Below are 144179 nucleotides of genomic sequence, written 5' to 3'. Positions count from 1 at the left end.
AACTGGTACCAATCTGGAGGTTTCATCCCTGTTGGCTAGCTTTCATAGTGCTGAAAGTGCTATGTGTGCACTTTACCAGGGAAAAAAGTCATTGGTGGTCTTACCCTGTGAGTTACAATAACTGGTTTGGCAAGATGTGCCCAGTGGTATGATCTTGATGCAAATGTTATGGGAGTGACCAACCAATTTATGATCGGATTTAAGGCCTACTGCACAAGAGAGAACCCATGCTTGGTTCTATGAACTGGGCCAAAAATCTACAGCTGCATAAATCATGGAGGAGAACCTAGCACCATCATTCTACTATGCAGACAGAGCAATACCTTATCCCATGAGTTATTATCCTTATGTCTATAGATTAGTGCACCCTGCAACCTTCATCAGAAAAACTCCTTTTTGTAGTGGGTAGAGATTAATACAGGAATGCACAATGGGTCAACCTGCAGAGATAAGGGACTGTGCAGTACTCAGTTCCACACAGGACATTCATGTAATACCTCCTTTCCAAAAGACCCAAAGATCATTGGAAAAGAGGAGAATGTAAAGATTCTAAAAGCAGAAGTAGTAGACATTTGCATTCAAATAATATTTGTCAGACCTGACAGCACTATTGCACACGTGAACTTAAAGCAAGACTACACAAACCCTACACAAGCCAGCCAAAACACCACCATGGATGGAGGAGGGGCTCATGCAGTCCCACCCTTATCAAAAGAGCTGTTGACAATTGGTAGCATCTGCGGAAGAGTAAGGGATCAGTTTTCTCCAGGGATACAGTCTTAGAGACGCTACCCCAGACTCCTGCACATAGAGGCACCAATAAATGGACTCAGTGGGTACAAAAACAAAACAGAAACAAAAACAACCAAAAAAAAACAAGAAAAGAGAAAGAGAACACATGGTGAATTTGGGGAAAGAAAAGAAAAGCTTGGTGGGAGATAGGGGAGGAATGAGAGGTGAGGGAATTGGGAAAAGATTTGATCTAAACACATTATATGCCTGCATGAATTTTAAATATTTTAATGTAAAAAATGAAATAAAAGTCTTTTTAAAACAAATAAAAAATTGCTATTGATCCTAAGAAAAATACTGAGTAATATTACAGTAGGCCATGCCAGGCATATATTTCAGATGGGAATACTGCTGTGTATTTTCCTGGACCTACTTCATATGGAACAAATGTAGCTCATAATTTATGTGTGACTTGCCATCACTCCATGTTAAAAATGGAGTGAGGGAGTTAGCATCAACCTAGACTTTACATCTGGTCCATTGACCTCTTTCCTACCCGCCACCTGGGGTAGCTTAGAGGTACAATGTTACCATTTAAACATGAAACACCCACAGCCTCTGTTTATTTTTCTCCCTCTCAATTCATGAAACACCCACAGGTTAAAGCAGACACCCACAGGAAGAAGTGGGGTTTATGACTTGTGTCTTGCAGATTTGTTAACAAGCTTGTTCTCCTTTCTTTTTCTTAAATTGATACTTGATGTTCTCACAATATGTAATCCTAAAGTGATACTGTTCCCGGTTCAAGCACAGGTAAGGGGCTACAGCAGAGAGATAGCACAAGTTAGTTATTCTTAAGAGTAATGACCTGCTCCACGGGGTCATTGTAGATTCTAATTTTAAAAGGTGAGTCTGGGGCTGGAGAGATGGCTCAGTGGTTAAGAGTACTGACTGCTCTCCCAGAGGTCCTGAGTTCAATTCCCAGCAACCACATGGTGGCTCACAACCATCTGTAGTGGGGTCCAATGCACTTTTCTGGTATGTGTCTGAAGATAGCTACTATGTACTCATATAAATAAAAATAAACAAATCTTTAAGAAAAAAGAAGTGAGTCTGAAATAGTTCACATCTCTGTAGCATAAGACTATATCCAATGTTTAATAAAATTTTCCCATTCCCCAGATGAAAATGTTTAAAGAAACAAAATTCAAACATTCACATAACAGAGGGGCAACTATGAATCTCCATATTGCCTAAGATGTTTCCACTTTTCTTCCAATAAAACAATGATCCTGTTTACCAAGCATGGTGGGCAGCCTGGTAGACAGCCACTGAGTCACAGATCACAAGTTGATACAGTTTAATGCCTCTGTGGGAACTGCTCTGTGCAAATGGAATATTCTGCTGAGAAGTGCAAGCCACTGTGTTAAGTGGCCCTAATAACACTCTGGGTCCTGAATCTTGACAAAGAGCTGAGTTTCCCAGGGTGGAACGATTGGGAGGTGGCAGTGGAACCTTTAAGAGGTCTTTAGGTCACTGAGGTATGTCTTTGAAAGGGACTGCAGGACCCCAACATCTTGTATCAGCAAAGATACAGTTACCCTATCAGATCCTACTAATACATTATCAGTGACCTAAAACAGGAAATTACAATACTAATTAGAATATGCTCTGAAGTTAAAACATTTAGGGTAAATGTGAAAATAATAAGTGAGATAAAAGGATAGGGAAGTAGAAAATAATAAGACTGAATAAATGGGGAGGAGAGGCACAGAGAAGTCCACAAACAAGAAAAAAAACAAAAACAAAAACAAATGAGCTGGGCAGTGGTGGCGCACGCCTTTAATCCCAGCACTTGGGAGGCAGAGGCAGGCAGATTTTTGAGTTCAAAACCAGCCTGGTCTACAGAGTGAGTTCCAGGACAGCCAGGGCTATACAGAGAAAGCCTGTCTCAAAAAAACAAGAGAGAGAGAGAGAGAGAGAGAGAGAGAGAGAGAGAGAGAGAGAGAGAGAGAGAGAGAGAGCAAATGATAAATGATTGGAACAAATAATTAAAAAAGAATAAGTTTCCCAATAGTAACCAATACTACATAAATGTCCCACAGAGAATAAATATATATAACAATCCATAAGCTGTATTTTAAATTAATCAGCAAGGTGAATCAAAATGTTACTGAAAGTATAGTATGGTAAAGGATAAACACAGAAACCAAAACAGACTAAAAAGGGTTAAAAAAAGAGAAAATATTGCTCAATGATAAAAAATCTATAATTAGATTAAAAAATGAATAAAAAGGTCACAGCATGAAAGCTTTTAAAAAATATAGTGGGCTGAAGGCCTAGTGTGGTGATGCACACCTTTAATCCCAGCACTCCAGAGACAGAGGAGGTGGATCTCTGAGTTAAGGCCAGCCTGGTCTACCATAGTGAGTTTCAGGACAGCCAGGGATACACAGAGAAACCCTTACTCTAGAAACAAAACAACAACAATAACAACAACAACGCGTGTGTGTGTGTGTGTGTGTGTGTGTGTGTGTGTGTGTGTGTGTGTGTGTGTAATATACATATATTATATATAATATATATATTAAAATAGTACTAAAAGTAGAGTAAAAAGAAAAATGGGAATCACCAGGGGCAAAGGTAAAAGGAAGATAAGGTGTTGGGCCAACTGCTTTTGTGATCCCTGAAGCCTGGAACTGGTCTGGCATATGTAGAGGCAGAAGGTTAGTCCAGCTCTTGGGCTTTCGTCTTTCCTTTAGTTCATATTGGTGCTGGGCTAGCACTGGAGTAGGATTCCAGGACCTGTGTTGTTAGTAGCTTCTCATCTTTGCTTAGTGAGAGTCCACTGCTTGGCACTCTTAGCTTTGTGGTCTGGAGAATGTGAGTTTTTCCACCCTCCTTAGATTTCACAGTGTGCCTTGGGGTGACTGCTGAGAGGTGTCCCCTAAGTGCACTGGGACCAGAAGAATCAACCACAAGACCGGAAGTCTGAACAAGTGTACCTGTCTTCATACTTTCAAAAGACAAAGCATCAGTCACCTTGCTGGAATGGTGTGTTACTATCCAGTGGTGAACCTTACCCACTGACCTCAGGTTCAAAGCTGTGAAACCAAAGTTTCTCTGTTTATGGACTCTGTTCCTAGGCACTAATGATGAGGCTAACTTACCCTGTTCTCTTCACTGCCTAAACTGAGCCTCCTGCTGCCTGCCCTTTCTAGCTTGTCAGTATCTATCCTTTCCACTCCCAACAATTGCCTCCCAGGGCTGACTCTCACCATGGGAGTATGGCTTGTTGAATTTAGGCTCTTTGTCCTATGGCTGTTCCCTGTTCTCAGGTCCTTAGGCTAGCTCAATCTTAAATAATATTTCCTTCCAAATCCCCTCTTTCTCTCCTATCTCAGGCCTCATCTGGTATTTGTCATTCATTTTTGATTGAACAGTAACTTTAGCTAGATCAACGTGCCTTGAAACATTTTCATGCACAGCTTAGAACAGACATGGAAGATACAGTATGTTTCTTTTCTTGTCTAATATTTTGTTTTCCTAGAAGTCCATACTTTATTTGTGCTGGAATCCATTTTGTCTTTTTCTAGAGTCCATATTTTTTACTCTGTAGTTTGAGGAACATGTGTGTGTGTGTGAGAGAGAGAGAGACAAGGTCTCTCTCTATAGCACTGACTGTCCTGGGATTCACTAGACCAGGATGGCTTCAATCTCAGAGGAAAAAATAGTCCTGCTTTTTGTCAGTCTCTCCCTTGTCCCTGACTGTGCTCCTTCCTGACTACCAAGTTATCACTGGTACCTTCCTAACACCACGAATGAGCTTGGATTTCCTAGAGCTTTGTGCACATTCCGCTGTATATAGCACATACTTATAACTACCTTAGTCTTCATTTACTTTATGTTTATTAATGGTTCATATCCTTATTATGCTCAGTGGAATTCCATGCTGTTGCAAGATATTTCCTATCTATTCACATTGAGGCAGTGAGAGACCAGGGATTGAAGGGGAGAGTGGAGGAGGAGCTAAGGGAAGTGAGGGGTGGAGAGAGAGGAGAGGCTCAGGGGACCAGACTAGCAGAGTAAAGAGGAAGAAGCAGATATCCAGGTGGCTTTAGATATATTTATGGTGTTTTTGAGAGGTTAGAAATATTTGGATAAGACTTTATCATTGTAAATTGGCATTATGAAATTGGGAGTTTCTTATACTCCCAATTTTAACTATTCAAGTTTAAGAGTCATGCTTTACTGGATGCTTGGAAGGAGTGGTACAGAAGCCTGGCAGGGTAATACTCTTTATTAAGTATTACCCACTACACCATGCTATGTCTATACCACTATCTCTCTATCTCTCTTTCTTTCTTCTCCCTCCTCCTATTCCTCCTCCTTCGTGTGTGTGTGTGTGTGTGTGTGTGTGTGTGTGTGTGTGTGTGTGTTGGGTTAGGCTTTCCAGACAGGGTTTCTTTGTGTAAGTAGCTCTGGCTGTCCTGGAATTGGCTCTACAGACCAAGCTGTCCTTGAACTTGAGATTCTCCTGCCACCTCCTTCCCAAGTGCTGGGATTAAAGGTGTGTGCCACCACAGCCCTCTGTATACCACCATTTATTATTAACTTATTGATTGGCAGTTGTGTTAAATTTATGTGTCAATTTGACTGAGTTAGTGGGCAGTCACTTAGCTGATAAAATAGTACTTCTGATGTGTTTGTAGGCTAAATCCAGAAGATATTAGTATTTGAATCAAAAGACAGTATAGAAAATTGCTTTTACTGAGGTGAGCCCCAAATGACAGTGTGGTGGTTTTAATGAAAATGACCTTCATATACTCAAATAGTTGAACACTTGGCTTCCTGTTGATAGCAGTGTTTGAGGACATTCAGGTGGCGCTAATTTGCTGGAGGAGGTTTGTCACTGCAGAGGGCTTTAAGTTTAAGAGACTGGTGCCATTTTTCCAGTTTTTTCTGCTTTGTACTTGAGATTCAAGGTGTGAGCCCTCGGTTTCCAGTTCCTGTCACCATGCCTGTGATTTTTTTGCCATGTGGGTGCCGTGTGGCCCTTGGGTGGGGCTCAGTGGGCAGTGATGAGGCTTCCACAGTACTCTAAACTATTAGAGTTTAGTCTATGTCTCATATCTGCTGGCATACCATGTGACACAAAATAGAGGATCCTAGCAAATGAGTGGAACCTCAGAATGGGCCTGGAACAGACTTCTTCCCCTGTCTTTAAGGAAGTCTGCTTAAGTGCTAGCAGCTTGGCAGCTTGCCATAGTACCAGAGGGATGGATGATTGGCCACTCCAGAGCATATGTCAATTCCCCATTGGTCCAGAGGCTAGTTCACAATACAGTAGATCTGTACCTCCATGTTGGACTCTGGAGTTTGTTTCCTGAGTTCTTGACACCACTTCCCTCACCCCCTCCAAGGTACCACACTGCCATATCTCCCTGCCTTGATGGATTCTTATACCTCAAGGCCAGTAGTTCTCAGTCTTCTTAATGTTATTACATTTCAACACTGTTCCTCATGTTGTGGTGACACCCAACCATGAAATTATTTTCATTGCTACCTCATAACTGTAATTTTGCTGCTGTTATGGCTTGTAATATAGAATCTGTGTTTTCTGATGGTTTTAGGCAAACCCTGTGAAAGGGTCATTCAATCCCAGAAGAGATCATGTCCCACAAGGTGAGAACTGCTGCTGTAGATCATAAGCCTAAATTAACATGCCTTAGGCATGATGTTTTATCTCAGTAACAAAAGTAACTAATATAGACAGAAAGTAGACTATGGGTAAAACTGTCTCTTTAGCTGGCAATGCCCATTTTTTTCCCTTGGACAGTAATACCTGAATCTTCCCCTCTCTTCTCCATCTCTCACCCTACAAATCTCTGGCTCTGTGCGACCTCCAGGCCTTCAGGAAGCATGAGCTATTAAATAATCAATTATATATGTACTTAATAGTAAGATTCTCCAGAGAAGGAAAACAAATCCCTACCAATTTACCTACACAAGTATATTTGCTTCTGTTTCCCTGAACAGAAACCAGGTTTTGTAACGTTCAAGGCTACTAAACGTTTGTATAGGACTCATTTTCTATAGATATGTTTTCTTTCATTTAGGTGAATCATATGGGCTTTCAGTACATGGTTTCTAGAAGCTTCAGCTGAGCCTTGGGTATGTGCTGAATCCAATAAGATACTTGCAAACTGTCCCAGGAAGGCTGAATGGTTTTTACATCCCATCAGAGTTTAAGTTGTTCCATATCCTTTAACTTCACTTGATATTTTTCTGTGAGAAAACACCTGAAAAAGTAACATTTACTTTAAGTTTTACTTTTTAAGTTTAAAAAGTAAAAGAGGAAAGATTTATTATGACCCCGAACAAGCTGCTGCCTCATAGTAGCCAGGAAAACTGAGAAAGTGGAAAGAGGATAAAATATATCCTTTAAAAGCTCAAACCTGGTGATCTACTTCCTACCACCCTTCCGAATTCCCACCCACTTTCCAACAACTCTTCATCAATGTCATTAGATTATGGGTCCATCGATGGATCCATCCATTGATAAATTCAGAGCTCTCATGATATAATAATTTACCAATAGTCTGGTAGGCTGGCAACCTAGCCTTTTACACATGAGCCTTCTAGGTTCAAATCCAAGAGCCATTCTTTCTAATTGGAAGGTACAGGTTTCTTATTTGCTTTAAATTTGCATTTTCCTGATAACTAATGATACTAAGTATCTTTCTATGTCCTATTTGGTACCTGTCAGTAGTGAGAGTTTTGGTTTCTTTGAAAAAAAAAAAACACAGAAATAGCAATTGTCTTTCATTTTAACCCCAGGTGTGTGATATAGGGCTGTCCACAGCAGCTGACTGTGATTAGCCTTGCACTCTAGCAGGAACGTGATTTTGCAAGCTACAGAGTTTCTGCAATGGTGTGATGCTTGGAGTCCTGGGGACTTTTCAGAGGGTATATAAATATAAATACTAGGGCCTCAAGAGGTGGGTTGGGTCGGTGGCTGGTGGCTGGTGGTCAAGGTTTGTTAAGTAGCTGTCTGTAAAGAAGAAACAAAAAGTGAGATATCCTGACAAAGAAGATCAAACTTACCCCCAAGGAACTCTATGTTCCTACTTATGCTGCAAGTAGTCTAATGATAATGTCACCCCCTTTACCCTCTATCCTTTTCTCTTCTATCTAGTGTCAGGGAGTTGAAAGGATGGAAGAAAAGGGGGAAGAAGACTGGAAGAAAGAAGAATCCACAAAGTAACTGGAAGACCTGCTGCATGTATCTGTCTTAGTGTTCTGATTCTGTGAAGAAACATCATGACCACAGCAACTCCTATAAAGCAAAGCAACTAACTGGGGCTTGCATACAGTTCCAGTTCATTGTCATTGTGGTGGGGAGAACATGGCAGCATGCAGGCAGACATGGTGCTGGAGAAGGAATTGAGACTTCTACATCTTGATCCACAGGCAGCAGGAAAGGAGAGCTCCTGGGACTGGCTTGAGCCCTTGAAAATCCATCCCCACTGACACACTTCCTCTAACAAGGCCACACCTACCCCAATAAGCCCACATCTCCAAATCCCTAAGCCTATGGGGGACAATTCCTAGTTAAACCACCACAATACCCAAATATTATCACTAGTCTGTTCAGATCTTTTGATGCTTGTAAAATATGGGTTTTTTTTCCCCTCATTGTTGGATTTTGAGAATGTTCTTTTCATATTCTGGGTAGATTATGGGTTTTCTACTCTAAAAATGATTTGAGTAATTGTCAGTTCCAAATAAATTCTTCTGTGTGTTCTCCTAGAAGAGTCTTCAGATAAGTATTTTGGTCAGTGTTCTATGTTGACTTCAGTTTTACATACTGTACAAAAAAAGAGCTAAATTATGTGTTTGACATATTTCTTAGTCAGGGTTTCTATTCCTGCACAAAACATCATGACCAAGAAGAAAGTTGAGGAGGAAAGGGTTTAATTCAGCTTACACTTCCACATTGCTGTTCCTCACCAAAGGAAGTCAGGACAGGAACTCACACAGGGCAGGAACTTGTAGGCAGGAACTGATTCAGAAGCCATGGAGGGATGTTTCTTACTGGCTTGCTTAGCTTGATTTGTTATAAAACCCAGGACTACCAGCCCAGGGATGGCACCACCCACAATAGGCTCTCTCACCCTTGATCACCAACTGAGAAAATGCATTACAGCTGGATCTCATGGAGGCATTTCCTCAAGGAAGAGTCCTTTCTCTGTGATAATTCCAGCTTGTGTCAAGTTGACTCACAAAACTAGCCAGTACATTCACTAAAAGCAATATTTGATAAGTTTCCATTGAATGCCAGTGACATACAAGGTGTTAGAATGCCTGTTGCCTAGACCACATTTAACTCCAAATGCCTCCTTACTTCACACAAACTCCCACTTAAAATTCATGTCACTTCATACCTAATTAATTGGCTAAAGGCAAAGGGTGGCTTACAAGTAATTGTGATTTGAGCTGAATCTCCTGGCACTTTAGTAATATTTTATGTGAATGTTTATTTATTCATTTGTTGTTCTATCAATATTTTGGAAGTCTGATAGATGCTGACACTGAGTTAGGATCTTGGAAAAACATGGTGTGAGGTAAGTGCTAACAGATATCTGTTCCTACTTTGAGGGATGGAGACTATAGTGGAAAAAGTTAGGTGTTGGAACACTTCCTTTGGTGCCCATGTTCTGCATGAGCGGTGAGCTGCCCAGACGCACAGGTCATCTCTATTGTTAGCCCAAGTACCCAGGATAGCCACTGGTCCACTGAAGATGCATAACAAAACAGTTTTGTATGTTTGAAATTCACCACATACCATATGACAAGTTTGAAACTAACCTACATCAAACATCCATGAGAGGAGGCATCTTTCTGTAATCTTATATTTTTATTTTGGTCTTTCAAGTTGATTTAGAACAAAGACTCCTCGACAACTCTATTACATTTGAATCCCTCTAGTTTGGTTGGGGTGGCAATGTGCCAAAACCAAGCTCAGTTTTACAGGAATGCTTGGAAGGTGGAAAAGGGCGGTTCAGGGATACAGGGTGCTCCAAGATGGGTGGGAAGGAAAATAAAGCAGGAAGGCATGATAGCATCTGAGTACAAGGGAGGTCTTCTCCTTTATAATATTCCTAGGGCCATCCAACTCTGACAGAAGCTCAGAGGTTTAGCTTTCATGTGAGGACCACACACAAATGAAAAGATCGTGAAGGAACTACGTCACAAAGCTAAGTATATGTGACAACATTGGAGGGTCTAGCCTCAGCGTTGTCAGAAGCTGGGCATAGCTCTCCTGCTCCTGTCAACTTCAGACATTTGTTGTTGATAGAAAAGACGACCAAAGCTGATGGGAAAGAGCTGCAGATTTCATGCATAGCAGAGCCAAAAAAGGGGTCTTGAGAGTTGGCTTTGGGGGTCATTACGTTCTATGGCTTAAAGCCCATCTTCCATGACCCCGATGGTCAGTAAGGCTCTTTTGTAGGCAGCTCAATTCATTCTGGAAAGTGGAGATGATAAGATAACAGCCACCACGGGGCTGCCTCACTGAGAGGCTTGCATTCCAGTGTGGATAGTGCACTCATTTACTTATCTTAATCCCATCTTTGGGCTGACCTCTATTTCAAAATGATGAGTGTGCTCTGGAATCTCAGACCTCCCCTTGGAAAAGTTCAGACAAGACAGACTGACAAGATTCTGTTAAGATTGCTGCCCTCTGCCAAGAACAAACAAAACCCTGTTACAGTAAACACACTGTCATAGGTATCTCTAAATCACTGAGCCCCGCTGCAAGTCTGACCCATTATGCTTCTGCAGTTGTATAAGAAAAAGTTATTTGACCAGCAAAATAATTGTACTGATATTCAGAAGTTTCTCCCTTCCCAAGTTTCTGAATCCTTTGTTGACAAGCTTATTTTACTAAAATAGTTTGCCATGATTTCATTTAAATAAAATTGATGGTTTCACTTTGTCTAATTCTGGACAATTATTTGGGGAGCTGACATTCACTTATAAAAAAGACCATTTAAAAAGTTAAATATTCTGAACTTCCCCATTCCTACCCCTGGACATTTTTTATTTCTAAACTGAGCCCTTTTAACCTGTCCACAAAGCCGAATGTCTTTGCCACGTGAGCGCTCATCGAGTCTGAAAGGTCCCCACAGGTCACTTCTATCTCTTGTTCCCCCACCACATGGTGCTATTATGGGTGGCTGTGTTGCTTTTAGGAAGTGGGTCCCAGCCAAGGAAAGTACTACACTAGAGGCATATCTATGAAGGTTAGAATAGCCTTGGTTCCTGGCATGACCTCTGCTTCCTGATGGGTACGATCTCACCTACATGCTCCCCCCACCAGGAATGAGCTGCTCAACCATTCCTTCCCTGACATGAACGATACCCGAGAAAACTGTTATCCAAACTAAATCTCTGCTCTAAGTTGATCCAGTGAAGTGTTCCATCACAGGGGTCCAAAAGTAACAAACGCAGCCCCCCTTCTTCAGTGGAGGATGCTTTGTCTGAGCCTGCTGAGGCTCTGAGCTCCATATCACTTCTGCCTCCTTGCACAAACGGCAAAGGTTTGACTTAATGGGAGCTACTTGAGAGTGACAGGTGGAGAATCTTTAACGGGGCCAAGGGGCATTTCAGAATGTCTAATACTCAATAGGGGAGGTAGAGAATGAGTAAGGGAGATAGCCTGTCTGTAGTAGTATCCAATTAAAAACTTAAATCCCAGAGGTAGAACATTCCTCGCTGCCCACTCCAGTATTCTGAGTTCCCGAATGAAAGACACACACAGCCTTTATATTTTGATATGCTTTAATCAGCTCAATGGCTGACCTAACCTCCATGTGGCTAATCCACCTCCCTCCAATATTCCTGAGTCATTATTTACTAAATCCTATATTCTATCTTGGCTGCCCTGGCTCCAGATGTGCAGTCCTCTGGGGCTGCTCTCCCATGGTTCTTACATGGCGGCTCTGTTCTCTGTGCTTCTCAGGCATGGCATTTCTCTCCTCCTCCTCCTCCTCCTCCTCCTCCTCCTCCTCCTCCTCCTCCTCCTCCTCCTTCTCTTCCTCCTCTTCCTCCTCTTCCCTTCTCCTCCTCCTCCTCCTCTCCTTCTCTCCTCCTCCTCCTCCTCCTTCTCTTCCTCCTCTTCCTCCTCTTCCCTTCTCCTCCTCCTCCTCCTCCTCCTCCACCTCTTCCTCCTCCTCCTCCTCCTCCTCCTCCTCCTCCTTCTCTTCCTCCTCTTCCTTCTCTTCCCTTCTCCTCCTCCTCCTCCTCCTCCTCTCCTTCTCTCTTCCTCCTCCTCCTCCTCCTCCTTCTCTTCCTCCTCCTCCTCCTGCCCATCTCCTCCTCCTCCTCCTCCTCTCCTCCTCCTCCTGCCCATCTCCTCCTCCTCCTCTTCCTCCTCCCTTCTCCTCATCCTCATCTCCTTCTCTCCTCCTCCCTTTCTCCTCCTCCTCCTCTCCTTCTCTCTTCCTCCTCCCCTTTTCCTCTTCCTCCTCTTCCTCCTCCCTTCTCCTCCTCTTCCTCTCCTTCTCTCCTCCTCCCCTTCTCCTCCTCCTCTCTTCTCTCCTCCTCCTCTCCTTCTTTCCTCCTCCTCCCCTTCTCCTCCTTCTCCTTCTCCTCCTTCTCCTCTCCTCCTCCTCCTGCCCTTCTCCTCCTCCTCCTCCTGCCCTTCTCCTCCTCCTCCTTTCCTTCTTTCCTCCTCCTCCTCCCCTTCTCCTCTTTCTCCTCCTCCTCCTCCTCCTCCTCTTCCTCCTCCCCTTTTCCTCCTCCTCCCCTTCTCCTCCTCCTTTCCTCCTTCTCCTCCTCCTCCTCCTCCCCTTCTCCTCCTCTTCCTCTCCTCCTTCTCCTTCTCCTCTCCTCCTCCTTCTCTCCTTCTCTCCTCCTCCTCTCTTCTCTCCTCCTCCTCCTCTCCTTCTTTCCTCCTCCTCCTCCCCTTCTCCTCCTTCTCCTCCTTCTCCTCTCCTCCTCCTCCTGCCCTTCTCCTCCTCCTCTTCCTCCTCCCCTTCTCCTCCTCCTTTCCTCCTTCTCCTTCTCCTCCTCCTTTCCTCCTTCTCCTTCTCCTCCTCCTCCTCTCCTCCTCTCCTCCTCCCCTTCTCCTCCTCTTCCTCTCCTCCTTCTTCTTCTCCTCTCCTCCTCCTTCTCTCCTTCTCTTCTCCTCCTCTCCTCCTCCTCCTCCTCCTCCTCCCAGCCTGGCAGATCTTCTTCTCCCTAGGTCTCTCCTCAGGGAAATCCTAAAAGCCCCGCCTCTGTCTGCCCTGCCCAGCCATTGGCTGCCAGCAACTTTATTTGCCAATCATAACCAACTGGGGGCAGGGTCCCTCAGTGTCATATGTGGATTCTTGTGCAAACAGTTTTGGGGACCCAAATTAACATAAGAATATAAACAGTATTAGGCCAAACCCACTACACCTGTCCTTAGAAACAGTATCAACAGACTCCTGGAGCAGCTTCATGGAGAGATTATGGCCATGACATTCCCACATAGATCCCTAGCAGGGCTCTCTAGGCATCCTGACTCCCTCCATAAGCCAACTACTATCTCTTCAGTAATTTCTCTCCTCACTTAAAGTAGACAGAGTTCAGTTGCTGATCATAAAAATACTAGTTATTTTGTGTTCTTGGTTTCATCTCTTCCTCTTTATGACTTTATTGTTATCAGTTACTTATGTTGTTAATATGACAAAACACCCTGGTAAGAAAAAACAATTAAAGGAGGGGTTCTTTCTGGCTTACAGTTCCAGGCTACAACCTACAGTCACAGGGAAGTCATGACAGCAGGAGCCTGAGACACTGGTCATGTGGCGTCCACAGACAAAGGACTGCTGACCTAGGTTTGCCCTTTCCTTGTTATTTAGTTAAGGACTCTGGGCCACACAATGACGCTACTCACATGTAGGGTGGGTTTTCCCACCACATTTGACTTTATATGATGCGCAGAAATTTGTTTCCATGGGGATTCTAAATCTCATCAAGTTGAAACTATAGATAACTAACTATAAGAACCCTACCCCTTGTCACCTTGACACCCAAAATGCATCATCCTAAACCATAACCTTCTTCCCCTGTACCTTAAAGTTTCCCTTTCATTTTACTATGCAAAATGTATTTACCTCATCTTAGAAATCTTACAAAATGTCCAGTCTTTGACACTTCCCATTGCCAAACAAAAGAACAAATTCTCTCCTAAGACTTAAGACAATCTCTTATCTTTGTGCAAGCATAGCATCAAAAACCAAGGTCTATATTCCTGCCACACAATAACACATAGCAAACCTCAGCAAGAAAGACTAGATGTATACAAACCAAAACCCAGCCTAGAAAACACCAAATCCCTGCAGCTCTATGCCTGGCATCTGGGGCTGGGGGTACACTCATCTGGGCTCTGCGCCTCTAACTCTGCTGCGTGGAGTACATATAGCCTCTTTCTTACCCAGCTCAATACCTAGCCTGTCTGCTTTTTCTACAGAAGTGCTGTTTTCTGGACTCTCCAACTTCCTGGAATCTATAATTCTATTTAGTCTTTTCTTTCATAGATTCACACAGTGGGATCTCAGGACTTCTAGCAGGAAATCAAACCCTGCCATACACTGTCTGGTCTCAGGAAGTCTCAGGCACTGGGTTGCAAGACTCCATGGAACCCTCAATCTTACATCTTTCCTTGCCTGTAAGACAAATACCATGTGGACAACACTATCTAGTTCTACCATTAACCTCTGGGTGAGTGGAATCTGGCCTGCTTGGCCCTTGCATGCTTACCCTGAAGAAAGAAAATACTTTCCTGGGTAGTTGTTGATAAGCAGAGAATCACATCTATAGAGAACCACATCTATGGCAATCTGAGTTCAGGTTCTCTCAGATGAAGTTGCATTTTCAGAAACTGAAGCTTATAATGGATGGGGTCTTGTCTTCAGAACATCTTTTTTATTGCCCAAGAATAGAGTCCAGTTTCTCTTCTGTGGTTCTGATCCCTTTAAAAACAACAGATGCTTTGCTATCTGAAGTGTGATTGTCTGAAACTTTAAAATTGTTCATTTTCTTAGGGTTTTACTGCTGCAAAGAGACACCATGACCAAGGCAGCTCTTATAAAGACAACATTCAATTGGGGCTGACTTACAGCTTTAGAGATTCAGTCCATTATCATCAAGGCAGGAACATGGCACCAGGCAGGCATGGTATAGGAGGAACTGAGAGTTCTACATCACACCACTTGGAGAAGACTGGCTTCCAGGCAGCTAGGACAAGGGTTTTAAAGCCCATACCCACAGTGACGCCATACCTCCAACTAGGGCCACTCCCTGAGCCAAGCATATTCAAACCACCACACTCATATACCTTTCCGTCTCAAACACTTTTCTCATTTTCTTTTTTTGTTTTTGTTTTTGTTTTTGTTTTTGCTTTTGTTTTTTTGTTTTTTGTTTTTTGTTTTTCGAGACAGGGCTTCATTTTTAGTTTTTAGTTTTTAGTTTTTTGTTTTTTGTTTTTTGAGAGAGGGTTTCTCTGTGTGGCCCTGGCTGTCCTGGAACTCCCTTGATAGACCAGGCTGGCCTCGAACTCAGAAATCTGCCTGCCTCTGCCTCCCAAGTACTAGGATTAAAGGCATGCGCCACCACTGACCAGTGTCATTTTCTGATTCTAGTTTTACTCTTCCTCACTATAGACCTAGAGAAGAACAGTAAACGGTCACTATCCATAGCCTGGATGCTACACTGACTCAAAATACTTGGCAAAAACAAAACAAAACAAATAGCCCTTTGTTTTTCTTTAAAGTGAGGTTTTCTTTAAAACATCACTCAGGTTTTTAGGATGTGGACAGAATACAGCTAGAATTTTTGACCAGAGCATTACACAAGTGGTCTCTAGTCCAATTTCTGATATTTTTCAGCATCCCCATCTTCCAGGCTTTCGGCCCATCAAGCTCTCCTCAAAGTATTCAAGAGCTTTTTAAGCCTCAGGTTCCAAAATCTTCTACAACCTCCCCCAACACACACACACACACACACACACACACACACACACACATCCAAAGGCCTAAGAACTACACAGTCTAGTTTATTGCTGATGGGTCTTTATCAATCTTTACCTAGGACATTGGTCAGAAAGAGCAGCATATAAGTGACAGAGAACATGAGGTATCAAATTGGAAGCATTGGCACAACTCCAAGACCTTCAATGAGTGACCTACATAAAAGTTCACCACTTCAAGCAAGCATTGGAAGAAAGTCTTGTGCTTGTGGATCAGATGTTAGTACTCAGCTATTTCTCCAGCAACAAGCCCCTCTGTCTGCTGCTATGCCATGCTTTCTGCCATAATAGTAATGGACTCACCTCCTGAGACTATAAGTAAGTCTCCAATTTAATGCTTTCTTTTATAAGTTGTCTTGGTCATGCTGCCTTTTCACAGAAACAGAATAGTAACTATGATACCTTCTTTTGCCTCAACTATAAGGTGACCAAGTCTGTGAGAATTCATAACCATAGGGTAGGCCATATATAAAGGAGCATGGTCCAAATTCACACAACCTGTGTGGTTTGTTTAATAGTCAGCCAAGAACTTAGTTGCAACCCAAAAGAGTTGAAACATTCGAAATAACTACTAGATACAGACTAAAATTCTTTCTTACCTTAAATTTAAGCCTTGAAGAATTCTCTTAGATAACATTAAAAAAGAACGTGAAAATAATAATAATAATAATAATAATGACACCAAAGAACACAGGAGAGCATAAGGCACTGTGAGTGAGTCAGCAAAACACCAAGTGATGACCCAGACCCACAAAGACATCACAAAAGAAAAATCACACACTGAAAATAAAGTGGCTACCTTGTATATATTTGAAGAAATAAAAGGCTACAAAAGTATCCCTAAAGAAACAAAAGACTCAAAGAAGTCAAGGCAGATGAGCTTGCACGGCAGCCAGTAGCATTATCATGGTGTCTTAACACCCAGTGTGAGCATGATGGAACCATCCAACCTTCAGTGAGACATGTGTTAAGTAACGTTTAAGGGACTAATCTGGTAGCCATATGTAGAGGGACTAGAAAAAAAGAGGGTGGCATAAAGATCAATGGAAATTCCACAGCAAGACTGGCAGTGTGGAATCCTGATTGAAGAGAGTGGAAAACATTCGTGAGAACAGGGCCCAGCAGGCACCATGATGAAGAGAAAGACAAGTTTTGGTGCCTGCATGTCAGCAGGGCGGAAACAGTTCTCAGAGTCTTAAGTCTATATCTAATATTTTGTATTCGTTCCTCCTCTAACCCTTGATTCCCTCTCAGTTACCACTAACTAATCCCATGTGCAGCCTGTGAGTTTGCCTGGGACTGCTGAGGGACCATGACTCTTCAAGATACATCAGGACCCAACAGGTCCCTATTAACCAAAAAAATCATAGACTATGTCCCACTCAGCTGAGACTGGGGTAATAATAGTAGGACATTAAACACCTTGCATGTGCCAATCTGCCACTTGTTCCTGAAGTAGGCAAATAAGTCTTCCTTCTCCGTCTCTTCTATGCTCCTACAGAGCTAAGCTCTTCCAAATTTCTCCAAGGCCTTGCAGAGGCAGATTTCAAAGATACAACCTCATGGTTTCCATTCCATTACATTGTATTGGGATCCTCCCATGGATTCAGGGCATGAAAGGGTGGAAAATGGCTAGAAACATTAGTTCTAGTTGGTTTGCAGCTATAAAGAGGAAGTCGTATAGTGTGGTGAGTTTTACAATTTCTACAATTCTTTTGATCATGAAGTCTGATGTAGGGGAGGGGCGGTGACATAAGGGAGGGTGAAGAAAGAGGGATGGAGTTGTTTAGAAGGATTACAATTACATTTTTTTGATGCCCTGTGGTGTTAATTAGACATTTCTTTCCAATCTGAGTTTTCAAAATAATTATATATATATATATATATATATATATATATATATATATATATATATATACATATACACATACACACACACACACACACACACACACACACACACACACATACATATAAGCACACTGTAGCTATCTTCAGATACACCAGAAGAGGGCATCAAATCCCATTACAGATGGTTGTGAGCCACCATGTGGTTGCTGGAAATTGAACTCAGGACCTCTGGAAGAATCTCTCCAGCCCTAGACAGCACATTTGATGAAGAAATAGAACACATCAGAGCATGGTTATATGCACTTCCCTTGCGATTTATGAGCTGAACTTCCCTTGGCAACCTGCATCTGATTCTCTCAGCTAATGTCAGTAAAACAATGTATAGACACTTTGTTTTCAATAGACTTGCTGTTATTAATGGCTTCTGCATTTTCTGCTAAATTCTTAGGTTCATTCAATTTCATTGAATTGCTTTCCTAAAAAAAAAAAAAAAAAAAAAATTGTGCAAGGTCCGTCACAATGGGACAGTATGGAATGTGCTAGCTTGTGATGGAAGAAGGTCTATCTTAAGTGTTAGAAGATGAAATGATTGCTTGTTTCTTTTTTTGTTTTTTTGTTTCTTTTTTTTGTTTTTTTTTTTGGATTTGGTTTTGTTGAGACAGGGTTTCTCTGTGTAGCCCTGGCTGTCCTGTCTCTGTAAACCAGGCTGGCCTCAAACTCAGAAATCCGCCTGCCTCTGCCTCCCAGAGTGCTGGGATTACAGGCGTGTGCCACCACCGCTTGGCTTGCTTGTTTCTTAAGATAGTTTCTCTTCATGTAGCCCAACCTGACGTCAAACATGTACGGTTCTCCTGCTTTAAACTCCAAAGTCCTACATTTTCAGGTGTACAATAATATACGGCAATCTTTAAAAGTGTTTTTCCCCTCCCATGATCTTCAAATGGGATGTTTCTTGGTTAAGTGAGAATAAATCCTACAGGAGTCCTAAACCATCTATGACCCATCAGAAGTTGGAGTTATGTGTGAAACATCCTGACCATCTAGAAATGTTGATGCTTGGGCCAATGTTTCTGGAGTGTTTTGTTTTGTAATATTAACACCTGTTTCTGTTTATAGCAGGCCTTTAAAAATAAACACATCTTTAGTGTTTTTGCCTCCACCCATGAGTGAATAAATATCCATCACTACCAGAGAGAAATGGAGAATTCTGCCTTTTTGTAGATGAACTAGGTGACTAGGAAAGATAGCTGCAGGAGAGAAGGAGTCCTCTATAGACAGGAGTGGCTTAGAGCTGAACCAATAAACCAAGGAATAAGTGACACCAGTAGAAACTACAGAGGCAGCACTGGGTAGATCCTTATAAACTTCTTCAGGGAAATGGAAACATTGAAAGCAGCCCAAGAATTACCCGGAATACACAGTCCTCTTAAACGAGAGAGCTTTATGCATTGAGAATTAATACGAGGAGAGGAAAGACCCAAATATCAGCTGCCTAACCACAGTCCTAAACTTTTGTGACCCAGGGAAAAGACACCCTGTGCCTTATTGAGGACCCTGATCAGATTCCCAGATGTTCATCCACCTGGCTTTCACCATCTTTAGTTCAGTATTCAAGTTCCTTAGGTATGAAAGGTACTACATATATAAAAGGTGTGCGTACATGTATGCATATACTTCACATGCTACAAAGCACATGTGGAAGTCAGAGGACAATTTTCAGAAGTCATTTCAACCACATGAGTTCCAGATAGAATTCAGGTCATTGAACAAGGTAACATGCAACTTTGCCCTGTTATATGCCATTTTGCTCATTGCAAAGGTGATCAGTTTCAGGTCTGAGTACACAGTGAGATTACGGATACCTCTGTGTCTGAACATACGTGTCCACAGTGCTGTTTAGTTTTTTTACTTGTAAATGGGTAATGCACTCTGAATGTTTTAGTTTTGCTCCTGGTACTGGCCTTGTCCTGAATACTTGATTCTATAGCAGACAGCTGCTGTAACATCCCCAGCCTGAGAAATGGTATATATAATTGAACTGATTCATAGAATCATCTTTCTCACATAGGCACCTAACTCCCCTCAAACATAAACCTCACTTAAATGAACAGCTATTCTCTCTTTCATACCTAGATCTCACTTCAAAGTTCAGACTCAACTGCACAGCTTCAAGCACCAAGAGCATTTCCAGCAGAAATGAAGTCTTCATATGGGATTTGCTCTCCACACAGGGAATTGGAAGCTGGCTAGAGTTGGGGCTGAGCCAGAAAGGTGAGCAGAAGTTACTGAGTACCTAAAGTTGATTCAGAAAAGAATTAAGGGAGAACAAAAGGCCCTGGAGCAGAGAAGGCCAGAGAGATCTCCAAGGATAGTGGTCAAGGGAGAAGAAAGAGCTACTTATCAGCTGCCTTCTTCCCTTGTTCTGTGACTACTGCTCGGTCTAGATGGATTGTAAGGAGCCTGTCCTTACTCCCAGTGAGTGTTGAGCAATTGGGGCTTAGGGAGATGACCAGGTTATTCCAGGTTCTAGGCTCTAGCCTGGAATGAGTAAGATCCTTAGCCCTTAGCCCAAATGATGATCACACTAGTTTCTGTCTTCTTGTATACATCTTTTCAATGGGTCTGTCATGCAGGCCATGTTTAATACAGCCTCCACCATGACCATTTTGATGTTCAAACATCTTAACATCTGCTTTGAAATTCTGTGTTGTGAGCACTCTCCTGTTCTTTCCCAAAGGGCACCCTCATGTGCTTATACCTTTTATTTCTGAACTGTCTTACAGAGGAAAGGCACATTTTTTCTGAGGAGGAAACTGATAGACTTTGATTAACTAGTTCCCTTACTTGATATTTCCATGCCCCAGGCAACTGGCACAGGGATGCAACGATCTTATCACCAAGTTGATTCTAAGCTTCTGATTGGCCAAATCTGTTATCAAGGATCTTCACTCCTAAACTACCCAAAATCATCTGCCAGGTGATAAGATGCCCTTTGGACTATGAGGTCAAACACTGCTGGATAGGAGGTTGGGGGTCAGCCAACTGGACATCAAGAAAAAGCCTTGGGGCAGATAAGCAGAAACTATCTTATAAAAATGGGAATACTGGCTGACTAGGCTTATCTAAATTGCTTGAAACTGGAGAGTCAGATTCTAGAATATTCACAGATAAGATCGCCAAGCCCCTTGGGGACGTGCTGAGAAATAGTATACATACTCAAACTGTGTTAGTTCAAGATTAGAACATATATGTCTAAGCATGAAACTCAGTCATGTTTCATACAAACCTTATGTGCTTACAGGGACTGCCACACACTATTTTAAATTTTGTGCCCGAAACCAGGCTTCACAGTATGGCATTTTCCACCAAGGCATTCTGTTGCTGCTCTCCAGGCTTCACATGTGGGGATCAGGAAGCACAGTAATTTAAGTTCAGGTCTCATGCTAGAAGTGCTCTTAGGACAGCGTCATTATGACTACGTCTGTCAACAACATGTGTATTTAACTGGCCGGGCATTGTGTGTGAGGTACGTGTGAACTGCTCACATGTCAAGGCAGACAAATTATATCAGTGTTTATTCCTATCACCATCTTGCCCAAGGCCACAACTCACTATCAGCTAAGGTGCTGGAGCTATGACCCAGCTCTGCTTCAGTCAGAATACTGTTTTGTTTGGGTGCTGGAGCAGCTCCTGCCCCATCCTCCCAGATTTTGACTATAACACCACAGCTGGCTCAAACCCATTCTGTTGAATCTACTGATGAATATTTTGCATGACTTCCAGACCTTTGTTGTTCCTTGTCCCTGATTTTTAAAACATTGTTTCCTGTAATAAAACAAAAACTAAACGTTCTAAATGGGCTACTTGATAGAACAGAGGGAGTGGTGATGCCTCCTCTGCTGGAAATGCTGTTTTTGCCTCACCAACACCTCATCCAAAGTCAAAGTCCTCTAGATTCCTTCCAGCCCATAACTCATACAAGTAAAGGTCCCTGTCTGTTCCGACTGAGGCCCCTCCTCATGTGTGGACACTCTTAAGGTGTCTGCAAGACACTCTTCCTCCACCAGGTGTTCTCAGCAAGAGTCCCCAGCATTAATTATTCCCGTTACCAGACAACTCATCTGAGCAGGGCTGCTTTTGGGGTTGCTTTGCCTCTTACGGAAGCTGCTTTGCATAGACCACCCGGTGCACAAACATTTTCATTCAAAACTCTGCACTCTGTGAAGTTGGGGATTAGTTGTCCTCAGCTTAAAGCCAGGGATGAGGGTGGGGATATTCAACTGAGGGGTGGCAGGGAGAACCTTCTCTGGCTATCTCCTCATAAAAGAGAAAATTTAACAGGAGAAAGTATAGGGCAACCCAACCATTCAGACACAGGAGTGACATCTGAACGGAGCTGAGGGTGGGGGAAGGGGTGAGGGTGGGAGGTGGGGAGGGGGTGGGGCAGATGGGACATGAATTGGAAATAAAATATTTTAAGTGTCACTTTTAACAAGTCAGGGCAAAAATGGACCAGATTTGCCACGGCCCAGGAGGAGAGGTGGCCATCCGGGGATGTGTGCAGAACACCAGTCCGATGCTCGCGGGAATTCTACTCATCTGCTTAATTTGCAGGCAAAGGATAATATAAACGTCATTGTTTGAGGGAGGCGAAACCTCCTCCGAGGGAAACAAAACAAAAACAAAGCCGATCTTCTCTGCTCTGTGTTCATTTTCCTCCGCTGCTCTGATGAAAGTGTTCGCACTAATTTTCCAGGGAGACCAGAAAATATGTACGGTGTGTTTTGTCTCCGGTGGCATCCTGGGTCACTGAGCACCGTCATTCAATACGATTTGTTGATGGATAGATGGAAGAATCGAACCTTTCAGCTTAGGGGGTTGGGGCGAAAAAAAAAGGTAGCCTGAACTTAATGTTCATAGAAACCCACAGGGGGAAAAAGCACTTGTAATGTTAAAAAGCTTAAAGTTTTGGAACACGCTAGCCCCAGAAAGAAGCCTAGCAGCTGTCCTGGGAGACAGCAGGCCAGTTGATTTTTGCTTCTGCTGGAAAAGATGCATCTAGAAGCCGTGAGAGAACTGACAAAAACAGTCTTCCATGTGGTGTCTGAATGGCCCAGACTTGGGCCCTCCAGTCAATTGTGTGCAGAAAGAAAGAACCAAACTGCTACCCAGGGCTGCCCCAGAACTGGTGGGCTGTGAGAGCGAAGGGGGGCGGGGTGGGGGAGGGGAGGAAACGCTGTCTGTGTGGAGGGGTGAATTCTCCACCGGCTTCTTCCCAGCTGAGAGCAGAAGGAACACATCCCAGTTGCTCTCAAGTTCCCAAGGGAACCAGAGGCAGCTTCAGCTCTCTCCTGATTGGCTCCCGATTAGTTCAGGGACTGAATTCACTGCTTCCCTGAGGCTGGTGAGACCCTAGGCCCTCTCCCCACAGGGGGCCTGCTGCACCCTGCATCTTAGAAAGAACGCTGTGGAGCCAGAGCCTCTCCTTTCCCCAGAGCAGGTCACACTCCTGGGACCCTTGGCTCCTGGGAACCTTGATGGGTACTTCATTTCCCTCCAGAGGACTCAGTCCTGGTATGTGGGCAGCAATGCTAAAGAAGGAAAGACTCCCTACCAAGCATAAGCCAGGCCTGCTCTAAAATGCTTTGAAATGATTTTCTGCCTCAAACAGACCCATCTGACAGATGAGAACAGGGAGTCTTGAGCCAGTGAGCAAAATGTGGAGATCAAATATTACGTCAGTGTAAGCAAAATACATCTGAAGAGCTTGTCCGAGAAAAGCAAGGGTCTGGGGCCTTAGCCAGGAAAATCTCCAGGAGTCCTATTTTCGTTGCTGTGTGGACTCTGATTGACTCTGAATTGTGACTCTGAGTGTGACTACATGACATGGAGAGTTGAAACCGTTGCTTCTGGGGAGAACTGCCTCTGAGAGTTTGGAAACATCATCTCCAGAGGGGATCAGGAATCATGACCCCTCAAATATGTTTGCTTTTTTTCCTCCCAAGTTATGTACATTAATTCCATCCTAAAATGTTTGAACTTATTCCAGCACCTGAGGTACCAACTGCTGCTTAAATCAGATATGAGTGACTTCTCAGCCTTCTGGCTCGGTGTAAACCAGACATGGGCGATGTTTGAGGTGTGATTCAGGCAAAGGCAGAACTCCTTTGTACCTGTGATGCCAAACATCCTGTGAATTTGCAAAAGACTATGGGAGGAGGGCAGGGTAGATGCTCCAAATCCAACGGAGAGAGAGAAAATAAGGAAGGGTTGACAAATCCCAAGCACACTCCACTATAATACAAACCACATCACATCTCAGTGCTCAGAACTGATCTTATATGGCTCACTGCCCTATCTTCCAAAGTCACTGAACTCGAGGTATGGCCCCCCAAGTTCTGTTGGCTCAGGGCTAATAACCCTTAACCATCCATTGTCCCCTGACATCTGCGTACACACACATGCACCAAAGAGAAATACAGTGTGAGACAAATTACACATGTGGTTTAAAATTTATTTTCCTAATAGTTGCATCTAAGGAAGTAAGCAATAGGTATCCATCACACTTGTCCTAAATCTGGATTAGCCACATCTTCAAGGTTCAGGGAACAGCACAACATCGAATCAACCAAAGAGACTACCCTATCAGATACTGTGATCTGCTGTTTTTTTAAGCAGCAGTGATTAAGACAGGGTAGGTTTGGGTAGAGCTACATGTGAACTCATCCCAGCCTACAACAAGGGAGACTTCACACAGCACCAAGTACGGCAGAAAAATGGAGCAATGCTGTATGTGCCTGGGAGGGAGTTAGATGTCTAGTTTATTGTTTAAACAAGCAAACTATTCATCATTGCAGAATCAGCACTGGTATACTGGCGGGAGCTACAAACGCTGGGTCAGAAAAGGGAAGAAGCTAAACAAGAGGCTGAATGCCTTGCTCAGGGGAAGACCACATGCTTAGCTAGACTTGACGTTTCAGTTGAGGGGTGGAAAAGAGTCTCTCCATGTCAATAAAGCTAGGAAATAGAACTGGCTCATCCTCACCAGGGAAACTAAGGAAACTGAAAACACTGGCATTTGTAACTATAGGGTATGTTGGCCAATGTATTATGAGCAGAGAAAAACTACAAGCCAAGCCAAGTATCATGTATTAGTCCAAAGCAGGCTGCTCACTGAACAGATCCTGTACTGTATTATAGAAAAAAATCTATGCAAGAAAATTACATTGTTAATAAGCCCAAAACACATTTTCATCTGTGCATACATTTATATCACCCTCTTTCAGTTCCAGAATTTCCATGTGGAATGTCACCATGCCAAACAAACTACCTTAAGCCCAATTACCTTAAGGACTAATTTTTCTCATTACCATAAGGTAGCTGTGGACAAAAATCTATATATAATATCACAGCCTTTCTACAAACAAATCCTTTAATAAGATGGAATTCAAAGTTCTGCCTTTTTTTACATATCCTACTGAAAACATTCTCTTGTAAGTTAGTTAGAAAATTAATATTATTTTTCAGGTCTATGAGGCAATGGCTGTTATTAAGACAGATCAAAACAGATAACTAAAAAGCTGAACATGGACTGGTTATCAGAACAGCAGCAAATATGTAAAATAGTCAATTATTTAGTGTCTGAGGGAAGTACCCAAAGAAACAATAGATGGAGGTCTAAACCACAAATTGGATTTGCAGCTTGTCATACACTTGCTTTGGTTTGCAACAGACATAATGAGGGTACAGGCTGAAATCAACCCTGAATGCAGAAAAGCAGCAACGAACTGGGGGTCCATCTACCTCACAGCAAGGTCTATGTCAGATTTTTCCTCACTTCTTCCTCTGCTCCCTCTCTTCCCCTCCCTCTCCTTCCTTCCTTATCTTTCCCTGGGGCTTTCTATTCATCAGGCAAGCATCCAACCACTGAACTAGACCCCAAATCCATAATCCTTAGAAGGCTTCCCAAAGTTTATGCTCAAAATGTTTGCTTAGAGGCTGAACGAATAGATAGATGAATAGGTGAGCTCACAGAGTATAGCCTTTGCAACGGTTGCACATTGTAGACTGCATGTGCTTTGCTGAAATTAGTGATTTTATGGCTATGTTGCTACTTCAAGGGGTTTCACAATATAAAATAAATTTGCTATCAGACTAGCATCAATACATAAAATAGTAAATTACTTCGTGTCCAAGGGAAATATCTAAAGATATAAAAGACAGAGGTATATATAAGCTACAATAGATTGATAAAATCATTCATGAATCTATGCTAGACATCTAGGTAAACACAAATGTGGGCACAAATCTTCACATTGGGGTAAAATTAGCTAGTTATTGAATATTAAATGCATGTGTGAATACCTTTTTGTTTTTAGGCAGGAAAGGTTTATCATGTCTCAAGTTCTGTGGCTATAGTCCATCTCAGCAGGCAGGGATAGAACTAGACCCAGATCAGTGCTGGGTTCCGAAGGCTGCTCACTCACATCTCTGTGTGTCATTCAGAAGCAGGAAAGGCAACATGCTGGCACTTAGGTGCCTTTCTAGCCTCTCTTTTTCTCTTCATTCCAGAACTCTGCCCAGTAGTGACACCACACACATTCAGGGCAAGTCTTGTCCACTTAGTTAATCTAACTAAAAGCCCTCACAGACTGGGCAGTAGTGGCACATGCCTTTAATCCCAGCACTTTGGAGGCAGAGGCAGGCAGATTTCTGAGTTCGAGGCTAGGTTGGTCTACAGAGTGAGTTCCAGGACAGCCAAAAACTGTCCAAAACAACCAAAAAAAAAAAAAAAACCAAAACCCCAAAAAACCATAAAACAAAAAGAAAGAAAGAAAGAAAGAAAGAAAGAAAGAAAGAAAGAAAGAAAGAAAGAAAGAAAGAAAGAAAAGAAAAGAAATGCCCTCACAAACACAACCAAAGGTATTCCTCATTAATGTCCTGGGAATTTTTATTGGAATTAACCATTACAAGTTCACCATTCAAAAACTCAGGAGACATCAGGTGTTGGCGAGGATGTGGAGAAAGAGGAACACTCCTCCACTGCTGGTGGGATTGCAAGCTGGTACAACCACTCTGGAAATCAGTCTGGAAGTTCCTCAGAAAACTGGGCACGGCATTTCCCGGTGACCCTGCTATACCACTCCTGGGCATATACCCAGAGGATTCCCCAGCATGTAACAAGGATACATGCTCCACTATGTTCATAGCAGCCCTATTTATAATAGCCAGAAGCTGGAAAGAACTCAGATGTCCCTCAATGGAGGAATGGATACAAAAAAATGTGGTATATATACACAACGGAGTACTATTCAGCCATTAGAAACAATGAATTCATGAAATTCTTAGGCAAATGGATGGAGCTGGAGAACATCATCCTAAGTAAGGTAACCCAGTCTCAAAAGAACAATCATGGTATGCACTCACTGATAAGCGGATATTAGCCTAGAAGCTTGGAATACCCAAGACACAATCCACATATCAAATGATGTCCAAGAAGAAGCAAGGAGTGGCTCCTGGTTCTGGAAAGGTTCAGTGTAGCAGTGTAGGGGAATACCAGAACAGGGAAGTGGGAAGGGGTGGATGGGGGAACAGAGGGAGGTAAGAGGGCTTATGGGACCTGCAGGGAGTGGGGGAATCCAGGAAAGGAGAAATCATTTCAAATGTAAATAAAGAATATATCGAATAAAAAAATCAATCAAACAAACAAAAACAAGTTTACCATTCGCCAACCTGAAACTCAAACATATAACTTTAGTCCACAATATTCCATGCTTAGCTCCGAGGCCTTATGTTTAGCTCATAATGGTAAAATACATTTATCCAGCTTCCAAAGACTCTACAGACATAACAGGTCTAACAGTGTTCAAAAGTACAAAGCCTCTTCTGAGACTCAAAGCAGTCTCCTAGCTGCGAGCTTCTGTTCTGCTCTGGTTTTCAGATCAAGTTGTATATACCTCCAGGATAAAACAGGGCAGAGTAAACACCCTTATTTGGAAAGAGGTACTAACAGGAGGGTAAAAAGGAAAGATCAGATAAAAGCAAGACTGAAGCCCAGCAGGGTAAACACTAACCCCTCCGCTCCCTGTCTGGCATGCAGGCATTTAAGAAAATGCCTTACAGGTTTACCTGCAACCCCTTTTTTGTTTGTTTTGTTTTGTTTTGTTTTGTTTGTTCAAGACAGGATTTCTTTGTGTATACTATGCTAGTTTGGGACTTGCTTTGTAGACCATGGTAGGTTCAAACTCACAGAGATCTACCTGCTTCTGCATCCCGAGTACTACTATTAAAGGTGTATGCCACCAGGCCTGGGGCTGACACCCTAGCTTATGGAGACATCTTTCTCAGTTTCGGCTCCCTACTCTTTAATAACTCTAGCTTGTGTCAAGCTCACATAAAACTAACAAGCACACATTGGATTCTTAATCATTCTGAAACCCTAAAAACACAGACTTAACTGTGGATGTGAAGCTAACTTGAGCTCGTGGTAACACAGGGTGGAAGGTGATAGGATAAACGTGTTAGGTTTGAGTTTTGAGTTGAAAAAGGTTGTCTCATGATGGTTAATCTTGATTGACAATTTGATGAAACTTAGAATCACAATGGAAACAAACTTATTAGCATGTCTGTGAGGGATTTTCTAGATTTATATGGGGGGAGGGACTCTTGCTAGATGTGAGTTGCTGGGGAACTATATAATAAGTAATCATTAAAACAAAAATAAAGGCTGCAATCCTGAACTGAGTGAAAAAAAAAGAGAAAGTGAGTCAGGCCCCGGGCTTGCTTTCTGCTTCCTGACTAAGGGATACAATGTAACCAGCTGCTTCAAACTCTGCACCATAATGGCCTGTACCTTGAAAACTGAGCTAAAAGAAGCCCTTCATTCCTTAAGTTGCTTCTTGTTGGATATATTGTTACAGTAACAAGAAACATAATTAATAAAGTAAATTGTTATTGAATCACGGAGCTGAGCTGTGACAATCTAATCATGTGATTTTCAAGCATTCAGAAGTGTTTGTAGGAGGTATGTTAAAGAGCTTGGGATTTTGGTCTTGAAAAGCCTTGGAGTGCTAGAAGCAGAACATTATGGAACACTCTTGGAGTTTACAAGATGAGAACACTGAGAAAAACATGGACAACAGAGTCTTGATGATTTGGCTCTAGGGGGAACAAGGACTCTCTCCCAGTTCTGTGACTTGGCCATTCTGACAAGGAATCTTATCTGCTGCATTCTGTTCCTGTCCTGAGGACCTGAGTGATGCTGACCACAGAAGCAACAGATTCACTTGTTGTTGAAGGAAATTTCAAGTCAGGACAAAACTCAGTGAGCTACTACTTACTGCTCTCATACAGGGACAGAAAGAGACAAAAAGAGGGAAAAACATGCAGTTTGCTGAGGAAAATAATGCTAGCAAATTTCACTAACACTGCATTTCTGATGCTGTCCCAACTTTTAGCACTTCTACCACACAGCCTGAAGATTGTTCTTAAAGTATCTGAGGTCTTCTCTAGCCCTCAAGTCTAAACTCTTCAACATCTTCCCACGACCAGTTCAGAAGCCCATAGAACAACATGGTCTGGTTTGTCCCTGAGACTACCTCATGCCTGATATTGCTATCTTGTTTGGATGCCTAGTGTGGGCTTTTGAAACCTCAAAGCCCATCCTTAGGAGCACACTTCTGGCGGGGCAGTGGTGGTGCATGCCTGTAATCCTAGCACTCTGAGAGGCAGAGGCAGGTGGATTTCTGAGTTCGAGGCCAGCCTGGTCTACAGAGTGAGTTCCAGGACAGCCAGAGATATACAGAGAAACCCTGTCTTGAAAAAACCAAATCCAATAAAAAAATCAAAAAAAAGGGGGGGGGAGGAGCACACTTCTTCTAATAAGGTCATACCTGTTCCAATAAGGCCACACCTCCTAATCCTTCACAAACAGTGCCACTCCCTGGTGACTAAACATACAAATATATGAGTTTATGGGGGGATCATCCTTATTCAAAACACCACAAGGCGATTTTGAATGTTTGTATCACAAAGAGAATGCTCCTGTCACATGTTTAAGGTGATAGACAACCAATGAATTACAAATGCACTATAAGTGTACACAGCATCATGTTGTACCCCATAAACATATACAATTATTATTACTTAATAAAAAAGGAAATTCAAGTGAGATAACAAAATTAAATGGGCAGTCGTAAAGGACCCAGAAAAGAAGCCATATGGAGAAGGTCCAACATTAGGATAATTCTACCATATAAAGCAGCAAACAGGACATGGAGACAGAGTTACTATTCTATTTTATAGTCTAATGACTTTCTGAAAATTAAGGAAAATGTCAATATTTATACAGAGTGGGATTATAACACAACTGGGGGAGAAAGCAAACCGTGCACTCCAAGAGATAGCCTAGTGGGCTGGAGAGATGGCTCAGTGTTTAAAAGCACTGATTGCTCTTCCAAAGGTCCCAAGTTCAAATCCCAACAACCACATAGTGGCTTACAACTATATGTAATGACATCTGACAGTTACAGTGTACTTACATATAATAATAAATAAATTTTAAACCAAAAAAAATAAAAATAAATAAGATAAAAAAGAGAGATAGCCTAGTAAAACCTTCCAGACTTTAAAGACAAAGGAAAGAAACCCTCAGAACTTCCAAGCAAAAAGATCCAGTTACTTATCCTCAAGAAGGTCAGACATGATACTGGGGGATGAAGTTCAGTGGGAGGGCAGTTGACCAGTGTGCATGAGACCCTAGATTCAACCCATAGGGGGATGGGGGAAGTCAAGTATAATATCAGGCTTCCAAGAGCCACAAGAAATCGAGAGTGAAGCAAGTGCCTCATGGAAGTCAAAGACAAGCATATCACATATCCATCTAGCCCAGCTGGACCTTGAAATACTAATGACCTGCAGGACTTAGCACAGAATGAACCTCACCCAGTGAAATGATGACGGGGAGACTTCAGCAAAACAACCATAGTGACTGTCCGGGCAGCCCAGAAGCTGAGTTGAGGATGTATAAGCACTTCCCAAGAGAAGAGAAAGAACACAACCGGAGATAGGAGACAGAAGGGAGAGAAAAAGCAGAGCCAACATGCTGCAGATAGAAGACTCTCTGGATGGTTAGACAGCAAAGGGTTAAGGGGAAATGGAAAAGGAGTTGGTGAACTGTGAGATATAAAAGTAATAACTAAAATGAAATGTAGGCTGGAGAGATGGCATGCTAGGTTAAGAACACTGGCTGTAGACCACCGCTCCCCAGAGCTCGCGGGGACTGGACCACCAACCAAAGAGTACACATGGACCCATGGCTCTGGCGGCATATGTGGCAGAGGATGGCCTTGTTTGATGTCAATGGGAGGAGCAGCCCTTGTGCGTGAGGGTGTTCGATGCCCCAGTGTAGAGGAAGGGCAGGAAGATGGGAGTGGGTGGGCAGGGGAGCATCCTCATAGAGGCAGGGGGAGGAGGGATGGGATGGGGGTTTTTAGAGGGGAAACGAGGAAAGTGGATAACATTTGAAATGTAAATTTAAAAAATCCAATTAAAAAAAAAAAAAGAACGCTGGCTATTCTTCCAGAGGCCCTGGGTTCCAACCAGGCAGCTCACTACTGCTTGTAACTCCAGTTCTAAGGGATCCACAGCCTTGACATAGTCTAGGGGTCTTGATCAGGTTCATTTTCTCCGCCAGTTAAAAAATTAAAAGGCAGGAAAAATCTGAAGCACAACAGGGTAGCACCACCCAAAGAATCAGCAGTTGAAGAAAGGTGTTTATATTGGAGTTGCGGAAACACCAGTGGAACAGACACAGGGAGGAAACGACATTCTGCAAAGTAGAGGGGCTCGAGGTTTTAAACTTCAGGACAGTTTTCCTCCCCTAGTATTTGAGTTGGTGAGTTTGAAGACATAAAGGGTGGTTGTTTAGTCCAAACCTGCTGTGTGACATGTTCTGATCCGGCCTTGAACTTGCTGAACCAGTCCATGAGCACGGGGTCTCCAGGTCTGCTAGCCTTTTGTCTCAAGTCAGGAGGTTGAGGAAGAAGCTGGCATCTTGAAATTTGCCACCTCTCTTAGCTAGCCACGGCCCCTCTCCCCGTGTGCCTACCAGGCAGTTTCTCTAATTTCTAGTTTCACCCTCTTCTGGCCTTCTCCAGCATGAGGTATACACGCATTGCACACATACCTACAGGCAAAACAATCAAACACATAAAAACAACAAAATTTAAAAATAAACTTAAGTATTAACGCAGACTTGATAGTGCAGAGGCAGTGAATCTCTGAGTTCAAGGCCAGCCTGAACTATAGAGAGTTCCAGGACACCCATGGATACACAGAGATCACGTCTCAACTCAAAAACATTTAAAAAAAATTCTCAGTAAAATGTAAGAGGCCAAAAAAATCCAGTCTGTGGTTTGAGAGCAGAAGAGTCCATAAACACTAGGTGGCTGGTGTGACTGTCCACTTGTCCGTATTTTCTTTGTCTTTTTTTTTTTTTTTTAATCCTGAGTCTTTTGACAGTTTAAACATGGTCAAAGAGTTCCCAGGAACGCAGACCTATATTTCACCCTAGTTTCTAAGAGTCGGAAAGGACACATTTTTGAAGTATCAGAACTGTCCCTGAAATTCTAGCTCCGTTTTCCTTTTCCTCTCAACTCTGTAGTTATCTCAAAGCTGTTCACACTTTGTATTTAAGAGTGTTCTCATGCGCATGCGCAGGCGCATGCACTTGCACCTGTGTTGCCTGGAAGAGTCAAAGCTGGCTCCCACCGCCGTGGAGGTCTGCTTCTGGTTTAGTGTTTTAGAGTAAGAAAGGGGCCATTAAAATTCTCTCTGATGGTGGAGTCAGCCCTGGTGGGGGAGGGGACAGACGTAGACAAGGGAAGAAATTTCCTGGTAAGCAGAGCCCACTTAAAAATTTTCCCTTTCTTTGTTTCTCACTTTTTCCCCCTTGAAGCAGCTCTCCCCAGAGTCAAAGCGTTTTTACAAAACAAACCACTCCAAAGCTTTCAAGTCGAGGGAAAGCCCAAGCAAAGTTAATTAACATGAAGGTTCTCACAAAAGTTAATTAACATGAAGGACTCACAAAAGCTGTCTGTTGGCATCTGCTGGCCTGCCATGTGCAGCGGTCCCTTTGTAGCAACAGCCTTGAGCCCAGTACGACCTCATGCGGCATCTGGGGCTCTGAGGCCTCCATCTCCCACGCAGTACGCAGGAACCTTCCACTGAGCTGTCCACAGGGCAACATACTCTGCTGCTTGAAACGGAGGGAGAAAAGCTGCTTAGGCTAGCCAGTTTGAAAAGGAAGAAGAAAGAAAGGACCAAACTTGGAGGGGGCAGGGAACAGGAAAGCAAAAAGAGGAAGGAAGTCATCAAATCTCTTAGAAATCTGCAGTGTTTGAGAAGAGATTGTTTGGAGTAGAATTATTTAAAAATACCACATACATGCAAAACACACAGCACTGAAACAATAACACGAGGAAATGACAAATGAAGAACGCAGAACACACTGCACATAGGGCAATTTTATAAACACAAGCACAGAATAGCAGTTCTCTTTGTATGAGTGATGTAATTATAATCAAAATCCTCATACCCTCTCTGACCTTTGTCTCTGTTCCTGGTCATTCTTTTTCCCTCAGACACTGGACTGACTATAATACTCTAATACCCTATCTACCTTTTTTTTTAAATCCCCCCTCTTTTTTTGCATTTTCTTCTTCCTTCCTAGAAATTCTGAGGTGTCCATTGAATAGAATAAAACCCCCTCTTTTTTCTACCTTACCCATTGAGCTATCTCACCAGCCAGATGATGTGCTTTTTGATTGAAGCACAGAAGACCTACCTTTTGATGTCAGTAAATGTTACACCGTCCCTGAAGATACACAAATTCTCGTAATCTTCCAGGTGATCAAACTGCCACAAATCACATATGCGGTGTTCCCATGCCTCTCTTAGATATATACTGTGTCTAATGTATACAGTACTTATTTAGCCACACACAAAGCAAGGTGACCTTTCTTTTGTAGTGCTGGGGAATGAGATCCTGGCCTTATGCCTCCTAAGCTGTGGCCTTGGCTCTTACTTCTCTTGAACAAGGGTTTGGTGTGGCGATTTCCCCTAGAGTGAAGCTAGGCAGCATGTCTGCCATAAATTTGGAGATGTATGTAATGTTTTGTGGTCATTTTATCCTAGAATGACCTGGGCAGCGTGTCTATACTATAAATTTGGGGTTGTATGTCATGTATTTGGAATTTTGATATTGAAGACATTTGCTAGAAGTCTGAGTGGTCTCCTGGGGAAGTGATGGCTCATATGTCACCCTTTCTGTCCACTGAGTAGACTGTGGTCATCCCTTCACAGGCTCCTGGTCCCTGCATCACCGTATCTACCAAGAAGATGCCCAAAACAGTCAGTCATCTTCTGTCAGGTCCTGAGCCACCTGGAAGTATAGGAAAGATGTAAAAGATGGTGTGGTCAGACTGGGTCATCAGCCTGTTATTATTGCCAAGGTATGTATTTTTTTCTTTCTGTTTTTAGTATAGAATAGAGTTTATTTGGGGCGTGGGGAGAGGGTAGTAGAGGCAGAGAAAGGCAGAGAGAGGGAGAGAGTAGAGCAGCAGCAGGTATATGCATTTTCAACACACCTTGCATTTCCAAACATTCCTAAGTGTGCCAACTGTACTATCACTGCTCTGCGACTCCCATAGATACCAAATCAGATGTTCAAGTCCTTCACAAAGCATAACTGAATACTCCCTACTCATCTATCTATATATGACGCATATGCATTCCTCTGTACATGCTCCTGTTCATACTCCCTGTATAGTGTTTGAAATTGTTTCTTGTAATGCCCATGTTATGGTGAGGATTTTGAATAGCCTCCATGGCTTAGCTAGGTTTCTAGGCCTGTGATAAACAACAATGAACAAAAGCAGCTTGAGGGAAGAAACGGTTTATTTCATGTACAGTTACAGTCTGTCACTGGGAGGAGCTAAGGCAGGACCTGCAGCAGAGACTATGGTGGGATGCTGCCTACTAGTTTGCTCTCCATGCCTTTGCTCAGCCTGCTTTCTTATTCAGCGCAGAATACTTACCCAGGAGTAATACCCTCTGTAGCAGGCTGGGGTCTCCTACATCAATCATTAATTAAAAAAAAAAAAACTCACAGACTTACACATAGGCCAATGTTTTTTGAGACAGGGTATTTCTGTGTAACTCTGGTTGTCCTTGAACTTGCTTTGTAGACCAGGCTGGCCTGGAAGTCACAGAGATCTGCCTGCTTCTGCCTTCAGAGTGCTGGGATTAAAGGTGTGTGCCACTACTGCCCAGCACCTCTAGGGCAATGCTATGAAGACATTTTCTCAATTGAGAATCCCTATTCCCAGGTGACCACACCTTATAACAAGTTAATTGAAAAAGCTAAGCAGCACATACCAAAAGCCTGGTGCTGATAAAAAATGGTAGAAAGTCTAAGAGGTGAGGCCTGTGGTGCCTTACAGAAGGGTTTTATAAACTTGACTGGTGAATCCTTGAGAGATCGTGAAGCTAGGTGTGGTGGTGCACAGCATTAATCCCAGTATATGGAGGTAAACACTGGTGAATTTCTGAGTTCAAGGCCATCCTGATCTACATAGAGAGTCATAGGACAGCCCAGACTGCACAAAGGTAGATCTCAAAAAACCAAAACAAGGGGCTAGAGAGATGACACGCTTAAGAGCACTGACTGCTCTTCCAGAGGTACTTAATTCAATTCCCAGCAACCACATGGTGGCCCACAACCATCTTCTGGTGTCTGTAGACAGCTACAGTGTACTCATATACATAAAATAAATCAACAAATCTTTAAAAATCAGAATGAAACAAAACAAACAAATAAAAAAATCTAGTTCCAGAGAATCCTGACGCCTTCTTCTGGTGCACATACTTGCAGGCAAAACAATTCAAACACACAAAAAAGAAAAATAAATCTTTAAAAAATAATATTGAAGGAAAAAGGAAGCAGTGACTATTTTTCTAGCATGCATGTACTTTTCTTCCAGGTAATCAATAAAATACAGACGTAGCTGCTATTGTAAAGGAATTTCGCAAATGTGAATATAATTCCCAACCAATATCCTTTAAGTTTATTTTTAAAATAGTAAAATATCACTTATGCTCCTACCCTCACTGGTATTTTTATTATTATTTCTCATTTATTTCCTTTCTACAAGATGAATTTATTCTTATTTTATGTATGTGTTTTGCCTGTGTATATATATATGCATATGTACCATGTGCATGCTTAGTACCCATGGAGGTCAGAAAAGGGTGTCGGACTTTCTGGGACTGGAGTTATAGACTAAATGAGCCACCACGTATGTGCTAAGAACAGCCATAATGGTGCTGGAAATTGATGCTGAGTCCATCTCTTCAGCCCCTCTCACTCGGGATTTTACTTTACTTATGTCCACCCTGCTGGGGAATGATCTCAGGTGCTACCCGATCCCTCCAGTGGACTCTGTCACGACCTCGACTCTGAAAACCCTCCTGAAGTTGAACCTTCATCTGCCTCCTAGGATTATTGAATTATCAGCTGTCTGTCTTATGCACCACTTTCCCCTCCAAGTTTCTATTTAGGTTGTTAGGAAAATGCTGGTGTATGTTGGTTAACATAATCTAACTCCCAGTTTATCAGAAGCTGCATGATAAACTTGCAAGCAAAGTATGTGTTATTATTATGCAAGGATCCAACTCTAGCCTCTCTTTTCTTACCTGTTATTGTAGTTGGTTTTCTGTTGCTGTGGTAAACTCAAGACTAGAAGAATCCTGGAGAGAAAACAGTTTACATGTTGGTTCCATCACTGAGGGAAGTCAGCATAAGAACTGAAGCAGAGGCCATGAAGCAACACTGCTTACTGGCTTGCTCCTCATGGCTTGCTCAGTCTGCTTTCTTATACAACCCAAGCCTGCATGCCCAGAGGTGGCACTTCTCACAGTAAGCTGGATCCCACACCAATTAGCAACCAAGAAAATTCCTGAATAGATGTATCCAACAAGCCCATGAGATGAAGCTAATTCCTCAATAGGGGTTTCTTCTTCCCAGGTTTGTCGAGTTGACAATAAAACTAACCAAAACACTTGTCTTCCAAGAACAGGTAGTGATACGAAGGGCAGAGACACAGACAAGGCAGAGCCATGGCCACTTTGAAGAGCATATGACACATCTATTAAATTAAAATTGAATCTCTTTTGTTGTCTTGGAGACAGGGCCTCTCTAAGACCCTGGCAGTCCTGGGACTATGTAGACTAGTCTGGCCTCAAACTCATAAAGATCTACCTGCCTCTGCCTCTCAAGTGCTGGGATTAAAGATGAGCACCACCACACCTGGCTCCTTAAACAGAAATCTTAAGAGGCAGAAAAGAGCACAGTACACTTGGATTTGTCACACTCTTCTGGTCTCCAAGGTCACCACACTCAGGGCATACACTCACATACACACACACACACACACACACACACACACACACACACAATGAACAAAAATAAAAGTAAATCTTGAAACATGAAGATAAGCCCTGCCTTTCACTCATCTGTCTTTTTGTTTTTGTCTTAGAATACCATCTCATGAGAAGACTTGGCTGTGTGGCAGAGAATTTCAGCAAGGCCTCACACCTGCAGATGCCTCCTCACTAGGCCTGGTTCACCTCTATGCTTGGTTCTCAGATGCCCTTTTCCTCCTCTATCATCCACACCTGTCACTCATCTTTGCTATTTCCTCTCACAGCTCCTTCTGCTGTTGGTTTATGGGGAATCTCTGCAGATGAGCCCTGTTTATTGGGCTCCTTAGGTATATAACCAGGGGCCTGTCACAGATCAAGCAAGAAACAGTTTTTCTTTCACTGCTACACAGGGATTTGCTTAAGCATCTTCATCTTTTTATTTATGTGCACATGTGCATGCAGAGGCCAGAGGACAATCTTGGGTGTAACTTCTCAGGAACTCCACCTTGGTTTAAGAGACAAAATTAACCACTTGCTGATTAGGTTAAACTGGCTGGGCAGTGAGCCAGAGGGATCCTCCTGCCTCTGCCTTCCCTGTGCTGGAATTATAAGCATGTACCACCCTACCCAGATTTTTACATGGGTCTGATAATCCAATGCAGGTCCTTATGCTTGCATAGCAAGCACTTTAAGAACTGAGCTATCCCCTGGCCTAGTTTGTGTCTTTCAGATGGATTTCAGTAGGTTTTGGTGCTGAGAGTATCTAGCTTGACTAATGAAAACAGAAGTCTTCTCAAGGAGAAGGGATGAGAGAACAGTCCAGCTGTGAGTTTCACATCCATGAGTTAACTTGATTTTGAACTAATTTTGAGTCAAAAGCATTTGAAAAAAGTTGTATGTGTATGAAACATTTGACCTTTTTGTTATATCCTAATTGATACAGAATAACACTTTTCACAGTATTTACATTGTATTATAAGTCATATAAAGATTATTTAAAATAGTAAGTAATATAAAGATCATTTAAAGTCTGCAGTAGGCTGTCTTCAGGCTGTACGCCAATGCTATACCATATGTTACAAGGAACTTGAACATATGAGGATTTAGGTGTCTGTGGAGATGCTGAGAGATGACAGCAGAGAGTGAGAAATCCAGAAGGGGCCAAATGTCACAAATGCACTCCTTTGAGAGTGTTTGAGCAAGCATGTGCACACATGACACATTTTGCAGTAGACCTTGGCTCTGTATTCAGCAATGGAAGAATAATTAATAAATTCAGACAGTCTTCCATTCCAACACTTTGAAAATTCCCCTGTAATTGTGTGTAGCTTATGATTACAGGCCATTAGAGACCATTAGTAAATGAAGTTGGAGATTTCAATCATGAAATGCAAACCTAACTTCATGTATTAATTGCTTCTAATTACGGAAGGACATTTTAGCCAATTAGCTTTTGGAATTTAGGTGTAATCAGAAGGAGAATTCAGAGATTTGCTAATTGCTTCCCTCAGTACTGCTGTTTGCTTTAGCACAAACATTTGCTGGGTGTGCAGGGTAGCATGTATGCTCCTGGATGTGCAAGATTTTAACATCAGTGTGGATGGGAGTCCTCTATGTCTTTGAAATTAACACATGAAACAAATGGGGGGAGATGAGGGCAATGAGGTAACAAACACCTTGATTGCTGTGGGCATTAGCAAGCCATATTGATGCTCCAGATTACAAGGCATCAAGGGTCCCTGGCAGCTCTAACCTTCCGTGAATCAGACATCTTGGTTTCTAGTAGCCTTCCATGATGCCATGCAAGATGGGAACTGTAAGGAAGGACAAAAATGTCCGTCGTGAGATGGACAAACATACCTCAGAGTTCAAGCATGAAGGACTGCCTTCTCTCCCATCTTGTAGACCATGGACCCCCTGAAGGAGGCCATTGGCCATTTTTTTTATATTTTTGTTTTCTTTTGTTTTGTAAGAGTCCTGGCTACTATGTTCATAGCAGCCCTATTTATAATTGCCAGATGCTGGAAAGAACCCAGGTATCCCTCAACAGAAGAGTGGATGCAAAAAATGTGGTATATCTACACAATGGAGTACTATTCAGCCATTAGAAACAATGAATTCATGAAATTCTTAAGCAAATGGATGGAGCTAGAGAACATCATACTAAGTGAGGTAACCCAGACTCAAAAGGTGAATCATGGTTTGCACTCACTAATAAGTGGATATTAACCTAGAAAACTGGAATACCCAAAACGTAAGCCACACATCAAATGAGGTACAAGAAGAAAGGAGGAGTGGCCCCTTGTTCTGGAAAGACTCAGTGAAGCAGTATTCGGCAAAACCAGAACGGGGAAGTGGGAAGGGGTGGGTGGGAGGACAGGGGGAGAGAAGGGGGCTTACGGGACTTTCAGGGAGTGGGGAGCTAGAAAAGGGGAAATCATTTGAAATGTAAATAAAAAATTATATCGAATAAAAAAAAAAGAGTCCTGGCTATCCTATAACTTTCTCTATAGACCAGGCTGGTCTTGAACTCACAGAGATCCACCTGCCTCTTCTTCCCAAGTGCTAAGATTAAAGGTGTGCACCACCACTGGCTGGCCATTGGCCAGTTCTTGACATGCTTCCAATCATTGCTAGTATCACCTCCTTTGAAGGGTGCATTCTTCTCTTTTTAAGATGCTGGCTTTGCTTTCTACTCATCGTCCTCTCTGATGGTGCTTCTTTGTTCCTGGTCTGCAGCAGAGGGCCTCCTGTTGTTCTCCATTCCTGCCTCATCTTGCTTTTCCTCTGGCTGCAGAAGCCTTTAACACCAGTCCACCTGATCCCACCATGGATTCACGGTTATAATTACAAAGGGGAGTCTTTGGCATCTCAACTCTGGCTTACTCCTACTGTCCTCCTTATTATATAATAACTCACCAGTCAGAACTTGCTCATCGAGATCTCCCCCATCGACATAATTTCTTCCTTTATACAAATAAACCAGGTTATTATCCACCCCACTCTGCTTCCCGAAAGAACACAAGCTGTTGTCCGTTGCGTGTAAAGATGGTGTCATTGATAAGAGGTATTTCCTGCAGCATTTCTCTCAGGAACAACTTGCTTGGCTTCATTGCCCTTGCTGTGCACTCTAACATCAAGTTGCTGGTAACTTCAGATGAATTAAGATAACACTCTCCAGGAAAACAGAGTGTCATGGAGCCTCCCTGTCTTCTCCCAACAGGCATTGCTTCTTGCTGAGGTCTCTCTATCTTAAAGAAAGGACTGTCCCCGTGTCTCAGCAGTGGTGATTCTCTTTGGTGATGTGCTCAAAGTTTTGACATTGCAACATGACATTGTCATCTTTAAAGTTTATACTGGAGAACCACACACTTGAGTTTCTCACTCCCTCTCAAATAGCCTCATGAAAAAGCTCTCATGTTTTAAGTTTATGGATTCTGTTTTTGTACCCTACTAATAGCTTTCCTTGGCCACAAGAGGCTGCATCCACAGACTGCATAGACACCTGCAGATTGTAAGCTCTGTTTCTTTTGCTTCAAGAGGGAATTCCTACAGAGAAGCCTTGACTTCATGTCAAAGAAATCATGTCATGTGGGAACATCCCAGCTGTGCCATGTCCACTGCCATCTGGGTCACTTACATTGGGTACAATTCTTTTTGTAACAGAGCCTCAAGCCCTCTGTTTGCTGGAGTTCCATGATCTGAACAAACCAGAGTATCCCTTGAAGAGATTCATGATAGTTCTAATTTTCTGGCAGTAAACCTATGCAGAAAATGGTGGTCAACACATCCTCTATTACTACTATGTGAACAATTAAACAGACTCATGCTTACAGTATATGTTCTCATTATGTTTCATTAAGAGCAATTAAAGGCTGGGCGAAAGGTCTTTTCAGATGACAAGGAGACCTCCATTTCTTCTTTTGGGAGGTCAGTTATCCAAACAAAGCAACAGTCTTTGTATCAGCCTGGCTGCTGCCTGGAGTTCAGAGGCCTGGAGCTTTCTAGTAGCTGTGGCAAATAACTTATGTGGAGAGAATGGGAGGGAGGGGGGAGAGAAACAGAGAGAGAGAGTGAGAGAGTGAGAGAGTGAGAGAGAGAGAGAGAGAGAGAGAGAGAGAGAGAGAGAGAGAAGAGGAGAGGAGAGGGAGGGAGGGAGAGAGGTAGAGAGGGAAGGAGGGAGAGGAGGAAAAAGAATGTGAGGGGTTATATGGGGTTATATTTACCTAGGTCCTGAATAAAGATGGCAGATTTTTTTTTCCCTCCCTCCCTCCCTCCTTCCAAGATGGCAGATCTTGATACACAGTTTAATTAAAATCTTGTCCCAGACTGTGATTAAAAATGAAGTTACTTATTAGCTATGCATTAATTATAAGGCACATAAACTGGCTGGCAAGATGTCTCAGCAAGTAAAGGTACCTGCTGCCTAGCCTGACAACCTGAGTTTTGTCCTTGGGTCCACATGGTAGAAGGAGAGAGCTGAATTCCATAAGTTGTCCTCTGACCTACACACATACAGTAAATGTAAAAAAAAAAACAAAAACAAAAACCAAAACAAAACAAAAAAAAAATAACCATAAAACTAGCAGTTGATCTTTGAGTTCGAGGCCAGCCTGGTCTACAGAGTAAGTTCCAAGATAGTTAGGGCTACACAGAGAAACCCTGTCTCCAAAACAAAAACAGAGAAAAGACAAATAACAAACAAACTAGCAAACAAACCTTAAAACTGGATGGCAATCAACCATCATCTTGTGGGACATAACATGTCTCAACAAAAGCTTCTCTCAGTTCTGGTTCTAATAAATGCTAGTAATATTTCCCATGCTGATTCAGGAAGTCCACATTCTCCTTGAGTTGAATTTGGAACTAAGTTAACATCTTTTATGACTTTCACCCTACAGAAGGGCTTAAGAACAGATCTATCAGAAGAAAAGATAACCCTTAACTTTTTTTTTTCTTAGTCTCTATTATGAAGGACACTGTATTAACAATATTTGATTCTCTCTCTCCCTCTCCCTCCTGCTGTATATACTTCTGCAAAGCTTCAGGGCTATTTCTCAGGAACATTTTTTCACTGTGTGTTTTATAACAAGTGGCCTGGGGCAGTGATTGGCTAGGCAAGTTCTCAACACTGAGACTGCACGTACAGCTTGTACCTGGCTTTACCTGGATCCTGGGGACTGAACTCAGGTCCTCATATTTGCACACCAAGTCCTTTCTTGACTAAGCCATCCCTCTAGCCCTGCTGGAGCTCACTGTAGGGCTTGAGTATGCCTCTTGGGTTTCTATACGATGGTCCCAGGCATCCCTGTAGAGCACATGGGATGTGGTTGATCCTGTCCTCACTCACCCAGTGACTCCACCGCCATTCTGACCTTCAGACACTACGTTCAGTCCTATTTCATTTATAGATGACATGGGATTCCAAGGTTTCAAGGGACTTGTCCTCAGCTGGCCAACTGGATGCTGGAGAAGCCTTTAGGCAGGAAGGGAAGACAGAGGGTCCCTCCTCCCCTGCCTGTTCTATCAGGGGCACATAGCCTCTGCTGAGGTCTGGCTCCCAGCTGTGTGGAGCACAACACTGGGAAGGGAGTTCCTGGGCCTGCATTCCCAGACATAAATACAAGGTTCACAGGTCTCAACTTTTTCCCACAGAGGAACATGTGTTTTTGTGGAAAGACCACACAGAAGAGTTGGGGCCGCTCTGTTTCCAGAATCTGGTCATTCAGCCTGAGTCACAGAGTGCCAAGGCCACATTAGCCTGGAGGAATTTACAGATTGTTCCTACTCTTAGAGCACACTCCTGGGTTTCCCTCCCACAGAACCCTGACTTCATGGGTCTCAGCAGCACTGGTTTCTGGGCTTTCTAGCATGCTTCTAAAGGCATGCTGACTCAAGGACATTTGAGTAGCACTGGCCAAATACCTGTCTTAAGAGGAACTGGCAGGCTTCTTCCTGAAGACCAGATTGTAAATATTTCAAGGATCTGCAGGCCAGTCAATCACTATTGCACACCACACAATTCTACCATTATAGTGTGAAAACAGCCATGAACAGTGCGTATCGATACGGCTGTCTCCTGACAAATCCATATAAAACCAGGAAGCACTCTTGGCTGCAACTGGATGATCCCTCCCTCTAGGACTCACCATGTACTTAGAATGGTTTGAGCCTCCAGGCCTATGGGGGAGCACTTATTTACAGTCACAAGAACAGAAGTGATCAGAAGAAACAGGTGTTATTTCTATTCATGTTTTCTTCATGTATGATGAGTTCATGATGAAATCACATCAGTGAATGCTTAAAAAAAAAAATCACCTTGTACCAGGCCAGTTAGTACTTCACCAACAGCTATACTGGGTCAGTTAGTGCTATGTCACCAGCTACAGTGATACTATTGTTTTGTATTTAAAATACTTCAAAATTTTAAATCAGTGTCTCTTTGTGTGTCTGTGTGGGTGAGCAAGTGTACAGGTGCCAGTGGAGGCCAGAAGAGGGCATCAGATCCCCCGGAGCTCGAGATAACCGTTCTGAGGGGCTGGCTCTCTGTAAGAGTAATTGTCACTGCTAACTAACCACTGATCCACCTATCCAGGGGTCATTTTTGTATTTACATTGAATTTGGCCATTCTCATTTCCCGTGTGCCTGTATGGAAAGGTAAGAAAAGGGAACACTCAGAAGAGTCATCAAGCGACTCCTTCGGTGTCCACAAAATAAACATAAAACAGTTTTCATAAGGCCAGTAAGAAGAAACAAACGGACGGCCTGGAACTTCCTGTGTGCATGTAACTTAAGAAACGTTCTAGAAACAAGCGCATAAACCAACAAGTTATATTATCTTTATTCATGTTAGAATTTCTATCAGTGTTTGAACATTAATATTTAGAGAGTTTTGTACATTTTCATCTGAGAACCGCACTAGGTCACCATGCTCACACCAACACTTTCCAGTCACATGGATCGCTGCTCACGAGTACTCTCTTAACACTGTTAAAACATACTCTCTCCCTTGCTGTCAGTTATAACGAAATGTGTCCTCACACCCATGTCTCAGCAAAGTTCCAGACATTATGGATTTCATCACATATAAATTCTTTAAAAATATACTTCTGTCAAAAGACTTGATGACTACTATGTACACTACAAAAATAAATTTTCATATAAATAAATTATATGGCATACTTTCATCTTTGTAATTGAAATGACACAAACTCATTTCCACCCAAATTGGCAGACGAGACCCAGTTTGAATATTTATTTCCTTTAAACTCCTTACACTAAAACCTACCATGAGTCTTTAATGTAAATGTTATATACTCTGAACTATTTAACATTAGTAAGCACTCTATACAAATAAAACTTCTGTTCAAAAGTAAAACATAACTGCAATAAGTGTTTCCAATAGAAATAAAATCCCTGCAAAATTTTTTTTTGTTATAAACTGGCATGACAAATTCTGGAGGACATTCTTATGATACAAAATTATAAATATCAGCAAAGATCTTCTCTTTTAAAAATTAAAACATCCAAATGAACAAACAATACAGACAAAATAAAACTATGAGACAGACAGAGACACACACTCTGACTTTAGTCTCCTGTCAGCTCTGTGTCCTTCCTGCCTTGGCTGATGGTATTCATGATGCACAGAAGCTGAGAGGATGTACGAACTTCTTCTGCCACATGTGCAAGGCTCAGGCACAAGGGACACAATTAAGAACCACAGCAAATGTGGCTTCAGCATCTTACATCCCCTTCCTCAACTCAGGGTGCAAGACATCTGAGCAGAGCTGGTGTTGGGTAGGCAGACAGTGGCTTGACAGGCATTAAGACAGTAGCAGTGGATGGCCAGGGCCTCTGGCACACACACAGAAAAAACATGCGTGTGTACACACACACACACACACACACACACACACACACACACACACTTACTTGGTAGTCACAGGTGGCTTCCAATTAGTACCTTACAGCTTGGGGGATAAGTTTTAGAGTCTGAGGGCACTAGATTACTGGTACTACTAGGGACCCATCCCCTTAAATTTTTCCATGAAGGATAGGAGGGATTCAGGGAAGCTCCATTTAGAGTACACTCCTCACAACAGCTTCCACGGGTGCTAGACTTCCTTCCTTTGAGACAAGTCCTCCATGTTTACTTGCAAGGGATAAGGGCATTTGCTCCCCTACCTACTAATTGCTGGCCAGAGACAAAGAAACCCAAACCTCAGGGAAAGGGAACACCTGGTTCAAAGAGCTTACTCTATATACTTTTATGGGGTGGCATCTTCCTGCTCTTTCACAGACATCACACTGGGTGGATGCTAACAGTGGGTAAGAGAAGGAAGTATGCACAGGAAAAGAACATGTGGAAAAAGAGTCCTTAGAAACTCACCACACATAGCTGACTGCACCACAAGTAGCCTACCCCAACCAGGCAGTCATAGCAAGGGAGAGACTCTCATTTGTAAAGGCTTGAATACAGACCTTCAATGAAACAGGTCTTTTGGGCCTGAATCTGGGGTATGGGGTGGGAGGCTGTGTATAATCACCTGAAAGGGGACAACCACACATCCCTCTATCACCCCAGCTGAGACTCACCATCAGGCAATGTCCTTTTTTTTTTTTTTAAACCACCAGTGATGACTGCTGACTATAGACGCCCTAATAGGCAAAACTATGTCTGTGAAAACATCTTCTCTTTGAAACACAAGGAGAGATGCTTGGAGGGCTACCCATGGCCTCAAAAGTTGCCACAGGCATGAAGCAAATTTGGCTTCTCTTGAATAGTCCCAGTAAAAGACCTGGACCTTCCCAGCTCACCTAGGCCAGAGCTAAGATCATACAAAGCAACAAAAAACACAAAAATGAACAACAATAAATCACAACACAGTACATTGGAAAGTCACATGCACACACCCACCCACCCATGCGAACTGTATACAACTACCCCTAGAGAAGCCACTGGGATTAACTTGTTTTCTTCATGTCTGCTCGTTAAACAATTACCACGCATAGCGTGTTCGAAAGTTAACAGTAACAATTCATCCTACCACAGGGTTGTGATATGCAAATTTAAAATATTTTAAACAGAAACCTTTACAAATAATCCTATTACATAAGCAATATTTGCATAGAATTATACAAGTAAATTATACAATATTTAAGCAGCAGCGACATATGCTGGGAGATTTTTAAAAACTAAGTTAAGCTTGGTTGCGGCACAGAGACCAATGTACACAGGGGAAACGACCCCTGTGGTCTCTCCACTCTGGGGCAGGAGTGGAGAGGCCCCAGGCAATAGACTGTACAGCATTTCCATGTATATTACATGTGTACACCTTTTAAATATTTATAGAAATATTTCACAAAATAATACAATCAGTTACAGTAACAATGAACTGCTTTCCCATAATTCCAAGCAGTTCTCTTCAAGCAGTCAGTTCTGGAAAGAGGTGGGGGCGGGGCTTTCCAATCTTTGGCCTCTTTGCTTCAGATTTTAATTACCCTTTAAAAGAGAACAAAAAAGGAGGTCACATAATGGTCACGACCACACTGAACTGTGAGCCTTACACAGTGCAGCTCTTTACTCTGGAAGGGCAACTGAGAGCCCTGAAACTCTGCAATGGGGCTGACCGGGGTGCTAAACACATTTCATCAATTTTTCACCCTGTAAAGTCATCTGCATGCTTGTTAGAACTCTGCTGTAAGTGCCCAGCAAACAGGTACAAGGTAAAGCTGTTAAACTGGCATTCAGGAGATTAATAGCGAAAGGAAAGAGATCCAGTTTGGAACGGTATTGTTATTCTAAGGATGAGAGTTTGGTCAACTTTGCCTTGGGAATTAAAGGTCCCCCAGGGTCCAGTTTGGGCCACTCCTCAGATGGCCCTGGGAAGCACCACTCGGACACCTCTGGCACACACCTCAGTTGGAGTTGCTCCCCCACGGCCTCTCCTCACACTCCACGTCCTGCAGCTCTATGACCTCCACCTTCGAGTCCCTCCTCTCACACCTGACATGAAAAGGCACATGGGGATCCTCGAACACCCCGTGATCAGTTTCAGGGTAGCTCTCATAGCCTGGACAGGGTCCCCCTCGAGGGTTGCGCCCAGGTCCAGGTGGGGGGTGCACAGCAACAGTCACAGAAGCGGAAGCTGTCACAGTGGTGACGGGCTGGCAGTAGCTGGGCACAGAGCTGCCCATGGCGGTGGACGTTGGGTTCCGAGGGTTGTGAGAACGGGCCCCACGGGGCCCTGAGCGGTCCCTATTGCTAGGGCCAGAATGCCCTTCAGTAGAAATTTCAAAAGCGTCTCTGCGCGGTCTGTAGGGGGGTGGCCGCAAGCCTTCTCTGGGAGGATCCCTTCGAGGCTGCTGGCCTTGCCGTCCAGGGGACAAGGAGCCAGAGTCCAGGTGGGGCTGTTGCCGAGGGTTCAGGGGAGGCTGATGTCTAGAGTCAGGATGGACCACCTGCAGAGGAGACATAAGTTAACACAGGAAGGATGGTGACCTTCCACCCACCAAAAAAAACCCATTCCTTTAGAAACCTCTAGGATGGGAATCCTGCCTGCTCCAGCACAACTGGCTAGAGGCATAGAGGCACTCCCCATAGCTACAGGAGCATCCCAATTCACAGCCAACTGCCCCACTCCGCTCAGTCCAGCCAGAGCCTAGGTTCTTCTCCTCAAAACTGGCAAGTCCTGGATGGCCAAGAGCCTGGGTGTCTTGGAAATATGCAGCCATATACAGAAGCTTTTAGAAGTCTAAGGCTTCCATTTTTGGGTCATATTAGCTTTGTTTCACCTATCCCCGTCCCCAAGCCAGATGTGGCCAGAAGCTAGTATACTATAAGAGCAGAGCAAAAACTTCCACACAGATAGTTCTGTTAGGCCATACATCTCTGCCTGACTATTAGGAATCTGGTTTCTGGGTCTCTGTACAAAGCTAGGAGCAACACAGTGGCCACATCAATCAAAAGGACCGTGACCAACTTCAAAGTTGGTGAGCTTGTACCTATTTTTAGGCTCCTGCTGAACAGAACCAGATTCACACTGCAGCTCAGCAGGGTATCGTCACGGGCATATGTGTGTGTGTGTGTGTGTGTGTGTGTATTGGAGGGGTGGACAGAGGATGAGGACACAATTCACTGGCCAGCCCCTCTCTCCTTCATGGAAGGCTGCTCTAGCCTGGGACACATTTCCTGTAAACATGGTGGGGGCCTCAGGCAAGCAATAGGAGCTTTGGAGCCTTCCTTAACTCTTCAAGGCTAAGCATCATGACTTGGGGGGTGGGCTGGTGTGGGTAAGGAAGAAGCCTGTGGATTCCTCACTACCTTCTGGAATCAAGTACTCGGGATGCTTCTGAGTACTTTCAATAGATCTCCAGCCATCTAAACAATAAGAGCTTGAAGCCACAAAGCTATAGGGAAAGCCTTAGATAGTAATTAAAATAACATTGTGCCGGGCCATTTAAAGGTACTAGAGGTGAGAGGAAAAAATAAATGCTCCTCGGCTGTTTGTTACGTCTCCTCATGTGGCGTTCTGAAATGACAGATAGTATGAAGGGACAAGAGAGGAGATAAAGGCCCTAAAGCAGAGTCCACTCTGAATGGGGCTGGGGATGAGCCCCAGGGCTTTGGGAATTCCAGGCAAGCATTTCACCGCTAAACTAAGCCTCCTGTAACAATGCTGGCACTGCCCTGTTTCAGTCCACAAGATTAAACTAGGAAGCACATCCTCATTTACAAAGAATGGCATGCTGGCAGTTCTCTGCGATTTGACCTGACGTGCACGCTTTTTTCTTGCACCCCATCTGTCTATGAGATCTGCTCCTCGGAGGAGGCAAGGGCCTCCCCTGAACCTCCTGGCACACTGCCACAGGACAAATGAATCTTCCCCAGTCCTTCCCTCAGGTGACTCACAGTGGACCGGGCAAAGACGGGGTTTTCTGTGGCTTCCACAATCACTTGGTGGGCAGGACCTCTGGCACCCTGCTGTGCTTCGTAATGCCTGAGCTCCTCACTGATGCCAGACACTGTGGTCTGAGAGCTGTACTCCGAGTCAGAGGAATCAGACCCGTTGTTCGTGTGACCAGGAGGCACGGCAAACCGAACGACACTTGCAGGAGGCTCAGGCGAAGGAGTGGGCAGTCGGTTTAGGCTATTGGCTGGAGACACCTGTTTAAGGAGATTTCTAATTAAAAGTGTTACATTTGTCTACCTGCTGGTCACCGGCCTCTGTGACCTCATAGGGAAACCCCACACTTTATATTCTATCTATTTCCCTTCTCCCGGCTATCTGGAAGATGATCAAGATTCTTTCTGGCACAAAAACATTGCCCCAACTCCCAACACCAGAAAAGTCAGACGGTATCTTTTACCTATCTTGTCTGTTCTGTTCAGCCCAGTTATCTAACGTAGAAAACCTTCCTTTACATATCCCCAAGATGGAAGCTGCCCACCCACTGGTGTACAACAAAGGGAAAAGTGAAACAGCCATTGTTAATGGATGCTAACTGGAAAGCTAATATGGCAGCACCTGAGTATCTCCATTAGGGGTGGTGTTGAGGGGAGCTCTGGGCAATCACTGACCTCAGGACACGGTCCAAAGAATGATAAGAGAACAGGCAGCAGAACCAATCCGTTGAGAACCCCCAAGATGGTGAGAATGGCCAGGACTGCAAAGAAGTATCTGGAAGACAAAGGGATATGGGACCTGTCAGTGTGGAAGGAGAGCATTCCACCCCCAGGCAACTCAAGGTACTTCTCACTAGGTCAGCTCAACAAACCAGCTCAGCAGAGATGTCAGCTACAAAACCGTAGCCCAAACTTAACTTAGCGTGGATTAGTTTAGGACTTTGCTTTTTTTTTTTTTTTAAATAATCCTTATGGCTCTGATGACCAGATTCCACACCCAGCAGAGTCAGTTCATGTACGGAAGGGGAAAAAATTGTTAATTTGCTGAAATCTCCTGCCTGTGATGCTATTTATGAATGTGTTACACCAACACAGAAATACGGGATGGAGCTAAACGGCCGAGCAACCTGAAAGCACAGACACAGTGCGGAGCGAGGGGCCCCTCTCGAGAACCCAGCAGAAGCAAACAAATGAAGTACAGGGCGTAGAATTTAAACAATTTGGCCCAGGAGGAAAAGCAGCCTGCTTCTGCAGGCAGCTAATCCACTGTGAAATGCCCCTGCCTCTTAACAGCAGAATCTCTAATTAAGTCTCTAGTGCATCAGGTAAGGCTTTCCCTGGGCTTTCATTAAGCACAACTTTCTGCCTAGAATTTCTCTGGGTTCCAGTTTTACCAAACAGCTCCAATTGCAACCTTTTTAGAACACAGGAACCAGCTTTCTGCAAAGAAAACGCTGCCCATTCTGTGAGAGCCGGGGCATTGTGCGGGGCGAGGGCGCTCCACAATGGCAGAGCTGCTCTGAAGGCCGATCTTTTGTTGAACAATTTAGCATCTTTGAATACTCTTGTTTTGCGTCAGCCAATTCAAACATAAAGGCTGAAGCACCATGGTAGAAGAGGGAGAGTGAACAGCGAGTTCTGCGTTCCCACCATTGAGGGCTAAAGGTCTGGGAGCCTTCAAGAATACCAAGGTAAACCTGTCAGCTAGGGCCCGCCTCTGGTCAGCACTCTGCACAGCTGGAGGGCGCACACTCCACGCAAGGATGCTTTTCTGGAACTAATGATTTCTAGGGCTTTGACAGAAAGGTTGGGGCTGGGGGCTGGGGGCTGGGGGCTGGGGTTAGGATGTCCTGGAAAGAAAGAGAGAAGGCTACATATCTGTTAATGGTCCCCTGGATCGTAAAACTGAACAGCTAACCTACAATGCCATGTCTACGTATGTTTTGACATCAGATGAAAGGAGAGGGAATTCCTATAAAAATACAAATACCTTACAGCTATTGTAAACACTAAAACCTGCTGAGTTGCATTAGTAAAAACCCAAGCCGCCAATGTCTTGCTCTAACATAAACTGTGGAACTTTTGGTGGAGGCATATATCAACGGCAGGCATTAAGACATTTGCATCCCATCCATCTAGCTGCAACATAAACAGACCAATTAGATTTCTGACAGCTTCATGTATACAGTGTCTGCTCATTTATTTGATTCCAGCGAGGACTTTATCCATCCTATTTTAGAAAATGGGAAGGCCTTCTGAGTGCTTGAAACAGAAACCCTGGTATCTCTGGGAGGGAATGAGCAGGCCCAGCTAGGACAAGACGAGGGGATAAGTTATGTTCCTTAGCATCCTCTGCAAAGCTGTGCACCAGCTCCTCAAGTGACTTGACCTGCAAGGTCTCCACACACCCAACTTTTCTTGGCTTTGAACTCCTTGGGGAGAGTTGTATTTTCCAGTTCCTGCCAACCATAAGCCACACAGCAGAGATGGGTTGCCTGCTAATTGCCAGTAATCACAAAAGAAGGCATCTGTGAAGCCAGCATTACCTTTGTGTTGGCAGAGCCAAGAGACCATACTAAATCAGTCTCATTTCGCATTGGGTATTTTATACCAGTAAGACAAAGCTAGTATCTGTGTAAGAGTATGCAGAAGAAACAAATAACAAATCAACACTTTAAAGAAAACAATCCCAAACCAGGATCTAAGAGCAACTGTCTCAATGGTATTTGGCAAATGAGAATCTAATGAGAGGTTCACTAACTTACTAATAGGCTGTGTGAATACTAGCCTGCTCAGGCTCACCTGGGAGCTGTCTGGAGAGACCTGTCAATCTGTACTTTGATGAAGGAACATATTATTATATAGGAGTTCTAGTCTACCTTGAAATGGAGGCAATCTCAGCCTACTCTATCCACAATGAGCCAAACATACCCTCAGTCAGAAAGACTAACATGCCAGAAACTTGGCTGCACAAGATGCTAGCTATGCCTCAAGACTGGCCAATGAACTCATGACCTTTCTTTTTCCTCCTCTGGTAGTGGGGACTGAATTCACTTGTCCCATACATTCAGCTAAAACTTCTAGCTAAAAATCCCTTTTTTATTTAAAAAACGTGAACTTCCCCTACTTGGCCAGCCTATGTGTATACATGTGTAAAGCTTGATTAGAGTCAGATGTGGAAGCACATGTCTATAATTTTAGCACTTAGGAGGCTGAGGCAGGACTATCAGTAATTCAAAGCCATTCTTTGCTATGGGAGTTTGAGGCAAGCATGGGCTACATGAGACCTGTTTCGTAAACAAACAAAACCCAAGATACCCAACCACTTAAAAAGCATTTTCTTATCTCCTTCACACTTTCCTGCTTTTAGTACACACTAGTGTTTTCCCTAAAGAGTAGCAGAGGGTACAGGAGTGCTAACCCAACCAGGGTAGCACAGAGTGATCCTGTTTCAAAGAGTACCAATAAAAGAAATCCTAAACAACGCTACCAAGAACAGCTGGATTAGGCCATCTCTTCAGACATGGAGCACCCTATACAGCCTCTTGCTTCTGCTTATTCTAAAGACATGCTAGTATCTTTAAACATTGTTTTTTCCTCCCCAGTGGATCATGGTTTTAATCTAGTAGTCACTCAGTAAAGCCAACATTGCTTTAGAGGTGTTTTTTTCTTGGGTGGTTTCCAAAATAAAAACTCACTGTCCTTTACTTTGCAAAGTCAGCATGTTCCCCAAAGGAACAAAATCTGGCCTTGTAAAGATGCAAAGAGGAGTGCACAGGCCAAGCTTAGAGTCTCTACATTTGACCCTACAGTCAGGTGTTCAGCATTTATGAAGCCTCAGAAGGGATCCAAAAGCAAAGTCTGGGTACACTGCATTCATTTCCAGTGTATACGGAGAGCTAGGTGACCATAATGGAGGTAGACTATGTTTTCTTTCTACAGTTTGCTTTAAGGCAAGGTCTCATGTATCCCTGACTATCCTCAAACTCAACATATAGCCAAGGACTGGGATTACAGATAAGACACCTGTACCCGTTTTACATGATATGAGAGATAGAACCCAAGGCTTCACGAATGCCTAGCACCCCATGAGGTACATCCCCATCCCTTCCACAGTTCTGAAGGAGAGGGAACCTCATTAATTACCGGAAGCCACAGTCATCTCTCTGTAGATGTTTGCAACTGGAATCTCAACACGTGCGCTACCACATGCTCTTTTCATGCTGTGGAGTTGCCTCTACTCTAAGCCAAGATACTGCTAGACTGGGATGCCTGTAAGAGACAGGCTGAGACTCACCCCCTACTGGACAGAGACTGAATAAGCAGCAAAGACAGTAATGATTTTTTTGTATCAAGTCTCCTCTTCCATTTCTGCTTACCTGACAATGAAATCAAATTCGGATCCTGCAAGCATCAATACACCCAGCAGAGTGGACACAGCACCGTCCAGAACAGGAGCGAACATGTGTTCCAGAGCAAGCATAGCTCTGTGGTTCTTGTCCCCGATGGCTGTCAGAAAGGCCTGAACAAAGGAAAAATTGAGATGGTCACATTCTAGGTGTGGTAAAGTGCTCAGCTGTGCCTATACTTGGGTTTTGTTGATTTTTCTCAGGTACCTTGGACTGCCCTCAAACTCACTACTGTACAAGAATGACCTTGAGCTGAACCCTCCTTGTTCCATTTCTGTAGTGCCAAGGTTTACAGGTGTGCACCACTATGTCTGTTTTTTTGTTGTGCTGAGGATAGGGCCACCTTACCTGTAGCCCCTACCCTACAAGTTAAGTAATGCTTAAGTTTCTGTAGACGGAGTCATCTCAAACAGACTGCTCTATTGTTAAGAAAGAAAAAATTATCCAAAATGTAGCAACATAGCCAAAAGGATGACTGACTTTTTAATATCATGATAAAGCATTATTAGGTCTTCTGAAAAAAGAGTGTGTATAGGAGCTTTGCTCATAAGTCTCTGCTTACGTCTGTCCACCATATGCTTGCCTGAGACCCACGGGAGAAAAGGGCCTTAGATCCACTGGAGCTGAGTAGCAGGTGGTTTTGAACTTATGCTAGCTAGCCAAGCCCTCTACCAAATGAGCTGACATTCCAGCCTTAGCTCTGGAGGAGATACTAGACCCTGCCTCTCCGCTTTTTCTCCAAAACCCATGCTCAAGAGTTTACTGCTTAGCTCCTACAATGTTTACTTGTTCTCACCGAATCTGGATTCATTACAATGCCCTGTTCATAGTACTAAGCTATGGCTCCATTAATGATAATGCAGATTCTGAACAAAACCCAAAGCATGGTAGTCCAGGCTTATAATCCTGACAGGCAGATCCCTGGACTTTGCCTATCAGCCACCCTAACCTACTCCAGACCAGCGAGAGAATCTATCCAAAAAAACAAGGCAAATGGTTTCTCAGTAACAGTATCAGTTACCTGCCAGTCTCCACAGATGCTCGCAGACACATGCACGCAATTCACACTCATGGACAATTCTGAGATACTGTTCCTAAACTATCATCTTACTAACAGCTTCAAACCATGTTCCTTCTGAACATACACACCCACAGCCCATGAGAGCGGTGACAGCTCTGAGAGGCTACAGAAGGCACATGCCATGTGCTACACCCAAAGCACAGTGCTGGAAAAGCAGTGGTAACATCTAACTTGGGTATTCCAAACACTAGCAGTTATTCAGCCAATACTATTTATCAAATGCCTGTCAACAGGCCCAGGTACTTAACACTATGAGCCTATCTGTAGGCAGATTAAACTGCAGAATGCTACAAGGCTTTTAAGTAGTTTTCTCATCTGTGTGCAAACCACCAGCTCATCTTCTGGATTCTAGACTCTCTTTCTGGTTAATTTCTTCCAATAACAAGGCAGTGTATAAAGAAAGAGGGGCCAACATCCTGGTGAAACTATCCCTGGTTTTCCTGTTTTCTGCTGCCATGGATGCATGCAGAAGCTGGGAGGTCTACAGAGCTGGGTGGGCTGAGGTGGAAGAGCAGGCTCTTCAGGACTGTGCACTCAAGCTTTAATTCGCAAGCCTGAGGGTATGTCTGTGGCTGCCAGCTACCTCACCCTAAATTATGCTATCCCCACCAAGCCTCTGAGGGAGGTCTTGCTTTACCCTAGCTTTATGACTATATTTAAAACAGTGTGGATGTTTGCCCTGGAACAGTGGTGACAACTTTGAAACTGAGTGCTACTAGTCACAAACCAACACCTTTGTGCAAAGGCCTTGCAGGCTTCTCTAAATACACTGCAGTGTGTGGCATGCGGTCCTATTCCCTCCCCGCCCCCCATCCCGTCAGAACATTTCAGACCTCCTTGGGAAAACTGTGCCTGAAGCTGTCCCTGTGATTTATGGAAACTCGAGACCCAGACTCCTTTGCCCTGTCAGTGTGAGCCAGTTTCCCCGAAGAACCACTCATACCAAAGCCACGTGGACGGTGAACTCCACTCCGATGCCAACAGATGCAATCAGGATGACCACAGGCACAGCACTCAGCTTGATTCCAATGAGGCCCATCATGCCAAAGAGCTCAACGGTCATCAAAGCCAGGACCATGACCTTGAGGGAGGAGCACACGCTTAGTAAGTCAGCTCAAGGCATGCTAGAGTAGCAAACAGTACAAATTCAAGGTCTCAATATGGCCTCATTTGGGGGTGGGGGTTGGGCAACAATATACCTGTTACCTACTTACTATATAAAGTACTTACTTTCTTTACCCCTGAATAACTTGCCTAACACTTCAATTTTCTGTGTGAATGGAGATGTTTGGACAACTTATTGTCATGCTAAAAAAGCTCAAAAAAGGTATTTGTGAGGGCAAAGTTTAGCATTTATGTGTGTGTGTATGTGCATGTCTGCCTGTGTGTACAGATGTGTGTATGTGTGCATGCATTTGTATGTACAGGTGTGTGGGCATGCATGTGTGAGTGTATCTATATGGGTATATGTATGTGTATGGGTGTGTGTCTGTGTGTATGAGTGTGTATGGATGTGTATGTGTACTGGGTGTGTGTGCATACATGCATGCACACATTCTAGAAATCAAGCCTAGAGGTTGTTCTCAAAAGCCTCCTTGTTGTTGAGAAAGGTGAGACCTGAAGCTCACTGGTTAGGTTGGCTGGCCAGGCATCCTCCTGTTTCTGACTCCCAAGTCTCACTGTACCACACCTAATACCACACAGCCTTGTGCAGCAAGTATTTTAAAGCTATTTACCAGTTTAATAAGTAATCTTTGCAAGTTATTTTTCTAATATTCCTATCCTAGAAAAGGAAAAATAAAGGGACCACACACTGAAGGCATCTATGAGGAATTGTACTATCACAGGGTACAGCGTTTCCCCTGCTATTATTCCATCAGCCACACAGCATTTACACTGTAGTAATTATTATAAGTTACTAGAGATAATTCAGAGTATAAAGCAGGATGTGCAAGGTTACATGCAGTATTATATTGCTTTAATACATCCGTCTTGGGTCTCAAGGGGACTTTGGTACACAGGGGTCCTGGAGCTAACACCTAGGACAACTGTGGTTCATAACAAAGCTTTTTAACCTTGAGCACCAGAAAGTAACCTTTATCTCCTTGTGTTCATACGCAATGTATTTTATTGTTAAAGGTTGCAGCCTAAAGAAAGCTGATGGACCAAAGGAAGAGACCTGAGAGTGGGCTAGGCCACTGGAGGTCAGGTGTCAGGTTATGGGGCCTCTGCTTAGGAGATGGGGAGCAACAAGGACCCACAAAGCAGACCCTCAGGTTTAAGCAAAGGCTTCCAAGAGCCTTTCATCTTTAAAAAATGTGTGGAGGAATGGTAAGAAAATCTACAAGGTAGACTTTGGAGTTTCTTGTGCCAAGGAGGAGAAAACTTATTCATAACCCAGGAGGCTTTTGTTGCGAATCTCTGTCACTCTCACCACATGGAGGAATGAAAGAAAATGATCTCTTCTGCACGGGGATAGGACAGTAGATGGTGGCAGAGGTCAGGAGAAATAGTGAAAGATGGACACCATCCACAGCCTAAGTGCTGTGAAGACTTTTACAGACTAAACATTTACCTTTAATGTACCTGCTGCCCAGACTCGGCACAGAAACAAAACCTGTTTTTATAATTCTGGCATTTTAAAGGCAATAGGAGAGTTCATGGAGCTTAAGCAATGCCAGAATTTCAGACTCTACACGGACTCACTTTGAATCTGAGGGTGATTTGGAAAAAAATGTTGCCCCAAACTGGCTGTGAGCAGCAGTTCACCATTTCCCCGGGGAGATCCAGGGTACCCGGCACAAAAAGCCCGCCCAAGAGTCATCGTCCCCCACCCCGCACTAACTTCTGTAACTTCTCTATGCATGCTTCCACGTCGCACACAGAAGGACTTTCTGGGATGAGGACGCACAATGAGACTTTAGAATTAGAAAATCATTTATACTTTTGGTTATTTCTAACTTAATAAATTTTCAGCACTTTAACACAGTGTGCTCACAAAGGCCCCGTGCAGTTTTTAATGCCGTGTGAAAGGGACACGGACTCTAGCGTTAAGGGATCTACCTTCCCCATGAACCTCACCACCTCAAGTAGAATAAATATCTTACAGATGATGCAATCCATACCCTCCTCCTCCTCCTCCAAAAGCCCAGACATAAACAAAACTTCCCGGCTGCAGCGAGAGCTGTGCTGAAAGGAATCCGACTTCCATAAAGACCCTTGTAATAAACTTACAATGATCCCGGCCGTCCAGGGGTTCAGGAGGAAGACTGCACACACTAGAAACGTGCAGGCCAGCACCACGCTGATGGCTAGCAGCAGCCAGTGGCGCAGGCTGATGTACTGCTCCCAGAACAGGAAGGGGTAGCCATTGGGGTAGCTGGAGAGTCCCAGGCTTGTGTAGTTGTTACAGATGACTCTCACTTTTTCTATGGCTTCCACAAAGTCTGAGGTGTCTCGGAGGCCGTTGAGGTAGAAAGGGAACTGGGCATACTCGATGGGCTCTGCTGCTGGGACTGGAGAGAGGAGAAGTGAGGTAAGGGAGGGACCTTGGTGAAGATCCTCCTCATCCCAACTCCACAGACACTGGGCATGAAGTAAAGAGAAGAGAACTTCCCCAAAGTCCACTTGTTAGCTTTCTACCAATGAAAAGAACAAACAATGAATAATTCTGGGTCTTTACAATATTCCCTGTTTAAAATTTCTCAATGTGTGTGTGTTGTGTGTGTGTGTGTGAGAGAGAGAGAGAGAGAGAGAGAGAGAGAGAGAGAGAGAGAGAGAGAGAGAGAGAGAGCATACACATGTACAGGCACAATGTGGAGGCCAGAGGACAATTTCAGATTTCAAAATCTTTTCCTAACTTCCTTGCAAAAAGTCTCTTGCTGTTTGCTGCTGCATATTCGAGGTTAACTGGCTCTGGATTCCCAGAAATATTCCTCCCCCCTTTCTCCTCTTGCCATGTGTACTGGGATTACCAATATGCTACCACACCCAGCTTCATGTGGGTTCTGGAAATTCAAATCCAGTCCTCATGCTTGTGTGGTAAGCTCATTACCCATTGAGCCATCTCTCCAGCCTATGATCAACACTTTGAATTTTATTCGATAGTGGCAGGGGTGTAGGAATTGGGTGGGCAGAGGAAGGCCACTATGATCTGCTTGTTTTTTTTTTTTTAAAGGTTTTGATTTTATTATTCCAGAAGCAAACTTAGAAGTTGAAAATACTGTTTTTATTCCTACATCAATCTGTTCCCCTTGACTATTTATAAGACCAAAACAATTCCAGAGTCATGCCTTGCAGAAAAAAATACTATACTTTCTGGTCCCTTAGTGACCTAGCAACCTAAACCTTCTCTGCCTCTCTAATGCAATGCTAAATCTTCAGCAACAGGGGAAGAAATCCTCACACAACAAGCACTTAGTTACTGCCCTTGTGTGTTCCACACCCTTTGGGGTCATTCAGTTGACTTGCTAAACATGATTTGCCCTATTATAATCTCAACTATAAATTTTCATTAAGACAACCCTTGGCTGCTTGCCACCAGGCTCTGGGGTTTAGGTACAGGGGAGTTCAGACTGCTGCCTGCCCTGCTTGCAAAAAGGACCCGTCTTCTTTCTCATGTCTTCTCTTGGCCCAATATCCAAAGCATATGCTGCTACTAACATCTCCAACGTAAATGCAAATCAAATCCACACAGAGCCACCTTCCAAACCTCAGGCTTAGAGGTGAAGGGAAGAGGAGAGCACTGATGTATACAGACTTTTCCTCTCCACTTTAAACAGCTCTGACAGAGCACAGGTGCTTGGTGGCTTATAGAAAATGACCCAACATGCCAAAAATCCCTTCAACACCACAGTTGACAAAGTTAAGATAAACATACAATCCCTAGCGATAAAACTCGGCAATAGTAAAATAACACTCGACATGGAGGCGTCCTCAGCTTTCACACGGAACAGCTGGCATCAGGAGAAACGCCTGGAGTTAAAGCTACAAAAGGAGGTTAGAAACGCTCACTTCTCAACGTGAGAGAGCAGGGCTGTGTTCCATTACACATCCTCATCTGTCTCCCAGAGTTTTAAACTAAAAGAAATATATTGTTCTATTTACACTTTTGAACTCTGGGTAGTGTCAACGGATGAGGCTGTTGCTGAGCTCCAGGCAGTGACTGAAGGGGCCTCTGAGAGCTCCCAGCCTCTCAGAACAGGAGCGCTACTTACTTCTCAGCCTGGTCTCTGGCATGTAGTCAGCTTTGTCGTGGACCCACTCTGGTCGGTGAGGCCGGATGTTGGCCTGGGAGGCAGCGTAAGCCACAGGGTCATTGCTGACCCAAGCAGTCAGGTAGATGTAGAAAGCGCTCGGATTAATGATGCCATCTGCGTCCACCAGACGCTGTTTAGTCAACTACAAAATGGGAAGAACAGAGTTCATTCAGAATAGGCTGTGGGGTAAACACACTCCTGCTGGGAGAGCAAGGCTTTGTACCCACATTTCCAACAAACAGTAGAATACCCATGCCTCCACAGTGCCCCAGTCCCGCAAGAATACCTTTGATGTCTTTCAAAATACACTTATTGGGGGATACAATCACCAGCGTGTTTACAGCAAACACACAGTTCCGCAGATGGCCCAGGAATTGGCTGAACCAATTAAATCTGAATGCTAAAAAAGACTGTCTGCAGCCAAGGCGGGGAATGAACAATCTGGAAAAACATATTTATAGGAGGGGCAGGGGGGAAACCTGGCAAGCATCCCTATCCACGTCTGTGTGCAGTTAACCTCTGTTGTTAACACTGAAGGAAATACCACCCAGTAAATGGAGGGAGCTATAAAATAAAACAGCATCTGTATAAATTTTGCTAACACAGCCTCCGATGACCTGTGTATTCAAAAAAAAAAAAAAAAGCCCATTACCAGACCAGGGAAGACAAAGATGCAAAGCCAGGGCCCTTCTACACCTTGGTCAGATTCAGTGGCCACATCTGCTCCCTCTACAGTAGGTCTTGTGGGCTTTGCTTAGGTCAAAGACACTATGAGACACAGTGTGGATTATATATATGGTAGATACATCAAAAAAATTTCCTGTTTACTTTAGACCCAGGCCCCCTTCCAATGTTTGGTCTTTCTTAACAAACACCAGTGACAGAAGTTCACAGAGAAAAGAGTAGGGGAATAAAAAGCATGGAAGAGACGGGGGTGGGGGGTAGGGGTGGGAGTGAGAGGGGGAGTAGATGGCAGGGATCTGGATTCAATTAATCCACGGGATCTCTAACAACTGTAGGTCCTCAGACTGTCTCTGGAATTACATAGCACAGCTCCTGGCCTCTACGCATGCAGCACGCTCTTCTTTCTCCCAGGAGAGGAAATGATATCTCGGTGCCTGGCCCCCACCACAGGCATCCCACAGACTCCCTGATCCCTAACTCCAATTCAGTCCATCCCCGCCATCCTCTCAGGCAGGCTGGTCTGCTGTACCCTTGTCAGGCCCAACAGCTCATTCTACACCACTATAGAGCACCAAACTTCATGCTCCACAATGACTCCAAACAATGTACTTTGTAAATCTGTCACCTGTAGTGCCAGCAGAAGGGAGAGAGGACAATATGCAGGGCTGACAAGGAGATCATTAAGAAGATGTTTTCTGCCTAAAGATATGGAAGGTAAACTACCAAGAGCAAAGAGGCCCGGGCCTCACCTCAAACCCCGGGTGCAAACACATCGCTAAACATGCCTGAGGAAACCATATGGGATATGCTAGAGTCCAAGTACTTCAAATACAGAACACTATCATGAAGAGCAGCTTTTAACATACTGTGGCGTGGCTGCATGCTTCTACACATGCTTCTGTTAGCTCTACTCAGGAGCAGCAAGCATCTACTACTGAGGCCAAGCTGACCCCAGAAGGCATTAAATAACAAATACATCCTCAACCTCTAGTGACTTCTCTCATGTCCTAAACCACCCACCTACCCAACCTCTGTTCAAATGACTGCTCCCCAACAAATCCACCATCCCATGTCTGAATATAACTGAGACCACAGATATATTTTCATATAACACACATTTCAGTATTAAACTCTGAATGCCCTGTATGGGTTGGTGCTTCCCATCACTGGGAAAAGTCCAGTGTCTACACTGTGTTTTGTTCATTACTATTGTGTTAGAGGCAACACCTGTCTGTCCTCTCACTTGACAGGCAGGGAAAGGGAAGTTTTCTGGCTAGCTTGAGGTCACACAGCTAGATGGTGGGACGAGATGGTTCAGAGCCAGTTCAGGCTTCTTCCTACCATCATCTATCACTCCAGGTCTTCATGGAACACAAGGTGGGATTTATACACTGCCAGCCCTACTCCACGGGCCAGCTGCCTAGATATAGCGTGAATACCTGACTAATGTCGATGGGCTTGTCTCGACTGCCAGTCTGCACCAGGAGTTTGTAAGCGAGGACCCCATCATCCGATCCATTTTTATAATTGTTTGGCATGATCCTCCCAGTTTCCCAGTCACTGTCAAATGCATCCTGAAGTCCTACAAACAGAAACATGTGCAACACATTAAAACCTGGCCTGAGAGCCTTGGTCCAGAGGGATTAGGCTGAGGACAGGAGGCAGGGCAGGCGACTTGTCTGCAGTTTTCTCTCACTTAAGGAAGGGCTCCTGATCTGCTAGTGAATGAACTGTGGTGCTAATCAATCAATGCTCAGAGGGAAGAATAAAACACACACACGGTTTACTTAAACTAAGGAATGAAAGTCCAGGAACAAGACAAACTGAGAACTGGCTGTTCTTCCACAGGATCCAAGTTACCACTCTGGAGGGCACACAACTACCTGTAAATCCAACTCTAGAGGTAACTGTCTCTTCTTGCCTCCATGGGCACCTCTCTCTCTCATACACACACTCTCTCTCTCTCTCTCTCTCTCTCTCTCTCTCTCACACACACACACACACACACACACACAATCTTTTGAAGAAAACACACAAAAGATGGAAAGGAGAGGAGGGTGTGGCAGTTCATGCCTTTAATTGCAGCACCTGGGATGCAGAGGCAGCAGATCTCTGAGTTCAGGGCCAGCCTGTTCCAGGATAGCCAAGGCTATATAGAGAAACCTTGTCTCCTCCAAAAGAAAGAAAGGAAGAATGAATGAGAGAAAGAGAGAGAGAGAGAGAGAGAGAGAGAGAGAGACTGATTCATTATGTATCTCTGCTTCACTTACACCTTGACTTCACTATGTAGGTCAGGCTAGCTTGGAACTAACAGAAATCCACCTGCCTCCCAAGTGCCAGGCTGGCTCAGCTATCCCTCCCTCCCTCCCTCCCTTCCTTCCTTTTTCTTCTAACAAGAGAAAAGAGAAAGCAAGGGGGAGAAGACACATACCATATCCATTAACCATTTCATGTCACACAGGGAGCTATGTCAGGAGTTCTTCACCAAGACCAGAAAATCTACCCAGAGCAGTAAAAAAAAATCACATTCAAGCTCTCAACTTGGCTGCCCCTGGAGCCAGGGTGAGGGGAACACAGCTCTGTCAATCCGATCCATCTGTTTGACTTGTGCAGCTAATACAAGCTGTAGGATCTGCTGCCAGGTGGTGTAAAGATCACAGCCAGCCCCTATTCACTCTCCTCCTGTTCTCTTCCTCCCCGCCACCCTTCCTTCTAAGTAGAGGGATGTGTGGAGGAGAGGGAGCACAAGGAAATACCTCACAGGGGAAATTTGGATCTGTTTGAGAACAGGAAGCCACAGGCCTACACAGGGAAGCTCTGTGGGGCTCGGTGAGAACAGATGACAAACCGCAAGCCCTGGGCGGGAAAGAGCGAGCCTTCTGGGCTGGGGGATGGGTGAGCCCACCAGCTCACCACACACAGCTGGGCTTGGCCGCTGTAATCAAAACCATCATTATGGACCTGACAGTTTGGCTACAGCTGTAAAGAGGTAAGCATGCTGGAAGACAAGACAGGGTCCTGGTGGTCCAGACTTGGAGCTGAGCACTGCCTGGGGGGTACTCTCTCCAACACCCCCACCAGCCTTGCTGCTCACCAGTCACCTCCCAAGCAGACCCCCCCCAGTCTCAGCTGCTCAGGAGACCCCTGTGGTAGACACATCTACCCAGAGACATGCATTTTACTCCATTTCAGGACATGCCTGGGGGCACTTCAGAAACTAAAACAACTAAACAACAAAAAAATATATGGGTCTGTGAATGCTTAGCTCAGTGAGGTTTTGGGGAATAGGGAGAGGGAAGAGGTGGAGCAGCCCTTGTAACAAAAGCCTCCCTCCAGCATTGTTCTGCTGTGGGCATTGTTTTTATAAAGTAGGCTGGGTCACCCATGGGCCCTGGGTAGAGGGGCCACCCGGGTGGCAATCTCGTCTCAGACAGCTATTCACAGTAAGGTTTGCACAGAGAGGCAGCACTACACTACGCAGATGTTATTTTATGACCCAAAGCTCTTCCCCACCCCCACTCTGGAAAAAAAATAAACAGAGAAGTACACCACTCCCCCAACCCCCTACACGAATCCTGGTCTGTTTTCCAAGCAGGGAGAGAGGAGAGCTTTTATAACTTCAGACTGATGAGGTCTTCTTGGCTCAGTGCTACTCCAGGTAGTCCACCTTCAGCTGCTTACCTCCTCAGAGAACAATAAACATTATCATTCCCACTTTACAGATGAAAGGACTGAGCCTGACCGTCAGAGCTAAGCTTTGAGCCCAGGAAGCCTAAAGCCAGTCAGACTCCACACTTACCTACTCACTGGGGAAACCTGCTCTGGGTACAGTGTGTTGTTAGAAGTAATTGCAAAATACATGGGAGATACCAGAAACCTAGCCCAGGTACCAGCAGCATTGGTGTCAAAGCTGGTAACCGAGAGTATATTTGTAAAGGTATATTCAGAGACTTCTGCAATACCTAGGGATCTGTGTGTGTGTCCTACCACCAACTTAGAACACATTTGCTACAAAGCTGGTCCCAATGTATTGTACAGCTAACAGCAACGTTCTTTCACAAGCACTTTAGTATTTTCTGACTGACCGCTGAAAATCTCAACTTCCACAGACTGAACACCAAACACTTGCCCCTTGGCTGATAATTACATTCTGAGAGTTTACAGCAAAACCTTACATTTCAGCTGCAGTTCTCTTACTAGAAACACTTTACACAGAAAATTATTGAGTCTAGGCTAAAGGAAATTACCCAAATAGATAAGCCCCTAGAAATGAAATGATAATGTATTTCGTTCATGCAATTCAGTATGAATAAAAGATGAACACACCCAGTACATAAATCAATTAGATTTCATGTCCAACTTTATCATAGATGTTCTATGAGAACTCAGAATATTATTTCTCAAAGGGAGAGTGCTTTCCTGGGTTCTAACCCAGGGCTGACTTTCGAAATGGCCTGTATTAGCTATTAGATATGTTTTAGGACTGAAAAAAAAAAACCAAAACAAAAAACAAAGTAACTATTGGAGTGTTGACAAAGACCAATGAGATGGCATAGTTTAATGGACTGGACTTTAAAACCACACACAAGTATTTGGAAGAAATGTTCAAAGACCCAAGTAACCACTCAGTAGGTCTAAATAATGCCTCTGCAGACTAGAGCCCTGGTGTCTGTGACCAGTGCTCTGTAGGATCCTGAAGGCATTACAGCTCCAGGCTGCATGGTATTCTGCCATCTTAGCATGCATGGGCACAACAGTCTGGCTGGGTACTGTTTGCTTAGCAACCAAAACGTGGTTCAAATATATGAATAGCTACCCATCTGAAAGTTTTGGGTTTTACAAGAGGTGAAATTACAGATTAATACTCTCTTTAAAATGGTGTCCCTCAAACTGACTCTGCTTATCCCTCCCAACCTTGGCCTACCTCAAAGGGAAGATGCTAGAGAGCACATTCTACAATACTCTCCTCCACTCAGCACTGCAGACTGATTTGTAGCAAGTTATTTGCATGTCTTTGGTCAATGTTGTGGTGGTGGTGGGGGTGCGCTGTCGGAAAGCAGAGACTCTCTCAACTGTTTGGCTCTTTGTTAATTCCCTACTTAAAAAACAATGCTTTGTGGACCAAAGAGCAGGAAAATAAAAAGTGAATTCAAGTTAATCTCCGGGTTTCCAGGACCAGACAGTCAAGCCGTGCTTTCTCCACCATCCCCCAAATTGGACCTGGCACACATGTATGAGTAAATTCTAGTCACTGCTCAACACCAATTCCTGTCAAATCGAGTTGTTTATCACCTAATGCAAACTCAAAGGGAAAGTGGCTGTCTTAAGACAAAAAGAGGGCACTTAAATATGTGTTTAAACAAGCCTAATTAAGTGGGAAATTAAGACAGTCTGGGATAATCTAAGCTAACAAATACTGGAGTCTGGAATTATTTGGGTACTCTAATAAAAGCAATTTTTCTTGAATTGTGTGGATAATGGTCCTGATTGTCAACCATGATTTGCGCATGTCAACATGAATAGATGTTTTGGGAACTACTGAACGTCATTCATATTCAGTCAGTGTGTAGTTACAAGCAAATTCAGACCATCTTACATTGTTCCCCTGCTGACTAATATTTCCTAGAGATGTGTCTAGGATGGGGTAAAAGGAGATGAGTTTGATCTCCAGGACCCACGCAGTAGAAAGAGGAAAGTTGTCTTTGGGTCTCAATATGCATACTAAGGTTCACACACAAATCAGTAGATAAAACAAAAACGGGGGGAGAGAGTAGGACTTGCCCCTTCTTGAAACAGGATGTAGCTAAGCATTTTTAAGTTCATCACCAATGGAAGGATGGTCCATATGAAGCTCTTTGGAAGTCAATGGTGTCTACGGTCAATTGGAAGGGAAAAGAAAGCACATTTCTATACCTTCCACTCAAATTTGCTATGAGCCCTAAGTATATGGGTGAAATTTTAAAAGATGATCCAAATACACAACAGCCGACCCCAAATCCACTGCTACAGTAGGCTGTACTGTGTAGCAGTCTCTGAGACAGCTCAGAGATCCCACCAAATACTCTAATTTCACTTGGCCACCAAACCAGGTGTCACCCAGAACAGAAGCATCCAGGCTCCCTATTTTCCTTCTTTCTTTTTTTTTTTAAAGACTTATTTATTTCATGTATGCGGATACACTGCGGCTGTCTTCAGACACACCAGAAGAGGGCATCAGATCCCCCATTACAGATGGTTGTGAGCCAACAAGTGTTTGCTGGGAATTGAACTCAGGACCTCTGGAAGAGCAGTCAATGCTCTTAACCTCTGATCCATCTCTCTAGCTCGCAGGCTCCCTATTTTCAAATGTCTTTCCTCACTGAATGTTCATAAATGAATTAATAGGCTCTTGCTCAGTTAATTACAAAAAGCCAGGTTAGGAGGTTGCCAGAGAAGTGGGCTTCATATAAAACAAGACTAGAGAGGCACTCAGCACTAACTGTTCTTGCTGAGAACCTGGGTTTGGTTCTTAACACCCATGTGTTGCTTCACAACCATCCACAACTCCACTTCCAAGGAATTCAATGCTTTCTTCTGAACTCAGGCAGCAGGCATACTAGTGAATAACACACAAAGTACATCTTAAAAACCTGGCTGGGTGTGGTGGCACTCACCTTTCATCCCAGCACTCAAGGGGCAGAGGCAGGAGGATCTCTGAGAGTTCGAAGCCAGCCTGGTCTACAGAGGGAGCTGCAGGACAGCCAGGGCTATACAGAGAAACCCCTGTCTCAAAGAGAGAGACAGAGACAAACAGACAGACAGACAGACAGACAGACACACACACACACACACACACACACAGAGAGAGAGAGAGAGAGAGCGCAATAAAAAACCCATGCTGTTCCATAGTGATACAACACCTTCGTACGGTGGTCAGAAAGGAATCATAAGACCCAAGAACGACAGAAATGTGCAAAGCAATGGCCACCTGCCGCAGCCCTACCTTGAAGCCAGTCTCTAAAGTAGTGCAGCCACATTTGGGGAAGTTGCTTGTTCTCCTCCAGCATGACATACTTCACATTGCTGAAACTCTTATGAAGGTCGTAAAGTAGGTGTTGGATATTTGGGTAGTCTGCTTTCTGGGTGACTATATACATGTTGTAGAAAGAGAAGTACTTGAACTGGGCAGCTATGAAGTCATATTCTCTGGTTTCCCGGGGTACAATGTCTGTGAGGTCCAGTCCATCTCTCACTCGGGTGGTCCCATAAAGGCTGACCCCCAGCAAGCCCAGGAAAAGAAGGATTACCACAACCTGTAACAGATAAAGAAGCACTGGATGAGACCCAGAAGAACATCCTCAATTCCTCCTAGACTACTACCAACTGATTTCTTTACTCCCTTCTGCATAACAGCCCAGGCTGAGTATGGCAAATTAGGGAGTCAGTCTCCCAGAGGGAAAATCAGAATGCCACACTAAATCTTCTTTTGAGGTAATCTCATGAAGAAGAGAAATGTTTACAAAGTGAGGAGCTTCTTTACATTCAGATTAATATCTGCTACGTGAACCCTTGTAGGATTCTGCTCATTAAAGTGGTCCTGAGCTTTGCAGTCTGGCTCTGATGGACATGTCCCAGAACACAGACACATATGGTGATGGATCCAAAAGGTGTCAACCATTCACGTATCTCTCTAGGCAGGAAGCCAGACATGGTGGAGGGTTACCTTGGCTTTGGGTTTCAAGAGGAAAGGAGCATAGTGCTTTTCTGCAAACGAAGAGAGTGTCCACTTGGTGCATGGGGGCTCGAGGCAGTGGAGGCTGGAGTCTGAGAACTGGGAGAGCAGGTCCCTGGTGGAGCTGGTGTTCTCAGGGCTCTGACAGCTGAGGGTGTCCTGGGTGACGGTGACAGGCTGTACAGAGATCTCGGAGCGCGGCTCGGCGGTGGTGTAGTACACGTGTGTGTGAGGATCGTACTCTGTGCGGAGCTGAACGGTGGACTGCATAGTGATGTGGGTTTCGTGGGCAAAGCTGTGGCTGCTGTACGGGGGTGGGGGACTGTACCGGGTGTTACTGTGAGGCTCTGTGTAGGCCTGTGGTTCAACTTGAATTACCCTGCTGACACAGGGACTGAAAGACAAAAGATAAACACATTATACTATATGTGTAGTATATATCTCTCTGGAGTATAGATAATGGAAAGAGGGCTTGCATTTCTGCTGGAGGTTGATGCTACCCACTGACATCACTGACTGCAAGCATCACCTAACTGCTCTGGACAAAGACCTGATCAAGACCAAGTCAAGGCATGACTAGCTGATCCTGAAATGACGATAAACAACTTCAAAGTGTAACACCAAAGAACGAAAAAAACTAAAGACAAAAATCCGTCACCCTAAATGTGTTCTAAACAGGTAGTTCTCAGCATTGCTCTGCTCCAAACACCCACCAAACAGTTCACTGATGAACTGACACAGGCTTATGACGGAGAAAAATGACCACATGCAGCAGAATCTCTTGGGGAGGATTTTGGGCATATTCAGGTGTGGAGCAGGCAAAGTATGGGAGCTCACATGTACTCAGAGCCCTCTGACTAATACCCACGCCTACCCCATCATACTAACCCAAGCCCTATTAGCTAGATTCCCCTTTGAGGAAGCCCACAGACTGGAAGGGTTCTCTAAACAGTATTTCTATATACCCAAAGAATAAAGGCCCCAAGCACCTGAAAATGTACCTTGTGAAACAGCAGAAAATATCCAATCTTCTGTCCTCACGTCTGTATAAATCCATGCTGAGAATCGCAGGAAAAATGAGCAATACCATGGCAAAATTGAATACCACCACCACAGCAGCCTGGAACAGAAAAATAACGGACATCACCAACACGCTTCACGGTTAGCTTGTTGCTTTGTAAGCAAAGATCACTTTTAAAAGAATTATTCATGTGTTTGAAGGTTTGCCTGCAAGTATGTGCATCATGTGCACGCCGTGCCTTCTGAGTCCAAAAGAGGGAGTCAGATCCCTGAGATCACAAGCAGCTGTGAACTGGTATGTGGGTATTGGGAACAGAACCTGGGTCCTCTGGAAGAGCAGGCTGTGCTCTTAACCACTGGGCCATCTCTCCAGCACCCCATATAAAGATATTCTTGTTGCAAGATATTTCCTATCCATTCACATTGAGGCAGTGAGAGGCCAGTGATTGGAGGGGAGAGAGGAGGAGGAGCTAAGAGAAGGAGGGGCAGGGAGAGGCTGGGTGAACGGGACAGCAGGGCAGAGGAGGAGACACGCAGATCCAGACGGCTTCAGACGTATTTCTGGTGTTTTGGAGAGGTTAGAAATATTGGGATAACACTTTATCATTGTAAATTGGTATTATGAAATTGGGATTTTCTTATACATAAATATATCTGGTTAACTATTCAAGTTTAAAAGTCATGCTTTACCAAGTATTTGGGTGCTGAGCGAGACCCACCGTGACTTGTTGGCGGGGTGGTACTTTTTTAATTAATTCCCACTACATATTCTGAACAGTATTCTCTTACCACCCTACTGCTACTTAGTGAAGCAGAGCTAGCAGACAGAAGAGGGTTGGCAGCAGACGGTAGAGTCTCCCACCACTAAGAGTCCATGTGTAACTAAAATGGAAGAACCCCAGAAGTTACACAGGTTGGAGTGAAACCAGTAAGGACTTACTAACCTGACCGAGCAACCTCTCTACAAAGCCAGGCACAGAAAGGACTTGGAATGTTTTACTCAAAAAAAAAAAAAAAAAAAAAAAAAACCACACAAAAAGAAACATTTTTCCTTCTAGAATGTTTCTAAGAGATCCCCCAACCCTGATTAATAATCTGCATGTAAAGTAGATTCAGTCTATCAAAGTGTCACCTTTAAAAAAAAATGAAATAAAATTTCACACATGTCCCCTGAGGTTTTTAATAGGAACATTCCAAATAGCCCCAGGAGCAACTTGCGGGGTGTGTTAGTGAGTAACGGGCCAAGGTCAAGGAGAGTTAAGCAGAAAGAAATTCCAGTGTGTGATTATAGCCTGTAGAATAAATAAGTACGAATTCAAAAGCCGCTCCATAACCTAGAATAAACACAGGGCTAGGTTCTGCAGCACTTGGGTAAATCTCCTGCTGACCTAGTAAAAATTGCAAAATTGGGCTGTTATTAGGCAGAGCAGACAGGACATCCAAGGGCAGTCCTGTTCTGAGAAGAAAAATTGAAGGAGAATCTTAAACAGCCAAGATAATCAGAAATTCATTTAAAAAGTAAAACCTTCTAGTGGAGTTTTCAAAAGGACAGCTTCTGAGAACTTTGTAAAATAGGAAGATGGATTGGAGTGAGGAAAGGAATCCTAGCCATCACTGGTACCAAAAGTTAAAAACCAAGAGACACTTCACAAAGGACATTTTGAAGGAAGGTTTATGTTCCAGGTAAAACAGCAAGCCAGGAGAGATGCCCTTCAATAAAGAGTCCTCTGTTAAGTCTACAAAGCCATAGAACGGTCAAGTCTTCTACATACCCTTTCCTTAGGTGATTATAAAAGGACCTCATCAATTCCACAGAACAGGTTAACTATGGCTCAAATGCATGTGCAAGACTCTGAAGACTTCCTTATGAAGTAGCACATAAGTGTGAGAAGTTCCTGTCCAACTGAAACTGGAACACTATTTAGGACACACATCCCCTTCTTTTTACAGACCAGCACTGTGCTGGATTCTGGAGAAGCAGGGACAACATGCCTTTCCAGCCTCAAACAACTCGCACCTCAGGCTGAAATGTTCCCAGTGGCTTAGAGGGAGAGTGCTCATGGGTTGGGGTATACAGTATGTCTGGTCCAAAAAGGCTTCCTGAAAAAGGTTTAGAAGATGAAAACAGGTCCAGGAGGGACAAGGAAGAGACAGGATGCATGGTTTGAAGACACAGGACAGGAGAGTCAACCCTGACTCAAGCTACTCAGTCTTGGGACAGGTATTGGGAGACCAGACTGTCAGTGTGCAGCCATCGTGTTCCAACAGTAACCAAGATGTGGACTGATTGCCTCAGAACCAAGTACCTAAAAAGTCTGAGGCTTCCCAGTCAATCAGATTCAAATGGAGGCTTGTTGCAAAGTCTTTATCTTAACTGGGTTGGAAGCTCTTGTCAGGGGCTGGTGAGTCCCTGAAATGGCATACTCTCACTAGTGGTGAACTGTTGACCAACTAGATTCAGGGAATGCTAGAAAGAACAAGAGTAAGACTGGAAGTCAGGTGGTAGTGATGCACATGTGGAGGCCATGCATGCCTGGAGGCAGGGGCAGGTAGATCTGAGTTCAAGGCCAGCCTGGTCTACAAAGTAAGTTCCAGGAAAAGCAAAGGCTACACAGAAAAAAAAAAAAAAAAGCCTGTCTTGAAAAATAACAACAACAACAAAAACAAAAACAAAATAAAGCAAAAAAGACTCAGGAGATTTTCCATAAAGACAGTCACACTGTGGGCTGAATCCTATTAGCCTTTTAATTCCAGTGATGTTTACAGCTCAGGTGCAGAAATCAGAGATAAACCCTAGGTATCTCTGGAGGGCAGTGACTCCTAAGCTGCTAAACTTTACAGGGGATGAGAGAAACATGCAGCAGTGTCCTATATTCTGACAATATGTTACATTTTTAGGGGGTACCATTTTCTGCAAAGAAAATGAATGTCGATATTCCCTATATCAATGTCAAAACCTTAAAAGCAGCCAGCAAGGATTTCTCAAATAAGGCAGAATGGTCTCTGCAAAGGAAAATAGTTAAGTCAGAGAGTCTGGTAAAAATGACCTTGGCTGTGGATTGATTCCAATTACTCTTCTTAGAAAAGCTGTCCACATCATCTACAGTGGCCCAGCTGAGACACCTATGGCAGGACCCTAGCCTAAACCCTTTTACTGGGAAGGGTGTAGTGTGGTGGTAGAATACTTCTTTCTGGGGTTTTGGGTTTGAATGCCCCTGCCACAAACAGAATGGAGTAGAATAGGGAGATGACTCAGTAGGTTAGAGTAGTCACTCTGAAAACCTGAGGACCTGAGTTCAAATTTTGTTATGTAACAGTTTCTTCCAAGACTGAAACTTGTATCCTGCAGGAAACTCTCTAAAGAGAAAGCCAAACAACCTAAGATAGCCTCAACAAGTCCCTGCAACTGACCAGCACAGCCAGGCTCCAAAGAAGACTTTCAGACAAGTCTAAGACCAGACCAGCTGCCTATGCCAGAAACCAGAGACACTCTTCAACTTGTTGAGCTGCCTGCAGGCTGTGCAATGACCTCTAGGTTCCCACCTTTGTGAGCTCTAATGCACACTGGGGTAAGCTTTAGTAATGCAGCTGTCTTCGAGTCATTGCCGCTCCTATAAATAGCCCCTCACCCATACTCCCATAAGTAACCCCAATAAAAATCATTGTTCCACCATGTTGGGCTTTGGTGGTATCCATACTTTGCTCTGTCATAGGTTCCCTGTGTGCTGTGTGTAGATGTGTGTGCTGCATCTTCCCAGGAAAAGTTTTGAATACAATCAATTCTTAGCATCCACATACAAAGCTGAATAGTGCTCTGTCCCATGTCTATAATCCCAGCATTAGGATGGAGACAGGAAGCTACCAGGAGCTTACTGGAGAGCTGACGCAGTGTTTGAAAAGATTCTGGTTCAGTGAAAGACCCTTTCTCAAGTCAGAAAGCAATGGAGGGTCATACCTGATGTCTTGCTCTGGCATCTGCACATGAGCATATAACACTCACACATTCTCTCTCTCTCTCTCTCTCTCTCTCTCTCTCTCTCTCTCTCTCTCTCTCTCTCCCATCCCCCACCCCCACCCCAAACACACACATACATACACATAGAGAGACAAAGAGAAAGACAGTGTGAGAGAGAGACAGAGACATTTAAAAAGCAGCCCTTGATCATTAGAATAGGTAAGGGTCTTGGTTTGGGGGTTTTCACTGAGGAACTAACACCACAGTGAAGGCCCATCAGAAGACTAAAGATATTTGAGAATGGAAACCCTGTGATTTAAGTCAGGGTAAAAAAAAAAAATCTCTAAAGTTTCATAAGGAAAAATCCAAATGTTACACTTTTCATTACGGCACAGAATCTCTCTGGATGCTCTGACACACCCCCAAAATGCAAAGAACTCATTTTTTGTCTCTGTAAGTTGCTTACCTTGGGAGAACTTAGCGTACTGGATTTTCTAAAAGGCTATCCTCAGGGAAAACTCAACGTAGCTTTCAGAGACCACACCGTGGGATACCAATAAGGGAGGAGAGTTTGCCTTGATGAACCATCAGTACTGAGTGGAGAGGAGAGAGAGAATGAGGGAGAGAAGAAGTGTGTGTGAGCTGACAGAACAGAGCAGGGAGCGCACAGCGAGGGAACAGGCAGTGGAAAGGACAGCATGAACACAGAGGGTCCCATTATTGAAGGACTCCAGGACCATTGCCATTTCAGAGTCAGCTGCACACAAACAAGGGCACACACAGGAAGAGCATGCAGCAGACGCACGCCTGTGTAGAACAGCCTCCCCAAACGCCAGCGGTGCCACCAAGACCACGAACATATTTCCCTTATTTTTCCTCTTAGAAAACACTTGGTTATTTTCATTTCCTTGGGTCTCTGTCCAGAAGCAGATTTGACCCATTAACCCACTGTTATCTCTGTTTTCATAAATGTTTATAATAAGCCTCTTTCTGATATGTTTTTCCTCCCCAGGAGTTGGTGCTTGTGACTAACAGACAGACTCTTCTCAGCCTCAGAGCCTACTCTAAATGTCAGGGAGGGCTTGGACCTCGCACACAGCAGGCAGGGAGGTGAAGTTCAGACACCTAAAGGATTGTTTCTACCTAAGTGACAAATGTGCATTTAAGAATATAAATAGGAACGCAAGATCATTTGCCACCTTCTCTTCCTGGTCATAGTTCTTATTAGCACCTGAGCAGATAGCATGGAGGAGTATAAACTTAACAACAGTTTCACACAAACACACCCAAGTGATTTCTTCAAGCAGCCCGCTACCTAGTGAGTTGTAGATCCTACTTTAAGAACAATGGAGACAAATGCTCCCTCCAGCTGTCGCTTTAAAAACTTGACATGAATTCAATTACCTTCCACCGTGTCATCAACTACACGAGAGCCTGCTTCCTCTGCTATGGTGACCACTTCTGGCTTGCTACGGACTACCACAACTACTAGGTATGGACCACAGCTGCTCCTCTCACACTGGGGAACACTTTTCAAGCTGATTGCCTGGCTATCATAAGGCCTGTTTGGGAGGAAGCAGGCAGAGGAGAGAGAGCAGCAACACAGCCCTTGCACACAGTGAAGGGCAGGTGCTCTAAGCTTGAGTAAGCAGCCTAAGGAGTAAGTAAGGAACCACAGGTATACAGGAGAGAATGCAAAGGCCCACAAAGGGAAAGGCAGTGGCAGACACAGACTCCCAAGAGATGCCCCTGCAGGATATAGCCAAGTGGCCAACACACCATCACACGGTGTGAGTGACAGTAACTGCCAGGCCTAGGGTTCAGACAACCCTATCTACGTACACCAGTCGGGTCTTCTAAGGTCTTGAGATGGGGCCGGAGTTGTTTAGGGAAGGGAGATATGAAGTGACTAAAAAGGGAGCAGTCTAGAGGTAGAGGCCTGCCAAGGAGGGCATTAAGGAGTCCTTAATTAATTAAGGAATCCTTGGGCCCACTGGCCTAAACTGCACAGGTTAACAGCTTCTGGAGAATAATGTCTAAGAAGGCAAAGAACCTTGGAACCTGTTTTGGAAGGAGCTCCGAGGTCACGCCTTAGAGTACCCACCTAGCAGCACAAAGACCCAAATGCCACTGCCAAGCACTCGATTTGTAGCCTAAGTGGCCTAAGTGCTGAACTCTAGAGTAAAGCAGAGCAAGGATGCTGAAGAGCCAAGCCACAGGGACCCGCGCACGTTAAACTCACCTGGAGGGAGAACGCTCGTAGAGCAGGAATAGGAATCAACGCAGCCATGAAGAAAGCAGTGACATTGCTGATAGAGGTGAGGGCCACGCTGGCTCCTGTGCGCTTGAGGCACTCCCCAGTCCTGTCCTGGGGATGACAAACCACAGTGCTGAGGGCCGTCATCTGTACCAGCTGCCCCTTAGAGCACACTGCGGCAGTTTCTAATACTTGACTGTACCATGTCTGAGGAACAGGGAAAGGTCCCAGCCACCTTGATCCCAACACCAGGTCCTGCGGGTTCCTCCCTCACGGCCATGTGTTCCTCATGGTTACCATTGCCCCTCCCCTCCCCCAATCAGAACACTCAAGATAATGCTGACTTAAACGCAAATTCATAGCCAAAGAGAACTGCAGCAGCAAACATGGGCTTTGGGAAGGGATGATACAGGAGCAGTGCAGAAGCGTGAGGTATTCTTCTGCCAAGGCACCCATACTTCCACAGGCAACCTAAATGGGGCTCTTGGTGCCTCTCATAGCAATGTGTCATTTGGCATAGGATAGACCAGATGGTGGGAAAAACTAAAGGACAAATACTAAGGAAATGAGTGGGCTCTGGATGTCTCCCAAACATCATGCTTTCTCCTGCTGTTACCTCGAATGGAATCCTCTTATTCTGTCCTGTTTCACTGAACGCGTGTGCCAGGAGGAAGACGTCGTCCACACCAACACCAAGAGCAAGAAACGGCAAAACCTACAGAAACATAGGGAATAGCAGCTTTAGTCAGGTAAGATCTCACAGGGAAATGCTGAGGCGCATGCCCTGCAGGTGCCAAGGGGGCACTTACACCAATTTGGTGGATAACCTACCTATTTGATGGTCTGTCTGTAACCCCCAAAAATCTTTCAGTTATGACTCAGAGATGTTCTTACAAGTTTCTATTCTATCTGAGGTCCAGGTAGAAGAACGTGTTTTAGAATTAAAAGTGAAAAGATAGCTAACTCATACCTAAAGCTCTAGTGCTTTAGGTGACCCGAGAAAAGCTGAGAATTTAAGATTGTGCCTTCTTAAAGAGTGGGCCTAGTCACCTTTGTTTTCAAGGATTCTAATGCCTACTGGAGTTTGGGAGTCAGGGTTTGAATAAATGATACAAACTATTCTAAGTGAATGTCCCTGGAATTAAAAAAGCATTATTAATGTATGTGTATATGCACATGATGTGCATGTGGGCATAAGCTGCCACACAACCATACAAAAGTCAGAGGTCAATTTTCTAGAGTCCTTTCTCTTTCTCCACCTTTATGTGGGCTCTAAATACTGAACTCAGATCACCAGGTTTGCGTGGCAAGTGCCTTTACCCACTGACCCATTTCACTAGCTCTCTAGGCTTTTAGCCTATAGACCAGATGGGTCTACTGAGAGCCAGCCCTCCCCTTTCCCTCACAGAAAAGGTTTTACCAACTCTTTAGGTAAGATAGACACAAAGGCGCCTGCAGACCAGGAAAGGTGTTGGCCAAAGGGAAGCAATGGCCAGCCCCCGAAGTACCTGAGTTGTCGCAGCATTAAAGGAAATGCCAATCAAGGAGCAGAGGCCCAATCCTGCAGCCACTGACAGCGCAACCAACAGGACGCCAGCCAGCCCCACGGCACCCTGGGACTTGGAGCAGTCCCAGCGCAGCATGGTTAAACAGGCATAGGCAAGCTGCAAGCAGAACGATTGGGGGTGGGGGGGGGGGAACAAAAGGGAATCAGAGAGAGAAGGAAGGGGAGGACACAAAAGGAGAGCCAAACATTAGAGTGTGTAACGCTTTAGGAGTCTAATGTTTCACCCACCCATCGCCCCACATCCAAAGGCAGAACCTATTGACTCCAACGACAAAACTTTACACTATGAAGACCACATAACTGGGGGTGAGGGGTGGGGGGGAACAACTTCTAAAATCCTTCCAAGGCTGAGCCGTCTCTGTCTTGGGTATGCTTTTATGTTGGGGGCAGTTAAAAACCAGGTACCACCAAAGTAAAATTACAAACAAACCCATGGGAGCCCAGAATTACCATCAGTAGATAGCCACTGGCCACTCGGATGACACTGACATCAGAGAAGGATTTTAGGATGTCGTCCAGGGTCGTGGTGGTGAAGGAAAGCACCTTTTGAGTGGAGTTTGGGGCGACACTTTGATGAACCACCTGTGGTCACAAGACATAGCTAAGTTCCCAGAAGGAGCCAAAGCAACAAGAGCACAGACTCGGGGAACACTACCATGTGCCTCGCACAGTCTGCTGATACATCAACACAAGGTCCCATGTAACTCAAGTGGACAGAGGATGAGGGAACAGAAACTGCTTCTGACAGTGAGGGCTGCTGTGGCCCAGGGAGGCAGGCGGACTGTGGTCACCCAGAGTGTTTTACTTTGTAACTCTAAGGTACTCCCTACTGCACAGCCAGATGAATGTTCCCTTAATCCAAAACAACTCATTCTTATAAATTCCACCTCCCCCAACTTCACTTGCTGGCCACTTTCAAAGGTCACAGGCAGCTCCACAGAGGTCACTGCTTGGGAAACAAAGGCCAGCCTCCTGTCACATGACCTGACCAAGGGGCCTGCAGCTGTGAATAGATTCTGTTTTGCTAATGTTTTCCAGACACCTTTTCTTGTTCACCCAGTGTGCCCACACACCCCCCCCCTTGCACTGTTATGCCTGGGCTCTGAGGTCCACAATAGTTAATAGATATGTTTCAGGGAACCCCAGCTAAGAATGAGTGTCTACTTCAGACACTACTCCGAGACTTTCAATGGCTGGATAAAGAAAAATCAAGCTTGTATCCCATGCAGTGCTCAGAATTAAAATCTGTATTGAAAAATTAACCTGATGGAGGCTGGGTTCAGTGGCCTAATCCCAGCAATCAGGAAGCTGAGGCAGGAGGACAGCAGGTTTGAGACTGCCTGGGTCTCAATTAAGACTAAACAACAAACCACTAACCCTAATGGGAAACAATGTTTCAATAGGAAAGGAAGACTGGACTAAGTAACAAGCTGTTCTGATTTCTAGGCAGGGGCTCACCTCCACATAAGTTCTCTGCCACGCCTCCAGGATGGCAGCTGCCCTGTCCTCATTCCAGTTGATGTGAGAGACATAGTCGTAGCCCCTGAAGTGTTCATACATTTGCTTGGGAGTCATTAACTGGAACATGGTTTGCAGGGCATGAGCGCTGTGTCAAGGTGGATGGATAGAAGGCAGGTCAGCACTGCCGGCAGGCAAGCGTGAGGTCCTAAGCAAGTACCCCAACTCTCCATCAGATTTCTTCCCTCCTTTGTGCGCACATGTTTCCATTCAAACAAGACCAGGATGGTTATTGTACTTAATAGATTGATGTACCATATTAAAGGTGTAACCTTACAAACCTTTTACAGATAGACCCCAAAATTAAATTAATAAGCAATTTCCTTTCTCAGTTCCTATTCCATGAAACAGGAAGGAGAGGGGAGTAGATAGCTTGACCAGATACACTGGGTTCAGTCACACACTCTCTCTGTATAGAAATCCCAGAGACAGTGTCCCGAGGGAGAAACCTCAGACGAACACCTGACACTTGACTGACTGGAGCCCCGCTGCACAGAGGCTGACTCTTGCCTTGCCTGCATAACAGTACGTGACACTGATCAGCCAGCTCCTACTCCTCAACTCCTACTCTAATACTGGATTTTCTCATCCCATTAGTCTACGTAAGGGCAGACCTTCCAAAACCTTGAAATCAACAGCTAAACTCTGATGAAAGCTACAAATCCATCCTAGAAAAACTTTTTTGCAAACTGGTCTGGTGTGCTAATGAACTGGACATCTAGTTAAGATTTACACGAATCCAAAGGCCTGTGTACAAGAAAAGGGGAACAAGGATAATGTGGGGGGTACTGTGCTGGATTACCTGACAAGTTTCCCAGTGGCATTCTTGACGGTACCACCCACAATCAACTCCTCCTGCCAATGCATATACTTCCTGGATAAACCTTGACATCCACCATTCAAAACAAGGGCCACATCAAGAGGCTGTAATGAAAAGACAGTCACATAATTACGGGAATTAGTAGGCAGGTCACATGCCTCGTTAAGATCCAGTGCGTTCAGGGCTTGTTTGTTTCGGAGAAAACATTAATAACAAGGCTAATGAGGGTTATGCTAAATCTTACAGCAAAACTTAGCTCTGTGAACAACCTTAGTTCCATACACCAAATTAAAAAGGAGCAAAAGTCAAGGCCAAATGAAAATCATGATGATATTCATAGAGAGAACTGTGAGTGAAAACAGAAAAGGCTCCCCCCCCCCGCCCCGCCCCCCGGAAACTCACTTTGGTTGAATTTTTGTTGGGGGCTGTGGCAGGGCAATCTGGGTCGGCTGGGTTGAGGCAAGGCCGGTCCATATACCCATGGCCAACTTCTGCTTTATTCAGCATTTCCTCCCAGCTGTCCACTTGGTAGTTTATTTTTTTTAACTCTTCTAGGAATTCCAAGGGGTCAAAGTTTGTCCACCGTAAAGGAGGCTTACCTCTGTGAAAGAAATTAGAGGTGAGGCCATGAAAAACGTGGCTCAAACAGGCAGGAGGGCACACGGCTGCATTTGTGCTTATTAAAGCAAAACTTTGGGACTTAAGTGTGAAAGAGAAAATATAAAAGTTCTTTCCCTGTAAAGCCACTGGCAAAGTTAAGTCAGGAAAAGAATCCATGGCTGAAGATGGCAAGCGGAGCTTGCAGAATTAAGGGAAACAACAGACAATCTTAATCCCCTAACAACGTATGTGATATCTTAAAAAAAAAATAGCCGGTGGGGGGAGGGGGTTCTCCTAAGCAGAACAGCAAGATCCAAAACTACCCCCCCCAAAGAATGAATCACAATGTTACATTAGCACCTGCCTGCTTAAAAACCACGTTTTAAATGTGACCAATCCAAGTATTCGATCTGTTACCTTTAACAATCATTCTTACCAGCCCTCCAACAGGCTGGCAGTGGGATGGGCAAGCCCCCCATGAGTTCTATCATCACCACCACCACAGTCCTCCCCACCCCCCACTCACTTTGGAAATTGTGCTGTTGACAGACCAGAAAGGCTTTTGGCTGCCTGTTATGTGGCTCAAACCGTACTGTAGCTGCTTAACCAGGCTGAAGTCATTATTCAGAGTCTCCCAACCAGAAAACACAAAACTCCTTATTTCCCATCTAAAACTGTACACTGAAGGTCAGGGGATGGCCACTGCAAATTGCTTTTGCAGATATGTGCGGGCCAGGATGGAAACAATAACCCAAGCACTAACTCTTGCATAATTAGCTGAATAAAGTCTACAATGAGTAACCATCGTTCTTTAAATGATGTGGTATATGTAATTCCCAACTGCTGAGCTACGAAGCCTCCCTTATCACAGCCTTTATAGACATCGTATTTCCCCCTTAAACATCATTACCATGATCCAAAGTAGGTTTAATATTTTTCTCTACAGGAAGATCTTGAACCTTAGCTGAAGTATTTGCTTGTGACAAGCACTCAGTAATATATTCTCTTCTTAAACGTCTGAGTACTAGCCTGCAGAACTACAAGCATTTTATAAAGAGTTTTTAAAAAATTGTACAGACAGTGCAATGATTTGCATTTTATTTGCATATAAATAGGTTGGTAAAAGTGAATGAAATCTAATGATGCCTACAGAACTGTTTCTGAAAAGAGGAAAAAAACATTCTGCTCAAATCCCCTCCCCTCAACCATTCACTCAAAAAAATGCGCATGGAATTTCAATGTTTTTATTTCTTGTCCAAAACCGAAACAGAATAAACAATGATAAGCCACACCGGAAACTGTCACAGAGCCCTGCAGCTGGACACTGAGGGTGCACTTACAGGAGGTATGCTGTCCCGGACTGTAGCTTTGCCCCTTCCCAGAAGCAGTCCAAAGGTGTAATGATTAAGCAAGGATAAAGGTATTCTATTATCTGTCAAAGCAAAAAACAATAGGAGTGCTTTAGGCTGGCACTCTACGCTCAGGTGGCTTCCAGAAATTGTGAACATTTTCCCCTCTTTGCAAACAAGAAAAGAGAGGCATACCTGATCCATGTAACCTGTCTCTGTGATAAGTTCCCCTGATTTGTAGCACAAATGTTCCAGCTTCCATTGCCTATTGGGATGAAAAAATAAAACAAAACACTTCTTACTGCAACGAAATGAGCTTAAAACAGGAACAACAGGACTTATCAAAAGGCTGTAATTTCGATCACGCTGAAGCATCTGTCAACACCAGCAAGGCTTTTGCCAAGCAGCAAGCCGGCAAGTCCTGCTTTAATGAATAGATAACACTGGATCGTAATTAACATGTGGGGTGTTTATGTAAATGAATGCTACCCAAGTACTTGAAGTCTTGTTTCCCTAAGTGTTCTACCAATAATCTTGTTTACACTATTAATCTGCTTTTCCACACACATTACACAACCTGCAGCAATCCAGTGGAATTATCACAAATTCAAAATAAGTGGAGCTTGAGCTAGTGGGGCGTGTGCTGGGATATACTCAGGTGGGAAAGTATTACAGGTTTTTATTTTTCTTATTTTTGTACTAGCAGATGTTATTTTTGGTCATGTTTGAAACAAACTTCCCTGCTCTTGATGTTATAAACAACCACTGCCAGGAAGACAGGATTCCCTGTTCAGTAGTCATGACATTAAATATATGGACCATGAATTAGTTTGGTTTTACCATCTCTTAGAGAGCGTTCTGGAAACCTGTGGCTTTTTCAATGTGTTTCGGTAAAGAAGCTTTACTCAAAAAAATAAAAGGATATTTGGAAAGAGTAAAGACAGGAAACCGAAGGGATGAAAATAAAAATTGCTCCCCCACCCCCAACAGTTATATTTTATTGGTCTCTTCCTCCCAAGGGCACATTTTATTTGTTTTGTTTTGTTGGATCTGGTTATTTTTGAGCCAGGGTTTCTCTGTAGAGCCCTAGCTGTCCTGGAACTTACTCTGTAGACCAGGCTGGCCTTGAACTCCCAACACTTATCAACCCACCGATCAGGTAGGTGCTATGTGAGTCTCTCTCTCTCTCTCTCTCTCTCTCTCTCTCTCTCTCTCTCTCTCTCTCTCTCTCTCTCACACACACACACACACACACACACACACTACCCAACCTAAGTGGGTCTTCAGAGACATCTGATTAGCTGAATCTCTACATTTGTTTAAGAAGGATGCCACTGATTGTTCATTGGGCATGGATCCAGAAAATGGCTTTTGAAACTCAGCTAGATCTTTGACCTTGGATGAAAGCTCCACTTATTCTCGGTTTTCATTTTTTTTTTCACCTAAGATATGCAAGCGATCACTAGACAAGGGTTTGCTTCTCTGCATAACTCTAAGTTTACCCTTAGCTTACATCATAGTACAGAACCTTAAATCTTGTCCTGAAGCATGCGAGTGACAAGCGTGCTTCAGAATGGGCAGGTCAGGTTCTCCACAGGGCCTCTGACTGCAAACTTTCCCATCTAGACTAGACAGTTACTCTACACTGAACACTGCTGACAGGAGAAGACCAGTCCTTTGGGGAATATGTGCCATATTTCCCAAAGCCTTTTTCTACAGACATCTGATCTTGCTCTGCTCAACAGTGGGCCAGATGTAAGTATGGCTCCTATTTTAAAGTAACAGACAGGACAGATATATTAGAGGAAAAAAAGGTGTTAATTTTGTTTTAAAACTCTCTTATTATGACTCTACCTCACTCAGACACCCTGAAGAATACCCGGAGAGGCTCAAAGCTCACCCCTTCATTTGCTTCGAGACCTGTTGGAGAACTGAATTCTTTTCCTCATCGCCCTCTCATTCTCCTCTTCCCTGCCCTGCCCATTATTGACAGAAGCTATCCAAAATGCAACTGCTCCAAAGAAAGGTTCAGTAAGAGATAATTTACCAAGTTAACAATCTATTCCATTTAGAGGGAAAAAAAATATCTTAAGCAAATGAGATATAGCCCAGGTAAGAAGCCCCACAAGAGAATCATATTGACTTGTGGACTACACCAAGATACTTATTCAAAATACATTATAGGGGCTGGAGAAAAGGCTCAGAGGTTAAGAGGACTTGTCATTCTTGAAGGTGACCTGGGTTCGGTTCTCAACCCACAAGGCAGCTCACCCTCTTTAACTCCAGTTCCAGACAGCCCACATGTGGTACACAGACACACATGCAGGCAAATATCCATACACATTTAAAAAAAAAAAGTTGAGCACATCTCCAATCTGAAAACTTGACATCTGAAAAGCACAAGATTCTGAAAGTTTTTGACACCAACGTGGTGCCACAAATAGGACATTCTATACCATGAAACTACATTCTATGCACAAAAATAAATATTAAAATATTAAGGTATACTAAGACATATGTCAATCCTGTCTTCAGTCTTGAATCTTGCCCCTGATATATCATTATCAACATGGCAATACTCCAAATTAAATTTTAAATCTGAGACACTTCTGGGTCCCAAGAACCTTAGATAAGGAATATTCAGTGTGTAGTATTTCGATATCGAAACGAATCAAGATGGTGAAGTATTCAGCAGTAGTATGGTGTATTATCTGTAAAACCTTGAGTCCTAAAGCTTAACAGAAAACTGCTGAAACTAATGTAGTAATCCAAAGACAACATTATTTATGGAATCAAGAGACCTACCTGGGCTGGAGACATGGCTCAGAGGTTAAGAGCACTGACTGCTCTTCTAAGTGTCCTGAGTTCAATTCCCAGCAACCACATGGTGGCTCACAACCATCTGTAATGGGATCCGATGCCCTCTTCTGGTGTGTCTGACAGATACAGTATACTCATATAAATAAAATAAATATTGAAACAAACAAATATAAAACCGGGACCTACCTGTCGTACCAGTACAGGTGATACAGGGCCTTACCTGTTATACATGTAGACGTGCACACGACTGGCCTGGAGTGCTGAGTCCAGGTGTTGCAGGAGAGCCTCTGTGGTCAGGACATTAGCGCCTTCTTCTTTTGGAGTCTGTATCATGAGTTGAGGATTAAACATAGCCTCTTCTCCTATCTTCTGGCGGGTATAGTTTAATTCTCGACTCACTCGTCCACCAACTGACAAACATGGATAGGTATTGATCAGAACAGAACTTACCTCAAACCTGTGTCACCTCAAACCTGTGTCTCGTCTCACTTGGAATCAACTAGCAATGAAACTTGAGTGAGCAAACAATGCTGGCTTTGCAAATGGTAAGTGTAAACTGCCACACACCCAAATCTACTGGATACAGTCTGATTGAGACCATGTGTCTAAGGGGGAAGAGTGTGAAAACTCCACACCTTTTCCCTGCAGACCAGCCCAACACCATGTTCGTCTCTGGCTTGCATAAACAACGTGGGCTGCAGCACCTTTCATGTTGGCTTCAATTTACACTCTAAAGTAGTTTAGCAAAAGTAACATAGGAAAGTTACTCCTCTGTGTAAAAAGCTACAGCAAGATGGTCATTGTGTTCACAACACAACCCGTGGGCAGATAAAGACTGTGATTCAAGTCAGAAGGGCCAGGGGATCTCCATGGCTGTGGCAGTCAGCCCCCCAGAACCTGGTTCCATCAGAATCACCTGGTCAGCATCCAGAAAACACAGGTTCTGAGTCATTTGGAATGCCAACTTGTGTTTGCAAGCTCCTAGGTGATGTTGGACCTGCTTCTGAGGCCAAGGAAGCACCCTACCTACCAAAGACCAACCTGGATCTCCTACAACTTGGCTAAAGATAGGCATGCTGGTAACCAGGTCCAGTTAACCCTGTTTTAAAACTATTTGTACTCTGGCTCTCCTTTCTGCATACTTATGTACACTAAGTTTTGGGAGCAAACTAGGCCCAGAATGCCACCCCTGTGCTGAGAGGCTTCCTGGAAAGACAGCGGACAGATGATCTGCCTTCCACGCACTTCCATGGTCTGAATAGTTCCCAAAGTCACTGATAAGCTCAGTGTCTCTGAGCAGCAGTCCTCAGGCTGTAGCTTGGAAAGAACTCAGTGACTGTCACTTTCCCACGAGGAGGAATCCTTTTTCTTCAAGTTTAGTATTCAAGGACATAAACATTTGGTTTGGGAAAGTAAGTAAGTACTGAGAACAGTGGGGTGTTTGGTTCTCTTGGCATATTTTATAAACAAGGGGGCAGGCTAAAAAAGAAACAATGCCCTCATTAGGAAAACTAGTGCAGAGTCCCGAGCTGGCAGGACCCTATGTGTAGGTCCACAGAGCCGCCAAGGCCACCATGGAGCGCTGAGGTGAGGCTAAAGTATTGTATGGCTGTGGGAGGGGGGCAGCAAAGGGCTCATAAACAGTATTCCAAGTATTCAGACAGCTTGACGAATGCTAAGGGGAAAGGCTGAGGGCTTCACCAATGTCAAGTTATGGAAAAGCAGGACTGGGGGTGTGGCTCAGTACCAGTCTGGCAATCACAAAGTCCTGAGTTCCAGCCTCAGCACCAGGGAAACTCTGGGAAACAATCTGGAACAGAGGATGCACCCCTCTCAACTACCCAGACAGCCTCTTGTTCACTGTGTGGCCAGAGCCAGAATACAGACTTCCAGCCAACTAGCCAACCAAACTTGACATCTGCTGGTATAGAAGCACCTGGAAGCTAACCAGTGAATGTTTAGTTCAAGTCACTTCTGAAGAGGTACAAGGCCACACAGGAGGGACCACCTCTGAACATCTGCTCAACTCTTTCATTTTTCCTGGTGATGTTACTACACCTCAAGCCCCTCTAGCTCCCTTGCCTTTTTGTGACTAGATCCTGTTCAGCACACAGTGCTTATGTTTGCTTTTAAAATTAACACCCAGGTGACTTCAAACCAAGTGGCATAACAACAACAACTTAAAAGATAAAGTAAAATCAGGCAATGGAGTCCCTCCTTCCCCAACACATAACTGCTTTGACAGCAAGGATCTATCCATGCAAATCAAAAGAGTTGACAAAGTTCTACCCCTGACCCCAGAGGCTGTAGCAGAGAAGTTTGTCACTATTTACAGCACCCAATATGAATGCTTACAAAAACAGTAAACTCAGTGCACGGCATATGTCACACTCCTGAGGATATCACTCTATTCTTTCGAACTAAATTCTCATCATTAGGGCTTTTAGTTTGTTTTTTTTGTTGTTGTTGTTGTTGGTTTTTTTTTTTTTTTTTGGATTTTGGTTTTTTTGAGACAGGGTTTCTCTGTATAGCCCTGACTGTCCTGAAATTCACTCTTTAGACCAGGCTGGCCTCGAACTCAGAAATCCGCTTGCCTCTGCCTCCCAGAATGCTGGGATTACAGGCGTGCGCCACCACCGCCCGGCTTCATTAGAACTTTTTAAGGATTCCCAAAATAGGAAACATGTAACCCATGGGCTCTATTACCACCCCATGGTGTATGTTAAATATCAATGCATTTTGAGCAAATTGACATCCATGCTTTCTTTAAGGGTTCATGTTTTTGTTCTCTTTGCTCTAGTGGCAAATATTCTGTATCTCTTTTAAAGATTTATTATTCTTACTCACTCACGTGTACTGGTGTGCATGTGGATATGTGTGTGTGTGTGTATACACACACATATATGAGTGTGGGTACTCAGAGGCCAGAGAGAACTGCCCTGGAGCTGGAGTTACAGGTGGTTGTGAGCTACCCTATGTGGGCACAGGGTACTGAGTTCAGCTCCTCTGTACCCTATGTGGGTGCTGGGCATTGAGTTCGGTCTGCTCTCTTAAGTGATGGGCCCTCTCTCAGTTATAAATCTTATCGATGTGACAAACAGTACCACCCATGCAAGACCACAACCACTAGTGATAAAGAGGAACAACTTTTGCAGGAACATATGCTGAGCTCTACCTGGGATCCCCAATGATACCTCTGCCTCTAAGGTAACTAGATTTTAGGCCTAACATTTCCCTTTGTATTAATTGAGCATTTTTTTCCTTTGCCAAATGACTGGCTAAGTTCAGTACAGTTAGCTGCTGTTCATTTCATTTCAACACAGTTGTTTAAACAACTCCACTTAGTAAGGCAGCATCTATCTCTAGGTACGTATGGTGTTTGGCACGTGGTGAGTGCTATGGAGTAGAAAGGCTTCGTGGACAGGACCAGGCATTATTTCCTTTGTACTGCTCCACTGTAAGAGGGCTACAGGACCAATGATGTGAACAAGCCATGATAGGGAAACCAAGTGTCTGGAAGGAACATAGGCGGTGAAGGGCAAAGAAAAAATAGGTATTTAGTGACTTTGTAGAGCTGGGGCCATTGTTCTGATGCGGAAGGCAGCAACTTGCAGAGCTCAGTCAAACTGAGTGAGATCAGGAAAACTGATTGTGGCTGTTCCTCCACCAGCTCGGGGCCAGCTGTATCTATCACACAGGTGCTGAGCACTGAAGCAGCTGACCTGTTTCCAGCACTGCCCTGGGAGGAGGGAAATTTGGGAAGGCTGCAGTGAGGATATAAGAGGAAGTACTGGTCTGATCCAGTGGTTACCCTGCCGGCCTTCTCACACAGAGAGTGTGTGTACCTCAGAGGTGGCAGCAAGTATCAAATTCCATATCCCATAGTATACTAAACTCATGGCTTATGCTTTGAGGATGTACATAAATAGCTTCCATCTCACTTAAAAGGCAGTAACGCTACATTCAGTGTTTTATTGTCAGGAAAGAGGCTGCACCTTTAATGGGACCCCATGGACCATGGCTCCATTTTCCTTCTGGTCCCCAAAGGATCCTAAGTTTTCTTTCTTTTAAATTCCCCATCTCATTCCCCACAAATTTAAAACTGACGCCAGTACTTTGAAAGAGGTGGCACAAGCACTGCTTCTGAAAAGAATTTCTCAGTCAGGCTCCGTCTGTCCTTGTCTCCTCAAACCAGCCACCATGGTTGTCCAAAGGGAAGCATGGGGTGGAGCTTTCAATCAAGCAATACCCTCTGGATGGGCACTCTTCCAGTCTACTGAAGACACGAGATGCTTCCCCATGACGTCCCCTGCTGAACAGCCACTGCCTTTCACACAGCCTAAGAAAAAGATGTCTCCAGCATTCACAATGAAAGCTTTCAGCGAAACCTTCTTGTGAGCTACAGAAAGATGGTCTGGAGGTCCAAATCAAGGTGGTGTGTTTTCCTCCATGAATACCACGTCTTTCAGGGAGACCCATCTCCTATCCACTTATCTTCATGACTGAATGACAGAGGCAAACCAGGAACATGCCACACACTCAGGGTGTGTTACACAAATCAATGAATGAACAGCCTCAGTACAGAGCCCTGGGAACAGGCAGTCATCTGTACAAGATATTAATTCCCCACAAAGCCCCAAAAAGTCAGTCAGTCAAAACAAATGACCCTTTCAGTCTGAAAGTACCCACTCAGAGTCCAATTAGGAAAGAGGGGGTCTGTGCACACGAGGGCACATTCACATTCGATTAATCCTGTGAATTATCTAGCAGTCTCAAACAGAGATTTTTTTCTTTCTCCTCTTTAGTTGCTTCAGGTCCTTCTTTCACTGATGTAACTAGTTACAGAGAGGGCCAAAAGATGCACTCTGCTAAAATGAAGAACTGCAGAGCTATTGGCGCTGATTCATGTCTAAATTGGGAGAAGAAAAAAAAGAATCAGTAGTAACGTTGGTAGTAAACCGGCTGAAAAGTCTGGGTGAGGTCTAGTGACTCTCTCCATCCACCTCTCTTATGAGGGAAGCGGCACCGCTTAAAGGCTGGGGACCTTTTATTTCTTTCTCATCTTGAGTGTATGAAAAATGCTAGAATCAGACAGATGAAAGTGTACCGGTCCCTCCTGAAAGGACAACCACACAAAACCACGCTGAAAGCAAAATACATCCACTCCCTCACTCACCCACCTACCCACACACAGCTTGGAGAGCTGAAGGCAGGTAGTGAATGTGCCGGCACCCACCAGAGCACTGGGCAGGCATCCATGCCCTGCCCCGCCTCCACGCCACAGACTAGCAGCTTGCAGTGCCATCTGTTACCAGCCTCACCAGGGCTGCTTCCTCTGAATGGCTCTCCCTGAGACCAACCCACTCGCCCTGTCAGATGCAATCAAGGTCAGCCCAGCACTCTGCCACCAGGCCTGCTGCCTGCAAAGCAGCTCCCAAGACAACCCTATAGCTGTAGGTGGCCCCTTCTTCATGGGTGTATGTGTTCTCACCCAAAGCAAACTACAGTGTATTCCTGACTTCCTAAACAGCCCAGCAAGATACATCCTGTTTTCGTTACCATGTGCTTACCACCCTCTGAAGTGCCCCAAGACAGGAAGAACATCACCTCACCTGAATGCACTACAAATCAAGTCCGATCATTCTGTAGAAAAGCAAGCACTAAGGAAGGAGGTCCAATTCTTCCAGGCAGTAGAGCCTGAATCTAACATTGGTAATTATGTTAAGGTCTGAGGTCTTAATTTTAAAAAATAAAAAGGGCTGCCTGGCATGGTGCTGCATACCTTTAAATACTGACACTTGGGAGGCAGAAGCGGGACAAATCTCTGTGAGTATAAGGCTAGCCTGGTCTACAAAGCAAGTTCCAGGTCAGCCAGGGCACACAGTATGACACTTGTCTCAAAAAATCTAAGTAAGAAAAGGGACTGAAGTGTCATCCAGCAATATGACTGCCTAGCAATGTGACTGCCTAGCATACACAACGATAAGCCTGGTGGCTCCTGTGAGTAGGAGGTTCAAAGTCACCCACTGCTGCTCTTTCTCAATGAAATAAAAACAGAAGAAAGCAACAAAACCCAAGTATTTGCCAGCTGCCCATGGCTGTGGCATGACACCAACCCCAAGTCCCATCTTAGTGATTCTGATGTGTGTCTGTCGGTCCTCTGAAAGCCCGTATCTAGCCACTTTCCCATGAGCAAGCATGCAAGAGAGACAGTGCAGGCAAACTCCCTGGCCTCTGGGAATCCCAGCACTGGCCTTCCCTGTGCATCCGTGCAGGGACACATGCAGCACTGGGGGCCACTTTCATGATTTTGTTGCTGCCAGGATTAGCTGGATTAGGGGCCAGTACATAAGGACCCCCTGGTGTCAGGAGGAAGTTTCATCACCGGGTCAGCATGGTGTGTGAACTATATTCTGTCAACACTACCAGTGCCTTCAGCCACCAACCAAAAAAGTGGGGGAGGGAAGAACAGAGGAAAATATTCTTTGAGTGGGGAATGTATAAACACCCCAACTGCATTCCCCAACAGATTTCAACGTGTGAGCGGTTCAAGGCTGTCCTTTCAAACAAGGACCCTATTTGTTTTTTCTATTTTATCTGTGAAGAATTTATGGGTCTGACAGTGATTACAGATAGAAAAGGAAACGCTATACTGCCCACAGGAGGGTAAACTAAACACACACACACACACACACACACACACACACACACACAGAGAGAGAGAGAGAGAGAGAGAGAGAGAGAGAGAGAGAGAGAGAGAGAGAGAAACCTTTCCCTCTAACCAGACTAAACAGTTTGGGCAGAGGGAAATGAAAACTTGTCCTTTGGTCAAAGCTCAAAAGTCCAAGTCCCTTTTCCTAAAGAGGAAAACAGTACCCCAACCAGTAGGGAATTCTCCCCCACACTTAACGTGAAGGAAAACAATGTGGGTAAGAAGATAGAGCAGGGAATGAGGGAACAACCACAAAACCACAACTTTCAACTCCTTTTATAGCTGAGCTCAGCACCTAAAATTCTTCCAGAAAACCCTCAGGTCCATCTCCCCACCTATCCCAGTCCTTAGCCCACTCATGAAGACCTGCTTGAGGTAAGTATCATTTGTGGAGAAAGTCATGGGATTTCTGCTAGTATGTACAAGCATGTGCGTGCGTGTGCAACGTTACAGGACAGTCCTTCTCGCACAGAACCGAGCTGTTCCATCAAAGCACTATCTGTTATATTTCTGTCTTTCTCTTCTGTTTGGCGTATTCACCAAGGACAGAAAAGGAGGTAAGCTTTGGCGGCCCTGACCTGCAGCTGGGACACAATACTTTCGCACAGCCCTGCCGACCCCTGACATAAATTTTACTCCGCAGCTGGCACTTACACACTCAACATTACCATATGTATGGCTGCGCCTTGCTAATTATGCTAATCACCTGTCTAACTCGCTGCTGCGAAAAATGGTTGTATTTAGCAGTCCAGTGCTTACCAATGCAGCTTACTGTGTGGCTGAAATGTACATTCAGACGGCCCTGAATGGCAAGATTTTTCCACGTTGCTGGCTACATTCAGGGCTCAGAAAAATTTATTCAAGTCAACTGGTTTCGGCCCGCAACAAAAAAGTTACGAGAAAAAAGTGAGTGTGTTCTTGCCCTAACATTCTGGATCTGCTTGCAAGCAAAATGATAAATCAATTGGTATGGGGAACAAAAAGGGAGAGAGCTTTCTTTGGGGAGCCCATGTGAAACTGTAGCCTATTTAAAAAAAAAAGAAGAAGAAGAAGAAAGAAGGGAAAAAAGGGGTCATCCTATCCCCCAAATCTCTAGAGAGTGCAACCAACAGATATTTACTCCTAATCCAGAGCCTCTTGAATTGCAAGTGTGGGTTTCAATTGAACAAGGTATCAGACATACTTTTCCCTGGACCATATACAGATTAAAAATGAGTGAAGCATACTTGACATCTTTTTAACGTAATACTGTTTCAGGAACACACTGAGAAGAAGCAGGTGAGAAGAAAATAACCTCATAGGCAGCAACAAAAAAGTATTTCGGTATTTTCTTCTTCCTTAGAATATTTAAAAGGAGGCATGCATGATGTTTAACTATTCTGTGAAGGTTTCTTGTTTCCCACTAAAGGAGAAAAGAAACTGGAGTGTGGGAGAGAGAGGTGGGGGTGGGGAAGACTGGCAGACTGGGAGTGGGGGGTGGTAAGGGAGGGAAAGGCAGGGAGTCAAGAAGCCTCTATTTTCTGTAATCTCAAATTTCCTGTTTTTACTATTACCATTTCTTAAAGGAGCGCTTCCAGAGCATGCTATGGATGGATTTCTTAAATCAGGAAAATATTAGAGCAGTTATTTTAACAATCGCCAAAATCCGATTTTCTCCTAACTCACAAAACATGTTCCTGCCCCCACCCCCCTTAACTGTGAGCCTGGTTCTTCTGAAGACAGCTGAGTACAAGTTCTGTGGTCTCTCTAGATCTTCCAATCTTAACTGTCTGCAGCACTGTAAAAGCACACCTTTAGTGGACAGTAGCTGTGGAGGTGCCCAGTTACCTCCCCTCTTGGCATTTTGCAGTATCTTGACTTCCCTCTAGAAAGCAGACTGATAAGCCATGCATCCTGCAAGGTATCCTGAGCCACCTCCCATTGCTATATCACAGCAGCCTTGTGATAAATCTTGAACTTAAACCAAGATGAACCAACCCAGCAGGCTTTCTCTGACACTGCAGGAGGTCCAGAGGAGAGCTGGCCTCTTAGTCTAGCTTCCCCTCACCTTTCAATTTAAGAGCAGATGGCAAAAATGATGTCCACAACTTAACTTCTTGGAGGACACAGCTTTCTTCTTACTCATTCCCAACCCCATACTCAACCCCCCTTTTTCTTTTGGAGGGGAAAATACTGGCAGGACTAGAACTCATAGTTTTGGGAATGCTAGCAAGTACTGTAATACTGAGTCACATCTCCAGCCTCCTGTACAAGAGGCAAGTTGCTTCTCTATGGCATCTAAACACAGGTGGCTGTTAATTTGTCTTTCAAGGTGTTAATTTATCTGGGTTTTAGACTTCCAAATCTTGATTGTGCAGCCCCTAACTCAAGCAGAATCACTGTGCTCAGTGCTCAGACAGCCCAAGGGCCTGCTCTGCTCCTCTGGGTCTCCTGCTTTTCTTAAGTAGGAGATGGACCACCCTGCCTCATGGCACAGAGCAATGTTTACATTGCAATCCTTGACTATGTAATACATCTGGCATTTTTGGGCAGGATCCCTGAGCTAGTAGCCAGAAGCCCTTAAGCACACTGACTGAAAGCCCATTTCCAGTTTCTTTTGCTTTCTTCTATCCATGTCTCATCAAGAGCTGGAAACCATCTCAGCTGCTAAACAGAGTAGATTTACAGCTGCTTCTTTTCATTTATCCCAACAAGAGGAATATAAAGCACGTACTGTGACGTGCATGGGGATCCGCTTCTTCACTGGCCTCACTTCTACATGGGGGCCCACAGGTATGTGGTCCCCCATGTGGGGACCCACCTCCACATTGGGACTATTCAAGCCAATTCACACCTGGACTTCAGGATTACAAGTAAGATCCTGCCTTCTCATATTAAATCCCTCCAACAAAGTCGTCTTTCATTAGCAGGTACCTGACTGTCAACCAAGAAATGGTTTCCCTAACACAAGGCAACTGTTTTGCCAACTATGCTCTAAACTCCAATTAAATCCCAACACCTCCCCTCCCGGGGAAAGGGATGGTATGCAACTTTCTGGACAATAGGCTCCTGCACACCTGCCAAAATTCAGGCAGTCTCTCAATGGCAACATTTTACTGTCTAGGAAGGCTAATTTTTTTCTGCTACATCTACTTAGATGCTGATAGTAGAAGAAAAATTAATACTATGTAACACAAAGGAAATATCGGTCTAATATAAAAGGATCCACAATCTGATTCAAAAGAGAGAAACACTGTAAGGTGCCCAAATCCAGAGACTGGAAGAAGAACAAGAACCAGGGTAATCCTAATTGTATCTGTGCTTCATAAAATGTTCCCACTGAGAATATTCCAAGAGCTTCCTCCTTCTGTCCATGCTGAACTGCCTTTCCCAGAAGGACCTTTGACCTCTGGGATGTCAACAGAGACCTCATGAGGATGAAACATCTAAGGCTATGGGGTCAGCCAAAGTTGGACAGGAAAATCAGTCCTCTCCTATCTCTATCCAAGCTCCTGTTCCCACTGGCTCTGGTGGGTGTTCCACTTAGAGAAAGGTTGAAGTGAGGAGCCTGGGTGGGATGTTACCATGTGTCTCACTTAGGATGTGTCCCTAACATCCTATGCCACAAGAAGGACAGGGGTTAAAACTTACTTCATATACTCTAGCCATTTTATATGTACAGGAAGACATACATGTCCATAGGTCCTGAAGTTACCTTATAAAAAGTTACTTGGAAGGTTGCAAAAATGTGAAGAATCCTCAAACAGGAAAAGCAATGCTTCTGCTCATCAGAACCCAATAGACTGTTCCATGGAGCCCACCATAACCAGAGTGCATGATGGCTCTGCAGCTAATGTCTCTCACCCCACTGCACAAAAGAACACATCTACTAATTCCTTCCTAACTGACTAGACAGAGACCTTTTCATATTTGACCCACTTCGGAAGAAATGAACAGTTTAAGAGTGAATGGGTAAAAGCAAGGGGGTTAACGGTAGGTGACAAAAGATAGGAAGAAAGAGAAAGCAATCTGTCAGGAGCCTGTAGTAGTCACTGGAAGTAATAGTACAATATGAGAATACTAGGGATATAGTGATTTTTACAGATAATCTCCTCACACACACACCCCAATTGTCAAAACAGTATTGCCAAGAGGTAAAAGACTTTCATGCAAAATGGCTTCTACAAATTCTGGCTTCCTTCAAAATAACTGTAAAATGTTATCGTATTTAAAAGCCCTGGCACATCACCTTCTGAGCTCAGTATTCAGGCTCATTCTCAGGCACTCACTGTGTGGGAGGCAGCCACAAGAAGCCCCTGTCTGCATGCACAAGCCTCTCTTCAGAATTTGGAACCCCCTCTTTACCCTCCAGCTAGAAGTTAAGCAAGAGTGAGTAAGTACCACCTCATCCCTAGAGGATGGGGACCCAGGGGGTTACAGGAAGGTCAGCATTGAAGGAGAAATCCAAATGAAATATAAACATGGTATTGTGGAAAGCAGACCACTCTCCCTAGCTCTCCAGCCAGCATTAATGTTAGCATCAGCTGTGGTGCATAACCTAAACACACGGACCAGGCAGCTCATACATCTGGAAGCTGTCATCTCCTGGAAGCTCCAAGCGGAGCTGGAAGTATCTGAAACAGTCCATGGTCCAAATTGGCTTATGACAGATCAAGAATGGTGGGCAGCCTGGGGATAGGCTCAGAGCCCACCAACTGCCCTGTGTGTGGGATACCTGAGCCATCTGCTTTTTTTTTTTTTCAGTTGGTGGGTTTTACTCATCTCTAAGTGCAAAAGGAATATCAACAGTTTGCTGGTTCCTCTCCTGTGTGCGCATTTGCTCTTGTTCATCAAACTGCAGAGACACACAGAGTAGTACCTTTGAAGACCCAATTAGACCTGCAAAGGCCAGGTCTTCTACCCAGTCATTCATCATTCAACTCAGCTGTTGTCAAATGGAACATGTAGCAATGAGTGGGGATGCTATCCTTTCTGCTGGCACCTTGTTAGTAGAGTCCAAGGGCTCTCTCTGCTGGGCACCCTCTAGGGTGCACAGCCCCTGACAGTGGAGGATTATCCAGATCCAACTGGCAAGAGTGCCAAGGCTGAGCAAATGAAGGATGGTGAATCTAACTGTGCGAAGTACACAGAAAGCACACAGTACAGACCTAAGGGCATGACTACCCATCAAGTCAGTATTTTTTTTTTAAGTAGAATCTTCCATTTCTCTTTAATAAATTCTCATCCTCCTCCCAGATACTGCCTTAAAGCCCTTAACAACCAAACACCAAGGCAATATGGAGTCATTTCAAGGTTGTTGCCCTTTTCAGAGAAGGAGGCCAGGGGCCGCCTAAGCTTTTATCTCTGGGGGAGATAAATGAAGATCCTGTCACAGGAGTACCTAGACAACAAACTTGTGACAGAGAGCTGGGGGTGGGGTGGGAGGAGGGGAACACGAAAAGAAAAACTGATTGAGTATAGGAGGACATATCTGCCAAAAGAAAGAAACACCACTGGAAAAAATGGGCAAGGTTTAAAATAAACAAACAAGCAAACAAACAAACCAGTTCCCTGAGAAGCAAATGCAAGTACTTCTGCTATCAGGAGGGGTACCAGAACCACAACACCTTGCAAGAGCCTGCATGCCCCAGCCACTCACCATGGCACACACACCCCTTTATAGACCTTCCAAGCTACCAGATGCCCACCCCCCACTTCATTCACCCCATCACTGGAAGGTGAACAGCAAGTTATTTTTTGAGCCTTTGCCCATCCTGTTTTTTCTGCCTAGAATGTCCCTCACCTCCACCTTCCCAAGCCTAGGGCCATCCTGGAAGCCTTCACTGATTTCCCCAACACCCTGGCAACTAACTACCTTGTCCACAGACTGTCATCAGCATTTTTCAGGACTTTTGGGCAGTGCCTGGTGCAGAGTAGGCGCAGAGAACCCACACTGACCAAATACTTCTACTTGGAAATAACCATTCATGCTTTTATGTTTCTGGTGCCACCATGTGCCCACCAACACCAGGGTCTTTATCAAACCTTTTTTGTCCCTTCACAAGTAAGCTTCTGTTGACATCTGTGCCTTGCAAAAGAATACATCCTAAGACTCAGGGAGTTGTTAACTCACAGATAATGGTCAGTTTCTTGAAAGGCAATCATTATAACAACATCTTAACATAACAGAAAAAAGTTATCACTTATGCATGCATGGGAGGTGTGTGTTTGTGATGGGGGGGGGGGGAAGGAAAATAAATTCTTCCTGTGGTGAATGGGTTCTGTGGTGAATGGATTCATAAGCTACATTTCTTCAGGATGTTAAACTGTGAAAAGGCAGCAAGGCCAGGATATGGATACCAAGGTGGTTAATTTTGTGGCTATATTAAAAATATTTTGGCAGATAAAATACACCCAGTAAGGTTGTGTGCAGACACACATACACCAGCACAGAGGTAACTCATCACAGGTCATTTTCTTTAATGACAGGAGAAATATCAAACTTTCCGAACTGTCCCTTGGAAATGTCCCAGCTTCCCTTTTCTCTTAAACTCTCTTTCCTTTCTTCTCTGGCTTAACTAGGGACATGTAAGACTCTCCTTGCCTGGTTTGTGTGTACAGCAAGCTCCCTGTTCCTGTAATCACACCCAGAATCTGAAGAGAGCATCCTATAACAGATGACAGTGATAAAAGAATGTATCCAAGAGACTAAAGCAAAGAGAAATCAGGAACCTAAGCTTGGGCCTGCTGCTCATTTTAGTTCACTGACCACCACAACCATCAGACATTTATTCCCGAAAGCAGACTCACAGCGTTCTGACTGCTGACATGAACACTAAATTTGATACCACATCAGATGCTCTCCTCGACAAGCTTACTGACATTTATGAAACTTGCTTCTTGCAAAGATGAGAATGAATGAATGAATGAATGAGGCCAAGATATTGTTGGACTAAATGACCTAAATCAATGGAAAACAAAATGGACGTGGAGTGTTGGGCAGTGGTGGCTCACGCCTTTAATCCCAGCACTTGGGAGGCAGAGACAGGATTTCTGAGTCCGAGGCCAGCCTGGTCTACAGAGTGAGTTCCAGGACAGCCAGGGCTACACAGAGAAACTCTGTCTCGAAAAATAAAAAATAAACAAAAACAAAAACAAAAAAAAGATAAAATAAAAAATTTAAAAAAATGGACATGAAGTGACATGCAGACCACACTCCTAGTTATCATCTGATTCTCATTTGAAGAAAGAGACACCTGTTATATGAAATATTATATATGTATACGATCATGTCAAGAAAATTAAGTAATGGGTATTTTATTGACTTGTAAGGCAAAGTGCTAGGCCTGAGAACCAATAAGCCATACTAAAATGGCAATCCAGAAAGGAGCAAACCCTCTGAGCTTAGCCAGAGTTGAGATGTAGCTCAGAGGAGGAGGGTTTGCCTAGCATGATGGTGCCCTAGGTTCCATAGCTATACTAGTAGGGGGGAAAAATCAAGATGCCAAAAGCAGGCCAGGGGCATCTGAACATCCTTTACTTAGCCAGGTGGAGTCTCTCCCTAAGTCTCTTGTCATTCTTGTTTTGTTTTGGTTTTTGGGGGGTTTTTTTTGTATTTGTTTTTTTTCGAGATAGGGTTTCTCTGTATAGCCCTGGCTGTCCTGGAACTCACTCTGTAGACCAGGCTGGCCTCGAACTCGGAAATCCACCTGCCTCTGCCTCCCAGAGTGCTGGGATTATAGGCGTGCTGTTAAAAATCTATGGAAGCAGCTTCTCCAACTACTAAAAACAAAAATGATGGCCTTCATTCTCATCCCCCTGGAAAAAGCCAACTGTGGAGCCACTAGCTCAATTTCTACTCTACAGCCTTGCTGGTCAGTTTCTGTGCCTAGGACCTTAGGTTCTGGTGGTTAATGTCCCTTTCCAGGCCCTTGCAGGGGGTGGCCTGTTCCTGCTGCAACACTCTCTTGCTTCCTGTCTCTCTAGTAACCCTGCCTGCTTCAAGACATCTACTAAGGCCTCTTTTCCTCCTAATTTAACTTTCATGAACCAGTTCAAGTGTGAACCTGACTCAGTGAAAATGCATTGAGTTCCTATAGTCTGAAGCACAGGGCACTGTGCAATGTCTCCATCACAGTGCCTACCACAGGGTCAGGAACACTATAGATACTAAGGAAATTTGTTGCTAGGGACATAGTCAGTGCTCAATAAAACTATTCTCTGAACTACCAACGACAAGGAAGCAAAGTGGAGTAAATTACCTAATGGAATCAATCCAAAAGTCACTTGTATTCATTAACCAAGCTACTTAAGGCTGGAATGTGCTCTGGTTTTAACAATTAGGATTATTATTTTGTCACTTTCCAACTAAATACTCCACCACTAGTTTTGCAAAACACTGAAAGCAAAGGTAACATAATATTCTGGAAGGTTAGTTTCCAAAAGCATCCTGAAACTGGTTACCTAGGGAATTAACTCTGGTTTCCAAATTCTGTCCTGGGTGGCTTGCAGTAGGCATGCACCAGATATTTGGGGTTGAAACATCTGCCCAACTACTCTGATACCCAAAGCAGTGTTAACCAAAAGCTAAAATGTTTTCAAACAAGGGTTTGGAACTTTTCAAAGAGATAACTGAGAAACTAACAAAGAACGAAGGAAAAAGAAAACCTAAAATCACAAAGAGCGTAAAAGCTCCCACTGTGGTGAGATCTGGGTGGGGGAAAATGGAAAAACTATTTTTAACTTACAAGTCCTTTTATAAAGCACCCCCTTCCAAATCGAGGCACTTGGATAAAACACTCACACACACACACACACCAGAGGGAAGCTCCCGTGGCCCCTCCCATCACACTTGCTTTCTTTTAAAATACACACACTTCTTGCAAGTCTAACAAATGCAACCACCCCCAAGAATAATTCCATTTAAAAAGCCCCCCACCCGCGAGAAAACATTAATCTACTCTACAACATGCGTTACAGTTTGTGCTTTACTATTTTTTTCAACTACACCCCCCCCCCCTTTGGTACCTTGAGACAAATGTTTTTTTCCCCCAGAGTTGAAAGCAGTCCAAAAACAGGACCACACACGCGGCCGCCTCCGCAGGCCCGCGAGGCGCCCGCCCCCCTGCTCGCCCCGGGGGCGCGCACACTCCCTGCAGCCAGAGGGGTGGCCTTGCCCTCCACCCCCCCCTCCTTTCTCTGCAGACACAGTGGGTGGGTGGGGGGTGGGGGGAAAGAAGCCGAGCCTAGGCGCCCGGATCAGAGAGGCCTTTCCCGGGCCCCGCTGCCGGGCCAAAGCCAGGCAGGCAGCTGTGGCGGGCCTAGGGGACCACCCCCACGGCCCAGCGGAGTGGTCCGTCCCGCGCAGGGCCCCTGCGCCCCCGCCACTCTCTCCCACCACACCTAGCAAAGCAAAGCGCCCCGAGTAGATTACAGCGCGGCCTTTGTCGGGCGGGCCTGGCTGCTGGCCAGCCATGCAAACAATAAACAGTCGCCCCTGGTGCGGGCAAGGGCTTCGTTGGCTACAAGGAGGCTCTAGGTGCTTGCTGGCAAATATCTTCATCAAACGCAGTAAAGGGAAGGAAGACGAAGGACGCGCTAGCGGCGCCGGGTCGCTTACCTTCCACCCACAGCTCTTCCACGTTGGTCTCAAGATTAGCTGCCTTTAATCCCACAGCGAAGGCCCCAAATATAAGGAGACCAACAACCAAAAACTTGCCGCAGTTCTTTTGAATGTAACAACCCAGTTTAAATAAGAGTCTCTGAAACTTCGCTCTCAGCCACAGCGGTGCTTTCCGGCCAGTAGCCTTCCCCTGGGGACGAAGCAGAAGGGAGGAGTGAACTCCGGGCAATCGTTGTCCTCCGCACACCCGCCCGGGGATCCCCTCCGGACAGCAGTGTGGGGCGTGGGCGCCTGCGGCGCAGTGACTCTCCCTCAGACTGGAACCAGGACCTTCCAGAGGGAACCCTGGGGGCGTGGGGACCTTGGTTGTAAATCAGTGAGACTGCAGGGTAGGAAATGCACTCTAGGGACCAGGGGGCGCCCCAACGCGTGGCCTGAGCACCGGTCTTGAATGAAACTTGGGGTGTTGGGGAAAAGGCTAACAGAGAAGCCGCCAACAGCAGCCATGGTTTAGTACCAGGGTCCTGGAGCGAAGGCCTGAGTGATCCTAGGGGAGAAGTCCAACACTAAAGAACCTCCAGGAAACATTCCCCCTTCCCCCTAAGTCCTGCTCCAGCCTGTGGCCTCCTCTAGTGCCCTGGAGGCCGAGTGAAGGGCGCAAGCGCACTTAGGGATAGTATACAGCGACCGTGGCCCATCTGGCCCCGGACTGGTGGCTATAAGCGAGGTCCACGTGGTGAGAGCCCCGCAGCCAAAGCTCGGTCCACACACTTTTCCACAGCCTAGGGAGACACCGCGGGAGCACAGTTAGGAAGTGCGGCAGCCATCTACAACTTACACTATTTGTGCTCGGAAGAGGGCGGCCACAAGGATTTTTCCCTCCTCTCCCACTCCCTCCTGGTGGACTCTTTTAAAAGAGCCGAGTACACAGGGAAGAGGCCCAGGCCGGCGCCGGCGGGGGTCCTGGCTGAGCGCAGGCTGCTCTCGGGGCGGCGGGGCCCGGGTGCTAGCCAGGGCCCCTGCGGGCCCCAGGCTAGGTGCTCGCCTTCCCCGGATTCCACACATTTCAGCCAGCCTCGTAAACACAATGAACCCGGCCGTTCCGCACACCCGAACCGAAGATTTAAGGTGGCAACTTGTTTACAACTGCCCCTTTCCCCGGCAGGCTGGGAGAAGAGGCGGCCCAAGGCTAGGAAGAGAGGGGACGTCCTCTCCCGAGAATAATTTTTAAGGGAGCAGAGATTTCAAGCTCAACCAAAGCAGAACCGGCTGCCAAAAAAGGAAACCACCTTTACTTTGGCTCCCTCCCCTCTGTCTCTCTCCGCCTCTCTCTACTCCGCCTCCCCCTCAAAGAGGTTAAGAAATGTGGCAACGCTGAACTTTAGGCTGCATCCGTGGGCAGGGGCGCGGGAGAAGGGCTCTGGGGCCGCCCTGGAGGTGGTCCACTCAGGATGGTTTCCAAAGCTCCGGAAAAGGCACACCAGGGAGGGTGTGTGTGCGCGCGCGCGCGCGCACACACACACACACACACACACACACACACACACACGCACGCACGCACCCCTCCACCCCCTGCGGACCTCAGACAGCCCTTTCCTCCTAAGTCCGGAGGGAGGGTTTGAAATTTTCAACCTTCACTTGTCTGCTGCTTTCTCAGGAGGGTGTGTGTGTGTCTGTGTGGCAGGGATCCCAAGGAGGAAGAAGAGGGAAAAGTGAAGAGGGAGGAGGGGACAGAAGTGCACCTTGGAAATCTGCTCCAGAGCGAAGGCGGCGTCGCAGTAGCTGGGCCGGTGCAGATAGTCCCGGTCTGGCACGGCGCGGTGCGGTCCACCGGTCCTTCTGCGCCTCCAGCCGCCGGCCTGCCTGCCCAGGGCCCCGGCGGCGTTACCAGCCGAGGCCATGTTCCCGCCGCCGCCGCCGCGGGCTCCGGGCGCGCCTGGGCGCTCGGCTCGCGAGGACGCTGGTGGCCGCCGGGGACTCCGACTCCGGGTGACAGACCCGCTGCTGCCGCTCACACGGCGGGCGCTGCGGGTGTTGCGGCCGTGGCCGCTGCCGGGGACTCAGACCCTGTGCCTTCCATTGCCACATTGCGCGTGAGTCCCGAGGTCTTTGCGGCCGCCGCTGCCCACATCCAGCTCGCGGGAAGGCGAGAGCCGGCGCTTCCAGGGCGCGCCTCGAGGTCCCCAAGTCCCCCCCAGACGTCCCCGCCCCGCGCCGCGACCACTTCACGGCAGAAGGCGCGCGCAGACCCCTGCCGCTCGCGCCGGCTCCCTCGGCGCCCGCTGCGGGCGACGCGACGGTGCCCGGCGGGTCTCAGCGATGCCGGGCCGGGGCTGCCGCTGCTGCTGCTGCTGGTGCTGCTGCGGCTGCGGCTGCGGCTGGAGTTGGCGGTGGCGGCTTCTGAAGCGGTTGCTCGTTCTCGGGCTGCTGGGTTCGTGGTGGCTGCTCGGTCCCGGACTCAGCTTTCTTGTTCTCCTCACCGACCCGCTGGACCATTCTGCCCCCGCGCCGCGCGCCTCTCTCGCTACCGGGACCTGGAGACTCCGCTCTGTGTGTGTGCAGCGGGCAGCGGCCGCAGCAGCTCCTTGACTCAATAGATGAGATGGAAGAAGAAAAAAAAGAACTCTCTCCATTTGGAGAAAGAGGAGGAGGAGGGGAGGGGGTGGAGGGGGAGAGAGCGAGCGAAAGAGAAAAAGGCTGGAACTCCCGCCCCCGGGGCTGTCAGATGGCTTGGGTTTCTGCGACGCGATTGGCTCTTGGAGGGCAGAAATTACTCAGCAAACATGACTATTATTAGCTGCTTAGCAACAGCTCACCAAAGTAGAGAGACCACCCAGGTAGGCAACCCCCGTGTGTGCATCCCAGGCTGGGGGGGGGGGGCGCTCGCTCTGCGCCAACCTTCTCGCATGCAATACTTCCATTAAGGAATGCTCCCCCCTCCTTTCTTTCTTATTTCTTTTCTTTTCAACAGTGTCTTCTTTTTTGAGACGCCTTTTGCAAGCAAGCGCGCACACACAAACACACACATACACACGGACACACACACACAGGAGCATTTGCCTCGCAACAGACACGGGGGATATGTAATTTTTTTTTAAGCGCTTAAACAATTTCTGAGATTCCTCAAAGAAAACCCTTTTAGAGGCACTTTGGCCTCAAGCTGCAGCAAATACTGGGAGGTCCGGCTTGAATTCCCAGGCCTGCACCAATAATGACAGGGTGGTGGATAGTGCGCCAGTGTGTGCCAATTTTTTTCCTCCTCTTTTCTTTTATAACCAAAGGCAAGACTTAGATTCTCGCAGGGAACAACGCCTCGTTTTAAGATAAACAAAATGTAAGTTAAAGAAGCGAGCAAGGATGTTGGGAAAAGCCACCCCTTTTTAAAACCCTTCTCACTCCCCTAGCACTCCCCCCACACACAGCACAGTCCAATTTGAAAACGTCTATAAGGAGAAGCCAGACAAGTCTGCTTTTTTATTTGAATATTTAATATATAAAAAGACGCGAATCTTTTCAGCATGCCAGAGAATTGGAAATGAGAGATTTCCTGATTAAATGGAGTTTGTCTGGACCCCCATTAATTAATCACATTCTTAAAGTCAGTTTTAAGTTTTTATTTTAATAAAGCTCGATACGCATCCTGTAACATTTAATAGCGTGACATAGAAGAGAATAAAGGCTTTGATGTGGAATTTATTTTTAACAAATTGTTCATAGATCACTAAGATTTGTCCTGATGTGTCCAGTGTCACCAAGACATTCAGGGGATTCACAACAACAAGAAAAATGCGACGTCGGGGGAGGGGCCAGCAACAAATTAAACTATCTATACAACTACGCTCTTAAAGAAAAAAAATAATAATACTTAAGAAAACACATTCCATTCTCCAATAAGTTTGAAGTTCCTCCTCCCTGCAGTAGACACCAGACCCAGAAACAGGGATTCTGCTATGTCCTTTTATTTTTCTTTTCTGACTTGAACTGCAGAGGGAACGGGAGTAGTGAGGAGCCAAATGAACCCGTGAAATGGGGCAGTGTGGCTTTAAGATGCACACGGTGTGTGTTCATTGAAAAAAAAAAAAAAAGGAAGAAGAAAGAAAAGGAAAGAAAGAAACCCAGATGGAGGGAAAGGGGGAGAAGCGGGGGGAAAAGGCGGAGCCTGCTCCACCACGTGATCCGGACCAAGAGGCCCAAGCGCGCGCCCGCGTTAGTGCACGTCCGTGCCCGCGCGTCCCAGTCTTCCGCCTGCTCGTGATGCGGGCGCACAGGTAACAGGGTCCGCGCGCGAGGCCTCCACGCCCCAGCCCTCATCACAGTACGCACAATCTTCCCGGGGGGCAGTATGCGCGCCCTACCGCCGCGGACAGACGTGCCGGACACGCCGTAGTACATTCCTGAAGGCGGCCCGGCCCCCTCGCGTTGCCCAATGAACGCGCGGCCTCTCCGCTGCCGACCAATGGCTGCGTTCCGGCCTTCCATTCAGCGGCGCCGGCTGCGGTTAGACAGGGGCCGCGCAGGGGCGCACGGCCACCGGCGGAGCACACGGCTCCTGGGGCCGAGGGTGGGGAATGAGGTCTCCCCCACCCCCATCGCGTTGCAGTCCATCGCTGCCCATTCCGCCTCCCCTTTAGCCTTGTCTCCTTCCGGACTTCCCTAGGACGCCTTGCTGTCCTGAATCCCAAACCCGCAGAATTCGTGCGGTTCCTGAAGTGGGGTAATCAATCTGAGGGAACAGAGACCAAGTATATGCATTTGGAGGTGCTCACAGGATAGGGAAGAGGACCTGGGTGCCGGGCCAGCGCGGAAATTTAAAACTCCTAACACCAAGGAACACATGATTTTTCCAATGACTGACTTTCACAAGAACTGAAAAATCCTAAAAAGGCATGCAGGGCGAGAGGAAAGACACTACCTTAACAGCGAGTAACGTGCTGGAAGCAGCGCTGTTAAGACTCTGATAAATAGATTGGTTATCAGCATAAAGTGGAAAGAAGTAGACTACTGCTATTTAAGTGTTCACATTTCGTACTCTTGGAAATTGGGCTGTTTTTCGAAATTTGAGGGTGAGATTCCGAGTTCAAAGGTCAGACTGTTTTTTTTTTTATTTCAAGCTGGCTGTATGTATGGCAAGGTAACCACATGGCTCTATAAAAGTTGTCTTTTCAAATTCCTTACAATATTTTACTCTTAACCATGTACTGGCTTTCCCCTTCCAGGTTTTTACTTCTTTGGTTGCATATGTTTGGATTCTAGAATGAAACTGTAGCCTAGCTATGCAAAGCCTCTTCCACTCGGGCGCTTTTCCCTCGGTTTGACTTAATTCTTAAACGTTTTGAACATGGAACCCCGAGGTTTGCAGCGCTCTGCGACCCCTCGCCCGCTGTTTGATAGGTTAACTTTTCAGCATCCCAGACAATGGTCCTGACCTGTAAACTCTACCCGTAGGTTTCAGGACGCAATCCCCAGGCTCTCTCTAACAAGCGCTATCTTAATCTCCCCAGCCCCCACCCGCCGCTTCCCCTGTGGTCTGCTTTTTTCATAGAGATGAATTACTTTGGGGATCTAATTGGCCTTGTTTCTGTAACGTTTTAAGAAAGGGAAGAGGAGCCAGTCTAAAAAGGCTGCTCGACTTGGGTGGTCAGGGCCGAGGCTGCCCCCAATTTGCCTCATTGCTGATGCATGTGAGTGTGACATTCCCAGCGATAATGTTGTTCCTAATCAATCTACCCTTATTTACATTTGTAAGCTTTGTCGGCTTTAATATGCATGCCCTGTGCAGGGGACCGCTGAGCCACACCGGGTTTGTTAACTTCCAGCTAACTGCAAGGATTCCACAGACCTGAGAGGCAGAGTCTCTTTGGAGGAGACAGGCCTGCTAAGGTGTCTGGCAGCACAATCCCTCTGAGGGTCTTTCTGCCTGGTGGTTCCCCAAATAATGGAGAGCTTAGGACCTTGACCAGAAGGAGTTGCCAGTCTCTGTGAAGCCAGAGCTGAGTGACCATCCCCTCTTCCAACTCAAGTTCAACTGAAAACATAAACTATCATTTTTCTCCTCATCATGATCCAGGATAGATTCCTTCAATGCTCTGGATTCCCTCACTGTCTGCTCCTTTCTCTGTTCCAGTGCTTCAGATATCCACAGCCCTACCACACACATCTCAAAAATGACATCAGATTGTCCAAGTGCTAGGATGATACTTGAGATAAAACATCTGTCCTTTGAGTTGGGATGTTTCAATGGTTTGAAATGATGAGTGCCAGACATGTTGAGGTTTAACTTTTCACTGGCTTCTCAGAACTTTAAGGGTCTTTAAGATCCATTATCATGTAGCTTGATTCTGCAGCATATAGGAGTAAAGATGTTCCAGAGCCATTTGACCCTAGGCTTAGTCATAATTACCCCCCACACACACTAAGTTCAATGGCCTTTTGGAAAATCAAAGAGTTACAAATATGGCACTAAATCCTACAGTATTGTTATTACAAGCAAGGAATGCCGAGAGGAAGTGGGTGTGGTGCTTTGTGTATGGATGTTAAAAAGGTAGGAGAAAGAGGGTGGGGGGATTTGTGTTCTATGTATGGATGAGTAGCCCAGGATACAGGACAGGAGTGATAGGATAGGGCCTGGGCAGCTAAGGCAGCTTGGCCAGTCGGCCATCATCTTACCCCCATTTTCTTCATAGAGACCAATGTCTTATTTGCTCACTGGCAGCCTGTGTATTTATACAGACGTGCAAGGCGATGACAGAAAATGAGCCTTAAAAGGTTTCAGGGAGTAGGTAAGGAAAGATCCAGAAACACAAGCATGTAAAACCATTGGGCTTGACTCCCCTCATGTCGCTCTACCCCCAGTTTCCTGTCCTTACTAAAACACCCCCCACTCCCACCCCCCCACCCCCGGCCCCAGGATGAAGGAAGGGGAACTGCCCTAGCCAACTTGTCAAAATAATGCTGCTAATTACCTCTGATCTCCTTTAATGGGAAGCTGCTCCCAACTCCACAGAGGAGTAAATGAGAGGTCCACAGCACAGACCCAGGAGCTTACAGTGAGCTGGGGGGTGGGGAGGGTAGCCAAGAGGAGGTGCTCTGCAGAAGGTCCCAGAAATGCCTGCGTCAATCACTGCAGGTTTAAATACTTGAAGAATTAGCTTTATGCAGTACCAAAGGCTACTGATACTCTTTTGCTAAGAATGTCATCAACTGCAGAGCCTTCAATGAACTTGTCAGAAAGATCACTATGGACCCCTATACCGAGTCTCCACCCCTCTTCTCTAAATATATCCTCATTGTTGCACTATAACTGATAGAGATGTGTTCTTGAAACACTCAAACCCCAGGCACTTCTCCCCTCCATACCTCTCCGTATCTAATATATCTGTATGTACTCTGCTCTGCTCTTACTGTGGAAAAAAAAAAAAGCACACAGTGCATTTCAATGTTCCCTGTCTTTGGGTCCTGGGTGAAAAAGAGGCTGAGCAACATGACCCTTTTGACCCACTGCTGGAGCAAATTTATTAGAGATATAGGCATGAGAAATGAAAGGGAAGTAAAACAATTCTAGCTTATTGTGTGTCTTTCTTTCATACTCCTAATCCGGTTTACACATCACGCCTACATGTCTCAATGGGGCATTATACACTGTGGCAGAGGCTGTTGAAAATAAAAGGTATGTGTATGGGGGGGCAGAAGAGGGAAGGTGGGTATTTTAATCCATATTTATCTTACAAATTTCTTATCTGTAGACAATCGAAAGCAATCTGTTAAATAGTCTCTTTTCACAAAACAGTTCCAAATGGTGCTAACTCCCATTCAAACAGCTTGTCAGATTATGACAAAAATCTATAACCAGAAATTAGATACATGTTTTACAATGAGTTTAAAAATAAAGCTAAGACTCAGATTTGAGAAGTGATGTATTAAGATGGTAGGGTCTATTGGTGTCGCCTTAGTTCAACATTTTAATTTTAAAAGATCATGGACTCAAAGGCATTTTATTGCCTGGTAGAAGGATGCTGGGTGACAACTGGAACACACACATTCACAATTGAAAGGCCCTTGTTTTACAACACAGGGCACAATGCACCTGAGGCAACAATGTATTCTGAAGAACCACCCAGAAATAATAAGTTACAGTAACAAAGGATGACACCAAAAAGCATTGTCTTGCTTTGTGAAGGCAACTAATTGCATGTTGAAGTAGTGGAGCCAAGAAGAAGAAGGAAAAAAATCTGAACACACACAGAAGGATGAAAAATGACTATTGTAGTGCACGACCTCAGTGGTCCAATTATTAACTATTTAGAGGCACTCACAAGACCTCAGCAATCCAATTATTAACTATTTAGGGGCACCCAGTAAGGGTCTCAATTATTTCTGCCTAGTGCCGAGGGAGGAAGGATAAAAAGAAAAGATAATCATCTCACCCTGGTCCAAGACAACACCGGTCTCTGGTGTCATTTCTGGACAAGACTCCTTATGGTGGTTCTTATGAGACAAATACTGACATCAGAAACACACTAAGCATTTTAAACGTGGACTTCAATACATGAAGACAGACATACCACATATCACCGAAAGCAATCTTTGGGAGCAGGAGGGTCCCTGTGTTGGGACCAACTCATTCCATGAGGGTCTGGGTCAGTGAGACCCACTGTGAGGCTCCCCTGAGGCCCCACACAGCGCTCTGGGCATTGCGCCACCCGCCCACCTCTTTAATGGGTGGCAGGCACCAGAGTGCCCTATTCCGTAGGCGCAGGAGTCAGCACACACCCCTCTCCTCTACCCAAGCGTGGCGGTGAACTCAAAGCGCCCTTGGCCTCTTTTCTCCCCACCAACCGCAGCAGGGAGGAGTCCGCGCCTTTGAGAAGGCGCATCTCTCCATCTAGGTGTTGCGTTCAGCCAGGTGTCTGTGCATGCCACTGCCATCTCTCTCTGTGTGGGTGCGTGGGTCCCCTCCAGCTGGCGTCCCCTGCGCCCAGAAAAGCGTCTGCAGCGCGCGCGCACCCTTAAGCAGCCCCCTGCCCTCCCTAACCCCCACCCCCACCCCCGGCGCTGTCACTCTCGCCACTAGCCCTTCCATCAGCCGCGCTGCCTATGCCGGCCAGGCAGTAGCCACCACCCGGCTCAAAGAGCGGAAGCCAAGGTGGCGACCCTTTCAAGCGTGCAAATGGGATCCCAGGCGACGCCCTCCGTGGGAAATCCCCCCCGGAGCTGTTCCCCAAGCGCGCCACAGCCGGCTTTCCTCCCTGCCGAGTCGGCTTAAGGGCAGGGGTCCCGGCGTGAGAATCGCAAGCGAGCGTGTGGACACGGTCCCCGATCCTGCACCCCGGAGCCTCATCCACCCCGTCGCCCGCCCTCCTCGCCGGCCCGGGCGTTGGGTCAGGGCTAGGCGAGGGGCGTCCCCGGAGACACGGCGCACTCACCATAGCCGGCCTCAGCCCCTGGCCGGAGCGCAGCTGCGGATGGCGCGGACGCTGGCCGTGAGGTTCACATCAATTCCTTTTATTAATTTCCCGGGGCCCCCCTTGGCTGGTGCTGCGTGGCTCTCTCTTCTCCCTGTCTCTCTTCTTCTCCCCCAGGCCCTGTCGCCGCAGGTCTCTTTGTCTGCCTGTCGCCTTCTCTTTCCCCCCGTCTTCGTCTTCGTCTTCTCCTCCTCCTCCTCCTCCTCCTCCTCCGTCTTTACAAAAGGAACGGAAAGTGTAAAAACCCCAGCGCGCGGGGCCGCCGCAGGCTTTCGGCGGAGTGCGGCGCGGACTCACAATTACAAGCCTGTTTCTATTAAGCAGGTCCATGGCCCTCGGCGTGGGTGGTCTGCCGCGCCATAGGCAGGACCTGTCAGGGTCACGTGACGGATCCGAAAACTTTACCCCTTTACAATAAACCCAAGGAAGGCAAAGTAAACTGGAGGAACGTGCTATCAGCGCAGCCCTCCAGGGTAAACAGGCTGCCCTCCCAGTCGTCCTGGGAGGCGCCAAGCCTCGCGAGCCCTAGCGAGCTCTGGCCGCCCCCTGAGCGCCCCCCGCGGCTGCAGTGCGGGGGGTCCCTGGGGCCCTCGCGGTCGCCAGCCGGCGCTCCCCTCTCAGAGTGGCTGCCTTCCTTTTGGCGGTGGTTCCAGAACCCTGGTTTGGGGAGGAGGGTGTGCTGAGCGAGCGAGGAAGTGAGTTTTAGCATCTTCCGCAGCCTCTAAGGAGGTAGGGGCGCGCCAAGGGCTTCCAAAAGACAGTACCTTAGCCTTCCCCAGCTCTCTTTGCCAGGACTCCCTGAGAGGCTGTCAGTGATCCAGTTAATAATCTCCAGGCCCACAGCAGGGTCCTGGGCTTATTATCACAGAGGTTTCCTTGGAAAGGAGACCTATTTGAGTATTGAATTTGGGGGTTGGAGGTGCACCTTGTTGTTTTGTTGTTTGGGTTTTTTTGTTTGTTTGTTTGTTTGTTGTCTGTCTGGAGATGACACTACTTCTGAAAACACCAAGGTGGGGCTCCTTGGAATCTAAGCTGGGAAACTGGCTGAGGGATCATAATTGATATTTGCTTCCTTTCCCCTCCAATTACTGTGGTTTTTGGGGGATACCACCCAAATGATCCCACCCACGCTGCCTTCCTGTACCAGGCAACCTCCGATGATTGGTTTGGGGTGGAGGTGCTGGTGGGTCGTGTTGAGCCTCTCCCCTTGAATTACAAGGGTCAATTCAAGTTAGAGCAGCATGTATCTGTTAAACTGCTGGGTACACTGTATTTCCCATAGGGCTGGGGGATGGCGTTTATAAAGATGAATTATAGATGGGAAGGCAAGAGGTCAAGTTGACAGCTTATCAAGATTCTCTAGCTGGTCTTCCAGCAGAGCCATCTGACCAACCTTTGTATGTTAGGCAAACCTCCACCATTGAGCCGCACCCCAGCCCCCAAAACCAGCCTGTGGGCTCTTCATTCAAGTTGACTGTGATTAGGTCTGTGTGGGGACATGCCCAAGCCCACAAATTATTAAATAATAATAATCCCAGGAGTTACCATTTATCCCTCCCCACTAGATGATATTTTTAATAGGGTCATTTGAGTTTCCAGAATGTTTGCACTTGAAGAGCTTTGAGTAATTAAGCTTCGGAATGCTGGACAAACCTGTGAATTAGGCTGGTCTAGGAACAGGTTTCATGCCAACCGGCTTTAGTCAAAATGAACTACTAAAATGAGTGTTAACCAAACACTGGATTCTGAGTCATGACTGAAGAAAAGAAAGAATGAAAGGGAGTGGGGAAAGGAAGGAGGCAAACAGATAGGGAGATGGGGGAGGTGTTGGGGGGAGAGAGAGAGAAGGGGAGAGGGAAGAAAGAAGAAAAAGAGAAAAGGGGAGGGAGACTGGAAACCTAGAGAAAAAAGAGGAAGGAAAGGTGAGAGAGGGAAGAAAGAGAGGAAGAGAGAAAAAGGAGGAGGAAGTGAGAAAGGAAGTCAAATAAGAAATGGAGGAGTAGAAAGGGAGAAGGAAGGGAGCAAGAAAGAAAGAAGAAAGGGGAGGAGAGGAACCCTTTCCCTACAAGACAACAAAGCAGACCCGTGTATTTCCCTTGACATGATAGCTAAGGCTCTCCCTCTTCATCTGCGAGTGGACTACAGAAGAAATAGCTACATCTCCAAATAGAAATTATCTAGAATATGAAAGAAAAAGGAGGTAAGAAAAATAAAGAGCTATGCAAAGGACCTTTGGATACCCGTAGAAAAAATCTGTCAGCTCTGCTAGCTTGGTAGGGAAATTCTGGTTGAGTTTATGCAGTTGGTGTTTCAGGGGGGCTTAAAATGAAGACCCTTGCTTGCAGCATTTCTGGCTACTTGCTTCTTTTAAATTTGCTTAAGGCTGTTAAGAACCAATACTCCTTTGGGAAGGCCTGAGTGTGGTTTGTGTGATGCTGGAGGCTTCTTTGGACCTCAATTTCCAAATACAGAATTCAGCACAGGGTGTTGGAGGAGGCCTGGGCACTCAGAGACACTCCTCACCTTCCAGCAAAGCATCTCCATTGGGACTGGAAGGCAAGACACAGCCACCCAGAGTTTGTGGCCTTAGTCAAAACACAAGTCCGGCATCCATATAACTGAAATATATGTGTTCCCAATTTAGTCTCCTACCTTAGAATTGGGGGAAACTATTTTCAGTGCAAATACTTGAATGTGGGCAAGGATAACATAGCAAGTCAGGAAGAAGCAAGCTTTTGGTGCTGGAAGAAAAAAAACTGGGGAAGGGGTAGATCAACCTACAAACAGCCCCTTCTAGAGCTACTAGCTCTTTTCTTCCTTCTGGGTTCACTGGTGTTCACACTTTTGGTGTTCCCTGAGGCCCCAGCAAAGGGGCCTTTCTCCTCAAATGGTTACTTCAGAATTCTAACATTGCTTATGCCCCATCCCTTCCAGAAAGCCAGCCTCAGAGCCACCCAGTCTGACCACCCATTTGGCACAGAGGTGTTAATGACTGACAGCTACCAGCCACCAGCTCAGCTCTACTCAACTCAGGCTTGTCTGGACTGATAAGCAACTTGCAGGGGTGGGGGTGGGGTGGGGCTGATGAGCTACTAGACCGTACAGTTTGTTAGAGCATACCCAGAAAGAAAGAATAACTCTCAAAGTAAAGATCCCACGGCACAGCCAGATGAAGACTGAAGGCATCAGAGAAGACTTTTGAAGCAGACCTAAAAACAGACCACACCGAGGCACAATCAAACCTCTGCCTGTCCTTCTGAATATTTTGGCTAATAGAGATAGATGATGCTGTCCTATACACATGCATCCACACATGCATGTACCTGTGGCCTAAGCACTTCTATCCTTTTTTCATATATGTTTAGTGAGCTCTAAAACCTGGAAATCTTTCAGGTAAATAACAGGTTCCTAAAGGGACACTTGCGCACATCAGAATAGATGCCACTCTTGCCCAGTGTTGGCGAGTGTTTCATACTGGCCACACTTTGGGTGTGGCCATCCTTTGATTTGGGAATCAGACAGGTCCTCACAAGCCTTCTGGGAAACATTCTTGCTCTATGCACATATCTCAACTCTACAGTGACTGTCCCCAACCCCCATAGGAGCCTCTTCCTGTGAAAAAGATAGTCACAAGCAGCTAAGCCAACAACTGGTAGAATGAAGGCTTTGAGGACCAAAGGGGTAGATAAGAAATGTTCACAGGTGAATGTGTTTGTTACAACCCTGAGTCAGAGGAAATGGACAACTGAATTGCCAAAAGATGCATTGAAAGATTCAAGAGAATTGTTTAAACAGAAAGAACAAAAAGAAGGAAAACAAGATTCCCAACTGACAAAGCAATGGTGTAGTGTGAATAGAAAAACCAAGACAAACAGCTTGGAAAGGAGGGAAGGAGCAGAGTAGATCCTGGGGTGGAGCCTCAGTGCTGAAGAGGAGGAAGCTGGAGAGGTGTCTGAAGTGTGCAAAAAAAAACAAACCAACCAAAAGAATCCATGGTGATTTCAGCAAGAGAAAGCTAGTAGGGCTGGGGATGTGACTGAGTAGAGTGTGGTGGGTGCTTGATTGCCTAGTGTGCACAAAGCCTGGCTCTGATCTATAGTACAGCATCAACTGAGTCTAGTGACACATGCTTGTAATCACAGAGGCAGGAGAATCAGTAGTGGTTCAGGGTCATCCTCTAATACATAAAGAGTTCAACAAAGCCTAAGATACATGAGAGCCTATCTCAGAAAGCCAAAGATCTAAGCATGGTGACTTGTCCTGTGTCCTCCAATGGTGTGTGTGTGTCCTTAAAAGGATATCATAAGGGGTAAACTAATGGATTCATCTTGACTTGATCTTTCCAAAGTCCCCCCTTTGGAAAGCACATTCTGAATTAATGATAGTTAAGACCTCACTTGTACCTTTGAGAGAAAGAGTTCAGCCCACAGCAGAACCTAAAACAGGGTCTGAAGGACAAGTTCATTTGGAGGGAGGAGTTGGAGCAGACTACAGTTAGGCCTTCTTGATAGCCGGTGCTGAAGGACTGGTCTACCGTGTCTCTGAAAGCCATCCTTGCTTCCACGAAGCTGGCACATTCCCTAGGAATGCTGGCTGTTTAAGAAAATTTAGGCTTTAGCCATTCAGCACAGCTTATTATTTTTTAAACTCAAAAAGAACACTGCCAGTCTTGGAATAAATCTATCATCTTCTTTATTGATTTCAGTAGGTTCTTAAGCAAGTACTAAGTGGTTTCCAAAGCTGGTTGCTCATCAAACAAACCACCCGAGGAGTTAAAAAAAAAAAAAAAGATAAACAAAGACAAAATCAACTATTCACCATTGTCCTCCCCATCCTAGGGTTTTTTTTTGGGGGGGGGGTCGTTGTTATTAGGTTGTTTGTTTGTTTGTTTTTAAATTTTCTCTAAAGCAATTACATCAGGAAATGACGATGGTAGAAGCAAGGTATAGTATACATGGTTGCTCATGGTAAAACGATTACACCTCGGTGTTTGTTTGAGGCTTTTCAATAATAGAACAACAACATGAAGGTAAACGGTTCCTCCGGATGATTCAGCCACGCAATGACTATGCCTGTCATGCTGTCTCCTACTGTAGGCCTGCCACACTGTACTAAGAATGACTGATACTCAGTCATTGAGGGAAAAATTTATTTTTGTTGCTTATTGCCATGCCTGATAACCATACCTTGAGCCTAGAGTTCCACGTGGTGTAAGGAGATAAGCAACTTTGGCTTGCTGTTTTTTTACCTCTACAAGTGCACCTACCCGCACACACATAAAATAAATAAATAGGTAAGTAGCTTTAAAAAAAGAAAGAAAACATTGGTGGACTTCTGCTATATGTACAGCCCTCTGTTAGAGTCTTGGGATGTTGGAACGATGCAAGTTATCTTTCTTAAAAACAGAAAGAAACGAGCCGGGCAGTGGTGGTGGTGGTGCATGCCTTTAATCCCAGCACTTGGGAGGCAGAGGCAGGCAGATTTCTGAGTTCGAGGCCAGCCTGGTCTACAGAGTGAGTTCCAGGACAGCCAGGGCTGTACAAAGAAACCCTGTCTTGAAAAAACAAAACAAAGAAAGACAAAACAAAAAACAGGAAGAAATGTTTTTTTTTTTTTTAAATTAAGATTATCAAAATTGAGATCCTGGCCTCTATCAATAGGAGCAAATTAGTAGAAACAACTGTAAAAACACAAACGGGACAGAATCTGAATGTCTGTTTAAGTAGAAAAATAGATTATGGGGACACACAGCCTGATTCTATAAAGAGTTAGAAAGAAGCAAGCTCCAGCTTCCCTTTGAGAGCACAGGACAAACTTCAGGAGTGTGACCACATTTAAAAAAAAAAAGGTGGGGGTGAGGAGCAAGTCTCCTGTATTAATCAGAGCTTCCTGAAGGACCAGAGATGACAGAATGAATAGAATATGAGCACGCACACGCGCACACGCGTGCGCACACACACATACACACACGTGCATGCATGTGCACATTCACACGCACGTACATGCCACTCGCAGGCACACGCTAACACTCATATATGGGATGTATCATATGGGCTTGCAGGGTGTAGTCTGGGTAGTCCAACAGTGATCGTCTCATAACAGAAAAGGATAAGAATCTGGTAGCTGTTCAGTCCACGAGATTGGATGTCCCGGCAGTCCTAATCTACGCTGAAGTTCTGGAGGATTCCTGGGGAGCTACTAGTGTTCAGTCTACCTTGAAATCCTGGAAATGCTGGATTTCACCTTGGCCACAGTAACAGGATAGACAAATTTGCCAACAAGAGAGAAGGTAAACGGACAAAGGCAAAGATTTCTTCTTCCATGTCCTGTTATATGGACTGCCTCCAGAAGATGGGGCCAAGATATAGGGTGAATCTTCCTGCTTCAAATAATCTAATTAAGAAAGTCCCTCATAGGAGTGCCCAACAACTTGGGTTTTAGTTAATTACAGATGTAGTCCACTGAGAGTGGCCGTCATATCTCCCATGAAAAGGCATGTATAAATTCCGTTGTGTAAGACTTCTAAAGAGAAGCAGAGGATCAGAACTCATTTGGGAAAGCTATTAGCCCTGGAAGTGTTTTGTGGAATATCAAAAGTAATTAAATTTATTTATTTATCAATTATCTATTTAATGTTTTGAGACAGAGTTCAAGCTGGCTTGGAACTTGCTACTGTAGCCCAGACTGGCTTCAGTTTTGTTCCAGACTTCCTATTTCAGTGTTCTGAGCACTAGGATTACAGACACCTCTCATCACTCCTGACTTCAAAAGCAGTTTGTTTTAAAGTATGAAGTGGGCACAGTGAGTACATATCTGGAATCCCAGAAGAGCAGGAAAGTGTGAGTTCAAGGCCTGCCTGAGCAGCACAGCAAGACCATATCAATCAATCAATCAATCATCCACCAATCAAACAAAAAATGAATAACTAAGGAAAGAAATAATAAATCAAAAGCATAAGTTGATTATAGTAATTTGGTATGACCTATTTCATAATAAAAGTTATCCTATTCACTTTCTCTTCTCCCACCTTTTCTTCATAGATCAAAGTAAGATCTAGTCAGGTATGAACATGAGACTGTAGTGTGATAAGAGGAGTGCAGGAGCTGAGAAGCACAGATGTTGCCACAGGAGCAGAGAACAATGTACTTAAGCCCCATCTCCTGTACTGCCATAGAGTGAGAGGCATGCTAGGAAGAGAAATGGAGGACTGGTGACCAAACTAAAGGAGATGAGAAATGTGCAATATAATATATAAAAAATAATGTGCATGTATACATATATATACTCGCATATATATATGTGTGTGTGTATGTATATGTATGTATATGTATATATATCCACACTGGAGGACTAAGAAGTGTGAGCTGCAGAAGTCAACCTATCAGTGGAACCATCTTTTGGTCATCACATTACATCAGTGATCTTGTGTAAGACAGGTAATTTTATTTGTTGACCACTCTGCTTGGTGTTATAAATATGACACATAGTAAAAAAAAAAATCCATAAAGGCATGTCCTTAGCCTCTTTGTTCACATTGATGAATTCATTTAGCTAAGGAGGGTATGACAGAGAGATAGCAAGACAGATGACCCCTTCACTGGAGAAAGCTTTGAGGTTTCAAATGATTCATGCAATTCCTGCTGTTCCTGCTACCATGCCTGTGGTAATTTGAGTAGGAATGCCCCCCCATAGACTTATGTATTTAAATGCTTCGCTCATAGGGAGTGGCACTATTAGAAGATATGGCTTTATTGGAGGAGATGTGTCACTGTGGGGACAGACTTTGAGGTCTCATATGCTGAAGCTACACCCAGTGTGGCACACAGTTTCCTCCTGCTGCCTGTAGATCAAGATGTAGAACTCTCAGCTCCTTCTCCAGCACCATGGCTGCCTGTGCACGGCCATGCTTCCTGCCATGATGATAATGAACTAAATCTCTGAAGCTGAAGCCAGCCCCAATTCAATGTTCTCCTTTATAAGAGTTGCCATAGTCAAAAGTGTCTCTTCACAGAAATAAATCTCTAACTAAGACAATGCCCTTGCTCAGCCATTATAGACCCTCTGAAATCACGTATTAGGGTTCTCTAAAGTAACAACTTATAGATATATGAATATATCTATATGATATATAACAACATATATATACGAATGAGAGATTTATTGAGAAAGTCCAAAAATCCAGAATCCAGTATTTGCTTAGTCTACAAGACTGGATGTCTCAGTTGGTTTTCAGTATATGCTAGAATCCCAAAGAAGAAGACTCCAATGCTAAGATGTAGTGAAGGAATGGCTATGCTAGCAAGGAAAGGGCAAGCAGGCCATGAGCAGCAAGCAGTCCATGAGCAAAAGCTTTCTTCCTTCATGTCCTTATATAGATTTCCAGCAGAAGGTTTGGCCCAGGTTAAAGATGTGCCTTCCCACCTCAAGATCTGGTTCAAAGATATATGCCTTCCTACTTCAAAAGTCTGGACTAGAAGTGGTTTCACCCACTTCAAATTATGCAAAAACACGTACGAGAGTACATGTGCCCTCCATTTCTGGATTGTAGTTCATTCCAGATGTAGTCAAGTTGACAAGCAAGAAGAGTCATCACAAACCATAAGCCCAAATTAAATGTCTTCTCTTATAATTTGGTACCTTATCATAATAATAGAAAAGTAACAAAGACATTAAAAAATATTTTATCTTATGAGCATGGATGTTTTTTCCTGAATGTCTGTGTGTGTTGTGTGTGGTTAGTGTCCACAGAGGCCAGAGTCAGGTGTTGGCTCACTTGGAACTAAAGTTATAAATGGTCATGAACTACCATCTGGGTGATGGGAATTGAACTCCGGTTCTCTGCAAGAGTAGCCCATACTCTTAACCGCTGAGCCATCTCTCCAGCCCCCAGGGCTCCCTAACTTTTTAAGTTATAGCACTTGTGGAATAAAGGATAATACTGTTATATCTCACTGCTACTGCAGTTCCCTGTGTTGGGGGAATGTGTGTAACGTTTACATTTTTAATATTGTGAATTTGTGTGAACACTAAAGAGATCTGGGTGTGGGGGGAGGCAGAGATAGATGGATCTATGGGAGTTCAAGGCTATCATGGTCTACATAGGGAATTCCAGGATAACTAGAGTTACATAATAAGTGACCCTGTTTTTTGTTTTTGTTTGTTTGTTTGTTTGTTTTAAAAGTAATAAAAAAACCCATTAAAAATGAAAACTTTCTATAAAACTTCCAAGTAAAAACATTTTGAGTTATTTAATTTTTAAAAAAATATTAGTTTTGGTGCTGGAAATAGTTATACATAGTCTCAAGTATGACTTAACAAATATATGGAAATAACTTGGTGCCGGGGGTTTAGCTTCATTGGTGAAGCCCTTACCTGCTGAGTTAGCTACTTTTTTTTGCCTTGATGGAATACCTTGGCCAAAAGCAACTTGGGAAAGAAAGGATACTTCCCACACTTCCACTCCCACCTCCAGATGACAGTCCCTCACCAAGAAATGTCCAGGCAGGAACCTGAGCAATAACCTTTCACAGAAGCCCGGGACAAATGCTGCTTACTGGGCTCTTACCAACTAACCCTCAGTTTGATTGCTTGTACTGCCCAGTCCCACCTGCCTAGTGACGTCACCACCCACAGTGGGTTGGACCTCCTACATTATTAGTAATCAAGAAAATGCCTCACAGATATGCCCAGAAGCCAATCTGATGAAGGCAATTCTTCAGTTGACTTCCCTCTTCTAAGGTGTCTCTTTGTTGTGTCAAATTGGCAATATGTTGAGGATCAAATGCAGGGTTTTGTTCATGAATACACACACACACACATACACACACATGATAAAACACATTTTTAATCCCAGTCCTAGGGGAGGAAGAAGCAAGAAAGTCAGAAATCAAGGGTCTACCTTAGCCATGGCTTAGATCTAGGCTGGACTACATCAGAAACCTAACTGAAAAAGTGATGTGCCTTTTGGTAAAATAAATAGATCTCCGTATTTCTATGTGTACTTTCTCCGGGGCTAAAATGGTAAAGTGTCACAGAGTAGATGTCTTGAAACAACAGAAAAGTGTTCTCTATATTCTCTCTGCCCTGAGATTCAAAATCCATACCCAGCTGTCCACCACATACAGGGATGTAGGCAAGTGAGATCCAAAAAGTATTTTCAAAGTCCCACATATTCATTAGTGCCAAGTTCATTGTAAATTTAGGAGTGTCCATCATTAGACTCTTGAACCTCTTCCCTTGTTGACATGACCTGCATTAGGTAAGATTTTGGACACATTGACAGAACCCAAACAGTAGTAACCAAGATAAAGAATTTCTATTTATTATGCCCTAAACCTACTACAGGTGATCCAGGATGAATACAGCAGCCTCGGAGGACTTCTGCTTACATCTCAAAGGCTGGAATGGTTTTTTCATCCATATCTAGTTCTCAGCCTGAGAAAGTGAGCTGTTAAGTTAGATACATTGTGTGATGGTAGCTTTAATTGTCAATTTGACAAACCTAGAATTATCCAGGATGAAAACCTCCATGAGGGAGTGTCTGCATTGATTGGATTAGCTGGTGATGTATGTAGGGGTTGTCTTATTTAAGTTAATCAATGTGAGAAGCCCCAGACCACTGTGGGTAGCACCATCCATCCCCTTGGCAGGGTCCTGAACTGTTTGAGTGGAGAGAATGAGCAAAATAAGCAGTGGGCATTCCTTGCTCTCTGCTTTCCACTGTGGATGTCATGTGACCAGCCGTTTGAAGTTTCTGCTTTGGTTTCCCCCAATTATGGACTGTAATCTGGAAGGAGAGAACTAACTCTCCCTAGTTGTCCTTTAACCTCCACACACCCACCCACAAACCCTCCCCAAACACTAAAAATCTAAAGAGGAATCTGTGACAGATTTGTGTGTAAATATAGGAGATCACGGGGAGCATCCTGTTTTAGGATGTTCTAAATTCCAACAGCATACCCAGTGATTTCATAAAACAAAGCCCTTTCTCACTAATCTAACACAGGGAAGTTATTTAATAACCTCAGGGTCTAAGGCAATGCTCTCACTGGTCCACAGGACTATGCAGGAGGAACTAACAAATGTTTATACTGGGCTTCACCGTGCAAAATTCAGCTATTTCAGGAAATTCCTGCACGACTCCAGGTAGCACATACTTTGTGCCCCATAGCACTGGGACAACCCTCTTCTAATTGCCTTTAAGCTTGGATGGTTCAGGCCTGCCTTGGTCAGATTCTGAAGATTCATTAAGCCTCCTTTCTCACTGAGCCCTGGCCAGAAGCACTGTTCATTTGGAAGTTCAGTCAAAAGCCCCCAGAGCTTTCGCTTTTAGGCACAAAGTTGTCCTGTATTTGGCCAACTGACTGTTGAATAATTGGCACTGCTTTCAATGCCAACCTGAAAGAAACAGCAAAGGCAAGGACTGTGGTGCTCAGGAGGCAGGAAGGACACACTGATTTTCCACAAACAGTGCTGTGCATGGGATGGGTGGTCTGTGTATTGACCGAGGGGCAGAGAGAACTAGTCCAGTACAGGGTCAAGGTCCAGAAGAGATACTTGGGAACAGATGGGTCTTGTTCTCTACTACTAGTGACCTGGGAGAAGTTACCACTCTCACATTTTTATTATAAAGTCCTAAAAGTAATAGCTCTTTCTCAGAGGTTTGTTATAACTTGGTAAAGGGAATAATAAAGAGAAAAGTGCTGTGCACACAGCAAGCACTCAGTAAGTGAGGATTATTTTTGAATATCTTGTGGGGGGGGGCAGTAGATGTGAGCGTGGGTGGCAGGGTTCACTCCCTTCTACTGCTTTACAGAATACAGGCCCGGCTTCTAGCTGTCAGCATCTATGTTTCTTTCCCCCAGGGTCCTTCTTCTTCTTTTCTGGCCCTCAAACACAGGTTGGAGCAGTGATTCTTAACTAGTGGGTCAAGACCGATTTGGGGGGAGGGTCACATATCAGGATAGTTACATTATGACTCATTACAGTAGAAAAAATACAGTTATGAAGTAGTAATGAAATAGTTTTATGATTTGGGGGGTGGGGTCACCACAACTTGAGGAACTGTATTTAAAAGGGTCACAGCATTAGAAAGTTTGAGAACCACTGGGCAGAAGGATGTGGTACTGGAATGACTCTGAAAGCCCCCTTTCAGGATGGGCTGGTGAAGACGCCCTCCAACCCTTTTGCTTCTTACAGTCATTCTGACTCCTGCTTTGTGCTTGGTGCCCAGATATAGAGCAGTCCAGTTGTGAACAAAGATGACTTCTGTATCAGCTACTTTGCCATCCCAACAATTTGCCTTTCAATCCTTCTTCAGGACAGCCTGTGTAAGATGATCTCCTTGACAATGACCAGAGGATTTGCATCACGGATGCTGGACTTAAATCTGCATGGTTAATAAGGTGCCTGTGGGCTATGTAATGCTTGAGCAGACAGAGCAAAGGTGAATGCAAGCAAGAGATACGGTCATATCCTAGAGTCAAGGTCTTGCTCACATGGTCCTTATGTGGAAGATTATACAGATGATGAAATACAGCCACGAGCTTATAGAATTTTTGAACTTGAAAGAATTGTGGGTAAATCCAAATCTTCCTTTTATAGAAACTAGAAAAATCTGAATAGCAAGCAACTTGCTTAAGGCAGAAACAAGGGGACTAGTCTCCCTCCTCTAACCCAAAGCTTTTTCTACATCTCACCCACAAAGCTGCAGTGCCTTGTGCTTTGCCTATGAAAAGGTTTTCATTGCAGTTCCTTGAAAATTGTATGAAAAGGTTACACCTACACATGTGTGGTTCTTTCCACCCCTACAAACATGCTGAATTCAATAAATGTGGGAGTTGGGTCCCTGAAGATCATTTTCCTCAAAGCCTTCCATGGTTGGTTTTAGTGCTCTGGCTTCCCTCTGCTTTAGAGGTTTCTTGGTGGAGGTAGGGGTGTCCACACAGTTCTGTCAGAAACAACAAGGCCTGAGAAGTTGGGAGCTTGTGGCTCAAAGTTGGGGATAAATAGCAGTGGCATGTAAGATGGCCAAACAGGGGGCTCCAAAAAACCTGGCTGTCTGCTCTAAGAAGAGGCAGATAGGGATTGCAGATATTTCCTAACATGTCTGGTTTCCATCAACACCAGAGGGCTCCTCAACGTTGCTTCTTAAACATTCCTAAAATCCGAGGTGGCAGGGGAGACTAAAAGGGAGCATGAAGACCTTGCTTGCATAGGACACTCATAACTTTTCTTATTGCTATAACCAATCAGAGGACAAGAAGCCATCTAAGGAAGCAAGGGTGTATTTGGGCTTACATTTCGAGGGGGTCACAGTGGGAAAGGCCTGGCCGCAGGAGTGAGAAGCAGCTAGCGATACTGCAAGCACAGTCAGAAGAGAGAACAGGCAGGGAACAGAGCTGGCTGAGAAACCCCAAGGCTCACTTCAAGCATTTAAACACATCAGTATAGGAGACATTCCAATTCAGTCCAGTGTCAGGTCAGTAGCAGCTCCATCTTTTCATATCTGTGGTGACATCATTTGTTGTCTTCAGCAATAGGGCTTTACCATCACATTTTGATGGGCTAATATGAGCCATCTTAACAGCCCGTATTATTCTGGAGGTATTTGGGACCCCTGACCACTTGAAGATGAGTATCTCACTTCTGGCCCTGGGCTTTTTCATAGTCAATGTCCCAACTTCTGGAAGGAGAATTGTCCCTCAGTGATGATAACTCCGATTAAACCTTATTTCAGGAAACATGAAATAGTTGGTTTCCATATTTCTGTTTCAAACATCCTTTGTTCAGTTTTTCCTTTCCTACACTCTCCTCTGCTTTCTTCTCCCACCCCCTTCTCACTTAAACCTTCCTACTCATCCCCCCCCCCCATCCGTGTTTGCCATCCTCTCCCTCAATGTTGCCCTCCACACAGTAGTCCTTTTCCAATTTCTTGTCTTCAACTGATACTCCAAGTTAAACACACAAATGTAAGGATTTGAAGCTGGGATCTATACTTGAGAAAGAATGCACAGCATTTGTCTTTCTGGATCCGCGTTCCATTGGTCAGTATAATTTCTCTAGTTCCATCCATCCACTTGCCTACAAATTTTATAATTTTATTTTTCTTTATAGCTCAATAAAATTGTATTGTATATAAGTACTTCATTTTCATTACCTATTCATCAGTTGACAGACAGCTAGGTTAGACTAGTAGGAGAAGGCAGTTAGGGGTAGACATGATCTAAATAGATTATATTCATGTATAAAATTATAAAACACTATAGAACTTAAACAAAACAAAAACATCAAAAGAAATAAACCACAAGTACAAACATCAACTCTGTCTCTGTCTCTGTCTCTTTCTCTCTTTCTGTGTGTGTGTATGAGTAGTAGTAGTAGTGGTGGTGGTGGTGGTGGTGGTGGTGGTGGTGGTGGTGGTTTTAGGACCTTACCGTAGGACACAAGTTATCCTAAAGAATGGGTGTATTTGTCAAGTTCTGGCTGAGTGGTTTTCAAAGGAGTCAGCTCAGAGCTCTTAGAAACTCAGCTTCAGCCCCTGATGCCACCTTCTCTATGTTTTATAACCAGCCAAACACAGAGTCCTATGGGAAAGAGGCTCCTTTGAGAAATTTGGGGTCTGTGAGCTGTGAGAAATGCAAGAGGGACATTGAGGGAGAGGATGGCAAACATGGGTGGGGGGATGGGTAGGAAGGCTTATTTGGGGTCTGTGCACCCCACTTGCCTTTCTTTGCAGGCATTTTACCAATAACACAGTCAAGACCTTTGAGCAGAAGCTCCATTCTGCTGCATGTGAGCACTCAATAGATCTCATGCCCACACCAGGAAGGGCCCTAGTTTCCTATCTTGTAAAGTAATGGCCTTTGGCACAGGACAGCTCACCAACAAGAATCCCAGTAATAGCCATCTGGTTACTCTTGTGAAAGCTGAGTAGTCGTATTTTGCAATGATGCATTTTCCTGTGAGACATGCAACTCTAGCAAATGGGATTGTGTATCACCCTCACTTTGTCTTAGAATTGACCTAAACCCCAGAGCAGATGGGAGATGTTACAAGCATCTAGTTGTGATGTGTTCCTCCATCTCCCACCAATGATGCCTTGCTGGTGTCAAAAGAGGGTGGGAACCGGTATGGGGAATGGAGTCTGAAGGACTTGTGCTGATGATGCCCAAGTCTTTCCTGCTTTGAGCTTGTCAGTTGTTATTTCCACCAAGCCTGGCCCACTCTCTAAGGTGTCTTTTTATAAGTGTAGCTGCTGGGCTGGGGAGATGGTAAAGTGCTAAGAACTTGGGTTAAGAGCCCCAGCTGGATGTGGTGGCACACACCTATAATCTAGACTCAGCACGGGGTGGTGGTGGGGGGGGTGGAGGGCTGGGGGGTTGGGGGGGAGGGTATCCTTAGGACTCTATAAATAACTAATTTTTCAATATTAGTGAGGTCAAGGCTCAGTGAGAAATTTGGGCTCAAAAATTAAGGTAGATGCTGGGCATGATGGCATATGCCTTTAATCCCAGTACTCAGGAGGCAGAGGTTGATGGATTTCTGAGTTCAAGGCCTGTGTGGTCTACACAGTGAGTTCTAGGACAGACAAGGATATGCAGAGAGACTCTGTCTTTTAAAAAACAAAAACAAAAACCCCAACTAAATAAATAAATAAATAAACAAATAAATAAAGTAGAGGATTGTGGTGGTTTAAATACACTTGGCCCAGGGAGTGGCACTATTAGGAGTACACTCACTGATAAACGGATATTAGCCTAGAAGCTTGGAATACCCAAGACACAATTCACATATCAAAAGATGCCCAAGAAGAAGGAAGGAGAGGCCTCTGGTCCTGGAAAGGCTCAGTGCAGCAGTGTAGGGGATTACCAGGACAGGGAAGTGGGAAGGGGTAGATTGAGGAACAGGGTGAGGGAAGAGGGCTTATGGGACTTTCAGGAGGGGGATCCAGGAAAGGGAAAAATCACTTGAAATGTAAATAAAGAATATATGGGGGGGGGTGAGATTAAAAAAAAAAGGAATGTGGCCTTGTTGGAGTAGGTGTGGCCTTGTTGGAGGAAGTACGTACTATGGGTGTGGACTTTGAGACCCTCCTCCTAGATGCCAGAAAACAGTCTGTCTGCTCCTGGCTTCCTTTGGAAAAAGATACTGAACTCTCAGCTCCTCCAGAGCCAAGCCTGCCTGAATGCTACTGTGCTTCTTGCCATGATGATAATATACTGAAACTCTGAACCTGTAAGCCAGTCCCAGTTAAATGCCCCTTTTAAGAGTTGTATTGGTCATGGTGTCTGTTCACAGCAGTAAAACCCAAACAAAGACAAGAGCATACAGAAACGGCTCAGCAGTGAAGAGTGCTGGCTGCTCTAGCTAGGGACCCTGGTTTGGCTCCTAGTGCACTCATGGTCGCTTAAAAACACTGTAACTCTAGTCCTAGGGGATCCAATGCCCGTTTCTGTCTGTGGGATCTGCATGAATATGATACACAGATAGATGCAGGCAAGGAACTCACACATATAAAAATAAATAAACTTTAGGGGGAAAAAAAGCAATGTGGAGAGTGCACTAGCTGGTTTTCTGTGTCAATTTGACAAAAACTAAAATCATCAGAGAGGAGGGAGCCTCAGTGAAGAAAATGGCTCTGTAAGAGCAGGCTGTAGGCAAGCTTGTAGGGAATTTTCTTAATTAGTGATCAATGGGGAGGGCCCAGCCCATTGTTGGTGATGCCATCCCGGAGCTGATGATCCTGGGTTCTATAACAAAGCAGACTGAGCAAGCCATGATGAACAAGCTAGTAAGCAACACCCCTCCATAGCCTCTGCCTCCAGGTTTCTGCCCTGCTTGAGTTCCTGCCCTTATTTCCTTCAGTGAAAAATAGTGCTGTGGAGGTATAAGGCCAAATAATTACTTTCCTCCCCAAGTTGCTTTGGTCACAGTGTTTCCTTGAAGCAATAGGAATCCTAACTAGTAAAGAAATTAACATATACAGAGGAGTTCTGTTGGCTTTATGCAAACACTAGGCCATTTTGTAGAAGGCATTAATAGTCCTATATTTTGATGTTGAGTATTCTAGAATCTCACAGATACTGAGGGGCAAATGAATTGTTTTCACTCCAGTCTGAAGAGATATAGACTTAGAGGGAAGAAACCAGCAACTCTGTGGTGGTAGGGCCAGAGACAGTGCTGGAAATGGCCTCAAACCCACACTGGAAACTCCTCTGCTGGCTATGGCATCCACTGCCACCAAGCCCTAGATAGCTCCTTGGCTCTGCAGTACACTGGGAGGCTGGGCACATGGCTCTTGCTTTCTATGAGTGATCTCCAGAACATCTTTTGCCTAAAAACAAAACCAAACTCATATGCCTTAGTGACCCGCTGATGGAGGCATACATTTAGAAGCTTATCATTTTTACTTTTGGGTGAAAATTTGGTTTTTGCTTCCCTTTCATTTTCCTTGTTGTTGCTAACACTGGTCTTTTTTTTTTTTTTTTTTTTTTTTAAATGAACAGTTGATGCATTTTCAGTCTCAGAGACTCCAGTGGATTAGAATGACAGAATCAAATGTGAAAGCATCTGACTGTCGCTTCCTTGCTGGACAACACGTCTCTCCCTCAAAGATAAGAATTGTTGATTGCTTGCTGTGGCTTCCGGTTCTCTTTCTATATACCCAAGCATGTACACATGTGTGTAGAATGAAGATCTTCTTCATACGTATAGTCCCCCCCTCTTTTTCTCCCATAGAATCTACTCACACACTACATTTTAGCTCTTGCCTTACTGGTGAAAGCTTGGGTTGGTCTCAGGAAAAAAACAAAAAACCCAAACTGAAGTTTACTTTTGCTTACAAAATATACCATTATTACTGTTTGATGTAAAAATCCCCCAGACAACAAGAGTACACATTTTGTATTGAGATTTACTGTTCCTTTTTCGTACCCATAGAGTCAGAGGCTCTGGCACTTTCTAGAATGTGGATTGTAGTCTGTTTTGTTTCTTTAAAATCAGTGGCTCACAAAGCACTGCCTCCCAGCTGAGACAGGCCTGGCCTATTGTGCTCTAGGAAGAAGCCTGGGATGTCGTTACACTTGACTACCCAGTGGCACAAAGGTCTCTGAGCATTTCTTACATCCTTGTCCCCTTTAGCTCTTCAGAGGCTTGGCACAGATTCTTGCACCTGTGCAAGCAAAGCTTATTAGTGTGCTTATGTGGGGGTGTGCATAATGAGATGTAATGTTTTTGCATGGTGTAGTATTATTGGGATGTGTAAGGTGTGAGGACCGTGTGATGTACCATGTGTGCACTAGGAGCCAAACCAGGGTCCCTAGCAAGTATATATATATATATATATGTGTGTGTGTGTGTGTATTGTTTAGAGTGTTTTCATGTGGTATGTATGAGGTGTTTTATTAAGTGTGTCAGAATGTATGTGGTGTTCTGTGTGCTGTGCTATGTTTAGTGTATGTGATGTGCTGTGTAGGGTATGTAGAGTCTTCAGCCTGCTCCTTGGTACTTCCTGACCCACTCTCTTGAAAGCAGGGAGGTCAGTCTATCCAGAGATGAGGTGGTGAGGAAGGATTGCCTCCCAACTCACCCCATGTCATGGCTCCTATAACAGTTGTTCTAAGTGAGGAACAGACAAAGAACTGAGGATGCACATTTCCCTCTTTTGTGTGGACTGTTCAGGATGGTGGGTACCTGATGAAGTTTTTGTAAGAGGCTCACCCCTCATGGGAGAGTTCACTCTCCTGATGAATTTTGTGGAATATACTTGTTTGACCTACATTATTCTACTACCTTCAAAGACCTGTTTTCTGAAACCAGACAGATCAGCTTTGATGATGTACTCTCCCAATGTTGTTGTTGTTGTTGTTGTTGTTGTTGTTGTTGTTGTTGTTGTTGTTCTTCTTCTTCTTCTTCTTCTTCTTCTTCTTCTTCTTCTTCTTCTTCTTCTTCTTCTTCTTCTTCCTCTTCCTCTTTCTCCTCCTCCTCCTCTTCCTCGTCCTCATCTTCGTCGTCGTCATCGTCCTCCTCCTCCTCCTCCTCCTCCTCCTCCTCCTCCTCCTCCTCCTCCTCCTCCTCTTCCTCTTCTTCTTCTTCTTCTTCTTCTTCTTCTTCTTCTTCTTCTTCTTCTTCTTCTTCTTCTCTTCTCTTCTTCTTCTTCTTCTTCTTCTTCTTCTTCTTCTTCTTCTTCTTCTTCTTCTTCTTCTTCTTCTTCTTCTTCTTCTTCTTCTTCTTTAGACAGAATCTTACTATATAGTTCTGGTTGATCTGAAACTCACTATGTAGACCAAGCTGTGTTGAACTCACAGAGAGAGATTTACTTGCCTCTGCATTCTGAGTGCTGGGATTGAAGCTATGCACCACTACACCTGGCCATTTTTTTCCTTAATTTGGTTTTAGACTTACAATTTTCTCTTCCACGGGTACATAGAGTCTTCCATTAGAAAAACTTCTCTAGTGTCCAGAGAGATGCCTTTGTCATTAGAGGCTGCACTTCAAGGCGTAGATATCTGATTTAAAGATGGACACCATCTCAGACCCTAAGTGAGAGTGATGCAAGAAGAAAATCAATATCTTTCTCCACTTGTGTGCACACCTATAAACACACAATGCACACATACAGTATCAAGCACACATATGCATAAATATAAATAAAAAGTAACAGATGACTTTTTTTATTCTTGAACTTTTATATATCATATTTTATTTCTCTTGAATAATGACATTTAAGACACTGCCACTGTTAGTCAGTAGCCTCTGTCTGTCACACCTCCCCAATCAGGGCTCAGAGGAATAAACAGCTGACTGAGGTTACTGTCAGCCAGTTTTCAGGATAAAAAAAAAATGCATAAAATTCTACTTATCCTGTTGTGAAGAAATCCAAACTTAGTTCTGCTTCCCTTTGAGTCTGATAAGAAAAAGAGGCTAAGAAGAGACTCAAGAAATTAGACTATGATAAAAAAAGGATATGCGGGGCTTTGGGGAGGCCCATTTACTCTCCATTGCATTGGAGGGGCCCAGCTCTGTCTTCAGGGTGTCCTGGGAAGAATCATGGCTGCCTCTCCTTGAAGGTCAGCACAGTAAGCCATCACTGCTGAGAACCGATAGGTAACGCCCATTTCTGGCTCCTGCTTCCTAGCCAGGGGGCTGAGTGGGGCACTTTTTTCCAGAGCCCTGCATTTTTTTAGGATAGAGTGAATGTTTATGTTTTCATGTGAAAAGAATGTGGATATTAGGAAAGAGCCCTATTTGTCCAAGTGACAATCACTAGATCCGCTGCGGGCAGCCATGTTCTCTCTTCCACAGAGACAAGAAAGACAGAGAAAGGGACAGTGTCTAGTTGAGGAGGATCTATGCTCAGATCCCTTCCAGATGAGTTTTCTGACACTTTCTGCTTATAATTTTTTCACTAGTGACTTAGCTTCTTCGGTTACCAAATATTTCAAAGCAGTTGGTTTCATGGCATCTATGAGGTGATGAACCCAGTGTCTTGCACAGATGAACCGTGTGGGGAGAAGGTGTGAATAAGAGTGCACAAATATGTATAACTCATTTGAATCAATATTCATGCCTGGTTTCAGATGTTGTCATGCCAGGCCCGGCTGGACCCTGCAGACGTCCCCTGCAGTAATTTCCTCAGGAAGTGAGCTCACCTCCCTTCATGGAAGAGTGTTCTAAAATGCTGGTGTTTCGTTCAGGCTAACTCTAAAAGGCGGGGATCCATTCCAGTCTTTCAGTTGCTCCTGCCTGTTTGTGCCTTTGAATTTGCAGACTTAACTTGGTGCCTGCAGTTTCCAGAGACTGCAGGATGAAGAGAGGTCCAAGGGAGGAAGGAAAAGTAGCCTGGGGCTTAATCACCTTCTGTGGTTTTTCTGGGTTGGTGTGACAGAGGGGAGACATTTGGTAGATGGAAGCACCCAGAATGTCTTGGCTTTGATAATGTGAAAGCGTCAAGTTCTATCACCTCAGATCTCCATGCTGATGGACCGATGTTTCCTCGTAAGGCTAACAACCTTGTTAGAGTTCTGTTTCTGCTTTTCGCTTGGGCCTTGGGCTATTGACTTAGCTTCTATGCATCTCTACAATCAAAGCCTCCAAATCAAGGATGACAACTGGGCCTTCTTTTCCTGTTTGCTCAGCAGGTCCTGGTTCATGGACAAACACAGGCGAAATGACCAGAGACTGTAAGCTGCTGAATGACTCTGTGTGTGTGTGTGTGTGTGTGTGTGTGTGTGTGTGTTTATGAAACAGAATAACTTTCTGGAGTCTGTTCTTTCCAATATTGTGGGTTCTGGGGAATAGAACCCAGATCATCAGTCAAGCTTGGCAACAATTACCCTAACCCACTGAGCCATCTTATCAACCCATCTGCCTTACATTTTCCAGACAGGCCTCACCGTGAGCTTGAATCTTATTTATTAATTCAGCTAGACTAGCTGGCCAGTATACCCCAGGGAATCTCTGGCTTCTCCGGGCTGGGATTAGAGATGTGCTCCTCTGTGTCTGGTGTTTTATGTGAGTTCTAGGGACCAGATTCAAATCCTCACACTTGTACAACAAGCAGTTTACTGATCCACCTTTTGTGCAAACTACTCAGAGCAGGAGAAGAGAGCCTAGGTCCTCACAGGTGACTGCTTCAGAAGTGTGACCAGGCTGTTCATTGTCCTCTGCCCTGGCTGCACCTTCCCTCTTATATAGCCTTTGACTATGCACAGGGGACTGGTCCAAGAATCCTAGTAGGTGTGACATCTAAGGTTCCTTTTATAAAGAGGAGTGTCTTTGCATCTCACCCTGCTCCCATAAGGCTGAAATCACAACTATGTGACTTGAAATTCTTAATCCAATGTCAATGCCATATAGATGGTTGTTTAATGTATTGTCAAGAGAATAATGGGAGAGAAAAGTCTGGATACATTTAAGACAGACATATTTCTTCTGAATATTTTCTATTGGTGTTTGACAGACTGAATCCACAGATGGAGAATCCCATAAACTGAGTGGTGCATGCCTTCAATCCCAGCATCTGGAGGCAGCTCTCTATGAGTTTAAGGCCAGCCTGCTCTACAAAACAAACTCCAGGCCAACCAGGGCTATACAGAGAGACCCTATCACAAAACCAACCAAACAACAAACAAACACAACAAAGCCCCCCTCCAACCGACCCCTAAAACTGGTGAATATGGAGAGCTGTTATTTTTCTCCACATTCATTCAAAGAGAGTGTGGATAAATTCCTCCTTAGCATGTCACAAACTCTGGCCTGGGGTAGATATCTGGTGACATGTCTGTCACAGACTCAGGCACACCTCCCTCCTCTGCCCAATTATTCTCTCATCCAGTTTCTCTCTCCTACCTTTAGGCGATCCCTATCCCATTGCCAGTGGATATGTGTGCAGAATCTATTTCCTTTAGCTTTGAGGATTTCTTGGCATTATTGACATTTTAGCCTGGGTAATCCTTTGTTGTGCATGAGGGGGCCGTCCTGTGCACTGTAGTCTATTTAGCAGCGTGCCTGGCCTCTGCCCACTAGATATGACTAGCATGTTTAGTCCTGGCCATGACAAGCAGAATTGTCCCTAGACATAGTAAGTATGCAGAGACTTTGGGAAAGTATCCCTCTTTGGAACCCTCCATCCTAATGGATATACACTGGTCTTATAATTTAATTTATTTACTTTAAATGAAAACTTTTGGGGGTTTTTGCTGGGTGTGGTGATGTGCACCTTTACTCCTAAGCACTCAGGAAGAAGGCAAAGGCAGGTGGCTCTCACTGAGTTCAAGGTAAGCCTGCTCTACAGAGTGGGTTACTGGACAGACAGGACTGTGTAATGAGACCCTATCTTGAAAAAAGAAAGAAAAATGTTTTAATTTTTACTTATGTGTTTGGATGTGTATGTCCATGCCTCTTGTGTGTGGGTGCCTATGGGGGTCAGAAGAGGCAGGCAGCTGAGCTAGATTTACGGACAGCTGTGAGCCATCTGACATGGATGCTGGGTACCTAATTTAGGTCTTCTGCAAGGGTCATAAGCAGTTTTAGCCTTGAAGATGTCTCTCTACCCACACTCACTGCTCTTTTGAGATATACTTTTAAAGAATTACATATATGTGTTTGAGGAGATTCGTGGTACAGCATTCATGTGGGGGATCAAAGGAGAACTTGCAGGAGTGGGTTCTCTTCTCCCATATGTAAGGTCTAAGGCTCAAACTCAGGTTGTCAGGCTTGGCAGAAGTGCCTTTATCTGCTGAGCCATCTTGACAGCCCCCATTGCTTTTAACATTAGCTAAAGCAAGGCGGCTTTAGGTATGTGGAAGAAGGATGTAGGTATGTTTGTGAAAAGAGGGTGCCACAAAAACCAAACCAAACCAAACCAACAAAAAAACCAGTTATAGAATCTTATCTATCTATTGTCTATCTGTCTCTGTCTGTCTGTCTATCTATCTATCTATCTAGTGTACATGTGTGTATGTGAGTATGAGTTCATGAGTGTCACAAGAGAGCACATGCATACCAGAGGACAACTTCTGGCAGCCAGTTCTTACTTTCCACTTTGTTGAAGTTAGGTCTCTCTGTTTCCTGATGACTGTGCATTACAGACTAGCTGGTCAGAGGTTTTCTGTATTTCCCCCCTTTCTCCTCCCACCTGACTCCATACTTGTCTGGAAGTGAGTCAGGATGAGTGAAATACAGACAGCTGTGAGCCTCCTGAAGTCAGGAGGAAGAACTGGATGAGAAAATTGGATGTGAGGCACCTGAAAATTCTTGTGAGGCTGCAATGGGCAGTTTGTCATCAGTCTTTGTGTTAGATCCTCTGATGGGGAGCCATAGATTGTCCTGGGGACAGCGTGGAGCTGATATAGAAACCCATAGAATATACTCCTGTGGTGGAAATGTAAAGTGCTGGCTTGTAACTTTCCAGGATTTAGTTCTTCTGACCCTCTTTCTTGTTTTTATTTCCTCACTTTGTGGCTGATAACTTAAGAAAGTTAACTCGGCATAGGTTCAGCTAGAGAGGTTAGGCTGGGGCTTGTAACAGTGGTGTGGGCAGTACAGCCTTGACAGAGATCACCCCACACGTTCTTTTTCTTCTTGTAGATGTGGCTCAGTTGGGGATCAAGATCGAAGTGCTGGAGAGAATATTCCACCTATGAGAAGCATCCTCCTCCATGGTACCCAGCTGGTGGCTCCTGAGGTGTGGTGACAGCTTAGAGAGATGGGATAAATGAGTTCTAGAGTGGACCTTTAAGGGTGTGTTGGTATCTTAGCTGATCTCACTGCCCTTCTCTGCTTCCTGGCTACCAGGAAGTGAGCCACCTTTGCTGTACACTTCCCCAGCTCCATGACACCTGTCACAGGCTATGGGCTGAAACCTTTGAACTCATGACTACAAGCCAATCTTCTATGCTATATGAGGTATTTTGTCATAGTGTCAGAAAGCTAACAGAGAAGCAGCACACACACAAATAGCCATCCTGAGGGAAGAATGAAAAGCCACTAGATACCCCAAACCATGAGGTACGAGAAAATAGAAGCCAGGACTTGGGAAGGACTGACATAGTGACGTATAGCACGCTGCCCTCTTATCCTACTTTCTGCGGTTAAGGTGAGCTATAGCCATCTGTAGTCTGAAAATGTTAGATGGAAAAATTCCGAAGTGAATATTTGACACTTTAAACTGAATGCCATTCTAGCAAGCATGATAAAACCTCTGTCCTCCGCAGCCCACATTTGCTACCTTTCACAGGTTCCTTGTGAACTATCACGGTGTCAGAAGGCATTCCTGCATGTCTATAGGCACCCTTACTGACTTCAGCTTCAGGAATCTACTAGGGATATGGGAAAGTGTCCCCTGAGGATGACATGAATACCTCAGCTTTGAGCAGTCCTCCTGAAACCGAATAGCAAGGATGATTAGTACATATTAGTCTGGGTCATTTATAATTACACTGTCTAGTACTGATGACAGCTGGCTACTGAGTACTGGAGATGTAATTATTCCACACTGTGATGTGTGTTAAGTGTGAAACACACACTGGATTTTGAAGAAAATAAGAGTCCAAGAAAATAAGAGCATAAATATTTAATTTCTAGGTTTTGAGATTCCTCATCTGTTGCAATAATACTTTAGACATATTAGCTTAAGTAAAATCTATAACTAAAATTAATTTTACCTGCCCCTTTTACTTTTTTAATGTATCCATTGGGGAGCAGAAATCCAGTTTTATTGAGCTATAACTAACAAATAAAGATCAAATAGAGTCAAAGTGGGCAGCTAGAAAATTTAATACCACAGGAGACTCCTTGTGCTGCCTTCTTCAATCTCCATTTTTCTTTATGTTTTATTTTATTTTTCTGTGATTCTGGGAGTTGAACCCAGAGCCTTGTGCAGAGTGAACAAGAGTCCAGCTTCTGAGCTGCATATTTTCTAAGAGAAGCACTGGAACAGACCATACATTCTCAAAGGGGGACTGTACTCATCTCCTGGGGGCAGAAGCATGATTCTTTTTTTAAATTTTATTATTATTATTATTATTATTATTAGTTTTTTGGATTTGTTTTTTTCAAGACAGGGTTTCTATGTATAGCCCTAGCTGTCCTGGAACTCACTCTGTAGACCAGGCTGGCCTTGAACTCAGAAATCCACCTGCCTCTGCCTCCCAGAGTGCTGGGATTACAGGCGTGTGTCACCACTGCCTGGCTCAGAAGCATGATTCTTGAGGGTTGGGTGATGTAACTATTTTTTATGCATAGTTATGTCTGGGATTTATGATGTAGCTATGGTCTTAACATTCATAGAGCAGAAGTTAGGGGAAAACGTCTTTAAAAAGTCACTTGTATGGATAATAATAAAAGTAGAGAGACACTGTCTAGAAGCATATCATGCGATCCCAGAGCCATTACTTGCGGCTGCCTGCTGCCACACCGATGTTTAGGATAGTATTAGTAGAAACGTCTTAATCATCTTGTGCAAACAGGGAAAAAACTGAGTTATGCTGAATTTATAATAAATGACTCAAAGTGCCTCTGAGGTGCCCTGCAAAGGTTCCAGATCAGCATGGAGGACAACAAGAGTGCCAAGGGCTTGCTGAAGACCATGTCCCCACTGTCTTTAGTGCTTTCATCTTGAGTTGACAGCATACTCATCTGCCACAGTGTCTAGGCGAGCTTGGCCACCGAACCTTACTAATTCTGCTGCCTTGTGCACAGGAGACCTGCGTATTCATGCTAGGCTTCTACGGCCCACTTATCCACCTTCTGTAGTGATGCCAGTGACTCCCTTCTCTTCTCCACAGACATGGGCAGATCTGTGATCAGACAGGTGGAGATGCCAGTTCTGTGGCCAATAAAAGGAGACTAGAGGTCATGATGGGTCATTCATTCCATGCCACTCCAGGAAGAAGCTTAGCCATCTGGCCTTAGAGCTCTGTAGCTAAGTCAGTAAGCTAAGAAAAGGGCCTTGAGAATTGTGGGCCACCAGGGCCTTCATTGTGGGAGATCAAACTCTGGGAAGCCAGACTCTCAACAGCTCTCACCTTGAGAGTCCACTGACCTTGCAGTTTACAGCTGAACCACCCCCTTCTTCACACAAAGCTGATCAACTGTTTCTTATCCTGGCCGAACACCTGGGGTTGTCTAGGCGGAACCACCATTCCAGGAAAGCTGCTGGATGCCACAGCCAGCATCCACTCAGGATGACCTTTCCTCCTTCTGTGCTTTTAGCATTCTCCTCAGCCCCTCCCTACTTCCTCTCCGGTGCATTCAAAACCAGGCGTTTTGCTTTTCGTTAAAGAGGCTTTGATAAGACCCCCCTTTTTGCTTGGCTTCGCTCTGTCTTTCCTGCCAGTTTCTCTCTTTCAGGCTTGGGTTCTCCTCGGCTCCCCGAATAACTAGGTAGGTCCCGCTGGCTGGGATACTTCATGGGTTAAATCAAAGGATGCTCTTCCATGCGAAATAGAGGGAGAAGTGAGTACAAGTCCACTAAGATGTGGTTTAAGGTTCATGTTTTGTTGTTGCTGTTGTTCGTGGTGGTTTGTTTGTTTGTTTGCTTGTTTTGTGGAACATAATGAACAGAACAAAGGAAACTCTGATGGCTTCTTAAAGATTGCTCTTTTGTAGCGTATAAATAATGTGAGCTGACAGCACTGAGGTCTATGAGACTTTGAGCCTATAGGAGAACTTTTGTCTACTCATGGCAGGTGAATCTAAGTTGATGAGTGCTCTGTGGTTATGTCCTGACAGCCTGGCCCTATTCAAACACATTTTTAGCGAGTCCTAATCAAAGGTTTATTCACTGTTTTAGTGGGAGAACTAACTGATATAAAAGCAGGCAAAAAACTAGCTTCTGTAGCTAACCAAGAAAACGCTAAATTAGTCTAGACACAACATTGGTTGACAGCCCATAGGGTCATACAGTCATAACTTCTAATCATCTTCTCTCCTGGATAAGGAACTTGCTTTTCAAGTGGCTGAAATCAAATTTCAATTTCTACAGTTTAAATCCCACTTTATAAAGTTTAGGTGCTGATACAAATCAGAGATTGAAGAAGTCGGGTATTGATGAGCTCTTAAAGAATGCTCTCACACAGCATTTGAAGAGTATGACCAGTATTTCTGAGTTCACCTCATGTATAATAGTCAGAATTCTGTCACTGTGGACAGTGCTTGAGATAATCAGCTTAAAAGGCAGAAAGGTTATTCTCCGCTATGGTTTTATAAGTCTTAGCCTATGGTCTTGTTGTTTGTCCTGTGCTGACGATGTACACTTGGCAGTGGGGGTGAGGATGGTAGAGACACCCAGGCAGGAACTGACATCCCAATATTCCCTTCAAGGATATGCCCTGAGTGACTTAAGTTTCACCTCCATGTCCATCACCTTCCAAGAACACCTGGGTCACCTTTAACATAGCCCCACAGGATATAAGTTGGCCCTTATAGCAAAAACAGGGAGTCTCCAGTTCTAAATCCTAGTTACACTTTATGAGAGATTTTTAAAAATAAAATTGCCACTTAAGCTAAAATTTCCTATCACATCCAAATACCTTGGCCTAATTTCTGTTTTCTTCTACTAATTATTTTCTGCCATTCCAGTAAGTGAGTAACAAGATTCAAAATCAGCCCACACTTGACACTGACACATAGGACAACTCTTAACTGTGACACTATCGTGTCTTGAACCACATTTGAACCTTCGGGTACATGAACTCTGCTGTCGGCTGGCGAACCATAGCTTCCTGGTTTTTAGACTCAAGAGAGGCGCCTTGGACTTCAAATGGCTATTACAAAACAACATTTTGATGAGTTAAGTGTAAATGAATCAGAAGCATGTGGACTTAATTAGCCTCAAACACAGCCATTTCAAAATGTAGGAGTGAAAAAAGAAAATCTTGTCTTGGAGGTTTCCTGATGAATCCAAAAGGGTGAGATTGAGGAGAGGACCATCTACTAAACCTTCAGGTTTCCCCCTTTATGTACGCTATCTTATTGGGAACAGGGAACTGTGGGAAACTTCCTCCACAGTCATTGACAGAGCGTCAGTGTTGTGGTTGCCAGCCCATTTGTGGCCTACATTTAATTAAACCAGGCCTACACATGGCTGGAGAGAACGCAACTTCCATGTTTTTGAAGATGGGCCAGGGTGCAGTCCACATGGGACCATGTGTGTGGTCTTCTTTTACAGTTAAAATAACCCCATATTATTCTTCTCATGCCCTGTGAGTTTTTCCATGTTACTCCTCATTCTGGCCACAAAGACAGATGAGGGCTGAACACAGCTTGCTCTTGTTACCTCTTCTGGGTGGAACTGAGCAGTGTCCGGCAGAGTCCAGGAATACACATGCCTCCCCGCTTGTGTTGAATTGCCCTTTTTCTCCAGTGAGAAAGGTGTTAAAAGCTCAAGGGTCAAAATCAGGCTTCTAGTTGAATGAGAGGAAGGCCTATTACAGAATAGGACAGTTTTCAAGAGGAAATTAGTACTCTTTGAATGTCATGATAGAAACATTAAACAATTGTTTTCATAGCTTTCAAGAAGTCATGGGTCAGGTTTAAGTTTTTTTATGCATTGAGATTGCCCAGATTTGTTGCAGAAAGGACAGATACTTGCACACAGTTGCTGAGTAAAGGCCTCCTCATCTATCTTTTCAACATCTTTAAAAACAGGTAGAATTGTTCCCATTTCACAGTTGGAAGAAACTGCACTATTGGAGGCTGAGATCTGCTCAGATTCCTTGAGTCAAGAGGGTAGAGTTGGGCAGGAATCCAGACTTCTACATTCCATGGTTAGGAAAATGTCTAGTATTCCCTGTCCACCAAGGTGGAATAAAGCAATTGAAAGTGAATTGGGTTAAGATCATAGACTTTACTTACTGGTCCAGCATGACTTTCATCATGAGGGACAGGGAATGCCCTGGGTCTCCAGACTCTGGTGGTTGTTTGATTATCCGGGTTTGTGCCTCTTGTCTGGGCATAATTATTAATAGCATCCCATTTCCCTCTCCAAAGTGTCCTGGTTTGCATGATAAATTGCATGGGCACTCAACTCTGAATCTAATAGGGTCAGATCTTAATGGTTTTATTTGGCTAAATCATTGAACCTTTCCATTCCAGGGGTTTTCTATTTTCCAGTCAGAGTTTTTGTGAGTTGATGATGAATAGTTGTGTGTGCACATTCTGTTTGTTTTGTTTTCAGTTCTTGATCTAAATACCCAAGGTAGACTCAGGCATTGGTTAGGCATTGGTGCTTGGTCAATGTGTGATTTTTTACCATCTTGTTCTGCCCAGAAATCCCATAAATTGTGTCTTACTCTAAGCTATAATATTGCGAATCACCTCACACAGCCTATTGTAACCCAGCTCATGGGCAGGCAAAGTGGTCTTTGATCCCTTTCCACTTCTTCCTTTTCCTCCTCCTCTTCCTTTTCCTCCTCCTCTTTCTTCTCCTCCTCCTCTCCTTTCTCCTTTCCTTCCCCTTCCCCTCCTCTTCCCCTTCCTCCTCTTCTCCCTCCCTCTTCCCTTTCCTCCTTCTCTCCCTCCTCCTTTCCCTCCTCTTCCTCTGCCTCTGCTTCTTCCTCCTCCTCCTCTTCCTCTATCCCTTACCTCTCCCTTCTCCTTCTCTGCCCCCTCCTTTTCTCCCTACTTCTTCTCCTCCTCTTCCTTCCTAACCAGGGATCACCTCTTCTCTGTCTTCATGATGACAATGCCCTGGACTGTCCCTTGGTTGCCATAGTCCCTTGTTATTAGCCCTCATTACACTCCACCACTCTACTGTCTCAGAATACTTCATCTGGATTCATGTTCTCTTCATTTTATTGTCCTCCCAGGATCTCTATACAACCAAGCAGATGCCCTAGTTTCCACCAACCAACTGAATCCTTGTTTCAAGGAGCTGATTACTTCGTCTATCCTGGTCACTGAACTCACAGTGCGTGAGGAAACAAGAGAAGGCATCAACAATGAGAAGGTACTATGGGTACGTCTTTGACTGAGAGGAGTTACCTGGATGTATCTTCCATAGAGAACTTACTTGCTGTAGACTGCCTGCTTTTATGAAGGGGCTTGATTACATTCATATAAGAAGGAAGAGTTTTGTGGAGTTATGAAGATAAGAAACACAAGGGAGACTTGGAGCACAAGTGCAGCCTATCCACTTCTCCCGAAGTTCCTTCCAATGTCCATCATTCTACCACACTGGCTAATTCTTGATGCCATGGCTCTTTAACCATCTCTTTGATTCCCTCTGCTTTATCACACTGACTGTTTTGGGTTGTAAGCAACAGACACTAACTCTGGTTGATTTACCTGGGAAAATATTTGCAGAGAACGTGGGTGCAGTAGCTATTTCAAAAGCAGACTTTGAGAAAAGATTTGAATATGAACTGTTGTTTTGAGAGGAGCTTTTAGGAAGAACAGGGAAAAGAGTGGTGGAGTCAGGGAGGTCAAGGCACTCCCCCATGGCTTACAGTTCAGAGGTTTAGCCCATTATCATCAAGGTGGGGAAACATGGCGGCATGCAGGCAGACATGGTGCTAGAAAGGTAGCCGAGAGTTCTACATTAAGATTCACAGACAGCAGGAAGAAAGCGTGATAGTGAGCCTGGCTTGAGCATTTGAAACCTCAATGCCCTCTCTCCACCCTTCCAGTAATACACTTCCTCCAACCAGGCCAACCTATTCCAACAAGGCTACAGGGACATTTTCATTCAAACCACCCCATAACCCAAAAGAGTAGGTGGAAGGGCTGACATTTATTTTCAATTTCAGTCTTAGTCACCATCTTATTGTTAGGATGAGACATCATGACCAAGCCAATTCATATAAAAGAAAGCATTTAATTGGGGGGTTTGAACCCTAGAGAACTTAGTTTCAGCGTCTGTCTGAGGGGCTCTGATTTAAAACCTGCCTCTGAAAACCATGGGCAATCCTTTGACTCTCCAGAACCACAAGAGACCAAAACAAACTGTTGCTTTTCTTTTTGTAAGTTTTAAGGTGGTGATACCTGGGAACCCTGTGAGGGAGCTGTGAGGGCTGTGTGTAGGCAGGACACACATAGAATTGCTGCAGCATAGTTCATGTGGGGTGGAAGATGAAATGCAGACTCAGGTGAGGCCTCAAAAGGATCAAGAAAGGAGGTCAAGCAATGCTTGATTCCAGAGTAATTTCAATGACTTTCTGTCTTTTGGGGGATGGAGTCCTAGCATAGGTGAGAGGAGTTTGAGCAGAGATGATAGGCTATTTGATATTTTGGTTGATGGTAATGCCAAGATTGCATACAACTGGGAAAGGCATTATTAACAAGTATATCAGAGAAAGAAACAAGGCAAGAAGAGAGACAATGGTTACTAAGAACATAAACCAAAATATATTCACTGCTATGAAAGTCCACCCCATGACAGTGCCCCCATTTCACCTTGCTGACTCCCTCTATCTTTAGCCATTAATTCAAAGTCATAGGATAAGAAACTGATTAAGCTAGGTCATCCTTTCAAGTCAGGCCACACTAGGTTCTGGGTTGGCAATAATCAGCTTTCTACCCCTTGGTCCAGAGTAGTCTTAATTCCCTGACAATTTGATCAGGTTTGAGTAAGCATGTCTCCAGTAGACCCAAAGAGTCTTCAGGGCAAGAGTGCGATAGGAGTTGGAAGGAGTACGAATGAAAGTTATCACACTCTGCCTCTGCATAGAGGGATCTGGTACTCCTCACTGAAAGTTGAGTACTCTCCTCCAAGCTGCCCTCAACGGAGGGCTATGGAATGCTGGCATCTCAGTATTTTAGCCCCCTTGCCCTATGGGTGGGACAAATTTGAGGCCATGTTCCACAGTGTTCCACAGTACCCTTCTCAGGCCCTAGAGGCATCAGGTTCAAGTGGCCACAGTCATAACTTGCTGGCTCCTTCATTGCCCAATCATTTGTCTTTCTTTTACTGTTCTCCCATGCTTGCCTCTCTTTCTCAACAAGTTACTTACACTTCAATTCTAGTCTCAGGGCTGGTCTCTGGATGAACCTTTTAATCCTGAGATTTGCAGGGAGAAAAGTCACTTCCACTATTTTGGGCCAAATTTAAAGCAAGCTTTATTAAATACTGACTAAGAGATAGACTTTGATTAGGACCATTCCCTGGAATTTCCCAGCTGAAATGGCCACAAGGCAAGTGCTGCAGGAGTTTATAAAGACAATTCTATGTGCTTTCCCATGAGGCTTTGTTATTTTCAACAAGTACAACTCCCCACATTCTAGGAAGTTACCTGGTCCTTGGTCAAATGGGGCTTACAGATTAATTTTAGGCATTATAAACCCAAATTGTGAAAGAAAGGAAGGTTTCTCCCTCTATAACCAGAAAGAACAGACTCTAAGTATTGATTGACCTTGCCCTGCCTCCTGAACTTTAGGAAGACGTTCTCTACATGCTGATTCTGTAACCTTGTAACCCTCAGGGCACTGTAACCTTGTTATCCTAAGGGCACTGTAACTTTGTTACCTTAAGGGCACTGTAACCTTGTAACCCTCAGGGCAGCTTTTCCCAAACAGATCTCTGCAGCTGATCATTATCCCAGCTCTTTGGCAAAAGAGTTTGACTATAGCTTTTCCACATTGTCTTGCAGAAGGAGTAACACCAGCAAGAAGCCATTTAATTGTTCCCTTGCCTGAGATTTCATGTGATTTTTGCATGTAATACAAAAGAAATGTTCTTTTTAAGAAAAGAAGGGCTAATCTATATTTGTCCTCAGAAGGAGAATTTCCTAGTAGTTCCCTCGACATCTTACCTTGGACTGTAATAAGAAATAAGATCACCACATATGGGGCATGTGAGATGGTTTAGTTGATAAAGGGCCTGCTACCATGTTTAGAGCTGAGTTCCATTCTTAGACCCTCCATGGTGATTTCCAAATTGGTGCTGTGATATGCATATGAGTGCTTGTTCTCTCTCTCTCTCTCTCTCTCTCTCTCTCTCTCTCTCTCTCTCTCTCTCTCTCTCTCTCTCTCTCTCTCTCTCTCTCCCCTCTCTGTTTAAAAAATCACCAGGTATGATGGTTAGTTTCATATGTCAGTTTGGCTGGGTTAAGGATGCTTAGATACATGATAAGACATTTCTGGGAGTGTCTGTGAGGGTGTCTGGGGAAGAGAGTCAAATTAGTAGAATGGATAAGGGAGATCTGTGCTCATCATTGTAGGCACATAGCATCCAATTCAAAGAAGTCCTGGATAGAACAAAAAGATGAGGGGGGACGGGAAGACAACTCAGCTGTTAAAATGCTTGCCAAACAAGCATGAGGACCTGAGGTTCAGCTCCCTAGCATTCATATAAAAGTTGGTTATGGCTGAGAGAGCATCTGGACCCCTGAAGCTAGGAAGTAGGGGGATGTGGAGATAGGCAGATCCTTTGAGCTACCCATCTAGCCAGTCTACCCAAATTGGTGTGCGCCAGCTTCAGTAAAGAAGTAAGGAGATACACATCAAATGAGGTACAAGAACGGAGGAGTGGCCCCTGGTTCTGGAAAGACTCAGTGTAGCAGTATAAGACAAAACCAGAACAGGGAAGTGGGAAGGGATGGGTGGGAGAACAGAGGGAGGGAAGGAGGCTTATGTGACTTTCCCGGAGTGGGGGACCAGAAAAGGGGAAATCACTTGAAACGTAAATAAAAAATATATCGAATAAAATTTTAAAAAAAGAAGAGGTAAGGAGATAAATGACTCAGAAAGACACCCAGTGTCAATCTCTAGATCCATATACATGCACACATGTGTACCCACATGTATTTGTGCATATACATGACATACATGTACATATACGTGTACATACACATACAGAAGATAGGGAAAGCTCACATTTTCT

The 144179-nt window shown here is 44.7% G+C and overlaps 1 protein-coding gene across 3 annotated transcripts; it reads right to left on the bottom strand.

The window, feature by feature from the left end:
- Positions 1–43944: 43944 nt before the first annotated feature.
- LOC127665159 (protein patched homolog 1) lies at positions 43945–109917 on the bottom strand. 3 transcript variants are annotated; one of them, XM_052157589.1, is made up of 24 exons: positions 109820–109917; positions 100395–100587; positions 84305–84494; positions 81460–81529; positions 81256–81347; positions 79718–79916; positions 79298–79419; positions 78436–78583; positions 77428–77559; positions 76919–77074; positions 76027–76125; positions 75396–75521; positions 69180–69298; positions 68170–68572; positions 67450–67759; positions 61907–62049; positions 59742–59925; positions 57760–58040; positions 55469–55606; positions 53415–53557; positions 49711–49810; positions 49042–49296; positions 47048–47591; positions 43945–46632 (listed from the first exon to the last, which is right to left on the bottom strand). In XM_052157589.1, exons 1-23 carry the CDS (start codon positions 109820–109822, stop codon positions 47049–47051), a joined length of 4149 nt encoding a protein of 1382 aa, XP_052013549.1. In that variant the 5' UTR covers positions 109823–109917; the 3' UTR covers positions 43945–46632; position 47048. The 3 variants fall into 3 exon arrangements, with proteins under 3 accessions (XP_052013549.1, XP_052013551.1, XP_052013550.1); XM_052157591.1 differs by lacking the exon at positions 109820–109917 and adding an exon at positions 102140–102444; XM_052157590.1 differs by lacking the exons at positions 100395–100587; positions 109820–109917 and adding an exon at positions 99803–99864.
- Positions 109918–144179: the final 34262 nt, after the last annotated feature.

Source organism: Apodemus sylvaticus, chromosome 14 (genome assembly GCF_947179515.1).
Source record: "Apodemus sylvaticus chromosome 14, mApoSyl1.1, whole genome shotgun sequence".
Lineage (NCBI taxonomy): Eukaryota > Metazoa > Chordata > Mammalia > Rodentia > Muridae > Apodemus > Apodemus sylvaticus.
This window is presented reverse-complemented; position numbering and strand designations above follow the sequence as displayed.

Excerpts from the sequence above, each read along its gene's own strand:
- LOC127665159 (XM_052157591.1), bottom strand. The coding sequence starts at position 102,298 with ATGGCCTCGGCTGGTAACGCCGCCGGGGCCCTGGGCAGGCAGGCCGGC. Across the intron at positions 79,420-79,717 it reads CCAACAAAAATTCAACCAAA|CCTCTTGATGTGGCCCTTGT; the intron begins GTGAGTTTCCGG and ends TTTTCATTACAG. Across the intron at positions 53,558-55,468 it reads TCACCGTCCACGTGGCTTTG|GCCTTTCTGACAGCCATCGG; the intron begins GTATGAGTGGTT and ends TCCTTTGTTCAG.